The sequence below is a fragment of the Coturnix japonica genome, chromosome Z (genome assembly GCF_054131305.1).
Source record: "Coturnix japonica strain WE chromosome Z, WE-NBRP24, whole genome shotgun sequence".
NCBI lineage: Eukaryota > Metazoa > Chordata > Aves > Galliformes > Phasianidae > Coturnix > Coturnix japonica.
In genome coordinates, this window is record NC_140702.1 from 49,397,077 (window position 1) to 49,536,425 (window position 139,349).

Here is a 139,349-nt window from a genome sequence, read left to right on the forward strand (position 1 = left end):
CTGGGAAAGGGTGATGGAAGATAAAGAAGGCTGTGTCATAACATACCTTTGATGAAGAGAAAGCACTGGGAAAAACAGATGTGGCATCCCTGAAGTCATCACTCTTAAGCTTGTCTGAACCTTTTTTTCCTGCCCCTGCGTTGAGTACAGATACATGTTGGGCAGAGAAATGGCTTGAGAGCAGCCCTGAGGAGAGGGCTGTGGGGCTGTGGGTTGAGGTAAGATTCAATGTGAGCTGGCAATGCGTGCTTGCAGCCCAGAAGGCCAACAGTAGCCTAGACTGCATGAAAAGAAGCGTGAGCAGGCTTTGAGCAAGCTGGTCTAGAGGGAGGTGTCCCCTCCAGCAGGAGGGCTCCCTGGGATCAGCCTTGGGAGCAGTGGGCATCCTGCAGACGGCACGGCTCTGGGAAGTCCCGCGCGTCCCTGCGCGCAGCGCGGCGCCGGCGGGGCTCCGCCGAACGGGGAAGGGGCGGCGCGACCCCGCGCCCTCCCAGGCACCCCCGCTGCGCCGCTGTCCCACCGCCCCCCGGGCCTCCGAGGGGCGAGCCGACCCGCCTCCGTCCCGCGGGGGCCGGCCGTCAGGGAGCCCGAGCCCGCGCCGCTGAGGCGGACGGAACCGCCTCTCTTCGCCCCGCCGTTGGCTCCGACCGGGAGCCTGTGTGAGGCCGCCGCTCCGCAGTGGAGCCGCGGCCGGGCGGGCGGCACCGGGCATCGCTATGGAGAGGAACCCCATCCCGGTGCTGACGGTGCAGACGACGCCCTACGAGGACCAGCGGCCGACGGGCGGCGGGGGGCTGCGGCGCCCCACGGGGCTCTTGGAGAGCCAGCGCAACTACCTGCCCAGCTTCGTGCAGAGCCTGCTCTCCTCCGTCGATCTCCGCGACCGCCAGGGCTGCACCATGGTGGTGGGCAGCGACGGCCGCTACTTGAGCAAGACGGCCATCGAGATCGTCGTCCAGATGGCCGCGGCCAACGGGGTAAGCTCTCCATGCACATGGCCAGAAAATGCCTGGAGATAAAGCAGCTGAGCCCTGTTCATGGTTCACATATATCAGCACCAATGTTCCTTTTAAACTTTAATAGTTTTCTTTAGAAAGGATGTTCCTGGCTCAGAGTCGTATGTGACTTGATATTCTGAGATTCATGGAATCTCAGAACTGTGGGGGTTGGAATGGACAACTGGGGATCATCAAGTCCAATCCTGCTAAAGCAGGTTCACGACAATAGTTTTGTTCTAGGTTCTATCATTTCACTCAAGAATCTTGGTTGTATTTCAAATAAATTTTTGCATTGCTATGGAATTTGTGGGAGAACTTTGTCTTAGAGACTGTCATTGATCCGTATTACTAGCAGCAGGAGGAGTAAGAACATATCTCTGACACGAGTGTGGTAACAAGTGACTTAACGTTGTAAGTCAGGTAATTGAATGACTGTAATGGCAGCTACGGGGAGGAGAGGTTAGAGGGTTGGACTACTACATACTGGATCGGATTAACAGATGATTTAGTTGCCTGGAAGTAGAATAAAATGTCAGGTAACAGAGGCATCTAAGTAAAGTGTACTGAAAGAACAGACCTACAGAGCAGTGAGGATTGGTAAGTGCAGAAATAGTTTTTCATTTCTAGCTTTTTCATTTGTAGTTGGCCATAAAAACAGTTCCTTACAATGTAGTAACTTAAGCGGTATGAATGAAAATCATACATTGTGTAAAATGATTTTGGCATAGTTTAAATGCAAATTAATTTGAGCATTTTTTAAACATGCTTAATCCAGTTGTTTTAATTATTGTCTAGCACTTCAGAGAGGAGAAGCCAGAAGGCCTTGTCAACGAAGCGTCTCGGTATGGATATCAAAACCACTTTTTTAATCATAGTCAGTGACTGCACTGTGCGGAAGATCATTCAAAATTGATTCTTTTTCTTTTCTAAGGTTTTCCCCTCCCTTGCTTTTAAACAAAGGTAGAAAACAAAACTTACTCTGTACTTCATTTGATCATTCTGCTTAGATATGAATTTTCTAATAAGTAGGTTGATCTGAAAATAATGCCTCCTCTTTTTTTTCCATGGAAACTACAACAGATAGAGTACAAATAACAGGTTGAAAGAAGCTCAACTTTCAGCTACAAAAACAGTTTTCAGTATAGTCTCCTCACCATTAGCTATACATTTTTGCTAGCAGTGAAAAAGCCTCAGCATGCTGTGCTTGTAAACATTTCAGTGGCCATGGCTTGTCTTTCATGTCACTGGCTGCTGCTACTTTTGTCTACTGAAATGCACAAGCCACAAGTAACCTCAAGAAGCTAATACTGTAGTAATTCCACGATGTTTTAGTTGGCTGATGGTTTGGTTAATGTTTGCCTTCCTGTATTAACAATCTAGTAATTTTACAGTGCTATGAGAGACATACTGCTTCTGCCTTACAAAAAACTGCTTGTTCAAGGTGTTCTTTTTTCTTTTTCCAAATGCATACGCAGGTTGCATTAGCTGATCTTGTAATCGTCAATAAAACGGATTTGGTGTCAAGGGAAGAATTGAATAAAGTCAGAACAACTGTCAGGTATGAAATTTCTGGTATAACCGTGACATTGTACATGCTCAAATGGTATTAGAAATTAGATCTCATGATTGTTCCAACAGATCGTGTAGTGAAAAAGAGCAGTGAGAAAGCAGTGAAAAAGAGTCTGCCCCTTTCTGGAGATGTTTCCAGTGCATTTCTGTGCTTCCACAGTCTTACCAGCTTGCCTAAGTAAGATTTGATGTTACCTGCTCAGAAGTGTAGAATTATAGAATAGAATCAAAGGATGCTCTTAAGTTGGAAGGAACCTTCAAGGACCATTGACTCCAACCTCTGGCTCTACTCAAGACCACCCAAAATTCCAATTCTATGTCTGAGAGCTTTCTCCAAATGTTCCTTGAACTCTGGCTGCTTGGGGCTGTTCCATGTCTACCGCCCTCTGGTGAAGAACCTTTTCCTAATACCCAACCTGACCCTCTTCTGGTGCAACTCCACACTGTTTCCTTGGCTAAATTAGGCCTAAAAAATGCCTTATAATAGACCTTTGTCTTAAGTGCTCACATTCTTATAGTATTGGGCAGCTGTTGCCATTTGTCTGAGTTAACTACAGGGGGCAATGTCTGCTAGTACATACATGTTTATTAGCAAATATAAAGGGGTATGGAAGATATCTGAATAATTGTCATGGATGTAAAAGAACCAATGGGCTGAATTAAACCAGTGTTCAAAGGTGTGTTCCATCTTTCTCAGTACCCTGACAGACAAAATGGAATATTGAGAAATACTTTGCAACGTTATTTGTGGTTCAGACTCTTGAGAATTCTTAACCTTGCAGTTTGTACTGGGAGAAGAAAAATGCTATGTTCAGTAGTAATATTTTATTGTCAGAAGTTGTGAATTTTGACCTTGGTTCGGATATAAAATGTCACAAAAGCAAACTTTTTCTTGATGCCTCTTGGACTGTAAAACATTTAGTAACAGTGTGAGAGATGTCGTTATGTTTCTTGTATTGCTCTACATTGTTAAATTGTTCAATCGATATATTACAGTTGCGTTTGCACCTCATTTTGCTTTTTTCTATTTGTTTTAGGTCAATAAATGGACTTGTTGAAATTTTGGAGACACAAAGGTCGAGGTATTAGATTAACCTGTATTCCAACAAGTACCAAATCCTGTCCCACTGACATTATTTTTACCAAGCTTTCATTATGATCTGTTGGCTGTGCACATGCATACCTACCTGTACTGTGTTTTAATGTGTGCTTGTGTTCAAAGAGGTACAGAACGATTGTTCCCATCAGAGAATTAGATAACACTTAGGCATCCAATACAAATCACATCTTTCAGAAAACAGATTCTTGTGTGGTTTTTTTTGTTTGGTTGGTTGTTTGATTTTTTAGTATTAATTTATTTTTTAACTGTATTCACTAAAATTCTCTTTTTATGCTCCCATATTACTGTACAGCTGAAAGCTGCTTTACTCCATGGTAGGTAGCTCTGACTGCTGACATGTGAAAATAGGGCTAGCTTCTGGTGCTTTGCATTGGAATAAGAGATCAGGAAAAAAAAACAACAAACATGGACAATTATTTATATGTTTAAAAATGAGTAATCGAAGCTTCAGTACACATAATTCCTACATGCAGTGAAAATACAAACCTTTCTTTCTCTCCCTATCTGTGCAGAGTTGATCTTTCCAATGTGCTGGACCTGCATGCTTTTGACAGTCTATCTGGAATCAGGTATGACAGTAAGTTCACTTTTATTAAAAGTAATGCTCATTGCATAGATACACGCATGAAGTAGGTACATTTACATTTAGGCAGCGTCTGCATCTGAATTTCTGTTCCATGTTCTAGTTCAGACACTGGTTTACAATTCTCAGTAAGAGTAAGAAGTAATAGAAAGAGGATGTTTTTCCACTTGAGATACATGCAGCAAAAGATTGTAGGGTTTGTAAAATGAAATGAGAGCCAAAGCACCCATGATTGTTTGGCGTTTTCCCCCCGTTTCCCTTGTTGAGGCTTTAAGTTGTCCATTAGTACTACTACTAATCAATAAGATCTCAGTGCTTTTTTCTGGTTCTCTTAAAACTCAGAGGATTTAATTTTTTTCTTGCTTTACATTGTGATGAACTGGAGACCTTAGTTTTCACAGGAAACTCTGAGTTCCACAACAACCTAAGCCTTGGAAATGTTGTTCAGCGTGTTCCTGGATCCGTTATGTCCTCTGGTTCTTTTATGACTAAGAGGCTCAGCTTTAAATTAGCAAACACTGCACAGTGTGCAGTGGGAATTAGCTTTGGGAATGAGTTAAGTAGAAAGTGGTGTATAGTATTTCACTTCATTTTATACTGCACATTTTACTCTTAGAAGCAATGGCTTTGTTCATTTTTTACTTCCTAACATAGTTTCAAGAAGTGATGCCCAACAAATCATCCCACAGATGTCAGAAGTTACTTTTTTGTTTTATAAAGATGTAAGAGTGTAAAATGTATATAGAAGTCCATGGCGACTTACTCTATGATGGTTAAAAGTTAGTAGGTCGTACTCCTAGCCTTGTTGTGAAAATGGGTCTCCTAAGTCTTTCTTGTAAGACACTGACAGCTGAGTTAGAACAAAGCGTTTCTAACCAGAACAGACTCTCTTGGCCCAAGGACAGCTTGAATCCAACCAGAAATGACCATCCAATAGGTCACTCCTTGCTTTATCACTCATAGGTCAGAATTTTTTTCCTAATCTAGAAAGGAAATCCGTAATTGTTCTGTACATTACTATAGTCAAATTAGAGAATTGACAGTGGAATTCCAGCAGTTAAGCTATGGCAGACTTCCTATCACAGATCATTTGAAAGATCAAACAAACATAATTAAACATAACTATTCTGAGATTAAAGCTGAATTAACTGTTGAAAATTACTTTGATAACAGCACTTTAGTTTTGGTCTGCAGTACTGAAGAGTTTGTGTAGATCTTGTTTGAGATAATGACACTGCATCCATCCAGTGCAAATGCAACATCTGCTTGTTTACAGCTTGCAGAAAAAATTCGAGAGTATGAAGACAACAGATGCACATCTCGACAAGGTAATTACAGCAAGCACTGCTTCAGTCTCGCTGTTAGAAGATAGTTCAGGATAACTGCAACCATGGCATACTAATCATCTTATTTTTTCAGAAGGTTTCAGGTAGAGAATCGTATGTTTAAGATCTCTGGAATATTACACTGAATGCCATGTACTTTGATAGAGATAGATAGTAAATGTATATACTGAGTTCTGCTTTCAAATATGGTTTAAGAGTTCTGTTGTTGGAAACTGTGTTCTTGTACATGGAGAGCATTACTACAACAGACAAGTAATACTATTCTTTTCAATATTTGCCCTTCTTGAGCAATTGAGATTTGAGAATTGAGCCCTATACTTACACCTGATATTTATCCCGTAGGTCGAAATGATGTCAGTGTTTGTAGATACTGGGGAGTTTCTGTTCACAACTTTGTATGAATTAAGGTGTTAGAGAGACACATTCTGTGAGTGCTTCCCTTTGTTTTCACACAGAAGATCAACAGATCAACCTGTAACAGTGAATTAGGTTTTCCTATAAATTTGATATAAATCCTATAATCGCACGTGTGCTAGAAGGTTAGGAATGTGAAATGCTTTGTTTTTCCAGATATGTAACCCAGCTTTCATTTATGTCAGGGTAGAATCTTCTCTCTTGCTCTGTGCAATAAAACAATCCTTGCATATTACAGTTTAAATTGCATTTTTATCTTGGTGATTGTGTTTTATTTAGAGAGAAAATACAGTATTTTGTCTGTTTTGTGGTTTTGATTTTTAATAAATAATTGAAGGGGAAAGGGTCTGGCCTGTCACTTTTTTAAAGTATAAGCAGTTCTGTGCTAAATGCTGCTTTTAAGCGTCTATCTTGTCTGTCTTGTGTGTCTTTCCATTTACAGGACATAGTGACAGTAAAACTTGTAGTCCTAGGAAGTATTAAGGAAGAAAACCTTAATCTCTTTATACAGGTAAATATGAATACATCGCAGTCAAGTGCGAAATCACTGTGTCCTTTTGTAGAAAATCATCTTACGCTGTTCTGTTTGTGAAAACATTTTTCCTCTTTGTAGAATCTTCTGTGGGAAAAGAATGTGAAAGATAGGACTGGATGTACCATGGATGTCATAAGACTGAAGGTTTGCCTGAAACTTCCAACCTCTTTGTTTTGTGCTTTCCCTCTTTTTAAATGGAAAGAAACTGCAGTGTATTGTCAGCCACATACAGGTCAAAGAGCAGACAAAAGAGAGAACATCAGTTTGTCATTGATCCATGTAGAGACACTTAAATAGCTGCTGGCCAATGAGACCACTCAAGGTATCTGACAGAGAAGCAAACCACAGTACTACTTGCTGTGTAGTGAAAGGGGAGACTTGCAGTCCCAAACATGAGTGGGACAGGATGAATGATCAGGACATAAGTGAAAGGAGGTGATGTTGTTGTCCCCTCCTTTGCTCTGAAAGGTCTCATCCGGATATTTCACCTAGATGGCTCCTTATCTAGGGATGTAGTTACAGGTTTCTGTCCACGATTACAGTTATTGGCATAATAAACAGAAGTTTAATTGAGTGTAACAATGCAGCACAATGCTAGCTATGGTCCACCTAAAATTTTTTGATTATATCAGACTGCAGTTTTAAAGATGTGATTTACACATAAGTGTATTCATCCCCGTGTAATTATGTAAGCATACTGGGGATTATTTTAAAAACAAATAATTGCTAATACGTTCGTGGGAATGCTTTGAGTATTTGATCACATAATCAATAACTGTGAAGATGATGAAGTCATTAATGCGTACAAAGTCAGGTTCGTTTCGGAAAATCTTAAAATGCTGAGTTGCGTATTTCTTGAAAATAAAATTAATGTGGTTTCCTGCAGCTTAGTTTTGATAAAGTACTATTTTAACTCATTGGTAGAGTAAGTATCTTCTCTGGTGAGAAACCTTACAGGCTTCTGCTTGCAGGAATGGATTTTTGTAATATGCTCTACAATACAATTAGCTAATCTTTTTTCTCTTTGCAGGTAGGAACCTGAATAAAGAGATTATCAAAGAAGTATTCATAGGAACTGTGACAGACAAGCATGAGAACAGTTGACACTGGACTATAAACAGGATGAAGTCTTGTGCTTAAATCTGCAAGTTTTTGTGATAAGAAGGACTGAATGACACACCATGTTGTAGTAGTACCTTTTTCTGCTTCCAGTCTACTGCACAGTTAAACTCCTGAGCCCTGCTAAGAATCCCAGCTCACCTACTGTTGAAAGGTTGGCTCTTATGGTCTAGATTAAACACAAAAAAATTCTAGCATCTTGAATTAGGCTTAATTTATGCCGGTGAATTCATTTCGCTTTGCAGAAGTACCAGTAGGCAAAAAGACCTGTTACTTTTGTATGTGAAAAGAGGCCATAAATTACAGTATGTGTGGTAGTAAAGATGTGGTTCTGGTTCTGTCCCGTTCTAGCTCTTTGTGTCAGCAGCAGCCCCTTGCTGGCAGGACAGTCCGAGGTGCTGCTCAGCAACAGGTGACATACCGGTGTGCTACCAACATTGTTTTTCTCCTTAAGCCAAAACAGCATCGTACCAGACACTGGGAAGAAAATCAGCTCTGTCCAGCTGAAACCAGGACACCAGCAGACGTGAACTGATTCATAGTGTCATAAGTATTAGGTAGCTTGGAGAAGCTTCCACAAACCAGGAACTAATGCAAGGTGAAAAGAACGACTTCATGATAATGTTACTGTTAAGAATCAAAGAATCACAGAATATCCTGCACTGGAAGGGACTGACACCCTGCTCCACACAGGAGCACCCCAGAATTGAAATCCTGGGCTGAGAGCATGGTCCAGACCCCCTCCCCTCCCCTCTTTGCTTTTCTTTTCGGTGCCTTAAATGGGCATGGAGGGAGAGGACGGGGTTTCGCCCAATTCTCTGAGAGGAGGCGGCATGGTTGGAAGCTTCTCGCTTCCCACAGCTCGCGGTGAGATTGGGAATTTGTTTTTTTCTCTTTGTTGAAACTCTCTCGTCGTTGTTTAGTGTCATTGGGTTCATTAAACTGCCGCTCGTTCTCAGAACGTTCTTTTTTTTCATTTTTCCTTCCTAGATCCAATGGCAATCTCCCTTCCCTTCCCCTCCCTCCGAGCGCACGTAGCCGGGCCAGGCCTGGCCACCGCACCGTGCAGTTAGAGAGGGGAGGTACTTTTGTTCCTTCCCTGCCCGGGTTTGTTCCCGCTGTCACGGAGTGAGCTCTAGAGAGAACTCCGCGACATCTACGAAGAGCAGCCTCTGCAAAACCAAAGTGCTTGAGCAGCGCTGTGTGCTGGGTATGTGCTTGGCACCTGTCTCAGTGACAAATTTGCACGTTTTCCCCTGCAGGAAGCAGAGATGCTGTTCCGGAGGCAAATCACAGTGATCTGATGACCTCTGCACCCTCCCCAACATCTCCTACATGAAATCACCTTTCCAAAGCACCGTTTCCTCCACTGCTCTTTACTTACTGTTTTTTTACAGGTCTCCTTAAACCCCAGAATAAACACAGTACCTCTGGATCTTATCTCCTGTCATGCTGAGTTTTCAGGAATTAGACCTGGGAGAAGTTGTACTGAGGGACGTGGTTTAGTGAGAACTGTTGGTGATGGGTGGATGGTTGGACTGGGCGATCCCATGGGTCTTTTCCAGTCCTGGTGATTCTGTGATTCCGTGATTCTGTGCTGGGGCAACAGGAGAAGCCAATGGGGAAAATCAAGGGAAATACCTAAAAGGAATTAAGGAGTTATCCTTTAAGGAAGTGAGAAGACCAGCTACCCAGCTGAAGAGCTTCTACACCAGTGCACACAGCTTGGGAAACAAACTGGAGGAGCTGGAAGCTACTGTGCTCCTGTAAAACCACAATATAGTTGCTGTCACCAAAACCTGGTGGGATGATTATCTTGACTGGAGTGAACAGTGAAGCAGGAAACAGATGCTCTACTGGAATTCGGAAGAAAGGGGGGCTAGGAGGGGAATAGTTAAAGGTAGTTTACAGAAACAAGGAAGGGAAACTTAAAGGTAGATTATAGAAATAAGTAAAGGAAACTTAAAGGTAACAAGTAAAAGAAACGGGGGGCCTGGGAGAGCAGGGAGGATGCAGATAAGGAGTGAGACCTCACTGGACGACATCAGGCAAGGAGGAGAATAGATACTGTAAATACCAGAAGAGGAGTTGCATCCCCCAGATAAGAACAAGAGGGGGTCTGCATGCTAAAGAACTATTGAATATGTATCAGAATTCCAAGAACTATTGACTATGTATTAGAATTCCAAGAAATCATTGACTCTGTATTAGATGTACCTATATCTGTGTCACGATTTTACAGTTCGGGGTGCAAGTTTGGTGGAGCTATCCCCCTTGCACCCGGCGCTGGAATAAACATACCTGCTTTATAACCCATCTCTGGATTATAGAGTTTTATTCCGCAAGTTAGGAGTGTGCCTATTGGTGGCTACAAGCTGTTCAGAAGGCACAGGTGAGGAAGGAAGGAGTGGGCATTGCTACCTACACAGGAAAGAACAGAATGTGAAGAGCTGTCCCTAAAGAAGTCATATGGGTGACAGTTAAGAGACCAAGGCAGGAAAGGGAGCCTTGTGAGCGGTGTCTACTATAGGCCACCTGATCAGTCAGAGCCTGTTGACAGGCTCAGGAAAGCCAAAACCCTGCTTGAATTGAACTCCACAAGGGATGCCATAAAGAACACGTAACTCTTCTACATGTACCTCAACCAGAAAAAGAAAATCCAGGAGGGCGTAACCCCCTTGTCAGTGACACACGCAGGCCTGTACAACAGACGAGGAGAAGGATGAGGAACTCAGCAACTTTTTTTGCCTCGCTCTTCTCTGATAACTGCTCACCACACAGCCCTCAAACTTTGGGTTTGGTAGGAGGGGGTTTCGGAATCTACATCCTCACTGTAAGCAAAGATGAGGTTCATGAGCACCTGAGGAATCTGAACATCCACAAGTCTATGAGTCCCAAGGAGATGCATCCCAGCCTCCTTGTCCTATAGCTTTCCAAATTGCATCTGCAGCCCGTTGTTATATTGTTGTAGTATATTCTGGCTACAGTATTGCCAGCTGTAGCCAGAAATCCATTGGCTTTGAACGATGCCATCAGCCAGCAGACCCTTGCAGCACAATGCTTAACCTCTCTCTTAGTGAGGATATGCAGGAGGGGTCCGCTAATTGCCTGTTCTTCAGCAAATGTGCTCTACCCCATCCTGCCCTCGGTTGTGTTCACCACTCCAATGACCAGCGATTTCTTTATCCCAGGTCAGTCCAGCTGACCCGCTCCTGCTGAGGTCTCTCTCTGCGTCGCTGTGCTGGTCCCGATATCACATTGGGGTCACTGTTTACTGGGAGAAACGCACTCAGCCACTCCAGGATTGAATAGCAGAGACACTTTATTGGAAAAAGAGTAATTCTCATAACCATAATTCCTCTGATTGGTTGCAGCAATAAAGCTGTAAAGCCCTTCTACCACTGATTGCTTAGCATACAGTGAGCATGTGGTGTTCGAGCACACAAGCTTTCTCTCATTAACTGGCTACAGGCAGTTTCTTTTCTGGTCATGCTTCACAACTTCCGTGTGTTGTGCTTCCACAGCTGATACTTCCCCAAGCCGAGAGCAGTCCTGGTAACAGGATGGCAGCCAGCACGAGGTGAGTGCAGGCATGGGGTGGGCACGAGGAGGCAGAGAACCCATGCTCAGGCTCCGCCCCGCAGCGTGTCACGATTCCGAGGGCGGGTGGGCAGCATTGTGGTGTCAGCGTGCTCAAGCTGTGAGTTCAGAGAGGTGACCCGCCTCTGCCATTGCGGTCGTGACCAGCGTTTAGCGATGGTTGACAGCAGCTCTCTCGTTGTCCTTATAACCCTTGCCCTTCTCTACGGCCTCATGTTTCTTGTGGCCGGAGTTATCCTGCTCACTGTAGCCCGAAACCTGCAGGTAGGGGATATTTTGAGGGTGGGGATGACTTGCATCTGGGGGATTTGGGGCTGGGGGAGTCGGGAGCAGTTTTTCGAGACCACCCAGGAGCATGACTCAGGAGCCATGTCCGTGTGTCCGCAGGCCGGCAGACGACGCTTGCGGTTGAGGAAATGGTGGCAGCGAGCAGCAGCACTGAAGCCAGGTAGGTCCTGTGAGGGCCAGCCCATGCCCCAGGCCTGCCCAGGAGCATCCATCTCCAGGCTGGGCTGAGCCTCTGGGAGCAGCTAAGCCCTGTTCATCGTTCACATGTATCAGCACCAATGTTCCTTCTAAATTTTAAGAGTTTAATTTAAAAAGGATGTGCCTGGCTCAGAGCATCTCTGGAGCTCCTGTTGCCCTGTGGCTCAGTGACCTTCCCTGTTTTACAGGTGCCAAGAAACACTGCAAGCCATGGAGCCGCTGCAGTAAGGCTGACCAGGAGCTCCAGCAGCTGCTGCTGTCGGAGCTGCCTGAGCTCAGGCCCTGGGCCCTGCTGGGCCCTGACTTCCTGCAGGCAGCCTGGAAGGATCTGGAGGAGCTGGTGGAGCGGAACAGCCTGCCATGTCACTGCTGCACTTCAGCTGAGATCCAAAGCTGCACTGGAAAAGGCAACATCGACTCCTTGAAAGTAGCCAGCAGAGCACAGGCAAAGCTGTTGCCAGTCTGCCCCACTGGATGCCTGTGGTGCGCTGATACCTACAGAGCCCTCACGGTCCATATGGCCCGGAAAAGCCTGGAAGTGCGCATGGCCGCCCTGCCCAAATTGCTCTTGATCTCCCATCAGCTGGCACGGGAAAGACAATGCAGCCATGTCCTGCCCAAGCCCATCAAGCCAGGGCAGACCCAGGCCAAGGGCAAATGCACTGCAGGCAGCGTTCTCAAGAAGAAACAGAAGAGTGACCGTGGTGTACCCAGCCCTGGAGATTTCCCCATACTGATGCCATGCGCCCCCTATATTCTGTTGCCCTGGGACGTGGGTCAAGCCAGGAAGACCATCCAGCAGAAGGCTCAGACTCACAGCCAGGGCCAGGCTCAGGCACAGCAACATCCCCAGAAGCAGTGCTGCCCCCAGGAGTCGGCAGAGATTGCTTTGCCTCCGAGCCACGCAGCAGACAAGGAGCAAGAGCATCCCACAGCTACCGTAGCGCTTCCTGGCTCAGACAACACATCAAAGATAAAGGATGCCAGCTGTCAGACAGACTGTGCAGGCTTTTGCGTGACTGACATCAAATCCAGGAGCCAGTGCGTCAGCAAAGCGCATGCTGTCATCTCAAAGCTGCAGCTCGGTCCGAAGACCTTTGGGAAGCTCTCCATGCACGTGGCCAGAAAATGCCTGGAGATAAAGCTTCGCTGCTTACCTGAGTTAGTGCGGAAGTCCATGTGGCGGCAGCGTTGGATGTCCCGCACCCGCCCAGCTGGCACCATGGCATCAAAATCCCAGCTGGTTAACGGATACTTCCCCATCCGTCGGTCTCGATTCCTGAATGAGAAGCGCGAGACCCTGGAGCTGCACATCCGCTCCCTGAAGTTGAAGCGCTGTGAGAACCTCCTTATCTCAGCCAGTCCATCGAAGCCCGCAGTGTCCCAGGAGGAAGAATCTACCAGCTCGTATGTGTCTGCAACATCCGTGGCATCTTGGGCTGAGGTAGGCCCCAAAGGACAAAAGCAGCGGGCCCAGTCGAAGAAGTCCCCTAGCAGAGGCAAAAGCAAGCGGAACGCCGAAGTGAAAGGCCCTGGCTTTCCAACTGCCAGACTAGTGTTCCGATACTGCCCTGCACTGTGGCCCGAGCAAATAGTACCTTGGTTTTAGGGAAGGCGTGCGTGACGAATGAAAAGCCACAGGACATTGCTTCTAAGCTCATTCACCTTAGCGACAAGTCGAAGGAGGACAATGCACCTTCTGCAAAAAAGACGTTTTTTTTTCTTTTCTAGATAAATGTGTCTCTTTATCTATTTCTAAATATGTATTTTTTTATCTATAAATAAATTTTTCTATTTTTCTAAAGTAAGTGCCTAAGAGCTTTCTCTACGGGGGCCCTCCTGGGGATTGAGGGGGGAGATGGGCTCAGGATGGAAGCTGTGCTGTTGCACAGGAGGACGTGCAGATGAGGAGTGTAAAAAGTTTGTAAATGTTCGTTCGTTGTGTTGGTTGTAGAAAGTTTGTGAATGTTTGGGAAGGTGGATGTTGCTGAGGGGCGCTGTGCGGGAGCGGGGTCGAGCGGGCTGCCGGGTTTTGTAACCGCCCCTGCGGCTCCTGCTTGCGCCGCTCCTGTTGACGCCGCTTCCCCCCCTCCCCCCCGCCCCGGACTGGTCTAATTCATGACAAGGAGAAGCCCCGGCAAGTTGGCTGGAGCTTCTCCTCCCCTGTGGCCGTGCCCTGGGTGCAGCTTGGGGCTCTGTGACCCATCTGGAGGCACAGCACCAAGTCCTGACACTGCAAGGGGACTGCAGGCTCCCACAGCACCAGGAACAGGCCGTCAGCTGAAACCAGGACACCAGCAGAGGCGAACTGATTCACCGTGTCATAACTATTAGGTAGCTTGAAGAAACTTCCACAAACCAGGAACTAATGCAAGGTGAAAAGAACGACTTCATGATAATGTTACTGTTAAGAATTAAAGAATCACAGAATATCCTGCACTGGAAGGGACTGACACCCTGCTCCACACAGGAGCATCCCAGAATTGAAATCCTGGGCTGAGAGCATAGTCCAGACCCCCTTCCCTCCACTCTTTGCTTTTCTTTTCGGTGCCTTAAATGGGCATGGGGGGAGGGGACAGCACCGGATGGGAGGTACCTTTCAGCCTCCCACAGCCCGCCGGTGAGATTGGGACTTAGTTTTTTTCTCTTTGTTGAAACTCTCTCGCCGTTGTTTAGTGTCATTGGGTTCATTAAACTGCCGCTCGTTCTCAGAACGTTCTTTTTTTTTTTTTTCATTTTTCCTTCCTAGATCCAATGGCAATCTCCCTTCCCTTCCCCTCCCTCCGAGCGCACGTAGCCGGGCCAGGCCTGGCCACCGCACCGTGCAGTTAGAGAGGGGAGGTACTTTTGTTCCTTCCCTGCCCGGGTTTGTTCCCGCTGTCACGGAGTGAGCTCTAGAGAGAACTCCGCGACATCTACGAAGAGCAGCCTCTGCAAAACCAAAGTGCTTGAGCAGCGCTGTGTGCTGGGTATGTGCTTGGCACCTGTCTCAGTGACAAATTTGCACGTTTTCCCCTGCAGGAAGCAGAGATGCTGTTCCGGAGGCAAATCACAGTGATCTGATGACCTCTGCACCCTCCCCAACATCTCCTACATGAAATCACCTTTCCAAAGCACCGTTTCCTCCACTGCTCTTTACTTACTGTTTTTTTACAGGTCTCCTTAAACCCCAGAATAAACACAGTACCTCTGGATCTTATCTCCTGTCATGCTGAGTTTTCAGGAATTAGACCTGGGAGAAGTTGTACTGAGGGACGTGGTTTAGTGAGAACTGTTGGTGATGGGTGGATGGTTGGACTGGGCGATCCCATGGGTCTTTTCCAGTCCTGGTGATTCTGTGATTCCGTGATTCTGTGCTGGGGCAACAGGAGAAGCCAATGGGGAAAATCAAGGGAAATACCTAAAAGGAATTAAGGAGTTATCCTTTAAGGAAGTGAGAAGACCAGCTACCCAGCTGAAGAGCTTCTACACCAGTGCACACAGCTTGGGAAACAAACTGGAGGAGCTGGAAGCTACTGTGCTCCTGTAAAACCACAATATAGTTGCTGTCACCAAAACCTGGTGGGATGATTATCTTGACTGGAGTGAACAGTGAAGCAGGAAACAGATGCTCTACTGGAATTCGGAAGAAAGGGGGGCTAGGAGGGGGGTAGTTAAAGGTAGTTTACAGAAACAAGGAAGGGAAACTTAAAGGTAACAAGTAAAAGAAACGGGGGGCCTGGGAGAGCAGGGAGGTTGCAGATAAGGAGTGAGACCTCACTGGACGACATCAGGCAAGGAGGAGAATAGATACTGTAAATACCAGAAGAGGAGTTGCATCCCCCAGATAAGAACAAGAGGGGGTCTGCATGCTAAAGAACTATTGAATATGTATCAGAATTCCAAGAACTATTGACTATGTATTAGAATTCCAAGAAATCATTGACTCTGTATTAGATGTACCTATATCTGTGTCACGATTTTACAGTTCGGGGTGCAAGTTTGGTGGAGCTATCCCCCTTGCACCCGGCGCTGGAATAAACATACCTGCTTTATAACCCATCTCTGGATTATAGAGTTTTATTCCGCAAGTTAGGAGTGTGCCTATTGGTGGCTACAAGCTGTTCAGAAGGCACAGGTGAGGAAGGAAGGAGTGGGCATTGCTACCTACACAGGAAAGAACAGAATGTGAAGAGCTGTCCCTAAAGAAGTCATATGGGTGACAGTTAAGAGACCAAGGCAGGAAAGGGAGCCTTGTGAGCGGTGTCTACTATAGGCCACCTGATCAGTCAGAGCCTGTTGATAGGCTCAGGAAAGCCAAAACCCTGCTTGAATTGAACTCCACAAGGGATGCCATAAAGAACACGTAACTCTTCTACATGTACCTCAACCAGAAAAAGAAAATCCAGGAGGGCGTAACCCCCTTGTCAGTGACACACGCAGGCCTGTACAACAGACGAGGAGAAGGATGAGGAACTCAGCAACTTTTTTTGCCTCGCTCTTCTCTGATAACTGCTCACCACACAGCCCTCAAACTTTGGGTTTGGTAGGAGGGGGTTTCGGAATCTACATCCTCACTGTAAGCAAAGATCAGGTTCATGAGCACCTGAGGAATCTGAACATCCACAAGTCTATGAGTCCCAAGGAGATGCATCCCAGCCTCCTTGTCCTATAGCTTTCCAAATTGCATCTGCAGCCCGTTGTTATATTGTTGTAGTATATTCTGGCTACAGTATTGCCAGCTGTAGCAAACAATCCATTGGCTTTGAACGATGCCATCAGCCAGCAGACCCTTGCAGCACAATGCTTAACCTCTCTCTTAGTGAGGATATGCAGGAGGGGTCCGCTAATTGCCTGTTCTTCAGCAAATGTGCTCTACCCCATCCTGCCCTCGGTTGTGTTCACCACTCCAATGACCAGCGATTTCTTTATCCCAGGTCAGTCCAGCTGACCCGCTCCTGCTGAGGTCTCTCTCTGCGTCGCTGTGCTGGTCCCGATATCACATTGGGGTCACTGTTTACTGGGAGAAACGGACTCAGCCACTCCAGGATTGAATAGCAGAGACACTTTATTGGAAAAAGAGTAATTCTCATAACCATAATTCCTCTGATTGGTTGCAGCAATAAAGCTGTAAAGCCCTTCTACCACTGATTGCTTAGCATAAAGTGAGCATGTGGTGTTCGAGCACACAAGCTTTCTCTCATTAACTGGCTACAGGCAGTTTCTTTTCTGGTCATGCTTCACAACTTCCGTGTGTTGTGCTTCCACAGCTGATACTTCCCCAAGCCGAGAGCAGTCCTGGTAACAGGATGGCAGCCAGCACGAGGTGAGTGCAGGCATGGGGTGGGCACGAGGAGGCAGAGAACCCATGCTCAGGCTCCGCCCCGCAGCGTGTCACAATTCCGAGGGCGGGTGGGCAGCATTGTGGTGTCAGCGTGCTCAAGCTGTGAGTTCAGAGAGGTGACCCGCCTCTGCCATTGCGGTCGTGACCAGCGTTTAGCGATGGTTGACAGCAGCTCTCTCGTTGTCCTTATAACCCTTGCCCTTCTCTACGGCCTCATGTTTCTTGTGGCCGGAGTTATCCTGCTCACTGTAGCCCGAAACCTGCAGGTAGGGGATATTTTGAGGGTGGGGATGACTTGCATCTGGGGGATTTGGGGCTGGGGGAGTCGGGAGCAGTTTTTCGAGACCACCCAGGAGCATGACTCAGGAGCCATGTCCGTGTGTCCGCAGGCCGGCAGACGACGCTTGCGGTTGAGGAAATGGTGGCAGCGAGCAGCAGCACTGAAGCCAGGTAGGTCCTGTGAGGGCCAGCCCATGCCCCAGGCCTGCCCAGGAGCATCCATCTCCAGGCTGGGCTGAGCCTCTGGGAGCAGCTAAGCCCTGTTCATCGTTCACATGTATCAGCACCAATGTTCCTTCTAAATTTTAAGAGTTTAATTTAAAAAGGATGTGCCTGGCTCAGAGCATCTCTGGAGCTCCTGTTGCCCTGTGGCTCAGTGACCTTCCCTGTTTTACAGGTGCCAAGAAACACTGCAAGCCATGGAGCCGCTGCAGTAAGGCTGACCAGGAGCTCCAGCAGCTGCTGCTGTCGGAGCTGCCTGAGCTCAGGCCCTGGGCCCTGCTGGGCCCTGACTTCCTGCAGGCAGCCTGGAAGGATCTGGAGGAGCTGGTGGAGCGGAACAGCCTGCCATGTCACTGCTGCACTTCAGCTGAGATCCAAAGCTGCACTGGAAAAGGCAACATCGACTCCTTGAAAGTAGCCAGCAGAGCACAGGCAAAGCTGTTGCCAGTCTGCCCCACTGGATGCCTGTGGTGCGCTGATACCTACAGAGCCCTCACGGTCCATATGGCCCGGAAAAGCCTGGAAGTGCGCATGGCCGCCCTGCCCAAATTGCTCTTGATCTCCCATCAGCTGGCACGGGAAAGACAATGCAGCCATGTCCTGCCCAAGCCCATCAAGCCAGGGCAGACCCAGGCCAAGGGCAAATGCACTGCAGGCAGCGTTCTCAAGAAGAAACAGAAGAGTGACCGTGGTGTACCCAGCCCTGGAGATTTCCCCATACTGATGCCATGCGCCCCCTATATTCTGTTGCCCTGGGACGTGGGTCAAGCCAGGAAGACCATCCAGCAGAAGGCTCAGACTCACAGCCAGGGCCAGGCTCAGGCACAGCAGCATCCCCAGAAGCAGTGCTGCCCCCAGGAGTCGGCAGAGATTGCTTTGCCTCCGAGCCACGCAGCAGACAAGGAGCAAGAGCATCCCACAGCTACCGTAGCGCTTCCTGGCTCAGACAACACATCAAAGATAAAGGATGCCAGCTGTCAGACAGACTGTGCAGGCTTTTGCGTGACTGACATCAAATCCAGGAGCCAGTGCGTCAGCAAAGCGCATGCTGTCATCTCAAAGCTGCAGCTCGGTCCGAAGACCTTTGGGAAGCTCTCCATGCACGTGGCCAGAAAATGCCTGGAGATAAAGCTTCGCTGCTTACCTGAGTTAGTGCGGAAGTCCATGTGGCGGCAGCGTTGGATGTCCCGCACCCGCCCAGCTGGCACCATGGCATCAAAATCCCAGCTGGTTAACGGATACTTCCCCATCCGTCGGTCTCGATTCCTGAATGAGAAGCGCGAGACCCTGGAGCTGCACATCCGCTCCCTGAAGTTGAAGCGCTGTGAGAACCTCCTTATCTCAGCCAGTCCATCGAAGCCCGCAGTGTCCCAGGAGGAAGAATCTACCAGCTCGTATGTGTCTGCAACATCCGTGGCATCTTGGGCTGAGGTAGGCCCCAAAGGACAAAAGCAGCGGGCCCAGTCGAAGAAGTCCCCTAGCAGAGGCAAAAGCAAGCGGAACGCCGAAGTGAAAGGCCCTGGCTTTCCAACTGCCAGACTAGTGTTCCGATACTGCCCTGCACTGTGGCCCGAGCAAATAGTACCTTGGTTTTAGGGAAGGCGTGCGTGACGAATGAAAAGCCACAGGACATTGCTTCTAAGCTCATTCACCTTAGCGACAAGTCGAAGGAGGACAATGCACCTTCTGCAAAAAAGACGTTTTTTTTTCTTTTCTAGATAAATGTGTCTCTTTATCTATTTCTAAATATGTATTTTTTTATCTATAAATAAATTTTTCTATTTTTCTAAAGTAAGTGCCTAAGAGCTTTCTCTACGGGGGCCCTCCTGGGGATTGAGGGGGGAGATGGGCTCAGGATGGAAGCTGTGCTGTTGCACAGGAGGACGTGCAGATGAGGAGTGTAAAAAGTTTGTAAATGTTCGTTCGTTGTGTTGGTTGTAGAAAGTTTGTGAATGTTTGGGAAGGTGGATGTTGCTGAGGGGCGCTGTGCGGGAGCGGGGTCGAGCGGGCTGCCGGGTTTTGTAACCGCCCCTGCGGCTCCTGCTTGCGCCGCTCCTGTTGACGCCGCTTCCCCCCCTCCCCCCCGCCCCGGACTGGTCTAATTCATGACAAGGAGAAGCCCCGGCAAGTTGGCTGGAGCTTCTCCTCCCCTGTGGCCGTGCCCTGGGTGCAGCTTGGGGCTCTGTGACCCATCTGGAGGCACAGCACCAAGTCCTGACACTGCAAGGGGACTGCAGGCTCCCACAGCACCAGGAACAGGCCGTCAGCTGAAACCAGGACACCAGCAGAGGCGAACTGATTCACCGTGTCATAACTATTAGGTAGCTTGAAGAAACTTCCACAAACCAGGAACTAATGCAAGGTGAAAAGAACGACTTCATGATAATGTTACTGTTAAGAATTAAAGAATCACAGAATATCCTGCACTGGAAGGGACTGACACCCTGCTCCACACAGGAGCATCCCAGAATTGAAATCCTGGGCTGAGAGCATGGTCCAGACCCCCTCCCCTCCTCTCTTTGCTTTTCTTTTCGGTGCCTTAAATGGGCATGGGGGGAGGGGACAGCACCGGATGGGAGGTACCTTTCAGCCTCCCACAGCCCGCCGGTGAGATTGGGACTTAGTTACTTTTTTCTCTTTGTTGAAACTCTCTCGTCGTTGTTTAGTGTCATTGGGTTCATTAAACTGCCGCTCGTTCTCAGAACGTTCTTTTTTTTTTTTTTTCATTTTTCCTTCCTAGATCCAATGGCAATCTCCCTTCCCTTCCCCTCCCTCCGAGCGCACGTAGCCGGGCCAGGCCTGGCCACCGCACCGTGCAGTTAGAGAGGGGAGGTACTTTTGTTCCTTCCCTGCCCGGGTTTGTTCCCGCTGTCACGGAGTGAGCTCTAGAGAGAACTCCGCGACATCTACGAAGAGCAGCCTCTGCAAAACCAAAGTGCTTGAGCAGCGCTGTGTGCTGGGTATGTGCTTGGCACCTGTCTCAGTGACAAATTTGCACGTTTTCCCCTGCAGGAAGCAGAGATGCTGTTCCGGAGGCAAATCACAGTGATCTGATGACCTCTGCACCCTCCCCAACATCTCCTACATGAAATCACCTTTCCAAAGCACCGTTTCCTCCACTGCTCTTTACTTACTGCCGTTTTCCAGGTCTCCTTAAACCCCAGAATAAACACAGTACCTCTGGATCTTATCTCCTGTCATGCTGAGTTTTCAGGAATTAGACCTGGGAGAAGTTGTACTGAGGGACGTGGTTTAGTGAGAACTCTTGGTGATGGGTGGATGGTTGGACTGGGCGATCCCATGGGTCTTTTCCAGTCCTGGTGATTCTGTGATTCCGTGATTCTGTGCTGGGGCAACAGGAGAAGCCAATGGGGAAAATCAAGGGAAATACCTAAAAGGAATTAAGGAGTTATCCTTTAAGGAAGTGAGAAGACCAGCTACCCAGCTGAAGAGCTTCTACAGCAGTGCACACAGCTTGGGAAACAAACTGGAGGAGCTGGAAGCTACTGTGCTCCTGTAAAACCACAATATAGTTGCTGTCACCAAAACCTGGTGGGATGATTATCTTGACTGGAGTGAACAGTGAAGCAGGAAACAGATGCTCTACTGGAATTCGGAAGAAAGGGGGGCTAGGAGGGGGGTAGTTAAAGGTAGTTTACAGAAACAAGGAAGGGAAACTTAAAGGTAACAAGTAAAAGAAACGGGGGGGCCTGGGAGAGCAGGGAGGATGCAGATAAGGAGTGAGACCTCACTGGACGACATCAGGCAAGGAGGAGAATAGATACTGTAAATACCAGAAGAGGAGTTGCATCCCCCTGATAAGAACAAGAGGGGGTCTGCATGCTAAAGAACTATTGAATATGTATCAGAATTCCAAGAACTATTGACTATGTATTAGAATTCCAAGAAATCATTGACTCTGTATTAGATGTACCTATATCTGTGTCACGATTTTACAGTTCGGGGTGCAAGTTTGGTGGAGCTATCCCCCTTGCACCCGGCGCTGGAATAAACATACCTGCTTTATAACCCATCTCTGGATTATAGAGTTTTATTCCGCAAGTTAGGAGTGTGCCTATTGGTGGCTACAAGCTGTTCAGAAGGCACAGGTGAGGAAGGAAGGAGTGGGCATTGCTACCTACACAGGAAAGAACAGAATGTGAAGAGCTGTCCCTAAAGAAGTCATATGGGTGACAGTTAAGAGACCAAGGCAGGAAAGGGAGCCTTGTGAGCGGTGTCTACTATAGGCCACCTGATCAGTCAGAGCCTGTTGATAGGCTCAGGAAAGCCAAAACCCTGCTTGAATTGAACTCCACAAGGGATGCCATAAAGAACACGTAACTCTTCTACATGTACCTCAACCAGAAAAAGAAAATCCAGGAGGGCGTAACCCCCTTGTCAGTGACACACGCAGGCCTGTACAACAGACGAGGAGAAGGATGAGGAACTCAGCAACTTTTTTTGCCTCGCTCTTCTCTGATAACTGCTCACCACACAGCCCTCAAACTTTGGGTTTGGTAGGAGGGGGTTTCGGAATCTACATCCTCACTGTAAGCAAAGATGAGGTTCATGAGCACCTGAGGAATCTGAACATCCACAAGTCTATGAGTCCCAAGGAGATGCATCCCAGCCTCCTTGTCCTATAGCTTTCCAAATTGCATCTGCAGCCCGTTGTTATATTGTTGTAGTATATTCTGGCTACAGTATTGCCAGCTGTAGCAAACAATCCATTGGCTTTGAACGATGCCATCAGCCAGCAGACCCTTGCAGCACAATGCTTAACCTCTCTCTTAGTGAGGATATGCAGGAGGGGTCCGCTAATTGCCTGTTCTTCAGCAAATGTGCTCTACCCCATCCTGCCCTCGGTTGTGTTCACCACTCCAATGACCAGCGATTTCTTTATCCCAGGTCAGTCCAGCTGACCCGCTCCTGCTGAGGTCTCTCTCTGCGTCGCTGTGCTGGTCCCGATATCACATTGGTGTCACTGTTTACTGGGAGAAACGGACTCAGCCACTCCAGGATTGAATAGCAGAGACACTTTATTGGAAAAAGAGTAATTCTCATAACCATAATTCCTCTGATTGGTTGCAGCAATAAAGCTGTAAAGCCCTTCTACCACTGATTGCTTAGCATACAGTGAGCATGTGGTGTTCGAGCACACAAGCTTTCTCTCATTAACTGGCTACAGGCAGTTTCTTTTCTGGTCATGCTTCACAACTTCCGTGTGTTGTGCTTCCACAGCTGATACTTCCCCAAGCCGAGAGCAGTCCTGGTAACAGGATGGCAGCCAGCACGAGGTGAGTGCAGGCATGGGGTGGGCACGAGGAGGCAGAGAACCCATGCTCAGGCTCCGCCCCGCAGCGTGTCACAATTCCGAGGGCGGGTGGGCAGCATTGTGGTGTCAGCGTGCTCAAGCTGTGAGTTCAGAGAGGTGACCCGCCTCTGCCATTGCGGTCGTGACCAGCGTTTAGCGATGGTTGACAGCAGCTCTCTCGTTGTCCTTATAACCCTTGCCCTTCTCTACGGCCTCATGTTTCTTGTGGCCGGAGTTATCCTGCTCACTGTAGCCCGAAACCTGCAGGTAGGGGATATTTTGAGGGTGGGGATGACTTGCATCTGGGGGATTTGGGGCTGGGGGAGTCGGGAGCAGTTTTTCGAGACCACCCAGGAGCATGACTCAGGAGCCATGTCCGTGTGTCCGCAGGCCGGCAGACGACGCTTGCGGTTGAGGAAATGGTGGCAGCGAGCAGCAGCACTGAAGCCAGGTAGGTCCTGTGAGGGCCAGCCCATGCCCCAGGCCTGCCCAGGAGCATCCATCTCCAGGCTGGGCTGAGCCTCTGGGAGCAGCTAAGCCCTGTTCATCGTTCACATGTATCAGCACCAATGTTCCTTCTAAATTTTAAGAGTTTAATTTAAAAAGGATGTGCCTGGCTCAGAGCATCTCTGGAGCTCCTGTTGCCCTGTGGCTCAGTGACCTTCCCTGTTTTACAGGTGCCAAGAAACACTGCAAGCCATGGAGCCGCTGCAGTAAGGCTGACCAGGAGCTCCAGCAGCTGCTGCTGTCGGAGCTGCCTGAGCTCAGGCCCTGGGCCCTGCTGGGCCCTGACTTCCTGCAGGCAGCCTGGAAGGATCTGGAGGAGCTGGTGGAGCGGAACAGCCTGCCATGTCACTGCTGCACTTCAGCTGAGATCCAAAGCTGCACTGGAAAAGGCAACATCGACTCCTTGAAAGTAGCCAGCAGAGCACAGGCAAAGCTGTTGCCAGTCTGCCCCACTGGATGCCTGTGGTGCGCTGATACCTACAGAGCCCTCACGGTCCATATGGCCCGGAAAAGCCTGGAAGTGCGCATGGCCGCCCTGCCCAAATTGCTCTTGATCTCCCATCAGCTGGCACGGGAAAGACAATGCAGCCATGTCCTGCCCAAGCCCATCAAGCCAGGGCAGACCCAGGCCAAGGGCAAATGCACTGCAGGCAGCGTTCTCAAGAAGAAACAGAAGAGTGACCGTGGTGTACCCAGCCCTGGAGATTTCCCCATACTGATGCCATGCGCCCCCTATATTCTGTTGCCCTGGGACGTGGGTCAAGCCAGGAAGACCATCCAGCAGAAGGCTCAGACTCACAGCCAGGGCCAGGCTCAGGCACAGCAGCATCCCCAGAAGCAGTGCTGCCCCCAGGAGTCGGCAGAGATTGCTTTGCCTCCGAGCCACGCAGCAGACAAGGAGCAAGAGCATCCCACAGCTACCGTAGCGCTTCCTGGCTCAGACAACACATCAAAGATAAAGGATGCCAGCTGTCAGACAGACTGTGCAGGCTTTTGCGTGACTGACATCAAATCCAGGAGCCAGTGCGTCAGCAAAGCGCATGCTGTCATCTCAAAGCTGCAGCTCGGTCCGAAGACCTTTGGGAAGCTCTCCATGCACGTGGCCAGAAAATGCCTGGAGATAAAGCTTCGCTGCTTACCTGAGTTAGTGCGGAAGTCCATGTGGCGGCAGCGTTGGATGTCCCGCACCCGCCCAGCTGGCACCATGGCATCAAAATCCCAGCTGGTTAACGGATACTTCCCCATCCGTCGGTCTCGATTCCTGAATGAGAAGCGCGAGACCCTGGAGCTGCACATCCGCTCCCTGAAGTTGAAGCGCTGTGAGAACCTCCTTATCTCAGCCAGTCCATCGAAGCCCGCAGTGTCCCAGGAGGAAGAATCTACCAGCTCGTATGTGTCTGCAACATCCGTGGCATCTTGGGCTGAGGTAGGCCCCAAAGGACAAAAGCAGCGGGCCCAGTCGAAGAAGTCCCCTAGCAGAGGCAAAAGCAAGCGGAACGCCGAAGTGAAAGGCCCTGGCTTTCCAACTGCCAGACTAGTGTTCCGATACTGCCCTGCACTGTGGCCCGAGCAAATAGTACCTTGGTTTTAGGGAAGGCGTGCGTGACGAATGAAAAGCCACAGGACATTGCTTCTAAGCTCATTCACCTTAGCGACAAGTCGAAGGAGGACAATGCACCTTCTGCAAAAAAGACGTTTTTTTTTCTTTTCTAGATAAATGTGTCTCTTTATCTATTTCTAAATATGTATTTTTTTATCTATAAATAAATTTTTCTATTTTTCTAAAGTAAGTGCCTAAGAGCTTTCTCTACGGGGGCCCTCCTGGGGATTGAGGGGGGAGATGGGCTCAGGATGGAAGCTGTGCTGTTGCACAGGAGGACGTGCAGATGAGGAGTGTAAAAAGTTTGTAAATGTTCGTTCGTTGTGTTGGTTGTAGAAAGTTTGTGAATGTTTGGGAAGGTGGATGTTGCTGAGGGGCGCTGTGCGGGAGCGGGGTCGAGCGGGCTGCCGGGTTTTGTAACCGCCCCTGCGGCTCCTGCTTGCGCCGCTCCTGTTGACGCCGCTTCCCCCCCTCCCCCCCGCCCCGGACTGGTCTAATTCATGACAAGGAGAAGCCCCGGCAAGTTGGCTGGAGCTTCTCCTCCCCTGTGGCCGTGCCCTGGGTGCAGCTTGGGGCTCTGTGACCCATCTGGAGGCACAGCACCAAGTCCTGACACTGCAAGGGGACTGCAGGCTCCCACAGCACCAGGAACAGGCCGTCAGCTGAAACCAGGACACCAGCAGAGGCGAACTGATTCACCGTGTCATAACTATTAGGTAGCTTGAAGAAACTTCCACAAACCAGGAACTAATGCAAGGTGAAAAGAACGACTTCATGATAATGTTACTGTTAAGAATTAAAGAATCACAGAATATCCTGCACTGGAAGGGACTGACACCCTGCTCCACACAGGAGCATCCCAGAATTGAAATCCTGGGCTGAGAGCATGGTCCAGACCCCCTCCCCTCCTCTCTTTGCTTTTCTTTTCGGTGCCTTAAATGGGCATGGGGGGAGGGGACAGCACCGGATGGGAGGTACCTTTCAGCCTCCCACAGCCCGCCGGTGAGATTGGGACTTAGTTACTTTTTTCTCTTTGTTGAAACTCTCTCGTCGTTGTTTAGTGTCATTGGGTTCATTAAACTGCCGCTCGTTCTCAGAACGTTCTTTTTTTTTTTTTTTCATTTTTCCTTCCTAGATCCAATGGCAATCTCCCTTCCCTTCCCCTCCCTCCGAGCGCACGTAGCCGGGCCAGGCCTGGCCACCGCACCGTGCAGTTAGAGAGGGGAGGTACTTTTGTTCCTTCCCTGCCCGGGTTTGTTCCCGCTGTCACGGAGTGAGCTCTAGAGAGAACTCCGCGACATCTACGAAGAGCAGCCTCTGCAAAACCAAAGTGCTTGAGCAGCGCTGTGTGCTGGGTATGTGCTTGGCACCTGTCTCAGTGACAAATTTGCACGTTTTCCCCTGCAGGAAGCAGAGATGCTGTTCCGGAGGCAAATCACAGTGATCTGATGACCTCTGCACCCTCCCCAACATCTCCTACATGAAATCACCTTTCCAAAGCACCGTTTCCTCCACTGCTCTTTACTTACTGCCGTTTTCCAGGTCTCCTTAAACCCCAGAATAAACACAGTACCTCTGGATCTTATCTCCTGTCATGCTGAGTTTTCAGGAATTAGACCTGGGAGAAGTTGTACTGAGGGACGTGGTTTAGTGAGAACTCTTGGTGATGGGTGGATGGTTGGACTGGGCGATCCCATGGGTCTTTTCCAGTCCTGGTGATTCTGTGATTCCGTGATTCTGTGCTGGGGCAACAGGAGAAGCCAATGGGGAAAATCAAGGGAAATACCTAAAAGGAATTAAGGAGTTATCCTTTAAGGAAGTGAGAAGACCAGCTACCCAGCTGAAGAGCTTCTACAGCAGTGCACACAGCTTGGGAAACAAACTGGAGGAGCTGGAAGCTACTGTGCTCCTGTAAAACCACAATATAGTTGCTGTCACCAAAACCTGGTGGGATGATTATCTTGACTGGAGTGAACAGTGAAGCAGGAAACAGATGCTCTACTGGAATTCGGAAGAAAAGGGGGCTAGGAGGGGGGTAGTTAAAGGTAGTTTACAGAAACAAGGAAGGGAAACTTAAAGGTAACAAGTAAAAGAAACGGGGGGCCTGGGAGAGCAGGGAGGATGCAGATAAGGAGTGAGACCTCACTGGACGACATCAGGCAAGGAGGAGAATAGATACTGTAAATACCAGAAGAGGAGTTGCATCCCCCAGATAAGAACAAGAGGGGGTCTGCATGCTAAAGAACTATTGAATATGTATCAGAATTCCAAGAACTATTGACTATGTATTAGAATTCCAAGAAATCATTGACTCTGTATTAGATGTACCTATATCTGTGTCACGATTTTACAATTCGGGGTGCAAGTTTGGTGGAGCTATCCCCCTTACACCCGGCGCTGGAATAAACATACCTGCTTTATAACCCATCTCTGGATTATAGAGTTTTATTCCGCAAGTTAGGAGTGTGCCTATTGGTGGCTACAAGCTGTTCAGAAGGCACAGGTGAGGAAGGAAGGAGTGGGCATTGCTACCTACACAGGAAAGAACAGAATGTGAAGAGCTGTCCCTAAAGAAGTCATATGGGTGACAGTTAAGAGACCAAGGCAGGAAAGGGAGCCTTGTGAGCGGTGTCTACTATAGGCCACCTGATCAGTCAGAGCCTGTTGATAGGCTCAGGAAAGCCAAAACCCTGCTTGAATTGAACTCCACAAGGGATGCCATAAAGAACACGTAACTCTTCTACATGTACCTCAACCAGAAAAAGAAAATCCAGGAGGGCGTAACCCCCTTGTCAGTGACACACGCAGGCCTGTACAACAGACGAGGAGAAGGATGAGGAACTCAGCAACTTTTTTTGCCTCGCTCTTCTCTGATAACTGCTCACCACACAGCCCTCAAACTTTGGGTTTGGTAGGAGGGGGTTTCGGAATCTACATCCTCACTGTAAGCAAAGATCAGGTTCATGAGCACCTGAGGAATCTGAACATCCACAAGTCTATGAGTCCCAAGGAGATGCATCCCAGCCTCCTTGTCCTATAGCTTTCCAAATTGCATCTGCAGCCCGTTGTTATATTGTTGTAGTATATTCTGGCTACAGTATTGCCAGCTGTAGCAAACAATCCATTGGCTTTGAACGATGCCATCAGCCAGCAGACCCTTGCAGCACAATGCTTAACCTCTCTCTTAGTGAGGATATGCAGGAGGGGTCCGCTAATTGCCTGTTCTTCAGCAAATGTGCTCTACCCCATCCTGCCCTCGGTTGTGTTCACCACTCCAATGACCAGCGATTTCTTTATCCCAGGTCAGTCCAGCTGACCCGCTCCTGCTGAGGTCTCTCTCTGCGTCGCTGTGCTGGTCCCGATATCACATTGGTGTCACTGTTTACTGGGAGAAACGGACTCAGCCACTCCAGGATTGAATAGCAGAGACACTTTATTGGAAAAAGAGTAATTCTCATAACCATAATTCCTCTGATTGGTTGCAGCAATAAAGCTGTAAAGCCCTTCTACCACTGATTGCTTAGCATAAAGTGAGCATGTGGTGTTCGAGCACACAAGCTTTCTCTCATTAACTGGCTACAGGCAGTTTCTTTTCTGGTCATGCTTCACAACTTCCGTGTGTTGTGCTTCCACAGCTGATACTTCCCCAAGCCGAGAGCAGTCCTGGTAACAGGATGGCAGCCAGCACGAGGTGAGTGCAGGCATGGGGTGGGCACGAGGAGGCAGAGAACCCATGCTCAGGCTCCGCCCCGCAGCGTGTCACAATTCCGAGGGCGGGTGGGCAGCATTGTGGTGTCAGCGTGCTCAAGCTGTGAGTTCAGAGAGGTGACCCGCCTCTGCCATTGCGGTCGTGACCAGCGTTTAGCGATGGTTGACAGCAGCTCTCTCGTTGTCCTTATAACCCTTGCCCTTCTCTACGGCCTCATGTTTCTTGTGGCCGGAGTTATCCTGCTCACTGTAGCCCGAAACCTGCAGGTAGGGGATATTTTGAGGGTGGGGATGACTTGCATCTGGGGGATTTGGGGCTGGGGGAGTCGGGAGCAGTTTTTCGAGACCACCCAGGAGCATGACTCAGGAGCCATGTCCGTGTGTCCGCAGGCCGGCAGACGACGCTTGCGGTTGAGGAAATGGTGGCAGCGAGCAGCAGCACTGAAGCCAGGTAGGTCCTGTGAGGGCCAGCCCATGCCCCAGGCCTGCCCAGGAGCATCCATCTCCAGGCTGGGCTGAGCCTCTGGGAGCAGCTAAGCCCTGTTCATCGTTCACATGTATCAGCACCAATGTTCCTTCTAAATTTTAAGAGTTTAATTTAAAAAGGATGTGCCTGGCTCAGAGCATCTCTGGAGCTCCTGTTGCCCTGTGGCTCAGTGACCTTCCCTGTTTTACAGGTGCCAAGAAACACTGCAAGCCATGGAGCCGCTGCAGTAAGGCTGACCAGGAGCTCCAGCAGCTGCTGCTGTCGGAGCTGCCTGAGCTCAGGCCCTGGGCCCTGCTGGGCCCTGACTTCCTGCAGGCAGCCTGGAAGGATCTGGAGGAGCTGGTGGAGCGGAACAGCCTGCCATGTCACTGCTGCACTTCAGCTGAGATCCAAAGCTGCACTGGAAAAGGCAACATCGACTCCTTGAAAGTAGCCAGCAGAGCACAGGCAAAGCTGTTGCCAGTCTGCCCCACTGGATGCCTGTGGTGCGCTGATACCTACAGAGCCCTCACGGTCCATATGGCCCGGAAAAGCCTGGAAGTGCGCATGGCCGCCCTGCCCAAATTGCTCTTGATCTCCCATCAGCTGGCACGGGAAAGACAATGCAGCCATGTCCTGCCCAAGCCCATCAAGCCAGGGCAGACCCAGGCCAAGGGCAAATGCACTGCAGGCAGCGTTCTCAAGAAGAAACAGAAGAGTGACCGTGGTGTACCCAGCCCTGGAGATTTCCCCATACTGATGCCATGCGCCCCCTATATTCTGTTGCCCTGGGACGTGGGTCAAGCCAGGAAGACCATCCAGCAGAAGGCTCAGACTCACAGCCAGGGCCAGGCTCAGGCACAGCAGCATCCCCAGAAGCAGTGCTGCCCCCAGGAGTCGGCAGAGATTGCTTTGCCTCCGAGCCACGCAGCAGACAAGGAGCAAGAGCATCCCACAGCTACCGTAGCGCTTCCTGGCTCAGACAACACATCAAAGATAAAGGATGCCAGCTGTCAGACAGACTGTGCAGGCTTTTGCGTGACTGACATCAAATCCAGGAGCCAGTGCGTCAGCAAAGCGCATGCTGTCATCTCAAAGCTGCAGCTCGGTCCGAAGACCTTTGGGAAGCTCTCCATGCACGTGGCCAGAAAATGCCTGGAGATAAAGCTTCGCTGCTTACCTGAGTTAGTGCGGAAGTCCATGTGGCGGCAGCGTTGGATGTCCCGCACCCGCCCAGCTGGCACCATGGCATCAAAATCCCAGCTGGTTAACGGATACTTCCCCATCCGTCGGTCTCGATTCCTGAATGAGAAGCGCGAGACCCTGGAGCTGCACATCCGCTCCCTGAAGTTGAAGCGCTGTGAGAACCTCCTTATCTCAGCCAGTCCATCGAAGCCCGCAGTGTCCCAGGAGGAAGAATCTACCAGCTCGTATGTGTCTGCAACATCCGTGGCATCTTGGGCTGAGGTAGGCCCCAAAGGACAAAAGCAGCGGGCCCAGTCGAAGAAGTCCCCTAGCAGAGGCAAAAGCAAGCGGAACGCCGAAGTGAAAGGCCCTGGCTTTCCAACTGCCAGACTAGTGTTCCGATACTGCCCTGCACTGTGGCCCGAGCAAATAGTACCTTGGTTTTAGGGAAGGCGTGCGTGACGAATGAAAAGCCACAGGACATTGCTTCTAAGCTCATTCACCTTAGCGACAAGTCGAAGGAGGACAATGCACCTTCTGCAAAAAAGACGTTTTTTTTTCTTTTCTAGATAAATGTGTCTCTTTATCTATTTCTAAATATGTATTTTTTTATCTATAAATAAATTTTTCTATTTTTCTAAAGTAAGTGCCTAAGAGCTTTCTCTACGGGGGCCCTCCTGGGGATTGAGGGGGGAGATGGGCTCAGGATGGAAGCTGTGCTGTTGCACAGGAGGACGTGCAGATGAGGAGTGTAAAAAGTTTGTAAATGTTCGTTCGTTGTGTTGGTTGTAAAAAGTTTGTGAATGTTTGGGAAGGTGGATGTTGCTGAGGGGCGCTGTGCGGGAGCGGGGTCGAGCGGGCTGCCGGGTTTTGTAACCGCCCCTGCGGCTCCTGCTTGCGCCGCTCCTGTTGACGCCGCTTCCCCCCCTCCCCCCCGCCCCGGACTGGTCTAATTCATGACAAGGAGAAGCCCCGGCAAGTTGGCTGGAGCTTCTCCTCCCCTGTGGCCGTGCCCTGGGTGCAGCTTGGGGCTCTGTGACCCATCTGGAGGCACAGCACCAAGTCCTGACACTGCAAGGGGACTGCAGGCTCCCACAGCACCAGGAACAGGCCGTCAGCTGAAACCAGGACACCAGCAGAGGCGAACTGATTCACCGTGTCATAACTATTAGGTAGCTTGAAGAAACTTCCACAAACCAGGAACTAATGCAAGGTGAAAAGAACGACTTCATGATAATGTTACTGTTAAGAATTAAAGAATCACAGAATATCCTGCACTGGAAGGGACTGACACCCTGCTCCACACAGGAGCATCCCAGAATTGAAATCCTGGGCTGAGAGCATGGTCCAGACCCCCTCCCCTCCTCTCTTTGCTTTTCTTTTCGGTGCCTTAAATGGGCATGGGGGGAGGGGACAGCACCGGATGGGAGGTACCTTTCAGCCTCCCACAGCCCGCCGGTGAGATTGGGACTTAGTTACTTTTTTCTCTTTGTTGAAACTCTCTCGTCGTTGTTTAGTGTCATTGGGTTCATTAAACTGCCGCTCGTTCTCAGAACGTTCTTTTTTTTTTTTTTTCATTTTTCCTTCCTAGATCCAATGGCAATCTCCCTTCCCTTCCCCTCCCTCCGAGCGCACGTAGCCGGGCCAGGCCTGGCCACCGCACCGTGCAGTTAGAGAGGGGAGGTACTTTTGTTCCTTCCCTGCCCGGGTTTGTTCCCGCCGTCACGGAGTGAGCTCTAGAGAGAACTCCGCGACATCTACGAAGAGCAGCCTCTGCAAAACCAAAGTGCTTGAGCAGCGCTGTGTGCTGGGTATGTGCTTGGCACCTGTCTCAGTGACAAATTTGCACGTTTTCCCCTGCAGGAAGCAGAGATGCTGTTCCGGAGGCAAATCACAGTGATCTGATGACCTCTGCACCCTCCCCAACATCTCCTACATGAAATCACCTTTCCAAAGCACCGTTTCCTCCACTGCTCTTTACTTACTGCCGTTTTCCAGGTCTCCTTAAACCCCAGAATAAACACAGTACCTCTGGATCTTATCTCCTGTCATGCTGAGTTTTCAGGAATTAGACCTGGGAGAAGTTGTACTGAGGGACGTGGTTTAGTGAGAACTCTTGGTGATGGGTGGATGGTTGGACTGGGCGATCCCATGGGTCTTTTCCAGTCCTGGTGATTCTGTGATTCCGTGATTCTGTGCTGGGGCAACAGGAGAAGCCAATGGGGAAAATCAAGGGAAATACCTAAAAGGAATTAAGGAGTTATCCTTTAAGGAAGTGAGAAGACCAGCTACCCAGCTGAAGAGCTTCTACAGCAGTGCACACAGCTTGGGAAACAAACTGGAGGAGCTGGAAGCTACTGTGCTCCTGTAAAACCACAATATAGTTGCTGTCACCAAAACCTGGTGGGATGATTATCTTGACTGGAGTGAACAGTGAAGCAGGAAACAGATGCTCTACTGGAATTCGGAAGAAAGGGGGGCTAGGAGGGGGGTAGTTAAAGGTAGTTTACAGAAACAAGGAAGGGAAACTTAAAGGTAACAAGTAAAAGAAACGGGGGGCCTGGGAGAGCAGGGAGGATGCAGATAAGGAGTGAGACCTCACTGGACGACATCAGGCAAGGAGGAGAATAGATACTGTAAATACCAGAAGAGGAGTTGCATCCCCCAGATAAGAACAAGAGGGGGTCTGTGAAGGCTTTATGATCGTTAATGGCTTTACGATCTCTCGCCTCCAACTGAAGCAGTAGTTAGACCAATTACCAAGTGACACCAAGGTGGTAGCGTGGTAAAATGGCGATTTATTAAAGCACACACGACCTTATATAACCTACGTCCACTTCGTCTACGCCTACTGTATTACACGTAGCAAGATTCTTCCAGAATATGGGGAAGGGCCTGTCACGTCACAGCCCGATAACATCCCCGTATTTCGCCTAATACAACATTTCCCCCTCCCCATGCTTAAAAGGCTTAACCCGTTACAATACGCAACAATATCTCTCCATCTTCCTCTTCACCTTCTTTGCCTTCTTCTGATTCTTCCTTAGCACCTTCCTCCTCTTCTTCAGCCTCTTCACCTCCTGCTTCTCGTGCAACGACTTACTATGATCACTCAAGTTAAAACAACACATCCCATCAAAGTCTTTACAACCATGACCCTGTGCGAGAAGCAAGAAATCAATTGCTGCTCTGTTTTGAAGCATAGCATGTCTAATACTGTCAGTGTCTTCAAGTAGCTCACTCAGCAGTGTGGAAGTCATGTTAGCCTGTTTCACAGACCTTGTTTCACAAGGATTACAGTGTCATTCCCTAAATCTCTGCGTGTGATGTTAATAGCTGTTAGTGCACAGAATTCTCTGCATGGATCTTGTATGGGATTATATGATCTTACGTATCCCTGAAACTCAGAGGAGTTCCCCCATATAGGAATCCCAATTAAACATGTTTGAAATGGCGAGGTGGTTGATTGCAGGCTAAGACAGAAATCCGTTCTGCCTGTTTGTTTCGCCCAAGTAACCCACAGATTCCCAGGTTGTTGGATCAAGTGAACACCCCCCACCGGCGACCAACATAAAGACAAAAGACATAGCAGCATCAAAATGGTGTCTCTCGTTGGCAGCAGGGGTTGTTTCTCTGGGTCCTTTGGGTTCTTGAGTCTCAAGAATTTCTTCGGTATCCAGATGAAAGATCTTCTTCTGCGCTCCACCAGTTCAGGATTCCTTGGGCGGCCGATCAAGAGGTCCTGGAAGAGGATACTCAGCTCTTGTTATTTCCCTGACATTTTCTTTTTCACCACCAACCTCTGGCTTAATTTTTCTCGATGGCACCCAACGTATGTCTCCTGTGCCTTTGCATTTTACTGCTGCGTACCCCCTTCCCCAGACTAGTATGGACCATCCCGACTCCCAGGACCCATTATCCACCTTGATCTTTACTGGCGGGCCTTCTTCAATGATTCTTGGCCGCCAATGTTTCTGGGTGGGGGTCCTGGAATTTTCTCCTCGCTCAAAGTGATTTAGTGCATACAGTGCGCGGGCCAAGATTTCCCCTTGTTGTGATACTGGGATCTTTCCCGAATAGCCTTCCCCCTCCCCAAGGACACAAATCTTTTCTTTGAGGAGGCGGTTAGCCCTTTCGACGATAGCTTGGCCCTGCGAATTTCCCGGAATGCCTGTGGTGTGTGTGATATTCCAGCGAGCTAACCAATCTTTGGACGAACGCGAAATAAAGCAAGAACCATTGTCTGTTTTTATGTGGCGCGGCATTCCCAAAACTGCTATAGCCGTGGCCCAATGGTGTTGTGCTGCTGTAGAACTGACACGACCATGTTGTGTGGCTACAATGACGGTAGAGGACGTGTCAATAGTCACAGCCAGCCACTGTCGTGGGGCCATCCGTGGTTCCATTGTGAAGTCTGTTTGCCAGACGTCTAATGGAGCGAGACCACGAGGATTAACCCCCGCTCCTAAAGCTGGCGCAGAATTACAGTGAGGGCAGGTTTGCACTACCTCCCTAGCGACTGTAATCGGGATAGAACAGGCTCGAGCCAGTGCCTTGGCCCCTATGTGAAGTGCTGAATGAAGATCACGAGCTTCCTGCAAAGTGCACACCTGGTTCCCTGCTATCCGATCAGCCATGTCGTTTCCTGCTGTAAAGAAACCTGGCACCTCAGAGTGGCTACGAACATGAAGGATGGCAACGGGTGCAACCCTGATAGCTAAAGCATCCTCTAACAGGGCTGCAGCTGCTGTACTCGGTTGCCCTTCCTTTCCCATCCGTAGCAGCATTTTTGCCACGAACACAGAATCCGTGACAGCATTGCAAGGCTTCGTGGGCCAAAGATGTAGTGCCACTGCCATAGCCCTAGCCTCGAGCATCTGAACACTTGCTGTCTTGTCTGTTATCATCTTGTAACTCCAGCCACCCTCAACTGTTTGCCACACAGCCACCCCCTGGCCCGTTGATGACGAAGCATCAGTGAAGACTGTAGGACCGTTCACAGGGGTGTCCAGGACCCTGTGTCGCAATGATATCTGGAGGGGTTTTGCCAGTTCAAAAATTGGCAGTGAGTCTGAATAGCAAAACTTTCCGCTGAAGTCATAAACAGTCAATGACACCTCATCTGGCAGAGGTTGCACATTTCGAAAAGCTCCTGGTAAATAGATGACTTCCAAGTCCTTCCCGAAAGCTCTGATCGCAGTGAGGCGAGCCTTTCGCAGCAAATATGACAGCTGTTCTAGCCATGTGGTAAATGCTCTCACCGGCTGAGCAGAAAATAACCATGACAGTGGGCGTGGCCGAGAGTTCAAAGCATGCCCAATCACTGCAGCTGAACCATGCTGGCACCTAGTGACCGCAGCCTCCAACGGGCGATCAGGTTCCCACCTGGCAAGGGCATTGGTGGAGCAGGCTGACAGTATCTCCTGCCAGGCTGACTCCATCTCTGGATTCCAATGCCTCTCCTCTTGTGGGACTGATCCCTTCAGTTGATCATAGAAAGGTTTCATGAGGCGCGGAGGGATGCCAATGGCATTCCTCACCCATTGCAGTGCCCCCACCAACTTCTGCACATCCCATAAGTTTGTAATTTGAGGCTTAATCTCCAGCCCCTCCGGGATTACTGTGGAAGATCCAAATTTATAGCCCAGGAATTCAATCCCTGGTTCTCTCTGGATCTTTTCCTGAGAGATCACAAACCCTGCAGAGATGAGGGTGCGGACGATCTGCCCCTCCAACGTTTTCAACTGAGCATCATCAGGTGCAACAAGCAGCAAATCATCCATGTAATGGGCGATTTGGCATCCTGGCAGTGCCTTTCTCACTGGTTCTATGACTCTGCTCACCACAAGTTGACAGATCGTAGGTGAACAGACCATACCTTGCGGAAGAACCTTCCACTGGTACCTCTGAGCTGGCTCTCGATTATTTACAACCGGAACTGTGAATGCAAAGGCTTCCCTATCCTGTTTAGCCAATGGGATAGAGAAGAAACAATCCTTTAGATCAATGACCATCAGAGGCCATCCCTGTGGGACTGCTGACAACAAAGGTCCCCCTTGCTGGACAGGACCAAAGGGGATGATCTGTGAATTGACTGCTCGGAGATCGTGGAGCAGCCGAAACAATCCAGAGGCCTTCTGAATGACAAAGATGGGCGTGTTCCAATTGCTAAGCGATGACTCTATATGGCCTAGTGCAAGTTCTCTGGAAACAAGCTGTATGAGCGCTGCCAATTTTTTAGCAGGAATGGGCCACTGATCCACCCAAACAGGAGATGTATCCTGTTTCCAACGCAGCGGAATCGCATGCTGCAGCGCCAAGTGGTGGACAGTGGCCCTTAGGATAAATTTGTCAGCCGTAACCCAATGAGAAGAAGAAGATCTCTGCCTAGCAGAGATCCCCTGATCGGAGCTATATTGGGGGTGATGAAAACAGTTTTTTCTATTGAGCCATCTCGATTGATGATTGAAATTCCCACTTCCGCATCCGACACAGAGGTGGTCATTTCACCCCCCACCCCTATCAGGACCTTTGATGTTGCAACCTTTGGCCACTGGAATGGCCAATCGCGCTCTGCAATAACAGTAACATCTGCACCAGAGTCCAACAAAGCTGTAAGGTACACCGTCCTAGGACCTAGTGTAGGCACTCCAGGGTCCAACGTCATCATGACCCTCACCAATGGCCTATCACCTAGATCCATGGTCAGCGCCACCGTGTGGTCAACACGCTTGGCCCATTTTAATGAAGCGGGAAGGGGCCCTGGGCCGCTGGCACCCTCCCGTTCCAGTTTCCCTGCGGCAAAACCTCAAATTTTCGACAGTGACACGCAACATGTCCAACCCCATTGCACAACTGACAACGTTTTCCTTGCGGCTTGCTCTGCCCAGCTTTCTTGGGGCATTGTGCTTTAAAATGACCATGCTGCCCACACTTGAAACACGGACCTTTTCCCTTCTCATCCCCGGTGCGAGCTGCCATCATCACTGCAGATTTAATCGCAGAGCTGACTTCGGCAGCCATTCCCTGCACGGCAGTTGCCAAGCCATCATTATTGGAGGGAGTATTTTTCTGATGATCTAGCACATATTTGATAATCTCCCCTGGGGTGTTCAAAGTTCCAGGAGCTGCCCTAATTATCTGCTGAACGTCCGGGAGCGACTTTTGCTTGAGACAGTCTATCACAACCAAAGGCTGGACTCCCTTCGGGAGGTCAGACCCTTCAATGGCACGAATCAAGCGATTTGCAAAATCAGAAAATGACTCAGAAGGCTCCTGTTTGATGTCGGACCACGGGAGCACAGGCTCCGCAACTTTAGCCACTGTCAGCAGAGCCTGAAAGGCTGCCTTTGTAAGCGCAGCTAACTCCCCCTCTCTCAGCCCTCTTGCTTGATCCTCCGGGGACCCCACCATACCATCTGCTAGTCCCTGAAGGCGCAAGAGAGTAGTTCTTTCAACCCTAGCTCCACGGCCCTGACCTGTATGCGCATTAGCCGGATGATTGTTATTACGAGCTGCCTCAGCGACAACAGCCTGAAGCAATCTATTCCATTCATCATACCACAGCGTGTACTGCACGGGCTCAAGAATCACCCTCATGAGACTGACCACATCGTATGGCAGGAGACTCGAGGCCATGAGAGCCTCAATTGCTGACATAGTTACCGGAGAACGCAAGCCCTTGTTCTTAACTAACTCTGCAAGGCGAGTAATCGCCTTGGAATCCAGAGGGGTCCAAGCCGGACCATCCTGTTTCACTATTATCGGGAGGGCAAAAGCTGTTGTTTCCGGGTCGGCTGTCTGGAGGTCCTCCCTTGTCTGGGCCCAATCAGTGAAAGTGGGTGGGCTCCACGGTACGGGTGCCGTGGGGCCACATCCCCCTTGGGCGGCCCCCTGGGCGGCCCACGCAGGACCACATCCCCCTTGGGTGGCACCTTGGGCGGCTTGGCCAGCCCCTTGGGCGGGCCACATGAAATCATCACACCCACATTCACCTTCACTATCACATGGGTTGGCACAATCCCCCCCTTTCTGGGCATACGCACAGCAACAGGCGGGACCCGACAATGAAGAAGTACCACCCCTCCTTACACTTTTCCTTGGTGACACCACACCTCCCCCTTTCAGCTCTGGTGGGACCACACCTCCTCCTTTCAGCTCTGGTGGCACCACCATGCCTCCCCCCTTTCTCTCTCCCTTGTCCTTGTTCTTATCAGGTACAGTAGCAACATCGCATTCCTCGAGGGGCTTCCCTCCCCCTTCATCCCTGTAGGCGTCCAATGAAGGATACGAGGAGTCAGGATAGGGGGGCGGAGGCGGGGTGTCCTCCTGTTCAGGGCTGCCTTCTGGAATGTCTGTCTTAGGCGAAGGAACAGATGTGTTCGGGGGAGCCGGCGCCATCTTGCCTTGCACTGAATCTGTAAGAGAGTCAAGACTCCCCCCCCGGCCTCCCCCCGTCTCCAAACCCAGAATGTCTCTAGCACGTTGGTTTGCTAGCTTCTCCTCCCGTGCTGCTTTCAGCGCCTCCAAGATAAGTCCCCATACTTTGAATTCTGATACTTTTCGAGTGGCCAGCGACCTTTGAGATAGTGCGGCCGTAATTCCATCCCATCTGCCAGGATTGTATAAATCAGACGGGTTTGTTAAAAGCCCTTCCTTTTCCAGCAGCGAAAGAACTGCTGTTACCTCCTTTTTGGAAGGAGCCTGTTTCCCACAGTGAAGTTTGCAAGCGTGAAGAATTACCTTGATAACGGCTTCCATGTCGCCCCGGCCGAACGTATTTCTCCTGGCCGCTCCCTGGCGCTTCCCCGAAGGTTCCTGGGGGTCCCCGAGATTCCGAGATTCCGGGATTCCGAGCTCGCTCTCCCACTTGTCGAAGAGTGATGGCCACTCCTCTTCGACCCTGGGCTTCCACTACTCCGCGACGAGAGGATTCGCTACCGCAGTGGGATCCTGCTGCCGTTTAGCAGACAACTACCTTGCTCCAAAAGTCCCTAATCACGCCTAATCGTGACGAATCACGTCGGGGTCACCATTTGAAGGCTTTATGATCGTTAATGGCTTTACGATCTCTCGCCTCCAACTGAAGCAGTAGTTAGACCAATTACCAAGTGACACCAAGGTGGTAGCGTGGTAAAATGGCGATTTATTAAAGCACACACGACCTTATATAACCTACGTCCACTTCGTCTACGCCTACTGTATTACACGTAGCAAGATTCTTCCAGAATATGGGGAAGGGCCTGTCACGTCACAGCCCGATAACATCCCCGTATTTCGCCCAGATAAGTTGGAGTTGCATCCCCCAGATAAGAACAAGAGGGGGTCTGCATGCTAAAGAACTATTGAATATGTATCAGAATTCCAAGAACTATTGACTATGTATTAGAATTCCAAGAAATCATTGACTCTGTATTAGATGTACCTATATCTGTGTCACGATTTTACAATTCGGGGTGCAAGTTTGGTGGAGCTATCCCCCTTACACCCGGCGCTGGAATAAACATACCTGCTTTATAACCCATCTCTGGATTATAGAGTTTTATTCCGCAAGTTAGGAGTGTGCCTATTGGTGGCTACAAGCTGTTCAGAAGGCACAGGTGAGGAAGGAAGGAGTGGGCATTGCTACCTACACAGGAAAGAACAGAATGTGAAGAGCTGTCCCTAAAGAAGTCATATGGGTGACAGTTAAGAGACCAAGGCAGGAAAGGGAGCCTTGTGAGCGGTGTCTACTATAGGCCACCTGATCAGTCAGAGCCTGTTGATAGGCTCAGGAAAGCCAAAACCCTGCTTGAATTGAACTCCACAAGGGATGCCATAAAGAACACGTAACTCTTCTACATGTACCTCAACCAGAAAAAGAAAATCCAGGAGGGCGTAACCCCCTTGTCAGTGACACACGCAGGCCTGTACAACAGACGAGGAGAAGGATGAGGAACTCAGCAACTTTTTTTGCCTCGCTCTTCTCTGATAACTGCTCACCACACAGCCCTCAAACTTTGGGTTTGGTAGGAGGGGGTTTCGGAATCTACATCCTCACTGTAAGCAAAGATGAGGTTCATGAGCACCTGAGGAATCTGAACATCCACAAGTCTATGAGTCCCAAGGAGATGCATCCCAGCCTCCTTGTCCTATAGCTTTCCAAATTGCATCTGCAGCCCGTTGTTATATTGTTGTAGTATATTCTGGCTACAGTATTGCCAGCTGTAGCAAACAATCCATTGGCTTTGAACGATGCCATCAGCCAGCAGACCCTTGCAGCACAATGCTTAACCTCTCTCTTAGTGAGGATATGCAGGAGGGGTCCGCTAATTGCCTGTTCTTCAGCAAATGTGCTCTACCCCATCCTGCCCTCGGTTGTGTTCACCACTCCAATGACCAGCGATTTCTTTATCCCAGGTCAGTCCAGCTGACCCGCTCCTGCTGAGGTCTCTCTCTGCGTCGCTGTGCTGGTCCCGATATCACATTGGTGTCACTGTTTACTGGGAGAAACGGACTCAGCCACTCCAGGATTGAATAGCAGAGACACTTTATTGGAAAAAGAGTAATTCTCATAACCATAATTCCTCTGATTGGTTGCAGCAATAAAGCTGTAAAGCCCTTCTACCACTGATTGCTTAGCATAAAGTGAGCATGTGGTGTTCGAGCACACAAGCTTTCTCTCATTAACTGGCTACAGGCAGTTTCTTTTCTGGTCATGCTTCACAACTTCCGTGTGTTGTGCTTCCACAGCTGATACTTCCCCAAGCCGAGAGCAGTCCTGGTAACAGGATGGCAGCCAGCACGAGGTGAGTGCAGGCATGGGGTGGGCACGAGGAGGCAGAGAACCCATGCTCAGGCTCCGCCCCGCAGCGTGTCACAATTCCGAGGGCGGGTGGGCAGCATTGTGGTGTCAGCGTGCTCAAGCTGTGAGTTCAGAGAGGTGACCCGCCTCTGCCATTGCGGTCGTGACCAGCGTTTAGCGATGGTTGACAGCAGCTCTCTCGTTGTCCTTATAACCCTTGCCCTTCTCTACGGCCTCATGTTTCTTGTGGCCGGAGTTATCCTGCTCACTGTAGCCCGAAACCTGCAGGTAGGGGATATTTTGAGGGTGGGGATGACTTGCATCTGGGGGATTTGGGGCTGGGGGAGTCGGGAGCAGTTTTTCGAGACCACCCAGGAGCATGACTCAGGAGCCATGTCCGTGTGTCCGCAGGCCGGCAGACGACGCTTGCGGTTGAGGAAATGGTGGCAGCGAGCAGCAGCACTGAAGCCAGGTAGGTCCTGTGAGGGCCAGCCCATGCCCCAGGCCTGCCCAGGAGCATCCATCTCCAGGCTGGGCTGAGCCTCTGGGAGCAGCTAAGCCCTGTTCATCGTTCACATGTATCAGCACCAATGTTCCTTCTAAATTTTAAGAGTTTAATTTAAAAAGGATGTGCCTGGCTCAGAGCATCTCTGGAGCTCCTGTTGCCCTGTGGCTCAGTGACCTTCCCTGTTTTACAGGTGCCAAGAAACACTGCAAGCCATGGAGCCGCTGCAGTAAGGCTGACCAGGAGCTCCAGCAGCTGCTGCTGTCGGAGCTGCCTGAGCTCAGGCCCTGGGCCCTGCTGGGCCCTGACTTCCTGCAGGCAGCCTGGAAGGATCTGGAGGAGCTGGTGGAGCGGAACAGCCTGCCATGTCACTGCTGCACTTCAGCTGAGATCCAAAGCTGCACTGGAAAAGGCAACATCGACTCCTTGAAAGTAGCCAGCAGAGCACAGGCAAAGCTGTTGCCAGTCTGCCCCACTGGATGCCTGTGGTGCGCTGATACCTACAGAGCCCTCACGGTCCATATGGCCCGGAAAAGCCTGGAAGTGCGCATGGCCGCCCTGCCCAAATTGCTCTTGATCTCCCATCAGCTGGCACGGGAAAGACAATGCAGCCATGTCCTGCCCAAGCCCATCAAGCCAGGGCAGACCCAGGCCAAGGGCAAATGCACTGCAGGCAGCGTTCTCAAGAAGAAACAGAAGAGTGACCGTGGTGTACCCAGCCCTGGAGATTTCCCCATACTGATGCCATGCGCCCCCTATATTCTGTTGCCCTGGGACGTGGGTCAAGCCAGGAAGACCATCCAGCAGAAGGCTCAGACTCACAGCCAGGGCCAGGCTCAGGCACAGCAGCATCCCCAGAAGCAGTGCTGCCCCCAGGAGTCGGCAGAGATTGCTTTGCCTCCGAGCCACGCAGCAGACAAGGAGCAAGAGCATCCCACAGCTACCGTAGCGCTTCCTGGCTCAGACAACACATCAAAGATAAAGGATGCCAGCTGTCAGACAGACTGTGCAGGCTTTTGCGTGACTGACATCAAATCCAGGAGCCAGTGCGTCAGCAAAGCGCATGCTGTCATCTCAAAGCTGCAGCTCGGTCCGAAGACCTTTGGGAAGCTCTCCATGCACGTGGCCAGAAAATGCCTGGAGATAAAGCTTCGCTGCTTACCTGAGTTAGTGCGGAAGTCCATGTGGCGGCAGCGTTGGATGTCCCGCACCCGCCCAGCTGGCACCATGGCATCAAAATCCCAGCTGGTTAACGGATACTTCCCCATCCGTCGGTCTCGATTCCTGAATGAGAAGCGCGAGACCCTGGAGCTGCACATCCGCTCCCTGAAGTTGAAGCGCTGTGAGAACCTCCTTATCTCAGCCAGTCCATCGAAGCCTGCAGTGTCCCAGGAGGAAGAATCTACCAGCTCGTATGTGTCTGCAACATCCGTGGCATCTTGGGCTGAGGTAGGCCCCAAAGGACAAAAGCAGCGGGCCCAGTCGAAGAAGTCCCCTAGCAGAGGCAAAAGCAAGCGGAACGCCGAAGTGAAAGGCCCTGGCTTTCCAACTGCCAGACTAGTGTTCCGATACTGCCCTGCACTGTGGCCCGAGCAAATAGTACCTTGGTTTTAGGGAAGGCGTGCGTGACGAATGAAAAGCCACAGGACATTGCTTCTAAGCTCATTCACCTTAGCGACAAGTCGAAGGAGGACAATGCACCTTCTGCAAAAAAGACGTTTTTTTTTTCTTTTCTAGATAAATAAGTGTGTCTCTTTATCTATTTCTAAATATGTATTTTTTTATCTATAAATAAATTTTTCTATTTTTCTAAAGTAAGTGCCTAAGAGCTTTCTCTACGGGGGCCCTCCTGGGGATTGAGGGGGGAGATGGGCTCAGGATGGAAGCTGTGCTGTTGCACAGGAGGACGTGCAGATGAGGATTGTAAAAAGTTTGTAAATGTTCGTTCGTTGTGTTGGTTGTAGAAAGTTTGTGAATGTTTGGGAAGGTGGATGTTGCTGAGGGGCGCTGTGCGGGAGCGGGGTCGAGCGGGCTGCCGGGTTTTGTAAGCGCCCCTGCGGCTCCTGCTTGCGCCGCTCCTGTTGACGCCGCTTCCCCCCCTCCCCCCGCCCCGGACTGGTCTAATTCATGACAAGGAGAAGCCCCGGCAAGTTGGCTGGAGCTTCTCCTCCCCTGTGGCCGTGCCCTGGGTGCAGCTTGGGGCTTTGTTGACCCATCTGGAGGCACAGCACCAAGTCCTGACACCGCATGGGACTGCAGGCTCCCACAGCACCAGGAACAGGCCGTCTGCTCCTTCTGCAGGCTGGGACATTGACGTGCTGCATGGTAAGTCCTTTGGTCACCTTGGCCTGTGATCCAGGAGTCATCCCAGCCTAGTCTGTGGGGATGGGGATGGGGAAAGCAGCATGAAGCTGGTATAACAGAATCACAGAATCACAGAATGACCCGGGTTGGAAGGGACCTCTAGGATCATGTAGTTCCAGCCCCCCTGCCTAGCAGGGCCACCAAACATACACATTTACTAGATCAGGTTGCCCAGGGGCCCATCCAACCTGGTCTTGAACACCTCCAAGGACGGGGCATCCACAACCTCCCTGGGCAGCCTGTTCCAGGGCCTAACCACTCTCCTACTGAAGAACTTCCCCCTAACATCCAACCTAAATCTTCCCTCTTTTAACTTAAAACCATTTCCCCGTGTCCTGCTATTGTCAGCCCTTTAGAAGCGTTTACTCCCCTCCCGGGAGTAAGTTCTCTTCAGGTATTGAAAGGCTGCAATGAGGTCACCCCGCAACCTTCTCTTCTCCAGGCTGAACAAACCCAACTCCCTCAGCCTGTCCTCATAGGGGAGGTGCTCCATCCCCCTGATCATCTTCACGGCCCTCCTCTGGACCTTTTCCAAAATCTCCATGTCTTTTTTTGTACTGTGGGCTCCACACCTGGACACAGTACTCCGGATGGGGGCTCACAAGAGCCGAGTAGAGAGGGACAATCACCTCCCTATCCCTGCTGACCACCCCTCCCCTGATGGAGCCCAGGATTCCATTTTCTTTCCGGACTGCCAGAGTGCACTGCTGGCTCATATTGAGTCTTCCGTCCATCAGGACCCCCAGGTCCTTCTCTGCCTAGCTGCTTTCTGTGTCCACTCCTCCCAGCCTGTACAGGTGCCTGGGGTTCTTCCGGCCCAAGTGCAAAACCTTGCACTTTGCTGTGTTGAACCTCATTGGGTTCACCCGAGCCCAGCTTTCCAGCCTGTCGAGGTTCCTCTGGATGGCATCCCTTCCTTCTACCGTATCGACCGCACCACTCAGCTTGGTGTTGTTAGCAAACTTGCTGAGGGTGCACTCAATTCCCTCATCAATGTCATTAATAAAGACACCGGTCTTTAAGACAGGTTAAAGAGCACCGGTCCCAAGACAGACCCTTGAGGGACACCGCTCGTTACCGGCCTCCACCTAGACTTAGAGCCATTGACCACCAACCTCTGTCTGCGGTTTTTCAACCAATTGCTTATCCATTGAGTTGTCTACCCATCAAACCCACTTTCCTCCAATTTGGAGATAAGGATGTGGTGGGGGACCATGTCAAAGGCCTTGCTCAGGTCCAGGTAAATGACATCAGTCGCCTTCCCTTCGTCCACCAACGCTGTCACTCCATCATAGAAGGCCACAAGATTAGTTAAGCATGACCTTCCCCTGGTGAAGCCGTGCTGGCTGTCTCGGATCACATGCTCATTCTTTATGTGATCGAGCACGTTGTCCAGGAGGATCTGTTCCAAAATCTTCCCAGGCGCGGAGGTGAGACTCACCGGCCTGTAGTTTCCCGGGTCCTCCCTGCTCCCCTTCTTGTATATGGGAGTGACGTGACCCTTCCTCCAATTGTCCGGGACCTCACCTGACAGCCATGACTTCTCAAATATGATGGAGAGCAGCTCGGCAACCACCTCAGCCAGCTCCTTCAGGACCCTGGGATGCACGCCATCTGGCCCCATAGACTTGTACTCATTCAGTCTAAGGAGGCACTCTAGGAGTTGCTCCTCCCTTACAGTGGGGAGGGATTTACCTCCTTGGTCCTCACATAGAGGTTTGGGGATGCAGGGCTTAGGGACGTGAACAAGACTAGAATCCTGGCCACTAGTGAAGACCGAGGTGAAGAACTCATTCAGCACCTCAGCTTTCTCTTCATCTGTTGAAGCCAGTTCTCCTTTTAAATTTACCAAAGTAGGTACGCCCGTTTTGGCCTGTCTCTTCTGGCCAATGTACCTGTAGAAGGTTTTCTTATTGTTTTTCACGTCCCTTGCCAAGTTCAGATCTGCCTGCGCCTTGGCTTCCCTGGTCCCATGTCTGCAGGTCCGGACGGCATCCCTGTATTCTTCCCAGGTGACACAGCCTTTTTTCCAGAGCTTGTACAACCCGTTCTTCACCCTCAGTTCTCTCAGCAGGTCCTTGCTGAGCCATGCCGGTTTCCTACCTTGCCTGCCCACTTTCTTATTCAGGGGAATGGAGACCTCTTGTGCTTCCAGGAGGGCATCCTTGAAGAGCAGCCAGCTCTCCTCAACATCCTTGTCTTTGAGAGCAGCGCACCAGGGGATCTTGGCCAGCAATCCATTGAGTAGCTCAAAGTCTGCTCTTCTAAAGTTCAGCGTTCTGGTCCTGCTCTTTGCAAGGCCCACATTGCTTAAGATCACAAACTCAACCAGGGCATGGTCGCTGGAGCCCAGGCAGCCTCCAACCTTGACGCCTTTGATGATCTCCTCGGCGTTGGTGAGCAGCAGGTCCAGCAACGCTTCACCTCTGGTCGGTCTGTCCAATACCTGAACCAGAAAGCTATCATCAATGGATTCCAAGAGCCTTCTGGAGCTCTTGCAGCTCGCCATGTGGTTTTCCCAACAGATGTCCGGATGGTTGAAGTCCCCCACCAGGACAAGAGCCCGTGAGCCAGACGCCTCATGCATCTGGAGCAAGAAAGCCTCATCAACAGCCTCCCCTTGATCAGGCGGCCTGTAGTATACCCCTAATACCAGCTGACCTTTATTAGTCCCATCTCTAACCCTAACCCACAGGCTCTCAACCTGTTCTTGACTGCTTCTCATAGGGAGCTCCTCACAGTTTATCCAATCTCTGACATAGAGAGCAACTCCCCCACCCTTCCTATCTCTCCTAAAGAGTCTATAGCCCTCGATGGCAGTATCCCAGTTGTGGGAGTCATCCCACCATGTTTCTGTGATAGCAACAATGTCACAACTTTTCGAGTGCATCACAGTTTCCAGTTCCCCCTGCTTGTTACTCAGGCTGCGTGCATTAGTATAAAGGCACTTCAGCCGGCCTATCTGTCTCACCACCTTTATAAGGGATTCAGGATTCACTAGAGCAGCAGCATCCCCAGCATCCCCCTGCCCTACTCCCTCCCTTTGCACTCTGCCGTCATTGCCCACGGGGTTTGGTACAATCCCTCGAATGACCCGTTCAACCCCAGTAGCCCTTATTTTGCCCCCTACCCCCTTCGTTCCTAGTTTAAAGACCTGTCAATGAGTCCTGCTAATTCTTCAGCTAATATCCTCTTACCCCTCAGGGACAGGCTGCTTGCATCAGCAGCCATCATGCCAGGTGCAGTGTAGATTGCCCCGTGGTCAAAATAGCCAAAGTTCTTGCGTCTGCACCAGCTCTTAAGCCATCTATTTAAGAGTTGGGTTTTTTGGATCCTCCCTGTACCTTTCCCTGACACCACGGGCGTAGAAGAAAAGACCACCTGCACCCCAGCACCTTCAAGTATTCGCCCCATTCCCCTGAAGTCTTTCTTGATAGACCTCAGGCTTTCCTTGCCAACTTCCTCACCGCCAGCCTGAATTATTAAAAGTGGGTAGTAACCTGAAGGCCGAATCAACCCAGGAATTATCTTTGAAATGTCCCTGACCCGTGCCCCAGGAAGGCAGCACACCTCTCTGCACGTAGGGTCGGGCCGGCATATAGGGCCCTCTGTTCCATGTAGAAGGGAGTCCCCTATGACAATCACCCTTCTGTCCTTATGGGTAGAAGCAGTCTTGAGGCTTGGGGGCGACCACTTTGCCTGAGGCAACCTCATGGGTGCACCTGGCTCCACACTCTCACTAGTCCCCCCCTCAAATTCCAGGGCCTCAAACCTGTTTCACAGAGGCACCTGGGGAGCCGGGGATGGTCGGGGTGGGGATGCCCCCTCTGCCGAGCAAGCACCCGTTTCCACTCCTCCTCACTTCTCAAATTGCTGCTAGGGGGAAGAGAGGACAGGGGGCTCGCTGCAGTGCTGTCAGCTGGCTGGTTCCCATTTACCACCTGTTTGTGAGGAGGCAGGGGCTGACATGCTCCATTAGGAGCCTCGGCTGTATGCTGAGAACCTGAGGCTGAGAGGGACTGACACCACCAGTCAGTCTCCCTCTCACACTCTTTTATAGTCCTCAGCCTCTCCACTTCCTCCTTCAGGTCAACTAGGAGGCTGAGCAAGTAGTTAACCTGGTCGCAGCAAACACAGTCACTGCCTCCCTCACCCAGCACTGCAAGGGCCACGCTCTGGCACTCGGTACAGCCAGAGACCTGCACACCAGCATCTCGGGTTGGGGGCTCAGTCTGAGTCTCCTCAGACTTTTTGGCAGCAGCCTTCCTATCAGGCACGTGCAGGACCTCAGTCTGGGTCTCTGCAGTCTTCTTGGTTGCTGCCTCCCGCTTCTGGGAGCTTGGGACCCTTGTCTGGGCCTCCTCAGTATTTCTGGCAGCAGCCTTCCACCGGGGAGCAACCATGTCGAAGCAGAATAGTTACCAGAACTGACACAGGAAGTAACGAGATGCAAGAACCCTGACCCCTCCTGTCCGTCTCTGGTGGACAGCGACAAGTGCCCGTTTAAATCTCCCGCCGTTGCCAGGCAACGGCCACGCCACGTCAGTCCCGTCAGTCCGTCAGTCCTGTCAGTCCCGTCAGTCCTGTCAGACACGTAGCCGCTCCCGCGAGAGCTGCCGGGCTTCTCCTCAGGACGGGGGTTCCCTGCTTGAAGGAACCGCCCGAGATCCCCCTAGAACCACGCGGTCAGTGGCTGCTCATCGGTCCGGGACGGCTCCGAGTCAGGCGACTTCGGCGATCAAAAGATACACTAAAGATACAATTCCGAGAGCGGGTGGGCAGCATTGTGGTGTCTGCGTGCTCAAGCTGTGAGTTCAGAGAGGTGGCCCGCCTCTGCCATTGCGGTCGTGACCAGCGTTCAGCGACAGTTGACAGTTGACAGCAGCTCTCTCGTCCTTACGCCTGAGCTGCCTGAGCTCAGGCCTGTGCTGGGCCCTGACTTTTTGCAGGCAGCCTGGAAGGATCTGGAGGAGCTGGTGGAGCAGAACAGCCTGCCATGTCACTGCTGCACTTCAGCTGAGATCCAAAGCTGCACTGGAAAAGGCAACATCGACTCCTTGAAAGTAGCCAGCAGAGCACAGGCAAAGCTGTTGCCAGTCTGCCCCACTGGATGCCTGTGGTGCGCTGATACCTACAGAGCCCTCACGGTCCATATAGCCCGGAAAAGCCTGGAAGTGCGCATGGCCGCCCTGCCCAAATTGCTCTTGATCTCCCATCAGCTGGCACGGGAAAGACAATGCAGCCATGTCCTGCCCAAGCCCATCAAGCCAGGGCAGACCCAGGCCAAGGGCAAATGCACTGCAGGCAACGTTCTCAAGAAGAAATAGAAGAGTGACTGTGGTGTACCCAGCCCTGGAGCTTTCCCAATACTGGTGCCATGCCCCCCCTATATTCTGCTGCCCTGGAACGTGGGTCTAGCCAGGAAGACCATCCAGCATAAGGCTAGACTCACAGCCAGGGCCAGGCTCAGGCACAGGAGCATCCCCAGAAGCAGTGCTGCCCCCAGATTGCTTTGCCTGTGTGCAAACTTGTCTGCTGCGGAGATTGCTTTGCTCCTTGTCTGCTGCAGAGATTGCTTTGCCTCCGAGACACGCAGCAGACAAGGAGCAAGAACATTTGAGCAGCAGATACGTTGCAACGGGGAGCTGCGCTGGTCGAAGGTCAACCAGCTGAGGAGCGTGATCCTGGCGTTCCTGTGCCAGGTGGGGCCGGACAGGGACACCCAGATGCAGTGCATAGAGCACGCCCTGGTACCCATCACCAGCAGGTGCTGTCGGAGCTGCCGGGGCGCAGGCCTGTGATGGGCCCTGACTTCCTGCAGGCAGCCTCGAAGGATCTGGAGGAGCTGGTGGAGCGGGACAGCCTGTCATGTCACTGCTGCACTTCAGCTGAGGTCCAAAGCTGCACTGGACATCTGCAGTACCATAGCGCTTCCTGGCCCTGGCAACACCTGGAAGCTAAAGGATGCCAGCTGTCAGACAGACTGTGCAGGCTTTTGTGTGACTGACATCAAATCCAGGAGCCAGTGCGTCAGCAAAGCGCTTGCCGTCATCCCAAAGCTGCCGTTCGGTCTGAAGACTTTTGGGAAGCTCTCCATGCACATTGCCAGCTCGCCGCTCCTGTTTACGCCGCTTCGCCCCCCCCGCCCCGGATTGGACGGACTCCGGACTGGGAGCGGAGGCACCTGGCCGCGGGGAAAGGGGCGGCGGGAAACAACAGCCCCCAGCAACAAGAAAGAGTAAAGCCTGGTAACAGAGACGGCGCAGTCGCAGAAGCACGAGAGCCCGGCCACTCGGAAGAAATGACTATAAAAGCAAGTGGCCAGATGGTGGGGGGCTGTTGGCTCCCCGGGCCGGCCAGCGCTGTGGTGCTGCTTGATAGCTTACTCAAATTAAATAAATTATTTATGCTTTGGAAGCGGATTTGGTCTAATTCATGACAAGGATAAGCCCTGGCAAGTTGGCTGGAGCTTCTCCTCCCCTGTGGCCGTGCACCAGGAACAGGCCGTCAGCTCCTTCTGCAGGCTGGCACATTGAGGTGATGCAGGGCAAGTCCTTTGGTCACCTTGGCCTGTGATCCAGGAGTCATCCCAGCCTGATCTGTGTGGATGGGGATGGGGAAAGCAGCATGAAGCAGGGATAACCAAGGCTGCTGAATAGTGTCCGTTATCCTCCCAGCACAGGCAGCCACCAAAGAGCTCCCTTGCACTGGCCACACCGTGCATATGGAAAGAATAGGGTTCTTGCACTGCTGATGCAGCTTCTGGTCACTCCCACTTATCTCTTAGGCAGCCTGGAAGGCCAAGCATATCCTGGGCTGAATTAGAAAAGGGGTGGCCAGCAGGGGAAGGGAAGTGATTGTCTCCCTCCTGTGAGGCCCCATCTGCATCATTGCATCAATAGACAAGGGAAGAGTCACCCATGCCTATCTATCTTGACTTCTGTAAGGACATAGAGATTTTGGAAAGGGTCCAGAGGAGGGCCACAAAGATGATCAGGGGGATGGAGCACCTCCCCTATGAGGACAGGCTGAGGGAGTTGGGTTTGTTCAGCCTAGAGAAGAGAAGGTTGCGGGGTGACCTCATTGCAGCCTTTCAATACCTGAAGGGAACCTACACCCAGGAGGGGAGTAAACGCTTCTAAAGGGCTGACAATAGCAGGACATGGGGAAATGGTTTTAAGTTAAAAGAGGGAAGATTTAGGTTGGATGTTAGGGGGAAGTTCTTCAGTAGGAGAGTGGTTAGGCCCTGGAACAGGCTGCCCAGGGAGGTTGTGGATGCCCCGTCCTTGGAGGTGTTCAAGGCCAGGTTGGACGGGGACCTGGGCAACCTGATCTAGTAAATGTGTATGTTTGGTGGCCCTGCTAGGCAGGGGGGCTGGAACTACATGATCCTTGAGGTCTCTTCCAACCTGGGTTATTCTGTGATTCTGTGATTCTGTAAGGCCTTTGGCACAGTAATTCACAACATCCTTTTCTCCACATTGGGAAGATATAAATTTGATTGGTGAACTTTTCTACAAATGAAGAGTTGGATGTAGGATTGGGTCCAGAGAGAGCTGGTCAGTGGCTCAGTGTCTGGATGGAGTTTGGTGATGATTGGTGTCTGCCAGGGGTTGGTGCTGGGGCTGATTACCTTTAATATCTTCAGTAATGATACTGACAGTGGGGTTGAGTGCACCCTTAGCAAGCTTGTGGATGGCACCAAGCTGTGGGGTGCAGTTGACATTCCAGATGGACGGGATGCCATCTGGAGGGACCTAGACAGTGCTGAGCAATGGGCACAAGTAACTTTATGAGATTCTATAAATCCAAGTACAAGATGTTGCACCTGAGCAGAGGCAAACCCAATACCAATACCACCTGTGGGATGAAAGGATTCAGTGCAGCCCTGCCAAAAGACACCTGGCAATGTGCCCTTGTGTCATGGTTTTGTAATGTTGCTGTCAATATTCCACATCACAACATCATGTGCAGTATGGATCACTGAAAGGTTCATACTCCAGTTCCGTGGAATAAGCCCTGAAGTTTCCTGTTCATTGTGGGAGAGTCAGACCAGATGGCCATCAGAGGTCCCTTCCAACTCTGAGGTTTCTGTGATTCTATAATTCTGTGAAAGCTTAGCACCTTAGAAGACAAACATTAAAACTATTAGACAAGCCAGGTACTTGACCAGGAAATTAGAATTTGGAGCCTACTAAGTGAATTATCCTCAATGGGAAATTCTGCTATTGTCTCCAGAGAGAACAGACTTTTATTCCAGTCAGGCAGTTATCCCATCTGTTCCCTTCTCACAGGATTTCACTGTTTGTTTTTGTTAGTTTGTTTGTTTTAATGGTCAAATATTCTGTTATCAGAATACAGTAAATTAGTATTTGCTACCGTCTAGTGGTAGCATTTATTTTATTGCCTCTACATGCTTTGTTCTGCAATAACGTTCTTTTCTCCTCGGAAATTCCTAAGCTGATCTTGACTTCATGCTTCTTTGCAGTAGTAAAGGCAAGGAAGGAGAAGCCTGCGTACTTTTAGTGATGGATCTTTTTACATTCATGGTGATATTTTTCTCTTCCTTTCCGAATGTTTTCTTCTTTAAAATGAAGAGAATTTTGTCTTCAGCTTTTTGTTGAAGGATTTTACTGACACCACTGCGACATGGGATGACAACATCCAAGGTACGTTAGGAGCTAAACTTGTGCTTTCTGCCACCACCATCAGTGAAGGAAGGGTGAATTTAATGAGCTAAGTGAAAAGAACACTTCAGTATTTGAAGAACGTGAAAGCAGCATTTTCTCATTACAGCTGGACACATTTCCAAGACAAGAAAAATAAATAAATAAAGAGCTTCAACAAAAATAAAGAGCTTCAACAAACGAATAAATAAACAATCCCATTTAAATCCATGCAAGAAATTGCATGGATTTTATGTTGGGGTACTAAGTTGTTGTTGTAAGGATTTATGAGTGCATACAATTGTTCTGAGTAGATGGACTGTTCTAGAATAGCTGAGTTGGGCCTGTAGGTTAAGAGTTAGTGGGCGGGGGGTTTAGGTAGGTGTGTGTATAGGTTCTTTTGCGTGCATCGGGTTTTGCCTAGTGGGTGTACACGTCTGTGTGGGATTTAGGATGTTATATAAGGAGTGTGACGCAACAATAAATTGAGAGAAGACATCATGGCGTCCATGTTTGTATCTCTCCCCCAGACAGTTGAGGTCCTGGGATAAGTCAGGTTAGTTGGCGGATACGTCAATTTTACTTATACAACAAAAATGAAACTATTCAAAAATATGATTCCCAGGGATGCTGCAGATGGATGCTGGTGTATGAAATCCTCACTTCTGTTATAGACCACGCGTGCTGTGTTGCTCCTCTGTTTAGCTCTGTAGGTACCGGGAGCAATTTATGTGTTTTGAAGAACTGTCCAACCTGATAACTCATCTTTGCCACATTAAAAGATAGTTTTGTTGATGGCTGTTGAGTACACAAGCTCTGATAAGACAGTGCAATAAGGCAGCAGGAAAGAAAAAAAAAAAAGCTATGAATGTTAAACGTGGAAGGCTGCATTGTGCCCAAGTACCAGTGTGCAGGAAACATGGCCTGCAGCACTCCTGGGAAAGGGTGATGGAAGATAAAGAAGGCTGTGTCATAACATACCTTTGATGAAGAGAAAGCACTGGGAAAAACAGATGTGGCATCCCTGAAGTCATCACTCTTAAGCTTGTCTGAACCTTTTTTTCCTGCCCCTGCGTTGAGTACAGATACATGTTGGGCAGAGAAATGGCTTGAGAGCAGCCCTGAGGAGAGGGCTGTGGGGCTGTGGGTTGAGGTAAGATTCAATATGAGCTGGCAATGCGTGCTTGCAGCCCAGAAGGCCAACAGTAGCCTAGACTGCATGAAAAGAAGCGTGAGCAGGCTTTGAGCAAGCTGGTCTAGAGGGAGGTGTCCCCTCCAGCAGGAGGGCTCAGCAGGAGGATCAGCCTTGGGAGCAGTGGGCATCCTGCAGACGGCGCGGCTCTGGGAAGTCCCGCGCGTCCCTGCGCGCAGCGCGGCGCCGGCGGGGCTCCGCCGAACGGGGAAGGGGCGGCGCGACCCCGCGCCCTCCCAGGCACCCCCGCTGCGCCGCTGTCCCACCGCCCCCCGGGCCTCCGAGGGGCGAGCCGACCCGCCTCCGTCCCGCGGGGGCCGGCCGTCAGGGAGCCCGAGCCCGCGCCGCTGAGGCGGACGGAACCGCCTCTCTTCGCCCCGCCGTTGGCTCCGACCGGGAGCCTGTGTGAGGCCGCCGCTCCGCAGTGGAGCCGCGGCCGGGCGGGCGGCACCGGGCATCGCTATGGAGAGGAACCCCATCCCGGTGCTGACGGTGCAGACGACGCCCTACGAGGACCAGCGGCCGACGGGCGGCGGGGGGCTGCGGCGCCCCACGGGGCTCTTGGAGAGCCAGCGCAACTACCTGCCCAGCTTCGTGCAGAGCCTGCTCTCCTCCGTCGATCTCCGCGACCGCCAGGGCTGCACCATGGTGGTGGGCAGCGACGGCCGCTACTTGAGCAAGACGGCCATCGAGATCGTCGTCCAGATGGCCGCGGCCAACGGGGTAAGCTCTCCATGCACATGGCCAGAAAATGCCTGGAGATAAAGCAGCTGAGCCCTGTTCATGGTTCACATATATCAGCACCAATGTTCCTTTTAACCTTTAAGCGTTTTATTTAGAAAGGATGTTCCTGGCTCAGAGTCGTATGTGACTTGATATTCTGAGATTCATGGAATCTCAGAACTGTGGGGGTTGGAATGGACAACTGGGGATCATCAAGTCCAATCCTGCTAAAGCAGGTTCACGACAATAGTTTTGTTCTAGGTTCTATCATTTCACTCAAGAATCTTGGTTGTATTTCAAATAAATTTTTGCATTGCTATGGAATTTGTGGGAGAACTTTGTCTTAGAGACTGTCATTGAACCGTATTACTAGCAGCAGGAGGAGTAAGAACATATCTCTGACACGAGTAACAAGTGACTTAAGGTTGCAAGTCAGGTAATTTAATGACTGTTATTTAGAGACATAATCTTAGTTTTCATATCCTCAGATTTCTTGTCAGAGGTCCAGTTACTTGTTTTGTTGCTTCTGTACTGGAAGAGCTTTTTCAATTCACCAAAACAAGCAAAAAATAAGAATTTCTCTAGTCTAGTTTGGTGGACTTTTTTTAGCTACAGGTATGAGTTAATAAGGCAAACTAATCAGGTGACAAGTGCTGTGTTGCGATATGCTGAAAGTTCTGAAAATACTATAAACGATTTCAAATGTGATGATAGTTGTGTGGAAAGGAGTGCTTAAAGCAGCTAATGGTTTTACTCCATTTTAATGTTCTCCCTTTAGGTATTGTATCTGTTGTTTATGCAAAGCATGGATTGCAGGTAAGATACTGGATTTCCCACATGTTTTAGATAAACTGCTACCCAGAACAGCTGTTGCAATGATGTTCATTTTGGTTAATTTTTTTACAATTGCTTTAATTCTTACAACAAATAAGGATATATTTTGTTTACTGTGGCTCACTAGTATTGTGTTTTGAACAGGAACAAAGAACTGATAACCATGCAATTTTCAGCTTCTGACCAATGCAGCAGCATCTCTGCAAAGAGTTGTCAGGTTACTTGACATGTGATTCATGGAATCTCAGAACTGTGGGGGTTGGAATGGACAACTGGGGATCATCAAGTCCAATCCTGCTAAAGCAGGTTCACGACAATAGTTTTGTTCTAGGTTCTATCATTTCACTCAAGAATCTTGGTTGTATTTCAAATAAATTTTTGCATTGCTATGGAATTTGTGGGAGAATTTTGTCTTAGAGACTGTAATTGATCCGTATTACTAGCAGCAGGAGGAGTAAGAACATATCTCTGACACGAGTGTGGTAACAAGTGACTTAAGGTTGTAAGTCAGGTAATTGAATGACTGTAATGGCAGCTACGGGGAGGAGAGGTTAGAGGGTTGGACTACTACATACTGGATCGGATTAACAGATGATTTAGTTGCCTGGAAGTAGAATAAAATGTCAGGTAACAGAAGCATCTAAGTAAAGTGTACTGAAAGAACAGACCTACAGAACAGTGAGGATTGGTAAGTGCAGAAATAGTTTTTCATTTCTAGCTTTTTCATTTATAGTTGGCCATAAAAACAGTTCCTTACAATGTAGTAACTTAAGCGGTATGAATGAAAATCATACATTGTGTAAAATGATTTTGGCGTAGTTTAAATGCAAATTAATTTGAGCATTTTTTAAACATGCTTAATCCAATTGTTTTAATTATTGTCTAGCACGTGAGAGAGGAGAAGCCAGAAGGCCTTGTCAACGAAGCATCTCGGTATGGATATCAAAACCACTTTTTTAATCATAGTCAGTGACTGCACTGTGCGGAAGATCATTCAAAATTGATTCTTTTTCTTTTCTAAGGTTTTCCCCTCCCTTGCTTTTAAACAAAGGTAGAAAACAAAAATTACTCTGTACTTCATTTGATCATTCTGCTTAGATATGAATTTTCTAATAAGTAGGTTGATCTGAAAATAATGCCTCCTCTTTATTTCCATGGAAACTACAACAGATAGAGTACAAATAACAGGTTGAAAGAAGCTCAACTTTCAGCTACAAAAACAGTTTTCAGTATAGTCTCCTCACCATTAGCTATACATTTTTGCTAGCAGTGAAAAAGCCTCAGGATGCTGTGCTTGTAAACATTTCAGTGGCCATGGCTTGTCTTTCATGTCACTGGCTGCTGCTACTTTTGTCTCCTGAAATGCACAAGCCACAAGTAACCTCAAGAAGCTAATACTGTAGTCATTCCATGATGTTTTAGTTGGCTGATGGTTTGGTTAATGTTTGCCTTCCTGTACTAACAATCTAGTAATTTTACAGTGCTATGAGAGACATACTGCTTCTGCCTTACAAAAAACTGCTTGTTCAAGGTGTTCCTTTTTTCTTTTTCCAAATGCATAGGCAGGTTGCATTAGCTGATCTTGTAATCGTCAATAAAACGGATTTGGTGTCAAGGGAAGAATTGAATAAAGTCAGAACAACTGTCAGGTATGAAATTTCTGGTATAACCGTGACATTGTACATGCTCAAATGTTATTAGAAATTAGATCTCATGATTGTTCCAACAGATCGTGTAGTGAAAAAGAGCAGTGAGAAAGCAGTGAAAAAGAGTCTGCCCCTTTCTGGAGATGTTTCCAGTGCATTTATGTGCTTCCACAGTCTTATCAGCTTGCCTAAGTAAGATTTGATGTTACCTGCTCAGAAGTGTAGAATTATAGAATAGAATCAAAGAATGCTCTTAAGTTGGAAGGAACCTTCAAGGACCATTGACTCCAACCTCTGGCTCTACTCAGGACCACCCAAAATTCCAATTCTATGTCTGAGAGCTTTCTCCAAATGTTCCTTGAACTCTGGCTGCTTGGGGCTGTTCCATGGCTACCGCCCTCTGGTGAAGAACCTTTTCCTAATACCCAACCTGACCCTCTTCTGGTGCAACTCCACACTGTTTCCTTGGCTAAATTAGGCCTAAAAAATGCTTTATAATAGACCTTTGTCTTAAGTGCTCACATTCTTATACTATTGGGCAGCTGTTGCCATTTGTCTGAGTTAACTACGGGGGGCAATGTCTGCTAGTACATACATGTTTATTAGCAAATAGAAAGGGGTATGGAAGATATCTGAATAATTGTCATGGATGTAAAAGAACCAATGGGCTGAATTAAACCAGTGTTCAAAGGTGTGTTCCATCTTTCTCAGTACCCTGACAGACAAAATGGAATATTGAGAAATACTTTGCAACGTTATTTGTGGTTCAGACTCTTGAGAATTCTTAACCTTGCAGTTTGTACTGGGAGAAGAAAAATGCTATGTTCAGTAGTAATATTTTATTGTCAGAAGTTGTGAATTTTGACCTTGGTTCGGATATAAAATGTCACAAAAGCAAACTTTTTCTTGATGCCTCTTGGACTGTAAAACATTTAGTAACAGTGTGAGAGATGTCGTTATGTTTCTTGTATTGCTCTACATTGTTAAATTGTTCAATCGATATATTACAGTTGCGTTTGCACCTCATTTTGCTTTTTTCTATTTGTTTTAGGTCAATAAATGGACTTGTCGAAATTTTGGAGACACAAAGGTCGAGGTATTAGATTAACCTGTATTCCAACAAGTACCAAATCCTGTCCCCCTGACATTATTTTTACCAAGCTTTCATTATGATCTGTTGGCTGTGCGCATGCATACCTACCTGTACTGTGTTTTAATGTGTGCTTGTGTTCAAAGAGGTACAGAACGATTGTTCCCATCAGAGAATTAGATAACACTTAGGCATCCAATACAAATCACATCTTTCAGAAAACAGATTCTTGTGGGTTTTTTTTTTGTTTGTTTGGTTGTTTTTTATTTTTAGTATTAATTTATTTTTTAAGTGTATTCACTAAAATTCTCTTTTTATGCTCCCATATCACTGTACAGCTGAAAGCTGCTTTACTCCATGGTAGATAGCACTGACTGCTGACATCTGAAAATAGGGCTAGCTTCTGGTGCTTTGAATTGGAATAAGAGATCAGGAAAAAAAAACAACAAACATGAACAATTATTTATATGTTTAAAAATGAGTAATCGAAGCTTCAGTACACATAATTCTTACATGCAGTGAAAATACAAACCTTTCTTTCTCTCCCTATCTGTGCAGAGTTGATCTTTCCAATGTGCTGGACCTGCATGCTTTTGACAGTCTATCTGGAATCAGGTATGGCAATAAGTTCACTTTTATTAAAAGTAATGCTCATTGCATAGATACACGCATGAAGTAGGTACATTTACATTTAGGCAGAGTCTGCATCTGAATTTCTGTTCCATGTTCTAGTTCAGACACTTGATTACAATTCTCAGTAAGAGTAAGAAGTAATAGAAAGAGGATGTTTTTCCACTTGAGATACATGCAGCAAAAGATTGTAGGGTTTGTAAAATGAAATGAGATCCAAAGCACAAATGATTGTTTGGCGTTTTCCCCCCGTTTCCCTTGTTGAGGCTTTAAGTTGTCCATTAGTACTACTACTAATCAATAAGATCTCAGTGTTTTTTTCTGGTTCTCTTAAAACTCAGAGGATTTAATTTTTTTCTTGCTTTACATTGTGATGACCTGGAGACCTTAGTTTTCACAGGAAACTCTGAGTTCCACAACAACCTAAGCCTTGGAAATGTTGTTCAGCGTGTTCCTGGATCTGTTATGTCCTCTGGTTCTTTTATGACTAAGAGGCTCAGCTTTAAATTAGGAAGCACTGCACAGTGTGCAGTGGGAATTAGCTTTGGGAATGAGTTAAGTAGAAAGTGGTGTATAGTATTTCACTTCATTTTATACTGCACATTTTACTCTTAGAAGCAATGGCTTTGTTCATTTTTTACTTCCTAACATAGTTTCAAAAAGTGATGCCCAACAAATCATCCCACAGATGTCAGAAGTTACTTTTTTGTTTTATAAAGATGTAAGAGTGTAAAATGTATATAGAAGTCCATGGCAACTTACTCTATGATGGTTAAAAGTTAGTAGGTCGTACTCCTAGCCTTGTTGTGAAAATGGGTCTCCTAAGTCTTTCTTGTAAGACACTGACAGCTGAGTTAGAACAAAGCGTTTCTAACCATAACAGACTCTCTTGGCCCAAGGACAGCTTTAATCCAACCAGAAATGACCATCCAATAGGTCACTCCTTGCTTTATCACTCATAGGTCAGAATTTTTTTCCTAATCTAGAAAGGAAATCCGTAATTGTTCTGTACATTACTATAGTCAAATTAGAGAATTGACAGTGGAATTCCAGCAGTTAAGCTATGGCAGACTTCCTATCACAGATCATTTGAAAGATCAAACAAACATAATTAAACATAACTATTCTGAGATTAAAGCTGAATTAACAGTTGAAAATTACTTTGATAACAGCACTTTAGTTTTGGTCTGCAGTACTGAAGAGTTTGTGTAGGTCTTGTTTGAGATAATGACACTGCATCCATCCAGTGCAAATGCAACATCTGCTTGTTTACAGCTTGCAGAAAAAATTCGAGAGTATGAAGACAACAGATGCACATCTCGACAAGGTAATTACAGCAAGCACTGCTTCAGTCTCGCTGTTAGAAGATAGTTCAGGATAACTGCAACCATGGCATACTAATCATCTTATTTTTTCAGAAGGTTTCAGGTAGAGAATCGTATGTTTAAGATCTCTGGAATATTACACTGAATGCCATGTACTTTGATAGAGATAGATAGTAAATGTATATACTGAGTTCTGCTTTCAAATATGGCTTAAGAGTTCTCTTGTTGGAAACTGTGTTCTTGTACATGGAGAGCATTACTACAACAGACAAGTAATACTATTCTTTTCAATATTTGCCTTTATTGAGCAATTGAGATTTGAGAATTGAGCCCTATACTTACAACTGGTATTTATCCCGTAGGTCGAAATGATGTCAGTGTTTGTAGATACTGGGGAGTTGCTGTTCACAACTTTGCATTAATTAAGGTGTTAGAGAGACACATTCTGTGAGTGCTTCCCTTTGTTTTTACACAGAAAATCAACAGATCAACCTGTAACAGTGAATTAGGTTTTCCTATAAATTTGATTTAAATCCTATAACCGGACGTGTGCTAGAAGGTTAGGAATGTGAAATGCTTTGTTTTTCCAGATATGTAACCCAGCTTTCATTTATGTCAGGGTAGAATCTTCTCTCTTGCTCTGTGCAATAAAACAATCCTTGCATATTACAGTTTAAATTGCATTTTTATCTTGGTGATTGTGTTTTATTTAGAGAGAAAATACAGTATTTTGTCTGTTTTGTGGTTTTGATTTTTAATAAATAATTGAAGGGGAAAGGGTCTGGTCTGTCACTCCTTTAAAGTATAAGCAGTTCTGTGCTAAATGCTGCTTTTAAGCGTCTATCTTGTCTGTCTTGTGTGTCTTTCCATTTACAGGACATAGTGACAGTAACACTTGAAGTCCTAGGAAGTATTAAGGAAGAAAACCTTAATCTCTTTATACAGGTAAATATGAATACATCGCAGTCAAGTGCGAAATCACTGTGTCCTTTTGTAGAAAATCATCTTACGCTGTTCTGTTTGTGAAAACATTTTTCCTCTTTGTAGAATCTTCTGTGGGAAAAGAATGTGAAAGATAGGACTGGATGTACCATGGATGTCATAAGACTGAAGGTTTGCCTGAAACTTCCAACCTCTTTGTTTTGTGCTTTCCCTCTTTTTAAATGGAAAGAAACTGCAGTGTATTGTCAGCCACATACAGGTCAAAGAGCAGACAAAAGAGAGAACATCAGTTTGTCATTGATCCATGTAGAGACACTTAAATAGCTGCTGGCCAATGAGACCACTCAAGGTATCTGACAGAGAAGCAAACCACAGTACTACTTGCTGTGTAGTGAAAGGGGAGACTTGCAGTCCCAAACATGAGTGGGACAGGATTAATGATCAGGACATAAGTGAAAGGAGGTGATGTTGTTTTCCCCTCCTTTGCTCTGAAAGGTCTCATCCATTTCACCTAGATGGCTCCTTAGTTAGGGATGTAGTTACAGGTTTCTGTCCATGATTACAGTTATTGGCATAATAAACAGAAGTTTAATTGAGTGTAACAATGCAGCACAATGCTAGTTATGGTCCACCTAAAATTTTTTGATTACATCAGACTGCAGTTTTAAAGATGTGATTTACACATAAGTGTATTCATCCCCGTGTACGATTCATTGCATAGTTCTGAGGTGAACGTTGGTGATGCTTGAGGATATACTTTCGTTTTCCTTAAACCACAAAGCTAAGTAAATGATAAAAAAGTCGATTGTATGATTAGACAAGGTCTAAGGAAAACAATCAAATGTGCTGTGATTTGTTTCCTGAGAACATATGTGTGTCACAGGCAGCAACGTAATTATTTCTACTTCACTGGAAGAAAGGTTTATTTCTTGACAAGTAGAACAACAGCAGCATAAAGCCAGCAGTGCTGATGCACTTCAAGCTGTCTGTTGTACTCATTAGCTGTACTGCTGATTAGAAGAATGCTTCTGTTGTACTGAGCTTTGGGATCAAGGTAATATTTACATGATATTTTAGACAGTTTTCAAGTGATGAAAACTCTTTTAGTGCAACGTTTGGCATGTGAGTTAATGGACTTAGTTTTGAAAGTATTCCATTGTTAATTCCATTGCTAGTCATTTCATCACACAGATATTTGTTCTTTCTCTGCTATTCAGAGATTCTGTTTCAAGACAGTGTAAGTGTTAAGCATGAGAACTCAGTGGGAACAGACTCAGCATTTTTGCCTATTTTACATCATCTTGGACAGGTGATGAGACTTTCATAGAGACATATATCATACATACAATCAAAGTGGCATGGTAGGAGATGACATTTAAATTTGCACAGATATTCCAGGTAACCGTCCAAATGAGAAGCTGAAGGCAGAGTATAGCAAAGTATAATTGAGAAGCTGAAGGCAGAGTATAGCAAAGTATAATTATTAATTGTAAGAATGGTTGTTACAAGAGATGACTCTGTTGCATTGTTATTTTGATCAACCTCTGCATAGTTGTCCGAGGTTTTTCCTTGCTTTGTAATATTGTCTTCTTTTTTTTTTTTTTCTCCATAAGTATTTTGTTTTTAAAGGTTTGTTTATATACTCTAACAGTTATTTTTCTGGTAAGGGACTCGTATCTATTCAAGGCAAATCTCATCAAGTGATAGTCCAAGGTGTCCATCAGCTGTATGATCTGGAAGAGACTGCAATAGAATGGAAAGAAGATGAAAAAAGAACCAATAGACTCGTTTTAATTGGTATGAGTAACTTTGTGCCTTTTTCTGTAACTTTAAGGAGCTTTTTCTTTCAGCAGCAGTCAAGTTAACCTGTCCAGTGAGAAGCAGCCACCCCGTACTAGTCAGAGTAACTGCAGTTATGATGTTCTGAGTAACCTCCAGTCCATGCTCTGTCCATGAAAACCCCCTGCACTTTCTTTAAGCAGCTGAGAGCAGCTGTGCTGTCCTTTGTAGTTGAATAAAATAAAATACCAGGTATTCAGTAATTATGTAAGCATACTGGGGATTATTTTAAAAACAAATAATTGCTAATACGTTCGTGGGAATGCTTTGAGTATTTGATCACATAATCAATAACTGTGAAGATGATGAAGTCATTAAAGCATACACAGTCAGGTTCGTTTCTGAAAATCTTATAATGCTGAGTTGCGTATTTCTTGAAATCTGTTTTTGTAAATAAAATTAGTGTGGTTTCCTGCAGCTTAGTTTTGATAAAGTACTATTTTAACTCATTGGTAGAGTAAGTATCTTCTCTGGTGAGAAACCTTACAGGCTTCTGCTTGCAGGAATGGATTTTTGTAATACGCTCTACAATACAGTTAGCTAATCTTTTTTCTCTTTGCAGGTAGGAACCTGAATAAAGAGATCATCAAAGAAGTATTCATAGGAACTGTGACAGAGAAGCATGAAAACAGTTGACACTGGACTATAAACAGGATGAAGTCTTGTGCTTAAATCTGCAAGTTTTTATGATAAGAAGGACTGAATGACACACCATGTTGTAGTAGTTCCTTTTTCTGCTTCCAGTCTACTGGACAGTTAAACTCCTGAGCCCTGCTAAGAATCCCAGCTCACCTACTGTTGAAAGGTTGGCTCTTATGGTCTAGATTAAACACAAAAAGATTCTAGCATCTTGAATTAGGCTTAATTTATGCCAGTGAATTCATTTGGCTTTGCAGAAGTACCAATAGGCAGAAACTTGTTTCTTTTGTATGGGAAAAGAGGCCATAAATTACAGTATGTGAGTGTCATGGCTTAATAATTTTGTAATTTTGCTATCGGTATTCCACATCATAACATCTTATAAAGCACAAATAATTTTACTGAATATACAACTTACAGAAGAAGACTACATCTCCCAGAGAACATCACGGTCAGAGATAAGTCACGGGACCTGGACACTGTATTATCTGACTCCCAGGCTGGACTGACGTTTTTTGAGTTCTGTCGTTCAGGGGAGTGTGTGGGAGCCTTCAGCCGTTTTGCCTAGAGTTTTACAGTAGGCCTCTCGGTTTTGGGACTCATTCTCTCTCCTATTTTGCTTGATTCGTTAGCTTAATTTCAATTATATTATATTGTGCCTCTTGAACACTGCCAGAGGTTGGTTTATGCCAGTAATGTAATCACAATAAAAAGTATTTAGTATTGGCTATTAAACTTCCTTGCATAGCTTTCCGCTTGTTCTTTGATTTTTAAATGCATGCAACCATCCCCGGTAACAAATCTGTTGTATAAATGAAAGCAAGATGTGTAGCCAGTCCCCACACAGCAGCTGTCCAGCCCGGCCTCTCTTCTCAGTTCTGCTGTTTGTTTTTTTTCCACATGATTTCATACGTTATGGAATGTCGCTCTGGCCATTTTAGGTCAGTGGTTCTGGATCTGTCCCGTTCTAGCTCTTTGTGTCAGCAGCAGCCCCTTGCTGGCAGGACAGTCCGAGGTGCTGCTCAGCAACAGGTGACATACTGCTGTGCTACAACATTGTTTTTCTCCTTAAGCCAAAACAGCATCGTACCAGACACTGGAAAGAAAATCAGCTCTGTCCAGCTGAAACCAGGACACCAGCAGAGACGAACTGATTCATCGTGTCATAAGTATTAGGTAGCTTGAAGAAGCTTCCACAAACCAGGAACTAATGCAAGGTGAAAAGAACGACTTCATGATAGTGTTACTGTTAAGAATCAAAGAATCACAGAATATCCTGCACAGGAAGGGACTGACACCCTGCTTTACACACGAGCACCCCAGAATGGAAACCCTGGGGCTGAGAGCATAGTCCAGATCCCCTACCCTCCCCTCTTTGCTTTTTTTTTCGGTACATTAAATGGGCATGGGGGGAGGGGACAGCACCGGAGGGGAGGTACCTTCCACCCTACCACAGCCCACCGATGAGATTGGGACTTAATTTTTTTCTCCTTGTTGAAACTCTCTCGTTGTTGTTTAGTGTCACTGGGTTCATTAAACTGCCGTTCGGTCTCAGATCGTTCTTTTTTTTATATTTTTCCTTCCTAGATCCAATCGCAATCTCCCTTCCTTTCCCCTCTCTCCGAGCACACGTAGCCGGGCCAGGCCTGGCCGCCGCACCGTGCAGTTAGAGAGGGGAGGTACTTTTGTTACTTCTCTGCCCGGGTTTGTTCCCGCTGTCACGGAGTGAGCTCTAAAGAGAACTCTGTGACATCTACAAAGAGCAGCCTCTGCAAAACCAAAGTGCTTGAGCAGCGCTGTGTGCTGGGTATGTGCTTGGCATCTGTCGACGTGACAAATTTGCATGTTTTCCCCGGCAGGAAGCAGAGATGCTGTTCCAGAGGCAAATCACAGTGATCTGATGACCTCTGCACCCTCCCCAACATCTCCTACATGAAATCACCTTTCCAAAGCACCGTTTCCTCCACTGCTCTTTACTTACTGTTTTTTTACAGGTCTCCTTAAACCCCAGAATAAACACAGTACCTCTGGATCTTATCTCCTGTCATGCTGAGTTTTCAGGAATTAGACCTGGGAGAAGTTGTACTGAGGGACGTGGTTTAGTGAGAACTGTTGGTGATGGGTGGATGGTTGGACTGGGCGATCCCATGGGTCTTTTCCAGTCCTGGTGATTCTGTGATTCCGTGATTCTGTGCTGGAGCAACAGGAGAAGCCAACGGGGAAAATCAAGGGAAATACCTAAAAGGAATTAAGGAGTTATCCTTTAATAAAGTGAGAAGACCAGCTACCCAGCTGAAGTGCTTCTACAGCAGTGCACACAGCTTGGGAAACAAACTGGAGGAGCTGGAAGCTACTGTGCTCCTGTAAAACCACAATATAGTTGCTGTCACCAAAACCTGGTGGGATGATTATCTTGACTGGAGTGAACAGTGAAGCAGGAAACAGATGCTCTGCTGGAATTCGGAATAAAGGGGGGGTAAATGGGGGATAGTTAAAGGTAGTTTACAGAAACAAGGAAGGGAAACTTAAAGGTAGTTTATAGAAATAAGGAAACTTAAAGGTAACAAGTAAAAGAAACAAGGGGCCTGGGAGAGCAGGGAGGATGCAGATAAGGAGTGAGACCTCACTGGACGACATCAGGCAAGGAGGAGAATAGATATTGTAAATACCAGAAGAGGAGTTGCATCCCCCTGATAAGAACAAGAGGGGGTCTGCATGCTAAAGAACTATTGAATATGTATCAGAATTCCAAGAACTATTGACTATGTATTAGAATTCCAAGAAATCATTGACTCTGTATTAGATGTACCTATATCTGTGTCACGATTTTACAATTCGGGGTGCAAGTTTGGTGGAGCTATCCCCCTTGCACCCGGCGCTGGAATAAACATACCTGCTTTATAACCCATCTCTGGATTATAGAGTTTTATTCTGCAAGTTAGGAGTGTGCCTATTGGTGGCTACAAGCTGTTCAGAAGGCACAGGTGAGGAAGGAAGGAGTGGGCATTGCTACCTACACAGGAAAGAACAGAATGTGAAGAGCTGTCCCTAAAGAAGTCATATGGGTGACAGTTAAGAGACCAAGGCAGGAAAGGGAGCCTTGTGAGCGGTGTCTACTATAGGCCACCTGATCAGTCAGAGCCTGTTGACAGGCTCAGGAAAGCCAAAACCCTGCTTGAATTGAACTTCACAAGGGATGCCACAAAGAACACGTAACTCTTCTACATGTACCTCAACCAGAAAAAGAAAATCCAGGAGGGCGTATCCCCCTTGTCAGTGACACACGCAGGCCTGTACAACAGACGAGGAGAAGGATGAGGAACTCAGCAACTTTTTTTGCCTTGGTCTTCTCTGATAACTGCTCACCACACAGCCCTCAAACTTTGGATTTGGTAGGAGGGGGTTTCGGAATCTACATCCTCACTGTAAGCAAAGATCAGGTTCATGAGCACCTGAGGAATCTGAACATCCACAAGTCTATGGGTCCCAAGGAGAAGCATCCCAGCCTCCTTGTCCTATAGCTTTCCAAATTGCATCTGCAGCCCGTTGTTATATTGTTGTTATATTCTGGCTACAGCAGTGCCAGCTGTAGCCAGAAATCCATTGGCTTTGAACGATGCCATCAGCCAGCAGACCCTTGCAGCATAATGCTTAACCTCTCTCTTAGTGAGGATATGCAGGAGGGGTCCGCTAATTGCCTGTTCTTCAGCAAATGTGCTCTACCCCATCCTGCCCTCGGCTGTGTTCACCACTCCAATGACCAGCGATTTCTTTATCCCAGGTCAGTCCAGCTGACCCGCTCCTGCTGAGGTCTCTCTCTGCGTCGCTGTGCTGGTCCTGATATCACATCGGAGTCACTGTTTACTGGGAAACCTGCAGGTAGGGGATATTTTGAGGGTGGGGATGACTTGCATCTGGGGGATTTGGGGCTGGGGGAGTCAGGAGCAGTTTTTCGAGACCACCCAAGAGCATGACTGAGCCATGTCCGTGTGTCCGCAGGCTGGCAGACAGTGCTTGCGGTGGAGGAAATGGTGGCAGCGAGCAGCAGCACTGAAGCCAGGTAGGTCCTGTGAGGGCCAGCCCATGCCCCAGACCTGTCCAGGAGCATCCATCTCCAGGCTGGGCTGAGCCTCTGTGAGCAGCTGAGCCCTGTTCATGGTTCACATATATCACCACCAATGTTCCTTTTAAACTTTAATAGTTTTATTTAGAAAGGATGTGCCTGGCTCAGAGCATCTCTGGAGCTCCTGTTGCCCTGTGGCTCAGTGACCTTCCCTGTTTTACAGGTGCCAAGAAACACTGCAAGCCATGGAGGCGCTGCAGTAAGGCTGACCAGGAGCTCCAGCAGCTGCTGCTGTCGGAGCTACCTGAGCTCAGGCCTGTGCTGGGCCCTGACTTCCTGCAGGCAGCCTGGAAGGATCTGGAGGAGCTGGTGGAGCGGAACAGCCTGTCATGTCATTGCTGCAGTGTTGGAAGTAACCGCGGGAGACGAGTCTCATACTATCATGGTCAACAGGTCTCGTTTATTACGTGTAACAGCATCTTATTTATACAGTCAGTAATAAGCTCTTGCATATTGCAAAAGTAAAGCTCAGGATTGGTGGGTTACATATTACTTCATCTGACCTTTGTGGTTAGCTTTATAGTTACTTTTTCTTCACAGCTATGTCTATACATTGCTACATATCTTGTTTTTCCCTTAGGCCGTAGTTGCCTCTAGATACATATTCTGTCTTTAGCTACATATCCTGTCTTTCACATCCTGATTTCCCCTCAGCTGCTGCCTCCAGTCACATACTTTCTCTTACAATTTAACTAATGGAATTTCATCATGTCCTTTCTCACGAAGCCATTCTGCATAAACACTCTCCACACTGCAGTTCAGCTGAGATCCAAAGCTGCACTGGAAAAGGCAACATGGATTCCTTGAAAGCAGCCAGCAGAGCACAGGCAAAGCTGATGCCAGTCTACCCCACTGGATGCCTGTGGTGCGCTGATACCTACAGAGCCCTCACGGTCCATATGGCCTGGAAAAGCCTGGAAGTGCGCATGGCCGCCCTGCCCAAATTGCTCTTGATCTCCCATCAGCTGGCACGGGAAAGACAATGCAGCCATGTCCTGCCCAAGCCCATCAAGCCAGGGCAGACCCAGGCCAAGGGCAAATGCACTGCAGGCAATGTTCTCAAGAAGAAACAGAAGAGTGACCGTGGTGTACCCAGCCCTGGAGATTTCCCCATACTGGTGCCATGCGCCCCCTATATTCTGCTGCCCTGGAATGTGGGTCAAGCCAGGAAGACCATCCAGCAGAAGGCTCAGATTCACAGCCAGGGCCAGGCTGAGGCACAGGAGCATCCCCAGAAGCAGTGCTGCCCCCAGGAGTTGGCAGAGATTGCTTTGCCTCCGAGCCACGCAGCAGACAAGGAGCAAGAGCATCCCACAGCTACCGTAGCGCTTCCTGGCTCAGACAACACATCAAAGATAAAGGATGCCAGCTGTCAGACAGACTGTGCAAGCTTTTGCATGACTGACATCAAATCCAGGAGCCAGTGCGTCAGCAAAGCGCATGCTGTCATCTCAAAGCTGCAGCTCGGTCATAAAACCTTTGGGAAGCTCTCCATGCACATGGCCAGAAAATGCCTGGAGATAAAGCTTCACTACTTACCTGAGTTAGTGCGGAAGTCCATGTGGCGGCAGCGTTGGATGTCCCTCACCCGCCCAGCTGGCACCATGGCATCAAAATCCCAGCTGGTTCACAGATACTTCCCCAGCCATCTGGCTCGGTTCCTGAATAAGACACGCGAGAACCTGGAGCTGCACATCCGCTCCCTGAAGTTGAAGCGCTGTGAGAACCTCCTTATCTCAGGCAGTCCATCGAAGCCTGCAGTGTCCCAGGAGGAAGAATCTACCAGCTCGTATGTGACTGCAACATCCATGGCATCTTGGGCTGAGGTAGGCCTCAAAAAACAAAAGCAGCGGACCCTGTCGAAGAAGTCCCTGAGCAGAGGCAAAAGCAACTGGAACGCCGAAGTGAAGGGCACTGGCTTTCCAACTACCAGAGTAACGTTCTGGGGAGTGGAAGAGAAAACCACCACCTACCCCAATAAGCCTACCTAAATAAATATTTCTTTATCTATAAATAAATTTTTCTATATACCTAAATAAGTAAGTGCCTAAGAGCTTTCTCTATGAGGGCCTTCCTGGGGACTGAATGGAGAGATGGGCTCAGGAGGGAAGCTGTGTGTTCCACAGGAGGACATGCAGATGAGGACAAGCCCCGGCAAGGTGGCTGGAGCTTCTCCTCCCCTGTGGCCGTGCCCTGGGTGCAGCTTGGGGCTCTGTGACCCATCTGGAGGCACAGCACCAAGTCCTGACACTGCAAGGGGACTGCAGGCTCCCACAGCACCAGGAACAGCCTGTCAGCTCCTTCTGCAGGCTGGCACATTGAGGTGCTGCAAGGCAAGTCCTTTGGTCACCTTGGCCTGTGATCCAGGAGTCATCCCAGCCTGGTCTGTGGGGATAGGGATGGGGAAAGCAGCATGAAGCAGGGATGACCAAGGCTGCAGAATAGCGTCCGTTGCCCTCCCAGCACAGGCAGCCACCAAAGAGCTCCCTTGCACTGGCCACACCGTGCATATGGAAAGAATAGGGTTCTTGCACTGCTGATGCAGCTTCTGGTCAATCCAACTTATCTGACCGTAGCTTCTGTTCTCTTAGGCAGCCTGGAAGGCCAAGCATATCCTGGGCTGAATTAGAAAAGGGGTGGCCAGCAGGGGAAGGGAAGTGATTGTCTCCCTCCTGTGAGGCCCCATCTGCATCATTGCATCAATAGACAAGGGAAGAGTCACCAATGCCTATCTGTCTTGACTTCTGTAAGGACATGGAGCTTTTGGAAAGGGTCCAGAGGAGGGCCACGAAGATGATCAGGGGGCTGGAGCACCTCCCCTATGAGGACAGGCTGAGGGAGTTGGGTTTGTTCAGCCTGGAGAAGAGAAGGCTGTGGGGTGACCTCATTGCAGCCTTTCAATACCTGAAGGGAACTTTCTCCCAGGAGGGGAGTAAACTCTTCGAAAGGGCTGACAATAGCAGTACATGGGGAAATGGTTTTAAGTTAAATGAGGGAAGATTTAGGTTGGATGTTAGGGGGAAGTTCTTCACTAGGAGAGTGGTTAGGCCCTGGAACAGGCTGCCCAGGGAAGTTGTGGATGCCCCGTCCTTGGAGGTGTTCAAGACCAGGTTGAATGGGGCCCTGGGCAACCTGATCTAGTAAATGTGTATGTTTGGTGGCCCTGCTAGGCAGCGGTGTTGGAACTACATGATCCTTGAGGTTCCTTCCAACCCAGGTCATTCTGTGATTCTGTGATTCTGTAAGGCATTTGGCACAGTAATTCACAACATCCTTCTCTCCACATTGGGAAGATATAAATTTGATTGGTGAACTTTTCTATGAATGAAGAATTGGATGTAGGATTGGGTCCAGAGAGAGCTGGTCAGTGTCTCAATGTCTGGATGGAGTTTGGTGATGATTGGTGTCCGCTCTACAAAACTGACAGAACAACACCGTTTTTATCAGGACACACTGTGTAAGATTTACTTTTTCTTTTATTATTTATTTTTTAATTTTTTTCCTTTGCCAAAGAAAAGTGGGAGTGTCATCAGCTTTTCCATAGCACAGGATCAGCTTAAGTCAAGGTAATCCTGATACGCTTCAGAGTCAGACACTGTCACAGCAGCTAAAGTCATCATGAGTCCCAAAGTGAGATACACCAAAATAAAGAGAAACCTGGACACCTGAGAAATCCAAAAGATGGCTGATCCTTTTATTTGACTTTTTCCTTTTTTCCCCTCTCTTCATTTACTATTCCTCTGCCTTTTTCTATTTCTTTTTTTTTTCTATTTCTTCTCTTTCTCTTCTCTACTTCTTTTCCTCTTTTCTCTTCTTTTCTCTTCTTTTCTTTTCTCTTTTCTTTTCTCTTTTCTTTTCTTTTCTTTTCTTTTCTTTTCTTTTCTTTTCTTTTCTTTTCTTTCTTTTCTTTTCTTTTCTTTTCTTTTCTTTTCTTTTCTTTTCTTTTCTTTTCTTTTCTTTTCTTTTCTTTTCTTTTCTTTTCTTTTCTTTTCTTTTCTCTTTCCTTTCCTTTTCTTTATTTTCCTTTTCTTTTCTTTTCTTTTCTTTTCTTTTCTTTTCTTTTCTTTTCTTTTCTTTTCTTTTCTTTTCTTTTCTTTTCTTTTCTTTTCTTTTCTTTTCTTTTCTTTCCTTTCCTCTTTCCTTTCCTTTTCTTTATTTTCCTTTTCTTTTCTTTATTTTCCTTTTCCCTTCTCTTCTCTTCTCTTCTCTTCTCTTCTCTTCTCTTCTCTTCTCTTCTCTTCTCTTCTCTTCTCTTCTCTTCTCTTCTCTTCTCTTCTTTCTAATTTTCTCTACTTTTCTTCTCTTTTCCTCTTTTCTTTTCTTTTCTTTTCTCTTTTCTTTTCTTTTCTTTTCTTTTCTTTTCTTTTCTTTTCTTTTCTTTTCTTTTCTTTTCTTTTCTTTTCTTTTCTTTTCTTTTCTTTTCTTTTCTTTTCTTTCCTTTATCCTCTATATCCTCCCCTCCTTTCCCCTCCTTTCCCCTCCTTTCCCCTCCTTTCCCCTCCTTTCCCCTCCTTTCCCCTCCCCTCCCATCCCCTGCCCTCCTCACCCCTCCCTTTTTTTCCTTCTTTTTCTTTTTCTTCCCCCTTTTCATCTTTTTCTAATTCTTCTCCAATTCTTCTTCCCTATCTTCATTTTTTTTCTTGTCCTGCTTTTCTATTTATTTTCATTTTCGTTCCATCTTTCTTAAAACTTTTCACATTCTTTATTATTTCTTGCTTTTCATCTTTCTTTTCTTTTTTTTTTCTTTTCCTCTTTTTTTTCCTCTCCCATTTCCCCCCTATTTTCTTTTGCTTTTGGTTCTTCTTACCCTATTTGTTTTTCTTTTCCTTCCCCGTTCTCTGTTCTGCTTTCTCTTTTTCTTCCCTATTTAATTTTCATTTTCTCTTTCCTTCCCTCTTTTTTCTTGCTTTTCTTTTTTTCTTCCCCTTTATATTTCCCTTTCCCTTTCTTTCCCTTTCTCTTTTTCTTTTTTTTCGTTTCTTTTTTCTTCTTTTCTCTTTTTTCTCTTTTCTCTTTAATCTTCTTCTCTCTTCTTCTCTCTTCTTCTCTCTTCTTCTCTCTTCTTCTCCTTTCCTTTCCTTTCCTTTCCTTTCCTTTCCTTTCCTTCCTTTCCTTTCCTTTCCCTTTCCTTTCCTTTCCTTTCCTTTCCTTTCCTTTCCTTTCCTTTCCTTTCCTTCCCCTTCCCCTTCCCCTTCCCCTTCCCCTTCCCCTTCCCCTTCCCCTTCCCCTTCCCCTTCCCTTCCCTTTCCCTTTCCCTTTCCCTTTCCCTTTCCCTTTCCCTTTCCCTTTCCCTTTCCTTTCCTTTCCTTTCCTTTCCTTTCCTTTCCTTTCCTTTCCTTTCCTTTCCTTTTTTTTTTTAATCCTCTATCCCCTCTCCTCCTCTCCCACCCCCTCCCCTCCCCTTCCCTCACCTCCTGTCCTCTCCCTTCCCATCCTTACTCCTCCCCTCCCCTCTTTTTCTTTTTCTTCCCCCTTTTCATATTTTTCTAATTCTTCTCCAATTCTTCTTCTCTATCTTCATTTTTTCTTCTTCTGTCTTGCTTTTTTCTCTATTTTCATTTTCGTTGCAACTTTCTTAAAACTTTTCACATTCTTCATTATTTCTTGCTTTTCATCTTTTTTTTCTTTTTTTTCTATTCCTCTTCCTTTTCCTCTCCCATTTCCCCCCCTATTTTCTTTTGCTTTTGGTTCTTCTTACCCTATTTGTTTTTCTTTTCCTTCCCCAGTTTCTGTTCTCCTTTCTCATTTTCTTCCCTATTTAATTTTCATTTTCTCTTCCTTCCCTCTTTATACTTTTTTTTTTTTTAATTTCCTATTTATGTTTTTCTTTATATTTTTCCTTTTTTTAAATTTTTCTTTCTTTTCTTCTTCTTCTTCTCCCCTTCTTTCCTTTTGGCTTTTTTTTTTTTTTTTCCTTTTTCCCCTCTCTGTTTCTTTTTTCTCCCCCATTTTCTTTCTCTTCTCCTTTTTCTATTCTTTTTCTTCCCTATTATCATTCTTCTTCTATTTTCTTCCCTGTTTTCTTCCCTCTTTTTTCTCCCTTTATCTTTACTTTCCCCTTTTGTTTTTTGGTTTTTTGCCCTATTTCTTTTTCTTTACCCTTTTCTTCCCTTTCTTCATTTAATTTTTCTTCTTTCTTGCTTTCTTTTTAATTTTCATTTTCTTTCCATTTTTCCTCCCCTTATTCTTTTTTATTTCTTGCTTTTCTTCTCTCTTTTCTTTTTTCCTCCTTTTTTTTGTTCTTTTTCTTCCTACTTTTAAAAGCTTCATATCTTTTTTCTTATTTTCTTCCCCCCCTTTTTTTGTTCCCATATATTCTTTACTTCTTTTCCTCTTCCTTTTCCATTTCCCCCCCTATTTTCTATTGCTATTGGTTCTTCTTACCCTGTTTTTCTTTTGCTTCTCTCACTTCTGTTCTCTTTTTCGTTTTTCTTCCCTATTTCATTTTCATTTTCTCTTCCCCCTTTGCTTCCCTCCTTTTTCTCGCCCTTCTTTTTTTCTTCCCCTTTATGTTTCCCTTCTTCTTTTCTATTTCCTTTTCTTTTTCTTTCTTTTCTTTTCTTTTTCTTTTCTTTTCTTTTCTTTCTTTTCTTTTCTTTTCTTTTCTTTTCTTTTCTTTTCTTTTCTTTTCTTTCTTTCTTTTCTTTTCTTTTCTTTTCTTTTCTTTTCTTTTCTTTATACCTTCTTTTCTATTTCCTTTTTCTTTTCTTTTCATCTTTTTTATTCTTTTTCTTCCCTATTATCATTCTTGTCTATTTTCTTCCCTGTTTTCTTCCCTCTTTTTCTTCCACTTTTATCTTTACTCTCCACTTTCTGTTTCCGTTTTTTTTTCCTATTTATTTTTTTTAACTTTTTGTTCCCTATCTTCCTTTTTTTAATTTTAATTTTCTTTCCATTTTTCCTCCCCATTTCTCCTTCTTTTTTATTTCTTCCTTTTCTTCTCTATTTTCTTCCCCCCCCCCCTTTTAAACTTTTTTTCCTAGTCTTAAAAACTTGATAATTTATTTCATAGTTTCTTCCCTTCCCCCCCCCCCCCCTTTTTTTTTGTTCCCATTTATTTTACTTCTTTTCCTCTTCATTTTACATTCCCCCCCCCCCCCCCCTTCCATTTTTTTTTTTTGGCTTTTGGTTCTTTTACACTATTTGCTTTTCTTTTGCTTCTCCCATTACTGTTCTTTTTACCTTTTCTACAATATTTAATGTTCTTATTCCATTTTCTTCCCCCTTTCCTTCCCACTATTTATTGCTCTCATTTTTTTCTATCCCTTTATGTTTCCCTTTTTCCCTATTTATTTACTTTACCCCTTTATTCCCTATCTTAATTTTTTCTTCTCTCTTGCTTTCTTTTTAATTTTCATTTTCTTACCATTTTTCTTCCCCTTATCTCATTCTTTTTTATTGATTTCCTTTCCTTTCCTTTCCTTTCCTTTCCTTTCCTTTCCTTTCCTTTCCTTTCCTTTCCTTTCCTTTCCTTTCCTTTCCTTTCCTTTCCTTTCCTTTCCTTTCCTTTCCTTTCCTTTCCTTTCCTTTCCTTTCCTTTCCTTTCCTTTCCTTTCCTTTCCTTTCCTTTCCTTTCCTTTCCTTTCTTTTCCTACTTTCCTTTGCTTTCCTTTCTTTTATAAATTCCCTTCTTATATAATTCCCTTCCTTTGCATTATACCTACATTCCCTTTATGTTCCTTAGCAGTTTCCTTTAGACCTTCCTTTCCATTCCTTTTTTTAAAAATTATCCTCCCCTTTCCTTTTTTATATACTTTCCTATCCTTACAATTCTACATACATTGACTTTCCTTTATACATTGCTTTCCTCTCCATTATATCTACCTTTCCTTTCTTTTCTATTCCCTTCCTTTCCCTTCCTTTATACATACCTTTGCTTCCTTTCTTTTATACTTTCCCTTCCTTTGTACTTTCCATTCCTTTATACTTCCATTTCCATTCCTATTTTTAAACTTACCCATTCCTTTCATTTATACTTTCTTATCCTTTCCAATATATTTACCTTCGCTTTCCTTTCTTTTATACTTTCCCTTCCTTCATACTTTCCTTTTCTTTATACTTTCCTTTTCCTTTATACTTTCCTTTTCTGTATACTTTCCTTTCCCTTATACTTTAATTTCAATTCCTATTTTTAAAATTACCCATTCCTTTCATTTATACTTTCTTATCCTTTCCAATATACTTACCTTCGCTTTCCTTTCTTTTATACTTTCCCTTGCTTTATACTTTCCTTTTCTTTATACTTTCCTTTATACTTTCTTTTCTGTATACTTTCCTTTCCTTTACACTTTCATTTCAATTCCTATTTTTAAACTTAGCCTTTCCTTTCATTTATACTTTCCTTTCCTTTCATACTTACCTTTGCTTTCCTTTCTTTTATAAATTCCCTTCTTTTATAATTCCCTTCCCTTTGCATTATACCTACCTTCCCTTTCTGTTCTGTAACATTTTCCTTTAGACCTACCTTTCCATTCCGTTTTTTTTTTTTAAATTAACCTTTCCTTTACTATTTTATATACTTCCCTATCCTTACAATTCTACATACATTGACTTTCCTTTATACATTGCTTTCCTTTCCATTATATCTACCTTTCCTTTCTTTTCTATTTTCTTCCTTTCTCTTCCTTTATACTTACCTTTGCTTCTTTTCTTTTATACTTTCCCTTCCTTTATACTTTCCATTCCCTTATACTTTCCTTTCCATTCCTATTTTTAAACTTACCCATTCCTTTCATTTATACTTTCTTATCCTTTCCAATATACTTACCTTTGCTTTCCTTTCTTTTATACTTTCCCTTGCTTTATACTTTCCTTTTCTTTATACTTTCCTTTCCTTTATACTTTCCTTTTCTGTATACTTTCCTTTCCTTTACACTTTCATTTCAATTCCTATTTTTAAGCTTACACTTTTATTTATACTTTCCTTTCCTTTAATACTTACCTTTGCTTTCCTTTCATTTATAAATTCCCTTCTTTTATAATTCTCTTCCCTTTGCATTATACCTACCTTCCCTTTCTGTTCTGTAACATTTTCCTTTAGACCTACATTTCCATTCCTTTTTATTTTAAATTAACCTTTCCTTTCCTTTTTTATATACTTCCCTATCCTTACAATTCTACATACATTGACTTTCCTTTATACATTGCTTTCCTTTCCATTATATCTACCTTTCCTTTCTTTTCTATTCCCTTCCTTTCTCTTCCTTTATACTTAACTTTGCTTCCTTTCTTTTATACTTTCCCTTCCTTTATACTTTCCATTCCTTTACACTTTCCTTTCCATTCCTATTGTTAAACTTACGCATTCCTTTCATTTATACATTCTTATCCTTTCCAATATACTTACCTTTGCTTTCCTTTCTTTTATACTTTCCCTTCCTATATACTTTACTTTTCTTTATAATTTCCTTTCATTTATACTTTCCTTTTCTGTATACTTTCCTTTCCTTTACAATTTCATTTCAATTCCTATTTTTAAACTTAGCCTTTCCTTTCATTTATACTTTCCCTTTCATACTTACCTTTGCTTTCCTTTCTTGTATAAATTCCATTCTTTTATTATTCTCTTCCCTTTGCATTATACATACATTCCCTTTCGGTTCTGTAACATTTTCCTTTAGACCTCCCTTTCCATTCCTTTTTTTTTTTTTTTTAAATTAACCTTTCCTTTCCTTTCTTATATACTTCCCTATCCTTACAATTCTACATACATTGACTTTCCTTTATACATTGCTTTCCTTTCCATTATATCTACCTTTCCTTTATTTCTATTCCCTTCCTTTCCCTTCCTTTATACTTACCTTTGCTTCCTTTCTTTTATACTTTCCCTTCCTTTATACTTTCCATTACTTTATACTTTCCTTTCCATTCCTATTTTTAAACTTACCCATTCCTTTCATTTATACTTTCTTATCCTTTCCAATATACTTACCTCTGCTTTCCTTTCTTTTATACTTTCCCTTCCTATATACTTTCCTTTTCTTTATACTTTCCTTTCCTTTATACTTTCCTTTTCTATATACTTTCCTTTCCTTTACACTTTCATTTCAATTCCTATTTTTAAACTTAGCCTTTCCTTTAATTTATCCTTTCCTTTCCTTTCATACTTACATTTGCTTTCCTTTCTTTTATAAATTCCCTTCTTTTATAATTCCCTTCCCTTTGCATTATACCTACATTCCCTTTCTGTTCTGTAACATTTTCTATTAGACCTTCCTTTCCATTCCTTTTTTTTTTTTAAATTATCCTTTCCTTTCCTTTTTTATATACTTCCCTATCCTTACAATTCTACCTACATTGACTTTCCTTTATACATTGCTTTCCTTTCCATTTTATCTACCTTTCATTTCTTTTCTATTCCCCTCCTTTCCCTTCCTTTATACTTACCTTTGCTTCCTTTATTTTATACTTTCCCTTCCTTTATACTTTCAATTCCATTATACTTTCCATTCATATTTTTAAACTAACACATTCCTTTCATTTATACTTTCTTATCTTTTCCAATATATTTACCTTTGCTTTCCTTTCTTTTGTACTTTCCCTTCCTAAGTACTTTCCTTTTCTGTATACTTTCCTTTCCTTTACACTTTCATTTCAATTCCTATTTTTGAAATTAACCTTTCCTTTCATTTATACTTTCCTTTTCTTTCATTTCATACTAAATTTTCTTTCCTTTCTTTTATAAGTTCCCTTCTTTTATAATTCCCTTCCCTTTGCATTATACCTACATTCCCTTTCTGTTCTGTAACATTTTCCTTTAAACCTTCCTTTCCATTCCTTTTTTTTTTTTTTTAAATTATCCTTTCCTTTCCTTTCTTTTATACTTCCGTATGCTTACAATTCTACATACATTGACTTTCCTTTATACATTGCTTTCCTTTCCATTGTATCTACTTTTCCTTTCTTTTCTATTCCCTTCCTTTCCCTTCCTTTATACTTACCTTTGCTTCCTTTCTTTCGTACTTTCCCTTCCTTTATACTTTTCATTCCTTTATACTTTCCTTTCCATTCCTATTTTTAAACTTACCCATTCCTTTCATTTATACTTTCTTATCCTTTCCAATATACTTACATTTGCTTTCCTTTCTTTTATACTTTCCCTTCCTATATAATTTCTTTTTCTGTATATTTTCCTTTCCTTTACAATTTCATTTCAATTCCTATTTTTAATCTTAGCCTTTCCTTTCATTTATAATTTCCTTTCCTTTCCTTTCCTGTCATACTTACATTTGCTTTACTTTCTTTTATAAATTCCCTTCTTTTATAATTCCCTTCCCTTTGCACTATACCTACATTCCCTTTCTGTTCTGTAACATTTTCCTTTAGACCTTCCTTTCCATTCCTTTTTTTTTTTTTAAATTAACCTTGCCTTTCCTTTTTTATATACTTCCCTATCCTTACAATTCTACATACATTGACTTTCCCTTATACATTGCTTTCCTTTCCATTATATCTACCTTTCCTTTCTTTTCTATTCCCTTCCTTTCCCTTCCTTTATACTTACCTTTGCTTCCTTTCTTTTATACTTTCCCTTCCTTTATACTTTCCATTCCTTTATACTTTCCTTTCCATTCCTATTTTTAAACTTACCCATTCCTTTCAGTTATACTTTCTTATCCTTTCCAATATACTTACCTTTGCTTTCCTTTCTTTTATACTTTCCCTTCCTTTATACTTTCCTTTTCTGTCTTTTCCTTTTCTTTACACTTTCATTTCAATTCCTGTTTTAAACTTAGCCTTTCCTTTCATTTATACTTTCCTTTCATATTTACCTTTGCTTTCCTTTCTTTTATAAATTCCCTTCTTTTATAATTCCCTTCCCTTTGCATTATACCTACATTCCCTTTCTGTTCTGTAGCATTTTCCTTTAGACCTTCCTTTCCATTTTTTTTTTTTTTTTAAATTAACCTTTCCTTTCCTTTTTTATATACTTCCCTATCCTTACAATTCTACATACATTGACTTTCCTTTATACATTGCTTTCCTTTCCATTATATCTACCTTTCCTTTCTTTTCTATTCCCTTCCTTTCCCTTCCTTTATACTTACCTTTCCTTCCTTTCTTTTATACTTTCCATTCATTTATACTTTCCATTCCCTTATACTTTCCTTTACATTCCTATTTTTAGACTTACCCATTCCTTTCATTTATACTTTCTTCTCCTTTTCAATATACTTAACCTTTGCTTTCCTTTCTTTTATACTTTCCCTTCCTATATACTTTCCTTTTCTTTATACTTTCCTTTCCTTTATACTTTCCTTTTCTGTATACTTTCCTTTCCTTTACACTTTCATTTCAATTCCTATTTTTAAACTTACCCTTTTCTTTCATTTATACATTCCTTTCCTTTCCTTTCATACTTACCTCTGCTTTCCTTTTTTTTATAAATTCCCTTCTTTTATAATTCCCTTCCCTTTGCATTATACCTACATTCCCTTTCTGTTCTGTAGCATTTTCCTTTAGACCTTCCTTTCCATTCCTTTTTTTTTTTTAAAATTAACCTTTTCTTTCCTTTTTTATATACTTCCCTATCCTTACAATTCTACATACACTGACTTTCCATTATACATTGCTTTCCTTTCCATTATATCTACCTTTCCTTTCTTTTCTATTCCCTTCCTTTCCCTTCCTTTATACTTAACTTTGCTTCCTTTCTTTTATACTTTCCCTTCCTTTATACTTTCATTCCCTTATACTTTCCTTTCCATTCCTATTTTTAAACTTACCCATTCCTTTCATTTATACTTTCTTATCCTTTCCAATATACTTACCTTTGCTTTCTTTTATATTTTCCCTTCCTATATACTTGTCTTTTCTTTATAATTTTCTTTCCTTTATACTTTCCTTTTCTGCATACTTTCCTTTCCTTTACACTTTCATTTCAATTCCTATTTTGAAACTTAGCCTCTCCTTTCATTTATACATTCCTTTCCTTTCATACTTACCTTTGCTTTCCTTTCTTTTATAAATTCCCTTCTTTTATAATTCCCTTCCCTTTGCATTATACCTACATTCCCTTTCTGTTCTGTAGCATTTTCCTTTAAACCTTCCTTTCCATTCCTTTTTTTTTTTTTTTAAATTAACCTTTCCTTTCCTGTTTTATATACTTCCCTATCCTTACAATTCTACATACATTGACTTTCCTTTATAAATTGCTTTCCTTTCCATTATATCTACCTTTCCTTTCTTCTCTATTCCCTTCCTTTCCCTTCCTTTATACTTACCTTTGCTTCCTTTCTTTTATACTTTCCCTTTTTTATACTTTCCATTCCCTTATACTTTCCTTTACATTCCTATTTTTAGACTTACCCATTCCTTTCATTTATACTTTCTTCTACTTTTCAATATACTTAACCTTTGCTTTCCTTTCTTTTATACTTTCCCTTCCTATATACTTTCCTTTTCTTTATACTTTCCTTTCCATTATAATTTCCTTTTCTGTATACTTTCCTTTCCTTTACACTTTCATTTCCATTCCTAATTTTAAACTTACCCTTTCCTTTCATTTATACTTTCCTTTACTTTCATACTAAACTTTGCTTTCCTTTCTTTTATAAATTCCCTTCTTTTATAATTTCCTTCCCTTTGCATGATACCTACATTCCCTTTCTGATCAGTAACATTTTCCTTTAGACCTTCCTTTCCATTCCTTTTTTTTTTTTAAATTAACCTTTCCTTTCCGTTTTTATATACTTCCCTATCCTTACAATTCTACATACATTGACTTTACCTTATACATTGCTTTCCTTTCCATTATATCTACCTTTCCTTTCTTTTCTATTCCCTTCCTTTCCCTTCCTTTCTACTTACCTTTGCTTCCTTTCTTTTATACTTTCCCTTCCTTTATACTTTCCATTCCCTTATACTTTCCTTTCCATTCCTATTTTTAAAATTACCCATTCCTTTCATTTATACTTTCTTATCCTTTCCAATATACTTACCTTTGCTTTCCTTTCTTTTATACTTTCCCTTCCTTTATACTTTCCTTTTCATTATACTTTCCTTTATACTTTCCTTTTCTGTATACTTTCCTTTCCTTTACACTTTCATCTCAATTCCTATTTTTAAACTTACCCATTCCTTTCATTTATACTTTCATTTCCTTTTCTTTCATACTTACATTTGCTTTCCTTTCTTTTATAAATTCCCTTCTTTTATAATTCCCTTCCCTTTGCATTATACCTACATTCCCTTTCTGTTCTGTAACATTTTCCTTTAGACCTTCCTTTCCCTTCCTTTTTTTTTTTTTTTTAAATTAACCTTTCCTTTCCATTTATATACTTCCCTATCCTTACAATTCTACATACATTGACTTTCCCTTATACATTGCTTTCCTTTCCATTATATCTACCTTTCCTTTCTTTTCTATTCCCTTCCTTTCCCTTCCTTTATACTTACCTTTGCTTCCTTTCTTTTATACTTTCCCTTCCTTTATACTTTCCATTCCCTTATACTTTCCTTTCCATTCTTATTTTTAAAATTACCCATTCCTTTCATTTATACTTTCTTATCCTTTCCAATATCCTTACCTTCGCTTTCCTTTCTTTTATACTTTCCCTTCCTTTATACTTTCCTTTTCTTTATACTTTCCTTTTCTCTATACTTTCCTTTTCTGTATACTTTCCTTTCCCTTATACTTTCATTTCAATTCCTATTTTTAACCTTACCCATTCCTTTCATTTATACTTTCTTATCCTTACCAATATACTTACTTTGCTTTCCTTTCTTTTATACTTTCCCTTTCATTTTCTGTATACTTTCCTTTACTTTACACTTTCATTTCAATTCCTATTTTTAAACGTAGCCTTTCCTTTCATTTATACTTTCCTTTCCTTTCCTTTCATACTTACCTTTGCTTTATTTTCTTTTATAAATTCCCTTCTTTTTAATTCCCTTCCCTTTGCATTATACCTACATTCCCTTTCGGTTCTGTAACATTTACCTTTAGACCTTCCTTTCCATTCCTTTTTTTTTTTATTTAAATTAACCTTTCCTTTCCTTTTTATATACTTCCCTATCCGTACAATTCTACATACATTGGCTTTCCCTTATACATTGCTTTCCTTTCCATTATATCTACCTTTCCTTTCTTTTCTATTCCCTTCCTTTCCCTTCCTTTATACTTACCTTTGCTTCCTTTCTTTTATACTTTCCCTTTCCTTTTCTGTATACTTTCCTTTCCTTTACACTTTCATTTCAATTCCTATTTTTAAACTTAGCCTTTCCTTTCATTTATACTTTCCTTTCATTTCCTTTTATACTTACCTTTGCTTTCTTTTCTTTTATAAATTCCCTTCTTTTATAATTCCCTTCCCTTTGCATTATACCTACATTCCCTTTCGGTTCTGTAACATTTACCTTTAGACCTTCCTTTCCATTCTTTTTTTTTTTTTTAAATTAACCTTGCCTTTCCTTTTTTATATACTTCCCGATCCTTACAATTCTACATACGTTGACTTTCCTTTATACATTGCTTTCCTTTCCATTATATCTACCTTTCCTTTCTTTTCTATTCCCTTCCTTTCCCTTCCTTTATACTTACCTTTGCTTCCTTTCTTTAATACTTTCCCTTCCTTTGTACTTTCCATTCCCTTATACTTTCCTTTCGATTCCTATTTTTAAACTTACCCATTCCTTTCATTTATACTTTCTTATCCTTTCCAATATACTTACCTCTGCTTTCCTTTCTTTTATACTTTCCCTTCCTATATACTTTCCTTTTCTTTATACTTTCCTTTCCTTTATACTTTCCTTTTCTATATACTTTCCTTTCCTTTACACTTTCATTTCAATTCCTATTTTTAAACTTAGCCTTTCCTTTCATTTGTACTTTCCTTTCCTTTCCTTTCATACTTACATTTGCTTTCCTTTCTTTTATAAATTCCCTTCTTTTATAATTCCCTTCCCTTTGCATTATACCTACATTCCCTTTCTGTTCTGTAACATTTTCCTTTAGACCTTCCATTCCATTCCTTTTTTTTTTTATTTAAATAAACCTTGCCTTTCCTTTTTATATACTTCCCTATCCGTACAATTCTACATACATTGGCTTTCCCTTATACATTGCTTTCCTTTCCATTATATCTACCTTTCCTTTCTTTTCTATTTTCTTCCTTTCCCTTCCTTTATACATATCTTTGCTTCCTTTCTTTTATACTTTCGCTTCCTTTATACTTTCCATTCCCTTATACTTTCCTTTCCATTCCTATTTTTAAAATTACCCATTCCTTTCATTTATACTTTCTTATCCTTTCCAATATACTTACCTTTGCTTTCCTTTCTTTTATACTTTCCCTTCCTTTATACTTTCTTTTTCTTTACACTTTCCTTTCCTTTATACTTTCCTTTTCTGTATACTTTCCTTTCCTTTACACTTTCATTTCAATTCCTATTTTTAAACTTAGCCTCTCCTTTCATTTATACTTTCCTTTCATACTTTCCTTTGCTTTCCTTTCTTTTATAAATTCCCTTCTTTAATAATTCCTTTCCCTTTGCATTATACCTACCTTCCCTTTTTGTTCTGTAACATTTTCTGTTAGACCTTCCTTTCCATTCCTTTTTTCTTTTTTAATTAACCTTTCCTTTTCTTTTTTGTATACTTCCCTATCCTTACAATTCTACATACAGTGACTTTCCTTTGTACTTTGCTTTCCTTTCCATTTTTTCTACATTTCCTTTCTTTTCTATTCCCCTCCTTTCCCTTCCTTTATACTTACCTCTGCTTCCTTTCTTTTATACTTTCCCTTCCTTTATACTTTCCATTCCCTTATACTTTCCTTTACATTCCTATTTTTAAACTTACCTGTGGAGAGTGTTTATGCAGAATGGCTTCATGAGAAAGGACATGAAGAGATTCCTCTAGTTAAATTGTAAAAGAATGAATGTGATTAAAGACAAAGACGGTTTATCCTAGGGACGGTCTCGGGCTAAGCAGCTGTGGAGAAATCAGTATGTGAAAAGACAGGGTATGTAGCTAAAGATGAAATATGTATCTAGAAGCAAGGACGGCCTAAGGGAAAAGCAAGTTGTGTAGCAAGGTGTAGACAGAGCTGCAAAGAAAAAGTATCCATAAGACTAACCACAAAGGTCAGATGAAGTAATGTCTAATTCACCAATCCTGAGCTTAACTTTTGCAATATGCATGAACTTATTACTGATTGTATAAATGAGATGCTGTAACACCTAATAAACGAGGCTTGTTGACCATGATAGCATGAGACTTGTCTCCCGCGGTTACTTCCAACAAATGGTGACCCCGACGTGATAAGGAAAAAAAGGGTGCCACGGGTGAAGAACTGCGTTGGGTTCGGGTCCGGATTTCGCAGCTCGACGGACGACGAAAGAGCTAAAATTGGAGCTCCGCGTCTCGAGTGACCACACAGGTGGGCTCGACCGATACGTGCTGCCGAAGCCTGGAGGGCTGCAACGGTACCGACGTGAGTAAATATGGACAGGCAAGCAGCATATGATTTATTTTCCGCTTTTCTTAGGCGGAGACAGTTTAAGGGGATAGACTTGGAAAAGGAACTCCCTAAGTTATTAGTGTATGGGTATGCTAAAGGGTTATTTCAGAATCCGCATTTAGTGCATGATCTTGCTGAGTGGCGTAAATTTGGAGATGCAATTTTTCAGGGAATGATAGATGGGGAGAAAATGGCTAAAAAATGCGGGAAGTGGTGGCGTGTTGTTTATAATGATTTGTTGCAATATCAGGCAGAAAAGGAAGCGGTAGAGAAAGCTAGTGCTGTGCAGGGGAGGAATAAGAGTTATAATGAATGGTCAGATTGCCCGGGGCCCCCTGCAGTGTCCACCGTAAAGTTGCCGCCGGCCGCCGAGCCTGCGTTGCCGGTGGCTGCGGAGCCGAGTGCCCCGTCTCCGTCTCCCTGCACGTCTGTATCAGACGAGCCGCCTGCATCGACCATGGCGCTACAGCCGGCCCCCTCGACCCCCCTTTGCAATGAGCCGCTCCCTGGGGCACAGAGTGACCTGGCGGAGGCCGTCGCGCGGGAGCGGGGGGGGGCTTGGGCTGCGCTGGCGCGGGCTTGTTTAGAGGCAGGAGACGGTGAGGCGTTGGAAGCGGTGCCACAGATGATGCTGTCGGTGGGGTATTCGCCTAATGCTGCAGGCGGGACACAGGCTGCTATCAGTGCTTTAGATTGGAAGTTGTTGTTACAATTGCGGTCTACGGTCAGTCAGTTTGGAGTAAAAAGTGAGCCAGCGATACAGATACTGGATTATATCTGGAGTACTCAGGTTTTGTTGCCATCTGATTGTCGGGCTATAGCTAGGTTGATTTTTTCGCAGCACGAACAACTGCTATTTAATGCTTATTGGGAAGAGATGTGCCAACAGAGAGTTGCGATAGTTAGGCAGCCTGGAGATCCGTTGTATAATGTCACCGTTGAAGAACTTTTAGGGGTGGGTCCTTTCATCCGGACGGAGGCCCAGGCTTTATTAGGACCAGTTAAATGTAGGGAGTCAATGTATCTGGCCAGGCAGGCTGTGGATAAGATCAAGGCACCAGGTGGGTTGTCGTCTTATATGGGAATCCGGCAGGGAAGAAATGAGGATTTTGGAGTGTTTCTAGATAAGGTAGCTGGAGCCATAGAGAAGGCTGGAGTACCAGAGTACATGAGGGAAATAATGCTAAAACATTGTGCACTTCAGAATTGTAATGCTACAGCTCATAGCATTCTAAGTACTTTGAGGAGTAACTGGACAATAGAGGAGGCGTTAGACAGACTATCGAGCGTGCCCACGGGGGCTCAGGCTTTCATAGTTGAGGCTATTAAAGAGCTAGGGGCAGGATTAAAGGCACAGGCTGAGGCTTCTCAGAATCAAGTGTTAGCAGCCCTTGCACCCCTCCAAGCTGCAGTCGCTACAAGCCCACGCTCGCAGAACAGCTCCCTCATGAAATGTTTCCGTTGTGAAAAAACTGGCCACATCCGTCACGAGTGCCAAGCCGCTGGGATTTGGTGCAGCAAGTGTCAATCCAACACCCACAACGCTGCTGTATGCTATAGGAAGTCGGGAAACGTGAGAAGCAGCGCACGAAAGAACAGCGGCCGCGCTCTGATACAACCAGCCGTTCCCAGCCAGCGGCCGCCTGCCCCCCCGCACACGTCGCTCGTCGCGTTGTCGGTCTCTACAGCCCCCCCGCCCTCTGCTTCGCCCACGTCGTTCTTTGCACCTCGCCATGCCGCCCCTCCCTCGTCGTGCGCGGCTGTGTCTCTGCAGCCCGTGTGTAACGTGGTTAAAGACACGGATGGACTGAAACCAGGGGATTGTTGTGACCCAGGTCCTGTAGATCCAGAAAGAGAATCGGACGCATTTCCTCCTGATGATACTTTGAAGGAAGCAGGAATGACAAATTTCCCTACAGCGTACTGTGATGTCTTAGAGCAATGCAGAGAAGAAACAATATTAAGGGGTGATGCTGACACGTTGCAAACCTTTCCTAATCAGGTCCCCTGTTGGGAATCCCTGCCTTATGAGGCAGTGAAGGAGCTAAGGGAGTCAGTGAGAACATACAGAGTTCAGTCAGCCTTTACATACAATCTTTTGGTTACAAACAGTGACACTTACGCTATGACCCCTCACGATTGGAAAACTGTGTTAAGAATGATCCTCTCTCCTATGCAATACACCGTGTTTGTGACTGAATATCAGCTACATAATTTGACTGATACCTCTTTGCCTCAGACTCGGACAAATCCATGTGGCACAGCACCTCTTCAACTGTGTCAGACAAATGTCACTCACATTCCTGAATTTGGCCGTCTAAAATATGCACATGTAACAATAGATACTCATTCTTCCTACATATTTGCCACAGCACATACAGGTGAACACAGTCATGACACCCGTAAATACTGGTTATCTACTTATGCTGCTATGGGAATCCCACATACTACAAAAACAGATAATGGGCCTGCGTATACCTCTAAGGCCACTCAAACTTTCCTCCAAGAAGGGTGTGTTAAACATACTACAGCCATTGCTCATTCTCCCACTGGACAAGCTATCACTGATCACATTTATCAAACATTGAAATCCATTCTTATTAATAAACAAAAAAGGGGGAATATGGGAGACACACTACAAGAAATATTATGTAAGGTTTTGCTTGTTTTGTTTGTGCTGAATTTTTTGAATCGTGTTCATAGAGATACAGCTTATGTGGATCGTCATTTTGAGGCTTCCCCAGTGCTAAAGGAACAGCCTATGGTTAATGTTTGGAATATGGCCACAGGACTTTGGGACTGTCCTCTACCACTGACAACTTGGGGTCGTGAATATGCTCATATTTCCACAGGGACTGGCCCTATGTGGGTTCCAGCATGATATCTTCGGTCTCATCTGAAGGCAGAAAATAGCATCCAGCCTTTATAGTAATTGTAATTGTGTGTTTCTTACTTAGTGGTATTGCTTTGTAACTTGCTGTGTTATAGATAATATTAGTAATAGTTTGACATAGTGTGTGATTTTCTGTTTTACCAATGCAGTCTCAAGATTTGGAGTTTAAGGCATTAGCTAGGATGTTGTGTGCTTCTTCTATTTTAGTAATAGATCAGATGTGTATTAAACAGGATTTGATGTAATCAATGCTAGAATCTACAGGAATAGATCTTTTAATGTTTTAGTACTGTTTGGTTATGATATTATTAGCCTATTAATTAGCTTTTCTTAATTTGCAAAGACAAAACCTGGAAAGGAATTCTAGACAAAGAGATGACCCTGTATCATATAACGGATACCTATTTTACATCCAATTAATTGGGATCTGAAAATATAACCATGCATCATTTTAGACAAAAGTGCACGCTAATAGAACTAAATTTGATAGTTTGTTTTCCAAGCAGGTGTTCCACTTGAGCTCTATATCACGCACTGGCCATGCGGATATGGTGTACAACTGGAAGAAATCCTTCAGACCCTGAATGCAGGAGAGAATCTGTGATGGGTGAGAGAGGAAATGTGCACCTTGAAGCAGGGGACGCCCTGCTGGCACTACCTGTCACATCCACCACCAACATGGTTTGCTGTTTCTCAAGGATCAATAAGTATTAATGCCCCTAGTGATACTCTAGTACATTTGTCCTCTAAAATTGGTTCTATTTGACATGCTACTTCATAAAATTGCACAATCATTAATCAATTATTAGCCCGGATAACTCAGTTGGTAGAGCATGGTTATGAGCATCTTAAAAGCATTTATTGCACAAATTTTAGTGGTCATTAAAATCAATATATCAGAGTATATGAAAATTGAAGACTTTTCCTGATCAGTTACAGATTAACACAATGGAACCCTCACGGATTTATTTTCAGGTTGCAGAAACTTAGGTTGCAGTACAAACATGTTTGTTCTTTTTAGTAGGTTTAACAGTAATGTTGTTGTGTTGTATTTGACTTGTCTCTTTTTTCACTTTTAGAGTATTGTCAATCGAGGTCTTGATTGAGTTATAATAGTTATGTCAATATAAGTAGTGTTGTTACTCTATAGGCAGAATCTTGGAATTGTTGTAATACAAGAAGAATTTTATGGAGCAGCAGCCATGGATCGAGATGAGGAGTTCACAGAGCAGCAGCTATGGAGCAGGATAAAACTACATGAGAACTGATTGAACAAACGAACTGAACTGCTTGTTAAATATGATTAATCGGTCGTTAAACTGAGCCTTTTCATTTTTAAAAGAAAACGGGGGAAATGTGGAGAGTGTTTATGCAGAATGGCTTCATGAGAAAGGACATGAAGAGATTCCTCTAGTTAAATTGTAAAAGAATGAATGTGATTAAAGACAAAGACGGTTTATCCTAGGGACGGTCTCGGGCTAAGCAGCTGTGGAGAAATCAGTATGTGAAAAGACAGGGTATGTAGCTAAAGATGAAATATGTATCTAGAAGCAAGGACGGCCTAAGGGAAAAGCAAGTTGTGTAGCAAGGTGTAGACAGAGCTGCAAAGAAAAAGTATCCATAAGACTAACCACAAAGGTCAGATGAAGTAATGTCTAATTCACCAATCCTGAGCTTAACTTTTGCAATATGCATGAACTTATTACTGATTGTATAAATGAGATGCTGTAACACCTAATAAACGAGGCTTGTTGACCATGATAGCATGAGACTTGTCTCCCGCGGTTACTTCCAACACTTACCCATTCCTTTCATTTATACTTTCTTATCCTTTCCAATATACTTACCTTTGCTTTCCTTTCTTTTATACTTTCCCTTTCCTTTTCTGTATACTTTCTTTTCCTTTACAATTTCATCTCAATTCCTATTTTTAAACTTAGCCTTTCCTTTCATTTATACTTTCCTTTCCTTTCATACTTACCTTTGCTTTCCTTTCTTTTATAAATTCCCTTCTTTTATAATTCCCTTCCCTTTGCATTATACCTACCTTCACTTTTTGTTCTGTAACATTTTCCTTTAGACCTTCCTTTCCATTCCTTTTTTTTTTTTAATTAACCTTTCCTTTCCTTTTTTATATAATTCCCTATCCTTACAATTCTACATACACTGACTTTCCTTTATACATTGCTTTCCTTTCCATTATATCTACATTTCCTTTCTTTTCTATTCCCCTCCTTTCCCTTCCTTTATACTTACCTCTGCTTCCTTTCTTTTATACTTTCCCTTCCTTTATACTTTCCATTCCCTTATACTTTCCTTTCCATTCCTATTTTAAACTTACCCATTCCTTTCATTTATACTTTCTTATCCTTTCCAATATACTTACCTTTGCTTTCCTTTCTTTTATACTTTCCCTTTCCTTTTCTGTATACTTTCTTTTCCTTTACACTTTCATCTCAATTCCTATTTTTAAACTTAGCCTTTCCTTTCATTTATACTTTCCTTTCCTTTCATACTTTCCTTTGCTTTCCTTTCTTTTATAAATTCCCTTCTTTAATAATTCCTTTCCCTTTGCATTACACCTACCTTCACTTTTTGTTCTGTAACATTTTCCTTTAGACCTTCCTTTCCATTCCTTTTTTTTTTTTAATTAACCTTTCCTTTCCTTTTTTATATAATTCCCTATCCTTACAATTCTACATACACTGACTTTCCTTTATACATTGCTTTCCTTTCCATTATATCTACATTTCCTTTCTTTTCTATTCCCCTCCTTTCCCTTCCTTTATACTTACCTCTGCTTCCTTTCTTTTATACTTTCCCTTCCTTTATACTTTCCATTCCCTTATACTTTCCTTTACATTCCTATTTTTAAACTTACCCATTCCTTTCATTTATACTTTCTTATCCTTTCCAATATACTTACCTTTGCTTTCCTTTCTTTCATACTTTCCCTTTCCTTTTCTGTATACTTTCTTTTCCTTTACAATTTCATCTCAATTCCTATTTTTAAACTTAGCCTTTCCTTTCATTTATACTTTCCTTTCCTTTCATACTTTCCTTTGCTTTCCTTTCTTTTATAAATTCCCTTCTTTAATAATTCCTTTCCCTTTGCATTATACCTACCTTCACTTTTTGTTCTGTAACATTTTCCTTTAGACCTTCCTTTCCATTCCTTTTTTTTTTTAATTAACCTTTCCTTTCCTTTTTTATATAATTCCCTATCCTTACAATTCTACATACACTGACTTTCCTTTATACATTGCTTTCCTTTCCATTATATCTACATTTCCTTTCTTTTCTATTCCCCTCCTTTCCCTTCCTTTATACTTACCTCTGCTTCCTTTCTTTTATACTTTCCCTTCCTTTATACTTTCCATTCCCTTATACTTTCCTTTCCATTCCTATTTTAAACTTACCCATTCCTTTCATTTATACTTTCTTATCCTTTCCAATATACTTACCTTTGCTTTCCTTTCTTTTATACTTTCCCTTTCCTTTTCTGTATACTTTCTTTTCCTTTACACTTTCATCTCAATTCCTATTTTTAAACTTAGCCTTTCCTTTCATTTATACTTTCCTTTCCTTTCATACTTTCCTTTGCTTTCCTTTCTTTTATAAATTCCCTTCTTTAATAATTCCTTTCCCTTTGCATTATACCTACCTTCACTTTTTGTTCTGTAACATTTTCCTTTAGACCTTCCTTTCCATTCCTTTTTTTTTTTTAATTAACCTTTCCTTTCCTTTTTTATATAATTCCCTATCCTTACAATTCTACATACACTGACTTTCCTTTATACATTGCTTTCCTTTCCATTATATCTACATTTCCTTTCTTTTCTATTCCCCTCCTTTCCCTTCCTTTATACTTACCTCTGCTTCCTTTCTTTTATACTTTCCCTTCCTTTATACTTTCCATTCCCTTATACTTTCCTTTCCATTCCTATTTTAAACTTACCCATTCCTTTCATTTATACTTTCTTATCCTTTCCAATATACTTACCTTTGCTTTCCTTTCTTTTATACTTTCCCTTTCCTTTTCTGTATACTTTCTTTTCCTTTACACTTTCATCTCAATTCCTATTTTTAAACTTAGCCTTTCCTTTCATTTATACTTTCCTTTCCTTTCATACTTTCCTTTGCTTTCCTTTCTTTTATAAATTCCCTTCTTTAATAATTCCTTTCCCTTTGCATTATACCTACCTTCCCTTCTTGTTCTGTAACATTTTCCTTTAGACCTTCCTTTCCATTCCTTTTTTTTTTTTTAATTAACCTTTCCTTTCCTTTTTTATATACTTCCCTATCCTTACAATTCTACATACAGTGACTCTCCTTTGTACTTTGCTTTCCTTTACATTATATCTACCTTTCCTTTCTTTTCTGTTCCCTTCCTTTCCCTTCCTTTATACTTACCTTTGCTTCCTTTCTTTTATACTTTCCCTATCCTTTTCTGTATACTTTCTTTTCCTTTACACTTTCATTTCAATTCCTATTTTTAAACTTAGCCTTTCGTTTCATACTTTCCTTTGCTTTTTTTTCTTTTATAAATTCCCTTCTTTAATAATTCCCTTCCCTTTGCAATATACCTACCTTCACTTTTTGTTCTGTAACATTTTCCTTTAGACCTTCCATTCCATTCCTTTTTTTTTTTTTAATTAACCTTTCCTTTCCTTTTTTATATACTTCCCTATCCTTACAATTCTACATACAGTGACTTTCCTTGGTACTTTGCTTTCCTTTCCATTATATCTACCTTTCCTTTCTTTTCTATTCCCTTCCTTTCCCTTCCTTTATACTTACCTTTGCTTCCTTTCTTTTATACTTTCCCTTCCTTTATACTTTCCTTTTCTTTATACTTTCCTTTATAATTTCCTTTTCTGTATACTTTCCTTTCCTTTACACTTTCATCTCAATTCCTATTTTTAAACTTAGCCTCTCCTTTCATTTATACTTTCCTTTCCTTTCCTTTCCTTTCATACTTACCTTTGCTTTCCTTTCTTTTATAAATTCCCTTCTTTTATAATTCCCTTCCCTTTGCATTATACCTACATTCCCTTTCTGTTCTGTAACATTTTCCTTTAGACCTTCCTTTCCATTCCTTTTTTTTTTTTTAAATTAACCTTTCCTTTCCTTTTTTATATACTTCCCTATCCTTACAATTCTACATAAATTGACTTTCCTTTATACATTGCTTTCCTTTCCATTTTTTCTACCTTTCCTTTCTTTTCTATTCCCTTCCTTTCCCTTCCTTTATACTTACCTTTGCTTCCTTTCTGTTATACCTTCCCATCCTTTATACTTTCCATTCCCTTATACTTTCCTTTCCATTCCTATTTTTAAACTTACCTATTCCTTTCATTTATACTTTCTTATCCTTTCCAATATACTTACCTTTGCTTTCCTTTCTTTTATACTTTCCCTTTCCTTTTCTGTATACTTTCTTTTCCTTTACACTGTCATTTCAATTCCTATTTTTAAACTTAGCCTTTCCTTTCATTTATACTTTCCTTTCATACTTTCCTTTCCTTTCCTTTATAAATTCCCTTCTTTAATAATTCTCTTCCCTTTGCATTATACCTACCTTCACTTTTTGTTCTGTAACATTTTCCTTTAGACCTTCCTTTCCATTCCATTTTTTTTTAAATTAACCTTTCCTTTCCTTTTTTATATATACTTCCCTATCCTTACAATTCTACATACATTGACTTTCCTTTATACATTGCTTTCCTTTCCATTATATCTACCTTTCCTTTCTTTACTATTCCCTTCCTTTCCCTGCCTTTATACTCGCCTTTGCTTCCTTTCTTTTATACTTTCCCTTCCTTTATACTTTCCATTCCTTTATACTTTCCTTTCCATTCCTATTTTTAAACTTACCCATTCCTTTCATTTATACTTTTCTAACCTTTCCAATATACTTACATTTGCTTTCCTTTCTTTTATACTTTCCCTTCCTTTATACTTTCCTTTTCTTTATACTTTCCTTTCCTTTATACTTTCCTTTTCTGTATACTTTCCTTTCACTTATACTTTCATTTCAATTCCTATTTTTAAACTTAGCCTTTTCTTTTCATTTATACTTTCCTTTCCTTTCCTTTCCTTTCCTTTCCTTTCCTTTCCTTTCCTTTCCTTTCCTTTCCTTTCCTTTCCTTTCCTTTCCTTTCCTTTCCTTTCCTTTCCTTTCCTTTCCTTTCCTTTCCTTTCCTTTCCTTTCCTTTCCTTTCCTTTCCTTTCCTTTCCTTTCCTTTCCTTTCCTTTCCTTTCCTTTCCTTTCCTTTCCTTTCATACTTACCTTTGCTGTCCTTTTTTTTATAAATTCCATTCTTTTATAATTCACTTCCCTTTGCATTATACCTACATTCCCTTTCTGTTCTGTAACATTTTACTTTAGACCTTCCTTTCTATTACTTTTTTTTTTTTAAATTAACCTTTCCTTTCCTTTTTTATATACTTCCCTATCCTTACAATTCTACATACATTGACTTTCCTTTATACATTGCTTTCCTTTCCATTTTATCTACCTTTTCTTTCTTTTCTATTCCCTTCCTTTCCCTTCCTTTATACTTAACTTTGCTTCCTTTCTTTTATACTTTCCCTTCCTTTATACTTTCCATTCCTTTACACTTTCCTTTCCATTCCTATTTTTAAACTTACCCATTCCTTTCATTTATACTTTCTTATCCTTTCCAATATACTTACCTTTGCTTTCCTTTCTTTTATACTTTCCCTTCCTTTATACTTTCTTTTTCTTTATACTTTCCTTTCCTTTATACTTTCCTTTTCTGTATACTTTCCTTTCCTTTACACTTTCATTTCAATTCCTATTTTTAAACTTAGCCTCTCCTTTCATTTATTCTTTCCTTTCCTTTCATACTTACATTTGCTTTCCTTTCTTTTATAAATTCCCTTCTTTTATAATTCCCTTCCCTTTGCATTATACCTACATTCCTTTTCTGTTCTGTAGCATTTTCCTTTAGACCTTCCTTTCCATTCCTTTTTTTTTTTTTAAATTAACCTTGCCTTTCCTTTTTTATATACTTCCCTATCCTTACAATTCTACATACATTGACTTTCCCTTATACATTGCTTTCCTTTCCATAACTACCTTTCCTTTCTTTTCTATTCCTTTCCTTTCCCTTCCATTATACTTACCTTTGCTTCCTTTCTTTTATACTTTCCCTTCCTTTATACTTTCCATTCCCTTACACTTTCCTTTCCATTCCTATTTTTAAAATTACCCATTCCTTTCATTTATACTTTCTTATCCTTTCCAATATACTTACCTTTGCTATCCTTTCTTTTATACTTTCCCTTCCTTTATACTTTCCTTTTCTTTATACTTTCCTTTCCTTTATACTTTCCTTTTCTGTATACTTTCCTTTCCTTTACACTTTCATCTCAATTCCTATTTTTAAACTTACCCTCTCCTTTCATTTATACTTTCCTTTCCTTTCCTTTCATACTTACCTTTGCTTTCCTTTCTTTTATAAATTCCCTTCTTTTATAATTCCCTTCCCTTTGCATTATACCTACAATCCCTTTCTGTTTTGTAACATTTTCCTTTAGACCTTCCTTTCTATTACTTTTTCTTTTTTAAATTTTTTTAAAATTTAAAAAAATTTTTATTTATTTTTTAAATATACTTCCCTATCCTTACAATTCTACATACATTGACTTTCCTTTATACTTTGCTTTCCTTTCCATTATATCTTCCTTTCCCTTCTTTTCTATTCCCTTCCTTTCCCTTCCTTTATACTTACCTTTGCTTCCTTTCTTTTATACTTTCCCTTCCTTTATACTTTCCATTCCCTTATACTTTCCTTTCCATTCCTATTTTAAACTTACCCATTCCTTTCATTTATACTTTCTTATCCTTTCCAATATACTTACCATTGCTTTCCTTTCTTTTATACTTTCCCTTTCCTTTTCTGTATACTTTCTTTTCCTTTACACTTTCATCTCAATTCCTACTTTTAAACTTAGCCTTTCCTTTCATTTATACTTTCCTTTCCTTTCATACTTTCCTTTGCTTTCCTTTCTTTTATAAATTCCCTTCTTTTATAATTCCTTTCCCTTTGCATTATACCTACATTCCCTTTTTGTTCTGTAACATTTTCCTTTAGACCTTCCTTTCCATTCCTTTTTTTTTTTTTAATTAACCTTTCCTTTCCTTTTTTATATTCTTCCCTATCCTTACAATTCTACATACACTGACTTTCCTTTATACATTGCTTTCCTTTCCATTATATCTACATTTCCTTTCTTTTCTATTCCCCTCCTTTCCCTTCCTTTATACTTACCTCTGCTTCCTTTCTTTTATACTTTCCCTTCCTTTATACTTTCCATTCCCTTATACTTTCCTTTCCATTCCTATTTTAAACTTACCCATTCCTTTCATTTATACTTTCTTATCCTTTCCAATATACTTACCTTTGCTTTCCTTTCTTTTATATTTTCCCTTTCCTTTTCTGTATACTTTCTTTTCCTTTACACTTTACTCTCAATTCCTATTTTTAAACTTAGCCTTTCCTTTCATTTATACTTTCCTTTCCTTTCATACTTTCCTTCGCTTTCCTTTCTTTTATAAATTCCCTTCTTTAATAATTCCTTTCCCTTTGCATTATACCTACCTTCCCTTTTTGTTCTGTAACATTTTCTGTTAGACCTTCCTTTCCATTCCTTTTTTCTTTTTTAATTAACCTTTCCTTTTCTTTTTTGTATACTTCCCTATCCTTACAATTCTACATACAGTGACTTTCCTTTGTACTTTGCTTTCCTTTCCATTATATCTACCTTTCCTTTCTTTTCTGTTCCCTTCCTTTCCCTTCCTTTATACTTACCTTTGATTCCTTTCTTTTATACTTTCCCTATCCTTTTCTGTATACTTTCTTTTCCTTTACACTTTCATTTCAATTCCTATTTTTAAACTTAGCATTTCCTTTCATACTTTCCTTTGCTTTTTTTTCTTTTATAAATTCCCTTCTTTAATAATTCCCTTCCCTTTGCATTATACCTACCTTCACTTTTTGTTCTGTAACATTTTCCTTTAGACTTTCCTTTCCATTCCTTTTTTTTTTTAATTAACCTTTCCTTTCCTTTTTTATATACTTCCCTATCCTTACAATTCTACATACATTGACTTTCCTTTATACATTGCTTTCCTTTCCATTATATCTACCTTTCCTTTCTTTTCTATTCCCCTTCTTTCCCTTCCTTTATACTTACCTCTGCTTCCTTTCTTTTATACTTTCCCTTCCTTTATATTTTCCATTCCTTTATACTTTCCTTTCCATTCCTATTTTTAAACTTACCCATTCCTTTCATTTATACTTTCTTATCCTTTCCAATATACTTAACATTGCTTTCCTTTCTTGTATAATTTCCCTTCTTGTATTCTTTCATTATCTTTAGACTTTCCTTTCCTTTATACTTTCCTTTTCTGTTTACTTTCCTTTCCTTTACACTTTCAATTCCTATTTTTAAACTTAGCCTCTCCTTTCATTTATACTTTCCTTTCCTTTCCTTTCATACTTACTTTTGCTTTCCTTTCTTTTACAAATTCCCTTCTTTTATAATTCCCTTCCCTTTGCATTATACCTACCTTCACTTTTTGTTCTGTAACATTTTCCCTTAGACCTTCCTTTCCATTCCTTTTTTTTTTTTTAAATTAACCTTTCCTTTCCTTTTTCATATACTTCCCTATACTTACAATTCTACATACATTGACTTTCATTTATACATTGCTTTCCTTTCCATTATATCTACCTTTCCTTTCTTTTCTATTCCCTTCCTTTCCCTTCCTTTATACTTACCTTTGCTTCCTTTCTTTTATACTTTCCCTTCCTTTATACTTTCCATTCCCTTATACTTTCCTTTCCATTCCTATTTTAAACTTACCCATTCCTTTCATTTATACTTTCTTATCCTTTCCAATATACTTACCTTTGCTTTCCTTTCTTTTATACTTTCCCTTCCTTTATACTTTCCTTTTCTGTATACTTTCCTTTCCTTTACACTTTCATTTCAATTCCTATTTTTAAACTTAGCCTCTCCTTTCATTTATACTTTCCTTTTTTTTTCATACTTACCTTTGCTTTCCTTTCTTTTATAAATTCCCTTCTTTTATAATTCCCTTCCTTTTGCATTATACCTACATTCCCTTTCTGTTCTGTAACATTTTCCTTTAGACCTTCCTTTCCATTCCTTTTTTTTTTTTTAAATTAACCTTGCCTTTCCTTTTTTATACACTTTCCTATCCTTACAATTCAACATACATTGACTTTCCCTTATACATTGCTTTCCTTACCATTATATCTATCTTTCCTTTCTTTTCTATTCCCTTCCTTTCCCTTCCTTTATACCTATCTTTGCTTCCTTTCTTTTATACTTTCCCTTCCTTTATACTTTCCATTCCCTTATACTTTCCTTTCCATTCCTATTTTTAAACTTACCCATTCCTTTCATTTATACTTTCTTATCCTTTCCAATATACTTACCTTTGCTTTCCTTTCTTTTATACTTTCCCTTCCTTTATGATTTCCTTTTCTTTATACTTTCCTTTCCTTTATACTTCCCTTTTCTGTATACTTTCCTTTCCTTTACACTTTCATTTCAATTCCTATTTTTAAATTTAGACTTTCCTTTCATTTATACTTTCCTTTCATATTTACCTTTGCTTTCCTTTCTTTTATAAATTCTCTTCTTTTATAATTCCCTTCCCTTTGCATTATACCTACATTCCCTTTCTGTTCTGTAACATTTTCCTTTAGACCTACCTTTCCATTCCTTTTTTTTTTTTTTAAATTAACCTTTCCTTTCCTTTTTTATATACTTCCCTATCCTTACAATTCTACATACATTGACTTTCCTTTATATCTACCTTTCCATTATATCTCCCTTTCCTTTCTTTTCTATTCCCTTCCTTTCCCTTCCTTTATACTTACCTTTGCTTCCTTTCTTTTATACTTTCCCTTCCTTTATACTTTCCTTTTCTTTATACTTTCCTTTCCTTTATAATTTCCTTTTCTGTATACTTTCCTTTCCTTTACACTTTCATCTCAATTCCTATTTTTAAACTTAGCCTCTCCTTTCATTTATACTTTCCTTTCCTTTCCTTTCATACTTACCTTTGCTTTCCTTTCTTTTATAAATTCTCTTCTTTTATAATTCTCTTCCCTTTGCATTATACCTACATTCCCTTTCTGTTCTGTAACATTTTCATTTAGACCTTCCTTTCCATTCCTTTTTTTTTTCTTAAATTAACCTTTCCTTTCCTTTTTTATATACTTCCCTATCCTTACAATTCTACATACATTGACTTTCCTTTATACATTGCTTTCCTTTCCATTTTATCTACCTTTCCTTTCTTTTCTATTCCCTTACTTTCCCTTCCTTTATACTTACCTTTGCTTCCTTTCTTTTATACCTTCCCATCCTTTATACTTTCCATTCCCTTATACTTTCCTTTCCATTCCTATTTTTAAACTTACCCATTCCTTTCATTTATACTTTCTTATCCTTTCCAATATACTTACCTTTGCTTTCCTTTATTTTATACTTTCCCTTTCTATTTCTGTATACTTTCTTTTCCTTTACACTTTCATTTCAATTCCTATTTTTAAACTTAGCCTTTCCTTTCATTTATACTTTCCTTTCATACTTTCCTTTGCTTTCCTTTCCTTTATAAATTCCCTTCTTTAATAATTCCCTTCCCTTTGCATTATACCTACCTTTACTTTTTGTTCTGTAACATTTTCCTTTAGACCTTCCTTTCCATTCCATTTTTTTAAAAATTAACCTTTCCTTTCCTTTTTTATATATACTTCCCTATCCTTACAATTCTACATACATTGACTTTCCTTTATACATTGCTTTCCTTTCCATTATATCTACCTTTCCTTTCTTTACTATTCCCTTCCTTTCCCTGCCTTTATACTCGCCTTTGCTTCCTTTCTTTTTTACTTTCCCTTCCTTTATACTTTCCATTCCTTTATACTTTCCTTTCCATTCCTATTTTTAAACTTACCCATTCCTTTCATTTATACTTTTCTAACCTTTCCAATATACTTACATTTGCTTTCCTTTCTTTTATACTTTCCCTTCCTTTATACTTTCCTTTTCTTTATACTTTCCTTTCTTTTATACTTTCCTTTTCTGTATACTTTCCTTTCCTTTACACTTTCATTTCAATTCCTATTTTTAAACTTAGCCTTTCCTTTCACTTATACTTTCCATTCATACTTACCTTTGCTTTTCTTTCTTTTAGAAATTCCCTTCTTTTATAATTCCCTTCCCTTTACATTATACCTACCTTCCCTTTCTGTTCTGTAACATTTTCCTTTAGACCTTCCTTTCCATTCCTTTTTTTTTTTTTAAATTAACCTTTCCTTTCCTTTTTTATATACTTCCCTATACTTACAATTCTACATACATTGACTTTCATTTATACATTGCTTTCCTTTCCATTATATCTACCTTTCCTTTCTTTTCTATTCCCTTCCTTTCCCTTCCTTTATACTTACCTTTGCTTCCTTTCTTTTATACTTTCCCTTCCTTTATACTTTCCATTCCCTTATACTTTCCTTTCCATTCCTATTTTAAACTTACCCATTCCTTTCATTTATACTTTCTTATCCTTTCCAATATACTTACCTTTGCTTTCCTTTCTTTTATACTTTCCCTTCCTTTATACTTTCCTTTTCTGTATACTTTCCTTTCCTTTACACTTTCATTTCAATTCCTATTTTTAAACTTAGCCTCTCCTTTCATTTATACTTTCCTTTCCTTTCATACTTACCTTTGCTTTCCTTTCTTTTATAAATTCCCTTCTTTTATAATTCCCTTCCCTTTGTAATATACCTACATTCCATTTCTGTTCTGTAACATTTTGCTTTAGACCTTCCTTTCCATTCCTTTTTTTTTTTTTTAAATTAACCTTTCCTTTCCTTTTTTATATTCTTCCCTATCCTTACAATTCTACATACATTGACTTTCCTTTCTACATTGTTTTCCTTTCCATTATATCTACCTTTCCTTTCTTTTCTATTCCCTTCCTTTCCCTTCCTTTATACTTACCTTTGCTTCCTTTCTTTTATACTTTCCCTTCCTTTATACTTTCCATTCCCTTATACTTTCCTTTCCATTCCTATTTTTAAACTTACCCATTCCTTTCATTTATACTTTTCTAACCTTTCCAATATACTTACATTTGCTTTCCTTTCTTTTATACTTTCCCTTCCTTTATACTTTCCTTTTCTTTTTACTTTCCTTTCTTTTATACTTTCCTTTTCTGTATACTTTCCTTTCCTTTACACTTTCATTTCAATTCCTATTTTTAAACTTAGCCTTTCCTGTCACTTATACTTTCCATTCATACTTACCTTTGCTTTCCTTTCTTTTATAAATTCCCTTCTTTTATAATTCCCTTCCCTTTGCATTATACCTACCTTCCCTTTCTGTTCTGTAACATTTTCCTTTAGACCTTCCTTTCCATTCCTTTTTTTTTTTTTAAATTAACCTTTCCTTTCCTTTTTCATATACTTCCCTATCCTTACAATTCTACATACATTGACTTTCATTTATACATTGCTTTCCTTTCCATTATATCTCCCTTTCCTTTCTTTTCTATTCCCTTCCTTTCCCTTCCTTTATACTTACCTTTGCTTCCTTTCTTTTATACTTTCCCTTCCTTTATACTTTCCATTCCCTTATACTTTCCTTTCCATTCCTATTTTAAACTTACCCATTCCTTTCATTTATACTTTCTTATCCTTTCCAATATACTTACCTTTGCTTTCCTTTCTTTTATACTTTCCCTTCCTTTATACTTTCCTTTTCTGTATACTTTCCTTTCCTTTACACTTTCATTTCAATTCCTATTTTTAAACTTAGCTTTTCCTTTCATTTATACTTTCCTTTCCTTTCATACTTACCTTTGCTTTCCTCTCTTTTATATATTCCCTTCTTTTATAATTCCCTTCCCTTTGTAATATACCTACATTCCATTTCTGTTCTGTAACATTTTGCTTTAGACCTTCCTTTCCATTCCTTTTTTTTTTTTTAAATTAACCTTTTCTTTCCTTTTTTATATTCTTCTCTATCCTTACAATTCTACATACATTGACTTTCCTTTATACATTGCTTTCCTTTCCATTATATCTACCTTTCCTTTCTTTTCTATTCCCTTCCTTTCCCTTCCTTTATACTTACCTTTGCTTCCTTTCTTTTATACTTTCCCTTCCTTTATACTTTCCATTCCTTTATACTTTCCTTTCCATTCCTATTTTTAAACTTACCCATTCCTTTCATTTATACTTTCTTATCCTTTCCAATATACTTACCTTTGCTTTCCTTTCTTTTATACTTTCCCTTCCTTTATACTTTCCTTTTCTTTATACTTTCCTTTCCTTTATACTTTCCTTTTCTGTATACTTTCCTTTCCTTTACACTTTCATTTCAATTCCTATTTTTAAACTTAGACTTTCCTTTCATTTATACTTTCCTTTCATACTAAACTTTGCTTTCCTTTCTTTTATAAATTCCCTTCTTTTATAATTTCCTTCCCTTTGCACTATACCTACATTCCCTTTCTGTTCTGTAACATTTTCCTTTAGACCTTCCTTTCCATTCCTTTTTTTTTTTTAAATTAACCTTTCCTTTCCTTTTTTATATACTTCCCTATCCTTGCAATTCTACATACATTGACTTTCCTGTATACATTGCTTTCCATTCCATTATATCTACCTTTCCTTTCTTTTCTATTCCCCTCCTTTCCCTTCCTTTATACTTACCTTTGCTTCCTTTCTTTTATACTTTCCCTTCCTTTATACTTTCCATTCCTTTATACTTTCCTTTCCATTCCTATTTTTAAACTTACCCATTCCTTTCATTTATACTTTCTTATCCTTTCCAATATACTTACCTTTGCTTTCCTTTCTTTTATACTTTCCCTTCCTTTATACTTTCCTTTTCTTTATACTTTCCTTTCCATTATACTTTCCTTTCTTTTGTACCTTACTTTCCTTTATACTTTTCTTTCCTTAGCATACCTTTATACTTTCCTTTCGTTTATACTTTTCTTTCCTTTCATTTATTTTTTTCTTGCCTATATATTTGATATTTTTTTTCTTATTTTCTTCCTTCCCCCCCCCTCACCCTCCTTTTTTCTGTTCTTATATATTTTTTATTTCCTTTTCTTTTCCTTTTTCTTTTCCTTCCCCCCCCCCCTTTTTTCTTCTTTTCTCTTTACTTTTTCTTTTTTTTCTACTTATTTTTCTTGCCTTCTTTCCTTATCCTTTGGCTTTTTCTTCCCCTTTTTGTTTTATTTTTCTTCCCCATTTTCTTTTTCTTCTCCTTTTTCGATTCTTTTTCTTTCCAAATCTTCTTCTATTTTCTTCCCTGTTTTCTTCCCTCGTCTTTCTTCCCCTTTTATCTTTTACTTTCTCCTCTTTTACGTTTTTTTTCCCTGTGTCTTTTTCTTTACCTTTTTCTTCCCTACCTCCATTTTATTTTTCTTCTTTCTTGCTTTCTTTTTAATTTTCATTTTCTTTACATTTTTCTTCCGCTTTTCTCATTATTTTTTATTTCTTGCTTTTCTTCCCTCTTTCCCCTCCCCCCCCCCTCCACATTTTGTCTTTTGCTTCCTCCTTTTAAAATCTTGATTGTTTTTTTCTTATTTTCTTCTCTTCCCCCCCCTTTTTTTGTTCCCATATATTTTTTACTTGTTTATGTTTTCCTCTTCCTTTTCCATCCCCCTTTTCTTTTGCTTTTGGTTCTTCTTAACCTGTTTTTCTTTTGCTTCCCTCTTTTTGTTCTCCTTTCTCTATTTAATTTTCATTTTCTCTTCCCCCTTTCCTTTCCTCTTTTTTCTTGCTCCTTTTTTTCTTCCCCTTTATGTTTCCCTTTCCCTTTCTTTCCCTTTATCTTTTTTTCTCTTTTTTCTTTTATTTTCCTGTCTTTTCTTTCTTTACTTTTTCTTTTTTTCTTCTTCTTGTTCTTCCCTTCTTTCCTTTTGCTTTTGCTTCTTCTTTCCCTTTTTATTTTATTTTTCTTCCCCATTTTATTTCCTTTCTCCTTTTTCTATTCTTTTTCTTCCCTATTATCATTCCTCTATTTTCTTCCGTTTTCTCCCCTCTTTTTTCTTCCCCTTTTATCTTGACTTTCTCCTGTTTCATGTTTTTTTCCCTATTTCTTTTAACTTTTTCTTCCCTATCTTTATTTTATTTTTCTTCTTTCTTGCTTTTATCTCTTTTTAATATTCGTTTTCTTTCCATTTTTCTTCCCCTTTTCTCATTCTTTTTTATTTCTTGATTTTTTTCCCCTTTTTTCTTTTTACCCCGACCCATTCTTTGTCTTTTTTTTTCTTTTTTAACTTTGATAATTATTTTTTTTTCTTCTTCTCTTCCCTTCCCCCTTTTTTTTATAGCCCATATATTCTTTACTTCTTTTCCTTTTCCAATCATTCCCCCACCCCCCAACCCTTATTTTCTTTAGCTTTTGTTTCTTTTTACCCTATCTGTTTTACTTTCGCTTCCTCCTTTTCTGTTCTCTTTTCTCTTTTTCTTCCCTATTTAATTTTCTTTTTTGCTTCCCCATTTCCTTCCCTCTGTTTTCTTGCTTTTTTTTCTTTCCCTTTATGTTTTTTTCTTTCTTCTTTTCTTCTCTATTCTTTACCTTTTTCTTTTTCTTTTTTTTCTTTTCTTTTCTTTTTCCTTTTTTTCTTTTTTCTTTTTTCCTTTGTTTTCCTTTTTTTTCTTTTCCTTTCTTTTTTTATTCTTTTCTTCTTCTTTTCTTTTTCTTCCCTTCTTTCCTTTCGCTTTTACTTTCTCTTCCCCTTTTTGTTTTTTCTTCCCCATTTTTTCCTTTCTCCTTTTCCTATTCTTTTTCTTCCTTATTATCATTCTTCTTCTATTTCCTTCCCTGTATTCTTCCCTCTTTTTTCTTCCCTCTTTTTTTCTTCCTTTTATCTTTACTTTCCCCCTTCTGTTTCCTGTTTTTTATTTCTCCTATTTCTTTTCCATTACCTTTTTTCCCTATCTTCCCCCTTTTCTATTCCCTTTTCTCTTTTTCTTCACTGTTTAATTTTCATTTCCTCTTTCTTCCCCCTTTCCTTCCCTGTTTTTTCTTGCTCTTTTTTTTTTCCTTCCCCTTTATCTTTCCTTATCGCTCTCTTTCCCTTTCCCTCTCTCTTTCGTATTCCCTTTCTTCTTCACTTCCCTCTTTTCTTTACTCTTCATTCCTTTCTTTTTCTTCTTCTTCTTTTTCTTCCTTTTCTTTGCTTCTTTTTCTTTTTCTTCACTTCTTTCATTTTCCTTTTGTTCATTTCTCCTGTTTTTGTTTTTCTTTTCTTCCCCATTTTCTTTTCCTTCTATTTTTTATATTCTTTTTCTTCCCTATTATCATTTTTCTTCTTTTTTCCCCATTTTCTTACCTTTACCCCCCCAATTTTATTTTTGTCTTCCCTCTTCTATTTCCTTTTATCTTTCTCCTATTACTTTTTTTTCTCTTCTTCTTTCCTTTCCTTATATTCTCTCCTTTTCTTCTTTTCTTTTTTCCTTTCTTTTTTCTATCCTCTTTCCATTTTCTCCCCTCCCCTCTCCTCATTTTTTTTTCCCTCTCTTTCCCTTTCTTTCCCTTTTCCTTTCTCTTTCCCTTTCCCTTTATTTCCCTTTCCCTTCCCTTTCTCTTTTCTTCTTTTCATTTCTTCTTTTAATTTTTTTTCTTCTTTGACTTCCCTTCTTTCCTTTTGCTTTTGTTTTTTCTTCCCCTATTTTTTTCTTCCTCATTTTCTTTCCCTTCTCCTCTCACTATTCTTTTTCTTCCCAACTATCATTCTTCTTCTGTTTTCCTCCCTCTTTTCTTCCCCCTTTATTCTTCCCCTTTTATCTTTGCTTTCCCACTTCTCTTTCCCTTCTCTCCCCTTTCTTTCCCTTTACCCCCCTCTATCCCTTTCCCTTTCTTTTTTCTTATTTTCTTTTCTTTTTTTTATTCTTTTCTTTTGCTACCCTATTTTTCTTCTCTATTTTTTCCTCTTTTTTCTTTTTCTTTTTCTCTTCTTTTTTCTTTTTCTATTTTCTTTTGGCTTTGCTATTATTTTATCCTTTTTGTTTTTCTATATCTTCCTTTTTTCCCCTTTATTCTATTCTTCTTTCTCTTTTCTATCCCTATTATTTTTTTCCCTTTTCATTAACTTTTTTCTTTATCTTTTTTCTTTTTTTTTCTTTCTTTTCTGTTGCTCTATCTTCTTGTTTCTTTTTCTTTTATTTTTTTCTGCTGCTTTTTCTTCTTGTTTCATTGATTTTCCTTTTTTTTTGCTTTTTAAATCTCTCTGTTTTTCCTCTCCTTTTTTTTCTTTCTTTTTCTTCCCTTGTTTCTTTTTTATCCCAATTTTCTTCACCTTTTTCTTTCATCTTCTTCCCCTTCTTCATTTCCTTTACTTTCCTTTTTTTTTTACTTTTAAAGCACAATTACTTCATGAAATGATACTTCTCGATGTACAAACAGATATAAAAATATCATCTGATACCTCTTTGCGCTGTTCTCACAATCATAGAGTAGCCATCAGTAGCTTTGGTTTTGGTAAAAAAAAAAAAAAAGAAAAAAAAATCTGCAGGACTGTCGTACAAATACTGGTGATGGGGGATGGAGGGGAGATATTCTGGCCATCAGTGACCTTTCCCTTCCATTTCCCCCCCTTATTTTCTTTTGCTTTTGGTTCTTCTTACCCTATTTGTTTTTCTCTTCCTTCCCCCTTTTCTGTTCTCCTTTCTCTTTTTCTTCCCTATTTTCTCTTCCCCCTTTCCTTCCCCCTTTTTTCTTGCTCTTTTTTTTTACTTCCCCTTTATGTTTCCCTTTCCCTTTCCTTTTATTTCCCTTTCCCTTTATTTCCCTTCCCTTTTTCTTTTCTCTTTTCAATTCTTTTCTTTGGGGAAGCTGTATTTATGTTGTATTTACTTTGGTATTTATCTTACCTTTTTAGAGGAGTTGTGCCTGCTTCTGCTTCTTCAAAAAGGAACAGGGAGCTCTACAGTAGAAGCCTGAAGGTGAGGTGGGCTGGCCTCTCTGTCTGCCTGTGCTCCTTCCTTCCCCCTGGAAAGTTCACCACATGAGACTTTGATAGGCTTCTTCTTACCCTATTTGTTTTACTTTTCCTCCCCCCTTTCGTGTTCTCCTTTCTCTTTTTCTTCCCTATTTAATTTTCATTTTCTATTTACTTCCCCCTTTCCTTCCCTCTTTTTTCTTGCTCTTTCTTTTTCATCCCCTTTATGTTTCCGTTTCCCTTCCTCTTTCCCTTTCCCTTCCACTTCCCCTTTCTCTTTCCCTTTCCCTTCCCCTTTCCCTTTTCCTTCCCTTTTCTCTTTCCTTTCCCTTTTTGTTTCCCCTTCCCTTCCCTTCTTTTCCTTCCAAGAAGCTGTATTTATCTTGTATTTACTTATGTATTTATCTTACCTTTTTAGAGGTGTTGTGCCTGCTTCTGCTGGCTTCAAAAAGGAACAGGGAGCTCTACAGTAGAAGCCTGAAGTTGAGGTGGGGTGGGCTGTCTGCCTGTACTCCTTCCTTCCTCCTGGAAAGTTCACCACATGAGGTTTTGATAGGCTTCCATAATGTATGGGTATGGAAAGCTGCAACTAACTCTGCAGATGACTGGTATATACTTAACATCTGAAATCTCAATCAAATTTTCTGCTTGTTGAGTTATTGTCTGGCATTCACTTATTTCCTGATTTGGCCATCACTTCTGGCTGCTCTTTTGACAGATTTTCACTATTTCTGCAGTCACATTGGTCTGGCAACAGGGGAATCAGCTGTGGCTGTGGGTGTGGTGAGAGCAGCACAACCACCCCATCCTTCTCTGAGTCCTCACTTCCTCTGCAGCATTGCTTCACAGACCCTTGCACACCCTAAAAGCAGCGGCCAGCAACCAGCCATAGTGACCTGGGTTTAATTTGTCTGCAGTTGAATACAATTAGTCCCCAGACAAACTTGGGTCGCCTTTTTGTTTCACCAAAAAAATCACTGATGCTGAAGATCTGGCATATGCTCCAGCCTTACAGCTCAAGTCCTGTCACCTACCCCCGCCCCCCCCCCACCACCCCCCCCCACCCCCCGCCGGCAATGTGTGAGTTCAGCTGAAAGTGAACTGTATATACAAGACATTTGAGAGCTCCTTGTGAAATGGGCTTGTATTTTAAACTTCCAAGCGTCTGGAACCTCAACTGGCTTTGAATGCATCCCTGAGCCGAGCCCAATCTGGACACATACCTGAGGGTGGAGAGCAGAGACGATCCGCTTTTGGGAGCCGGGCTGAAAACGGCTGCGCCATAACCCGCATAGTACATCAGGATCACTCCGTCGGGCAAGCGGCTCCATCTAGCGGCCGTGGCCCGTTTCATGCCGGACGCTCAGTGATGTCACCAACGAATGAGCTGACGTTACAGCACGGGGCGACCCTTCCCCGATCCCGGGCAGCCCCAGGATCTTCCTGGGAGCGATATGAGCAGAGCAGGGGTGGGGTGCATTGTAACTCCTCAGCGTCACCCGCAGGTTCACCAGCAACTCACTGCAGCGCTCCCTGAGAACCACGGAAAGGGCTTGGTGCTGTGAGCACCTGGAGGAGCTCTTTGGGATAGGGAGTGGCCGAATGTTGCTTCCGGCTTTGCTGCTGGCTAGATTTGCTGTGTGGACTGATATCAAATGCATTACAGTAGTTTGAGGCACCGGGAGATGACTGCCAGGCCCTCTGTCAAAGGAAAAACAAGTCTTTTGGCAGTGTGAAAAATAAACTGGGCTGTTCTCCAGTAGCAACCCAGAAAGATTATTGGATTTTGCACTTTGTTAGTAATTTGTAAGCAAATACTCAAACTATCAAAGTAGAAAATAATATTTCCTTATTTTATTTTATTTTATCTTATTTTATTTTATTTTAGAATGTGAGCTGAATAACATCTTCATCCTCACCTCCAGATTGCAGTATGGGAGCCAGTTGAGATGTCTCCTTCATGCTTTTGGTCTGGCAATCAGCTACTTTGCTGGATCAAACAGCCTGGAGACCCAATAGTGGCTGTCAAAGCTGAGGAGATCTTATCTTTCACTGTTAAGTGCTGGCTCATGAGCAAGGGCTGCTCTGATGTCTCCTCATGCTTAACAACATAATGGTATATTTGAATGAACACATCTTCACTAGCAGACAAGGGTGTGGGTCTAGAGCATAAGCAGAGGATAAATTTTCCCCACCATTTGTGCTGGGAGTGAATTATCCTGTAACATTCTCAGGGAACAGGAAGAAGGAGGAAACTGTAACGAGGCAGTGCCACTTCCATGCTCAGAAGAGGATATGTGAGCATCTTCCTGCACTCAGCTTGAAGTTCCCACACACAAAAGGACCTAGACCCTTGTTTTTCAGTCTTCTGCTGACATATATCATGTAGCACTTCATATGCCTTTATTTTTACTTAGCCTTACTGACATGCCTATATAAACCAGTGTAACCTGTAAGACTGGCATTGTCAAAGTGATTGTTCAGGAAGCTATTTTCACAGTTGAAGGCCAAGAAGATGCTACCACTTTTCAAGTGCTACATGGAATTTGTTGCTTGTAAAGGTCAGCTTTCATGGTTCATGCTGTAACACTACCCTAATCCTCATCAGGATCAACAACATGGATGATGACAATGATCCTTTTTCTCCACCAGAGTCCTCTGTTTCACTGGCAAAAATACTGGAGGCAGGAATAAGGCTGTGGGTTGGATCCTTGGGTACTTTTTCCACTGATGAAATGAAGGCAAGCAAATGACAGATCCAACTGTGCAGCCTTGGGTGTATGAATCAGTATTATCTGCTGGCTGGAGCTCCTGGTAGGTTTTGCACTAAGAAATGGTTTTGGTGTCACATTTGACATGAGACTCAGACTATCATGGGGTGTTTTGGGCTCATCTTATACACTATCTCAAGCTCTTTGGGAACAAGCAGCCTATTTTTCATTATGCAATATCGTCTTTATTCATCTACATGTTAATTGCTGGTTTCTAGCCTTTCTAGATCTGTGACCTAAGAATCACAAATCACGACAGGGGCAGAGGCAATTAGTTGTCCTCGGGCTGCTCTCTAAGACTCAAGTGTGTAAATTGCTCTTTCATTCGCACGTGAATTATTCTTAATATCCCTTCTCTGGTAATAAATACGTGGCTGTGAAGGCATGAAGATGTGTGTGTGTTTGTGTGTGTGTGTGTGAGGGGGGGGGTGGGGGTGGTGGGGGATTAAGAGGGAAAGGTAGCATGACCCTCCCGTTCTCTTTTCTTTTTCAAGTAAAAGCTACCCCTAGGTCTTAACATTCTCTCAAAAAGATAATGCTACGGGTTTGTTTGCTTTCTGCATTCCCCTTGGATGCTAAGGCAAGACTAACGCAGAGAGCATAAAGAAGTTCATATGCACATTGCCTCATATTGTATACGTGCTTCTCTATTAGCTCTGGACAGAGAGCATAACCAGATGAAAAACGGGTAACCAGCACAGGTCAGGCAATTCAAAGAGAAAGATGGGGTCTTCAGAAGGGCACCTCAGCTTTATTCCCACTCTCATCTTCTGCAACCCGAGCCAGCAACACCCGCGGCTCCACAGGACGGCCATCACTCCTGCCTCAGGCAGAGAACAGCCCTTTGCCATGCTGACTGTCATCTCTGCTCTGCCAGGAGCTGATGGTTTACTTACAGCAGAGGAATGTATCTCCCGTTCTGGACAGCATGGTGACCTCCTGCTCAGCTTACTCAGACTCCTTTCTCAGAGTGACAAAGTGGGTAAATTGCACCAGAAATGCCCTGTCCATTCCCAGGGTGAGAGAGTGAGGCAGACCTGTAGGAGGCCAGTGGCCAGGATTTTCCATTTACATGCCCTTAGTTCCCTCTCAGTCTGGTAGGGGTGACTGTGAGCACAATTTGGAAGCCTTTGCTTGCTTCATGCCATATCTACTTGGGCTCATCACTGTGGGCTTGGGAAACCAGACAAGTACTTGCATTGGTTTCTGCAGACCATCTTTCACATTTGTGCATTCAGAAGCTCTGCTGTGTGAACACAGCCTCTGTCTGCATCAGCTTGCAGTGTCCCCTTCCCCAGCTGCTGATGTTTGTCAGGTCAGCACTGCACTTGCATGAGGGAGGTCAGCAGAACAACATCCTTAGATAAATGACTGCAAAGGATTTCAAGCCTTCAACATTGCCCCCTTTTGTGATTGGAGCCCTGGGGTATCTCCCTTTTTGTGTGTACCTCTGGTAGAAACGTGGTCCGTGGGCTTTTGCTCTGCCCTTCTTAGCTTCACACACGACAGGCAAGGTACCTGAAACAAGTGCTGAGGGAGGTTGCTAAGCATCCAGCCTTAGAAATATTTAAAGCTCAGCTGAGCAGGGACTAAAACAAATTGCTCTAGATTTTAGGCTAGTTCTGCTTTGAGCAGGAGGTTGAACCAGATGCCTTCAAGGGGTCCTTTCCAAAAAAAGATTATTTTTTTTCTAAATGTTGTGTTCTAATCAATGAAGGCATCAGGTTTGATCAGGTTTGGAAGAGAAACCTGTTTTTCTTGCTGGGGAATGAACTGGTTTCTGCAGAACAAGAACTAGGATATATTGATTTATATGAACAGCTCTGAGCCAGCAGATGTGGTGCAGTGGTTCTACCAGTGCTGCTGCACTTACAGAGGAAATGTTGGTCTTCCAGGGTATTCTCTCTGAATATTTACATCTTACAACCAGTGCAATAGGAATCCCAGAGTGAAAATGCTCAAGTTCCTCTGAGAGAACTTGCACACTGGGTTGGCTCATTGCTGTCTTGTAACTAGTGAAGAAGGATGGAAGGATTAATATAGCACATCTGATGCAGGAGAAAAAAAGATGCATTTCTTATACGTGGAAGAATGAGACAGATGACTGAAAAGAAGCACAAAATGCCTAGGTCATGTCTCATGACTCTTGCAGTTTTGTTCTCACGTGACATTGTAAAGAGAATTTAATTTTATCAGAAAAATGCTTTTTTTTTCTTTATTCTTTCTTTCCTTCCCTAGGAGCCTGCTCTGTTCCCTATAGGGAGAGTCTGTCCTCTGGTGTCCATAGAGGCATTTGGACTCAGCATTTGTTGACTTCTCTGCCTTCCTTTGCAGACATCAGTGAGGAGAGGCTGGGTGATGCCAGCGGAACAGACAATGCTGAGACCTACAGTGACGAAGACACAGACCAAAGGAATTCCCCAGACATGGCTAAAGCCAGAACCTGCTTCACCCCTGAAAGCCCAGAAATTGTATAAGTGGATGAGGTATGTTACGCAGTTCAGAAAACTGGTGGGAGCACAGAGAGCCGTCCAGAGAGCCCCAAGTACCATGCAGAGCAGAATCACCTACTGATAGAAGGTCCTTCTGGGACAGTTTCTTTACCTTTCAGCTTGAAAGCCAACAGACCTCCACTGGAAGTGCTGAAAAAGATTTTCCCTAACCAGAAGCCGACGGTGCTGGAGTTGATCCTGAAAGGATGTGGTGGTGACCTGGTGAGCGCTGTTGAGGTTCTCTTGTCCAGCCGGTCTTCAGTGGCCAGTGGTGAGAGAACTTCTGCAGAGTCAGATGGTCTAGTTCTACCTTCCAATGGGCATATTTTTGAATACACGCTGAGTTCCTATCCTATTTCCTCTTCCAAGTGGTCAGTGGGCTCAGCCTTCAGGGTCCCTGACACACTGAGGTTCTCTGCTGACTCCAGCAATGTTGTGCCCAATCCTCTGACTGTACCTTTGTAGCACCCATTTCCTCAGCCACCTCGCTACCCACTGATGCTGAGGAACACTTTGGCAAGAAACCAGTCCAGTCCTTTCCTGCCTAATGATGTCACCCTTTGGAACACCATGATGCTGCAGCAGCAGTACCAGCTGCGGTCCCATTATGTCAGTCCTTTCTCTAGCAACTCGGCCAGCATCTTCCAAAGCTCTTCTGTCCTTCCTTCTCGCTCATCAGAAGATCCTAGGATCTCAATCCCTGATGACGGATGTCCTATTGTGTCTAAGCAACCTCTTTACACAGAAGATGAGTATGATGAAAGGTCTGATTCTTCAGACTCAAGAATACTCAACACATCTTCTTAGGATGACATTTGGCATACGATAAGTAAGTAAGTGATATTTTCAGTGCAGCTGAACTACTGGGCCTGAAGAGGAGAGACGTATACTCCATGAAACACTTGCAATTGTATTAAAACTTGACTTTGCTTGGTATTGTACTATAGCAATAAAGACATAACGTATTTAATTTCTTGCACTTCATTGGATAATGCCAAATAGCAATACTCTGGCTTTAGCTCTGAGTGCGTACAACAAGGAAAGACTTTATGGCCATCGGTTACGGGACTCTGGAAGATTCATAGCGGAAACAGAAGCTCAAGGTCTACTTTGTTCCTTAACTCAGACAACTGGGGATATTAAACTAGAATACTTGAATGCTGTTTTATAAGAGAGAACTCCTCAGGACATAAGAAATCAAACAAAAGTAGTTCAATTGCAAATGGACTAAAACAAGGACCAGTCATCATCTTTGCATTGAAAGGAAAGGCAGAAGAACTATGCACATGGAACTAGCATGAACTGCTTCTGTACTGTTTGAGCTTGGACATTTTTTAGAAAAATAATCTTATGAGTTATTCTTTTCCCATGGCTAGGTCAAAATGTGTAATGTCAGTGTAAAACCAATTACGGCTGTGAAGTGCATGAAGTGTATTGTGAAATGAACACAAGATTAAACATTGTCAGGTTAATGTAGCATGCTAAGGACTCCAGAAAAATAAACTAAGATGATCATCTTGGTTTATGTCATTTATATTGGGCAAATAGCATTTCTGAGGATAGAGAGCTGATTAACTGCCAGCTGGGGTAACAATGTCTAGTTCCAGCAACAGCAGACAAGGGAAGTCTATTTTTCCCAGTCCAGGTTCTGCCCCCCTGCCTCGTAGCCTGAAACTGAGTCTCAGCAAATGCTATCATGAGGGAAGCTTAGGTCCTTGGCTGTGTGCTACAGACACTTCCAAGTTCAGGAGAGTGAAGCAGAACTTGTAACAGTCACAGTAAGCGGGAAAATATATATATATAAGTAAATAAGAGGCTCTTTTTTTTCTTTTTTTTTTTTTTTCCCTATGCTATAGAAATAGAAATAGGAGATAGGTTGTAATAGCAGATCTTTCTTTAAAACAGTGTGGAGTTAAATGGCAGCTTTCCTGAATCTGGAAAAGTAATTATTTGAACAATTTATTGCATGTTTGCATGCATGAACTCCCCTTTTATCCTACTTTCATTACAGTGTCAGAATAACACTACAAATTGCTTCTGGTGAAGAATGCCACTACATTCACTCTCCACCTAGATATTTGTCTGTTAAGGTTTTTGTGCCATTTTTTGAACCATTTGCCACTGACCACATCTGCTTGGCAGTTGGATTTTCCAAAACACTTCTTTCTGTGTGGATGCAATGGCTGGCAGGCCTGCCATGTGTACAGATCAGCCCTACCCCTCAAACCCAATGAGGGTTCCCCTAGAGGGGGGAAGCCTAAAGCAGGTGGGCTGTAGGACCTTAGAATTTGTCAGGCATGTTGCCTAGTATCACTGCTAATGTGAATGCCTGTGTTCTCATTTGGCATTTCATACTTCATAATGTTTGTGTACTCAATGGATCCCACAGTTTATACTGATATTGAACAGGCACAAGCAGAAGGAGAATAAAATAAATAATGTTTTTATTTTCTCTGGGGGATAAATGATCAGAAATACACTTTTTATTGTGTATTTTTGCAATCTGTTCAGTAAAGCAATTTGTAGTTGTATGCTAGAGAGCAAAGAGGGAAAGGTGGAGAGTGGGAGAAAAGAAAATAAGTAGCATTCCTTATGCAAATGTAAGAACATCTGGAATTTTCATAATGCAGAATTACAGTTTTGACTGACACATTTTCCTGTGCCCACATGGAATTTGTAAACAAATTCATCTTCAAGACACTCCAAGCATAAAAGTAATAGACACTCATAAATAAGCTTGGTCTTGCAAACAGAAAGAGATGAGGTAGTGAAATGCTGTGCTCCGACATCGTAGAGGAGTTAGGTGTGAAAGGCTCGATGCGAACAAACAGGTCCGTGAGCTCAGGTTTTGAGCTCATGCACCAAGCAGATTTCCCTCCAGCAGAGGCTTTTGTATAGGCACCCTCATAGGTTGAATGAATTCTGTTTCTTTTTCTTTCTTTTGTTTCCCAGCAGAGGGTGAATAACCTCCAGCAGGAAGACCAAACAGTGGCAACCGACAGCTCATAGTGATCTTATGCACTGTGGTCTGTGGGTTTTCAGTGAGCAGAACCTTGACATCTTGGAAGTGGAACATATCTTTCAGAGAAAGATGACCTTTGGCCAAGCTGGGGCAAACTGTTCATACTACAAACATGATGGGTGAAAAAATGCAGGGTCAGCAATGCAGTTATCAGCAATTATTAAATCCTATCTCTTTTGATAAACTGTTGTGGGTTTTTTTGTTTGTTTGTTTGTTTGTTTGTTTTTCCTTTGTGAAAGCGCTGAAATTAAAATAGTCATTCTTTCAGGAATCATAGAATATCTTTTGACTAAATTCACAATTATTATTATTTTTAAATAAAGTAAACATAAGCATGTTAAAAACAAAAACCAAACACATTTTGTTTATCTGCAGACAACTTCTGCAGTATTTTGGCTATTTACAAGTTCCATTAAAGCAAACAAACCAACAGGAAAAGAAACTAACCAACCAACCAAACTGACCAATTGGACTGACCAGCAGTTATATGTCTAGGAAAGGATACTGTTCATACAGCTGTGTTTCCAGGCTGCCACTAAATGTGGATGTCATTTCTAGACTTCACTCAACATGCAGCAAGGATCTGGGGCCCTTGGCATATTGGCAGGGCCCCATGGTGCTGGAGTCTGCTCCTTATGTCTTTACCTGTGGGGAATCCTAACTCCCTCCTGCCTTTACAGTGTGGGCAAATAGGAGATGAGAGAACCTCTGCTTCCCTATGCACCATAATGTACTATTGCATCCCATCCCATTCCATCTCATCCCACTCCTGGCACCTGGCCCACATGCACTACCCAATTGCACCTTTTCCTTTGCATCAGCAGACGTTCTTGAGAACACCTGTTTTGTCTCAGGCCATGCACTTCCCAGCCCTGGTTCCTGCAGGTACCAGGTCCCAGCCCTCTGTTTTCTGGCTCCGTCTCGTGGTAAAATAAGGGAGAAGACGCGTGGGTGAAGAGGAAGGAGTGAAACTGGCTGCGTGTCTGGAAACCATAAAGAACGAGCTTAAGCATCAAGAAGATCAGCGAAGCCTTTGTTGTAGTCCTGCAATTAAGTGGTCCTATTTCATTTTTATTTGTTATTTTTTTAGGGGGCGATACCGCAGCCACGAGTCACTTGGAGCAAGAGGACTTCCCCTCATTTCACGGCGCAGTTCTCGCTCTGGGTGCGCGGAGCCGCTGAGCCCAGGTGCATTTTCTGTGGTGCTCCTCCTGTCAGGACGGTGATTTCACGGCTCACCACCCGCCTGTGCGCACAACACAGACGGTAACTCCGCAGGAAGCCCTTCTTCCGGCTGCTCCGCACTCAGCCGCTCCGCGGGGCGGCTGCGATCAGAACACAGCGCTGTGCTGCGCTGCCCCACGTCCCTCCCCGCGGCTCCGCAGTTGGCTGCGTGCTCCCCGCGGCCCCGACGTGCCCTCCTTGCGGCCCCAGGGCCACTCTGCGAACGCTGGCTGAACAGGCTGGCCTCGCGTTCGTGCTGACACGTTTGAAGAACGATTTGGATTCTCCCAGTATACTGTTTCAGTGATTCATTCCTTATGTGGACGTGAGTGGGGGAGTAGGATTGAGGCTAATTTATATGTTAATTTTAATACTGAAGCCATCCTGTATTTGAAGAAGAAGATTAATTCTTCAATTTCATTTCTTACTTGATACTGCGTATTGCCATCACTGGGAAATAAAATTATTTCTGAATGCGCACTTTCCAAACTTCAATTCTAGTGGGCATATAACCCTCAAGCATCATTCTTCTCCCTTCCCTATAACCAACTAACTTAATGCAGAATCTTAATGTTCCTGCACTCGTCTGCCACTGGCAGATAACAAGCCTTCTTCCCCAAGCACATTTTGATAATGCAGTGTCTCAGCAGCTTTCTGCATGACTCAGCAGCTCCTGGTAGTGTGCTGTGTGTACACTGGAAATCTCAGCTGAGATTTCCCTTAGAGAAACTAATTACATTGATCTCCACAGTAACACAGTACCAGAGGGCCGTAACCACAGCTGTGTGACGAACACGTGGACACACAGTGTGAGTCCTGACATCACATGGAAGGTCAAACTTTTGTGCAGGTACTGGGCAGTAGACCTTGTAGATGGTAAGTTTAGAGCATCGTATGTGTTGAAAGATTGGGAATGCAGAGGGAGACATACTTCTAGGAGAACTGCCGTTGGAGACCAGGCTTCGTTAGAGTCTCAGCAGAACAGAAACATGTACAGAACCTTTGGGAATGCGGCTTGTTATTTCTGTATTCACTCTATGGAAAATGAAGATGAGACACGGGCAACTCTCACAAGGGTAGATCCCTGCTCTGCCCATTGATCTGAGGGAGATCTTGTAGCTCAGTTTGAGCGTCAGTTGTCTCTTTCTCCATCTCCATGAGGTAGAAAAAGCTGCTACAAGGAGTACATGGCTATTACCTGTAAATTCTCCAGTGCTCTGTAAGAACTGGACACCAATGCTGGGGCTGATTACCTTTAATATGTTCATTAATGATACTGACAGTGGGGTTGAGTGCACCCTTAGCAAACTTGTGGATGGCACCAAGCTGTGGGGTGCAGTTGACACTCCAGAGGGACAGGATGCCATCCTGAGGGACCTAGACAGTGCTGAGCAATGGGCACAAGTAACTGTATGAGATTCTATAAATCCAAGTACAAGATGTTGCACCTGAGCAGAGGAAACCCAATACCAATACCACCTGTGGGATGAAAGGATTCAGTGCAGCCCTGTTGGAAGTAACCGCGGGAGACAAGTCTCATGCTATCATGGTCAACAAGCCTCGTTTATTAGGTGTTACAGCATCTCATTTATACAATCAGTAATAAGTTCATGCATATTGCAAAAGTAAAGCTCAGGATTGGTGGGTTACACATTACTTCCTCTGACCTTTGTGGTTAGTCTCGTGGATACTTTTTCTTTACAGCTATGTCTTCACCTTGCTACACATCTTGTTTTTCACTCAGGCCGTCCTTGCCTCTAGCTACATATCCTGTCTTTAGCTACATACCCTGTCTTTTCACATCCTGATTTCTTCTCAGCTTCCTAGCCCGTGATCGGCCCTAGGATAGACCATCCTTGTCTTCAGTCACGTTCATTCTTTTACAATTTCACTAATGGAATCTCTTCATGTCCTTTCTCACAAAGCCATTCTGCATAAACACTCTCCACACTTCCCCCGTTTTCTTTTAAACTGAAAAGGGGTTTGATTTACTGACCGATTAATCATATTTAACAATCAGTTCAGTTCATTTGTTCAATCAGTTCTCATGTAGTTTTATCCTGCTCCATAGCTGCTGCTCTGTGAACTTCTCATCTCGATCCATGGCTGCTGCTCCGTAGAATTCTTCTTGTATTACAACAATTTCAAGATTCTGCCTATAGAGTAACAACACTACTTAAATTAATAACATAACTATTATAACTCAATCAAGACCTTTGATTAACAATACTCTAAAAGTGAAAAAAGAGACAAGTCAAATACAACTTAACAACATTACTGTTAAACCTGCTGTAAAGGACAAATGTGTTTGCTCTGCAACCTAAGTTTCTGCAACCTGAAAATACATCTGTGAGGGTCCCATTGTGTTAATCTGCAACTGATCAGGAAAAGTCTTCAATTTTCATATACTCTGATATATTGATTTTAATGACCACTAAAATTTGTGCAATAAATGCTTTTAAGATGCTCATAACCATCCTCTACCGACTGAGTTATCCGGGCTAATAATTGATTAATGATCGTGCAATTTTATGAAGTAGCATGTCAAATAGAACCAATTTTAGAGGACAAATGGACTAGAGTATCACTAGGGGCATTAATACTTATTGACCCTTGAGAAACAGCAAGCTGTGTTGGTGGTGGATGCGACAGATAGTGCCAGCAGGGCGTCCCCTGCTTCAAGGTGCACCTTTCCTCTCTCACCCATCACAGATTCTCTCCTGCATTCAGGGTCTGAAGGATTTCTTCCAGTTGTACACCACATCCGCATGGCCAGTGCGTGATATAGAGCCCAAGTGGAACACCTGCTTGGAAAACAAAATAAACTATCCAATTTAGTTCTATTAGCGTGCACTTTTGTCAAATGATGCATGGTTATATTTTCAGATCCCAATTAATTGGATGTAAAAGAGGTATCTGTTCTATGATACAGGGTCATCTCTTTGTCTGGGATTCCTTTCCAGGTTTTGTCTTTGCAAATTAAGAAAAGCTAATTAATAGGCTAATAATATCATAACCAAACAGTACTAAAACATTAAAAGAGCTATTCCTGTAGATTCTAGCATTGATTAGATCAAATCCTGTTTAATACACATCTGATCTATTACTAAAATAGAAGAAGCACACAACATCCTAGCTAATGCCTTAAACTCTAAATCTTGAGACTGCATTGATAAAACAGAAAATCACACACTATGTCAAACTATTAGTAATATTATCTATAACACAGCAAGTTACAAAGCAATACCACTAAGTAAGAAACACACAATTACAATTACTATAAAGGCTGGATGCTATTTTCTGCCTTCAGATGAGACCAAACATATCATGCTGGAACCCACGTAGGGCCAGTCCCTGTGGAAATAAGAGCATATTCACGACCCCAAGTTGTCAATGGTAGGGGACAGTCCCAAAGTCCTGTGGCCATATTCCAAACATTAACCATAGGCTGTTCCTTTAGCACTGGGGAAGCCTCAAAATGACGATCCACATAAGCTGTATCTCTATGAACACGATTCAAAAAATTCAGCACAAACAAAACAAGCAAAACCTTGCATAATATTTCTTGTAGTGTGTCTCCCATATTCCCCCTTTTTTGTTTAATAATAAGAATGGATTTCAGTGTTTGATAAATGTGATCAGTGATAGCTTGTTCAGTGGGAGAATGAGCAATGGCTGTAGTATGTCTAGCACACCCTTCTTGGAGGAAAGTTTGAGTGGCCTTAGAGGTATACGCAGGCCTATTATCTGTTTTTGTAGTATGTGGGATTCCCATAGCAGCATAAGCAGATAACCAGTGTTTACGGGTGTCATGACTGTGTTCACCTGTATGTGCTGTGGCAAATACGTAAGAAGAATGAATATCTATTGTTACATGTGCATATTTTAGACGGCCAAATTCAGGAATGTGAGTGACATTTGTCTGACACAGTTGAAGAGGTGCTGTGTCACAGGGATTTGTCCGAGTCTGAGGCAAAGAGCTATCAGTCAAATTATGTAGCTGATATTCAGTCAGAAACACGGTGTATTGCATAGGAGAGAGGATCATTCTTAACACAGTTTTCCAGTCGTGAGGGGTCATAGCGTAACTGTCACTGTTTGTAACCAAAAGATTGTATGGAAAGGCTGACTGAACTCCGAATGTTCTCACTGACTCCCTTAGCTCCTTCACTGCCTCGTAAGGCAGGGATTCCCAACGGGGGACCTGATTAGGAAAGGTTTGCAACGTGTCAGCATCACCCCTTAATATTGTTTCTTTTCTGCACGGCTCTAAGACATCACAGGATGCTGTAGGGAAATTTGTCATTCCTGCTTCCTTCAAAGTATCATCAGGAGGAAATGCGTCCGATTCGCTTTCTGGATCTTCTGGACCTGGGTCACAACGATCCCCTGGTTTCAGTCCATCCGTGTCTTTAACCACGTTACACGCGGGCTGCACAGACGCAGCCGCGCACGACGAGGGGGGGGGGGGCGGCAGGCGGCCGCTGGCTGGGAACGGCTGCTTGTGTCGGAGCGCGGCCGCTGTTCTTTCTCGCGCTGCTTCTCACGTTTCCCGACTCCCTCTAGCATACAGCAGCGTTGTGGGTGTTGGATTGACACTTGCTGCACCAAATCCCAGTGGCTTGGCACTCGTGACGGATGTGGCCAGTTTTTTCACAACGGAAACATTTCATGCGGGAGCTGTTCTGCGAGCGTGGGCTTGTAGCGACTGCAGCTTGGAGGGGTGCAAGGGCTGCTAAAACCTGAGTATGCGAGGATCTAGATTGCTCCTGAAATGCCTTTGCCTGCTCTTGCAACCCGTCACTAATTTTCGTAAAGCACTCCTAAGAATGCCTGGGTTCCAGTTGGAACCGAAGCAGCCTTTTCTAGCAACTCGGGGATTGACCAATCTCCGGGCAATGTATTAACCAGAGATCGGGTTGAGGAATTGCCATTTTGGAGCACACGTTGTTTAATCAATGCCCCTTGCATATATTCTGGAACACTAGCCTTCTTGATGGCATCCACAACCTTATCTATGAAATTACCTAGCGGCTCCTCACGCCCCTGTCTTATTCCCATGTAAATGGGCGTTCCCCCCGCAGCTTTTCTACTATCCATAGCTTTCCTGGTTATATTCATAGTTTCTCGCAAAACTTCAGGATCAGAAATCGCCTGAGCCTCTATTCGAGTCCATGCCCCAAGACCCAACAATTGTTCCATTGTTACACCTGCTAAGGGGTCTCCTGGTCCTCTCTGTACTGCTGCGGACGCCACAGCCTGCTGATGCCAATGAGCATTAAACAATATTAACTGATGAGGGGTAGAGATCAATTTCGTTATGCTTCTAATATCTGCTGGGAGAAGGATATGCGCACTAAAAAGATCATCTATCATTTGCCTGGCCGGTTCACTAGTCACCCCATATGTCCCTACTGTAGCCCGCAACTGTGAGAACATCTTCCAGTCCAGAGATTGAATCTCAGCCTGGACTCCTCCCTGCGGCAAGGGAGTGTAAACAACAGGGAATGCAAGATTCTCAGTTGCTGTCTGTACTAACTCATTATCGCCATCCTCCATCCCGTGCCTTGCCAGCATAGACCACAACTCGCGTCTTTCCCTTGCGACAGTCCCCGCAAGATCAGACCCAGCCCCAGAGATCGGACCCGACCCGCGCAGAATTGACGGCTCCGGAGCCACCGGGAGCTCAGAGCAGCCGGACGGCTGCGGCTGCGGCACAGGCGGTGCCGAGACATGGAGCGGCGCCGAGGCAGCTCCGGACGGCGGAGGGGGAGGGCTAGAGGAGACCTCCGTGGGCTCCGTTCCTAGGTCAGCCTGCATTTCGCGAGGGGGTGCAGAGGGCGCTGAGGCTGCAGCCGGCAAGGTAACGGAGGAAAAAACAGGGGGGTTCGGGACACTAGTGCCCCATGGCAGCCCATCATCTTGATTCTGTTTTTGCGCAGCTTGAGCTTCCTGAGCTGCCCTTTTTTCCGCCTGACTCATCAACAACTCGTTATGCACTGCTTTCCACAACTTACTTCTCTTTTTTGCTGGCTTATCATCGTCTAAAACTAACTGCCACAGTTTTATCCCCATACCGCCGCCACTCCTCTAAGGTGTGCACTGAGTGGGGATTTGCAAAAAAGCCATATGGCTCAATAAAGCAGGGAGATCCTTTACTAAGTCTATACCTTTAAACTGTCTCCGCCTAAGAAAAGCGGAAAATAAATCGTATGCTGCTTGCCTGTCCATATTTACTCACGTCGGTTCCGTTGCAGCCCTCCAGGCTTCGGCAGCACGTATCTGCATAAACACTCTCCACACAGCCCTGCCAAAAAACACCTGGCAATGCGCCCCTTGTGTCATGGTTTTGTAATGCCGCTATCAATATTCCACATCATAACATCATGTGCAGTACGGATCATTGAAAGGTTCATACTCCAGTTCCGTGGAATAAGCCCTGAATTTTCCTGTTCGTTGTGGGAGAGTCAGACCAGATGGCCATCAGAGGTCCCTTCCAACTCTGAGGTTTCTGTGATTCTATAATTCTGTGAAAGCTTAGCACCTTAGAAGACAAACATTCAAACTATTAGACAAGCCAAGTACTTGACCAGGAAATTAGAATTTGGAGCCTACTAAGTGAATTATCCTCAATGAGAAATTCTGTTATTGTCTCCAGAGAGAACAGAGTTTTATTCCAGTCAGGCAGGCAGTTATCCCACTTGTTCCCTTCTCACAGGATTTCACTGTTTGGTTTTGTTAGTTAGTTTGTTTGTTTTTTAATGGTCAAATATTCTGTTATCAGAATACAATAAATTAGTATTTGCTACCGTCTAGTGGTAGCATTTATTTTATTGCCTCTACATGCTTTGTTCTGCAATAACGTTCTTTTCTCCTCGGAAATTCCTAAGCTGATCTTGACTTTATGCTTCTTCGCAGTAGTAAAGGCAAGGAAGGAGAAGCCTGCGTACTTTTAGTGATGGAACTTTTTACATTCATGGTGATATTTTTCTCTTCCTTTCCAAATGTTTTTTTCTTTAAAACTAAGAGAATTTTGTCTTCAGCTTTTTGTTGAAGGATTTTACTGACACCACTGCGACATGGGATGACGACATCCAAGGTACGTTAGGAGCTAAACTTGTGCTTTCTGCCACCACCATCAGTGAAGGAGGGTGAATTTAATTAGCTAAGTGAAAAGAACACTTCAGTATTTGAAGAACGTGAAAGCAGCATTTTCTCAGTACAGCTGGACACATTTCCAAGACAAGAAAAATAAATAAATAAAGAGCTTCAACAAAAATAAAGAGCTTCAACAAACGAATAAATAAACAATCCCATTTAAATCCAAGAAATTGCATGGATTTTATGTTGGGGTACTAAGTTGTTGTTGTAAGGATTTATGAGTGCATACAATTGTTCTGAGTAGATGGACTGTTCTAGAATAGCTGAGTTGGGCCTGTAGGTTAAGAGTTAGTGGGCGGGGGGTTTAGGTAGGTGTGTGTATAGGTTCTTTTGCGTGCATCGGGTTTTGCCTAGTGGGTGTACACGTCTGTGTGGGATTTAGGATGGTATATAAGGAGTGTGACGCAACAATAAATTGAGAGAAGACATCATGGCGTCCATGTTTGTGTCTCTCCCCCAGACAGTTGAGGTCCTGGGATAAGTCAGGTTAGTTGGCGGATCCGTCAATTTTACTTATACAACAAAAATGAAACTATTCAAAAATATGATTCCCAGGGATGCTGCAGATGGATGCTGGTGTATGAAATCCTCACTTCTGTTATAGACCACGCGTGCTGTGCTGCTCCTCTGTTTAGCTCTGTAGGTACCGGGAGCAATTTATGTGTTTTGAAGAACTGTCCAGCCTGATACCTCATCTTTGCCACATTAAAAGATAGTTTTGTTGATGGCTGTTGAGTACACAAGCTCTGATAAACAGTGCAAAAAGGCAGCAGAAAAAAAAAAAAGAAAAAAAAAAAAAGAAAAAAGAAAAAAGAAAAAGGAAAGCTATGAATGTTAAACGTGGAAGGCTGCATTGTGCCCAAGTACCAGTGTGCAGGAAACATGGCCTGCAGCACTCCTGGGAAAGGGTGATGGAAGATAAAGAAGGCTGTGTCATAACATACCTTTGATGAAGAGAAAGCACTGGGAAAAACAGATGCGGCATCCCTGAAGTCATCACTCTTAAGCTTGTCTGAACCTTTTTTTCCTGCCCCTGCGTTGAGTACAGATACATGTTGGGCAGAGAAATGGCTTGAGAGCAGCCCTGAGGAGAGGGCTGTGGGGCTGTGGGTTGAGGTAAGATTCAATATGAGCTGGCAATGCGTGCTTGCAGCCCAGAAGGCCAACAGTAGCCTAGACTGCATGAAAAGAAGCGTGAGCAGGCTTTGAGCAAGCTGGTCTAGAGGGAGGTGTCCCCTCCAGCAGGAGGGCTCCCTGGGATCAGCCTTGGGAGCAGTGGGCATCCTGCAGACGGCACGGCTCTGGGAAGTCCCGCGCGTCCCTGCGCGCAGCGCGGCGCCGGCGGGGCTCCGCCGAACGGGGAAGGGGCGGCGCGACCCCGCGCCCTCCCAGGCACCCCCGCTGCGCCGCTGTCCCACCGCCCCCCGGGCCTCCGAGGGGCGAGCCGACCCGCCTCCGTCCCGCGGGGGCCGGCCGTCAGGGAGCCCGAGCCCGCGCCGCTGAGGCGGACGGAACCGCCTCTCTTCGCCCCGCCGTTGGCTCCGACCGGGAGCCTGTGTGAGGCCGCCGCTCCGCAGTGGAGCCGCGGCCGGGCGGGCGGCACCGGGCATCGCTATGGAGAGGAACCCCATCCCGGTGCTGACGGTGCAGACGACGCCCTACGAGGACCAGCGGCCGACGGGCGGCGGGGGGCTGCGGCGCCCCACGGGGCTCTTGGAGAGCCAGCGCAACTACCTGCCCAGCTTCGTGCAGAGCCTGCTCTCCTCCGTCGATCTCCGCGACCGCCAGGGCTGCACCATGGTGGTGGGCAGCGACGGCCGCTACTTGAGCAAGACGGCCATCGAGATCGTCGTCCAGATGGCCGCGGCCAACGGGGTAAGCTCTCCATGCACATGGCCAGAAAATGCCTGGAGATAAAGCAGCTGAGCCCTGTTCATGGTTCACATATATCAGCACCAATGTTCCTTTTAACCTTTAAGAGTTTTATTTAGAAAGGAGGTGCCTGTCTCAGAGTCGTATGTGACTTGATATTCTGAGATTCATGGAATCTCAGAACTGTGGGGGTTGGAATGGACAACTGGGGATCATCAAGTCCAATCCTGCTAAAGCAGGTTCACGACAATAGTTTTGTTCTAGGTTCTATCATTTCACTCAAGAATCTTGGTTGTATTTCAAATAAATTTTTGCATTGCTATGGAATTTGTGGGAGAACTTTGTCTTAGAGACTGTAATTGATCCGTATTACTAGCAGCAGGAGGAGTAAGAACACACTCTGACACGAGTGTGGTAACAAGTGACTTAAGGTTGTAAGTCAGGTAATTTAATGACTGTAATGGCAGCTACGGGGAGGAGAGGTTAGAGGGTTGGACTACTACATACTGGATCGGATTAACAGATGATTTAGTTGCCTGGAAGTAGAATAAAATGTCAGGTAACAGAGGCATCTAAGTAAAGTGTACTGAAAGAACAGACCTACAGAGCAGTGAGGATTGGTAAGTGCAGAAATAGTTTTTCATTTCTAGCTTTTTCATTGATAGTTGGCCATAAAAACAGTTCCTTACAATGTAGTAACTTAAGCGGTATGAATGAAAATCATACATTGTGTAAAATGATTTTGGCATAGTTTAAATGCAAATTAATTTGAGCATTTTTTAAACATGCTTAATCCAGTTGTTTTAATTATTGTCTAGCACTTCAGAGAGGAGAAGCCAGAAGGCCTTGTCAACGAAGCATCTCGGTATGGATATCAAAACCACTTTTTTAATCATAGTCAGTGACTGCACTGTGCGGAAGATCATTCAAAATTGATTCTTTTTCTTTTCTAAGGTTTTCCCCTCCCTTGCTTTTAAACAAAGGTGGAAAACAAAACTTACTCTGTACTTCATTTGATCATTCTGCTTAGATATGAATTTTCTAATAAGTAGGTTGATCTGAAAATAATGCCTCCTCTTTTTTTTCCATGGAAACTACAACAGATAGAGTACAAATAACAGGTTGAAAGAAGCTCAACTTTCAGCTACAAAAACAGTTTTCAGTACAGTCTCCTCACCATTAGCTATACATTTTTGCTAGCAGTGAAAAAGCCTCAGCATGCTGTGCTTGTAAACATTTCAGTGGCCATGGCTTGTCTTTCATGTCACTGGCTGCTGCTACTTTTGTCTACTGAAATGCACAAGCCACAAGTAACCTCAAGAAGCTAATACTGTAGTCATTCCATGATGTTTTAGTTGGCTGATGGTTTGGTTAATGTTTGCCTTCCTGTACTAACAATCTAGTAATTTTACAGTGCTATGAGAGACATACTGCTTCTGCCTTACAAAAAACTGCTTGTTCAAGGTGTTCCTTTTTTCTTTTTCCAAATGCATACGCAGGTTGCATTAGCTGATCTTGTAATCGTCAATAAAACGGATTTGGTGTCAAGGGAAGAATTGAATAAAGTCAGAACAACTGTCAGGTATGAAATTTCTGGTATAACCGTGACATTGTACATGCTCAAATGTTATTAGAAATTAGATCTCATGATTGTTCCAACAGATCGTGTAGTGAAAAAGAGCAGTGAGAAAGCAGTGAAAAAGAGTCTGCCCCTTTCTGGAGATGTTTCCAGTGCATTTCTGTGCTTCCACAGTCTTATCAGCTTGCCTAAGTAAGATTTGATGTTACCTGCTCAGAAGTGTAGAATTATAGAATAGAATTAAAGAATGCTCTTAAGTTGGAAGGAACCTTCAAGGACCATTGACTCCAACCTCTGGCTCTACTCAGGACCACCCAAAATTCCAATTCTATGTCTGAGAGCTTTATCCAAATGTTCCTTGAACTCTGGCTGCTTGGGGCTGTTCCATGTCTACCGCCCTCTGGTGAAGAACCTTTTCCTAATACCCAACCTGACCCTCTTCTGGTGCAACTCCACACCGTTTCCTTGGCTAAATTAGGCCTAAAAAATGCCTTATAATAGACCTTTGTCTTAAGTGCTCACATTCTTATACTATTGGGCAGCTGTTGCCATTTGTCTGAGTTAACTACGGGGGGCAATGTCTGCTAGTCCATACATGTTTATTAGCAAATATAAAGGGGTATGGAAGATATCTGAATAATTGTCATGGATGTAAAAGAACCAATGGGCTGAATTAAACCAGTGTTCAAAGGTGTGTTCCATCTTTCTCAGTACCCTGACAGACAAAATGGAATATTGAGAAATACTTTGCAACGTTATTTGTGGTTCAGACTCTTGAGAATTCTTAACCTTGCAGTTTGTACTGGGAGAAGACAAATGCTATGTTCAGTAGTAGTATTTTATTGTCAGAAGTTGTGAATTTTGACCTTGGTTCGGATATAAAATGTCACAAAAGCAAACTTTTTCTTGATGCCTCTTGGACTGTAAAACATTGAGTAACAGTGTGAGAGATGTCGTTATGTTTCTTGTATTGCTCTACATTGTTAAATTGTTCAATCGATATATTAGAGTTGCGTTTGCACCTCATTTTGCTTTTTTCTATTTGTTTTAGGTCAATAAATGGACTTGTCGAAATTTTGGAGACACAAAGGTCGAGGTATTAGATTAACCTGTATTACCACAAGTACCAAATCCTGTCCCACTGACATTATTTTTACAAAGCTTTCATTATGATCTGTTGGCTGTGCACATGCATACCTACCTGTACTGTGTTTTAATGTGTGCTTGTGTTCAAAGAGGTACAGAACGATTGTTCCCATCAGAGAATTAGATAACACTTAGGCATCCAATACAAATCACATCTTTCAGAAAACAGATTCTTGTGTGGTTTTTTTTGTTTGGTTGGTTGTTTGTTTAGTATTAATTTATTTTTTAACTGTATTCACTAAAATTCTCTTTTTATGCTCCCATATTACTGTACAGCTGAAAGCTGCTTTACTCCATGGTAGGTAGCACTGACTGCTGACATCTGAAAATAGGGCTAGCTTCTGGTGCTTTGCATTGGAATAAGAGATCAGGAAAAAAAAACAACAAACATGGACAATTATTTATATGTTTAAAAATGAGTAATCGAAGCTTCAGTACACATAATTCTTACATGCAGTGAAAATACAAACCTTTCTTTCTCTCCCTATCTGTGCAGAGTTGATCTTTCCAATGTGCTGGACCTGCATGCTTTTGACAGTCTATCTGGAATCAGGTATGACAGTAAGTTCACTTTTATTAAAAGTAATGCTCATTGCATAGATACACGCATGAAGTAGGTACATTTACATTTAGGCAGCGTCTGCATCTGAATTTCTGTTCCATGTTCTAGTTCAGACACTGGTTTACAATTCTCAGTAAGAGTAAGAAGAAATAGAAAGAGGATGTTTTTCCACTTGAGATACATGCAGCAAGGGTTTGTATTGTAGGGTTTGTAAAATGAAATGAGAGCCAAAGCACCCATGATTGTTTGGCGTTTTCCCCCCGTTTCCCTTGTTGAGGCTTTAAGTTGTCCATTAGTACTACTACTAATCAATAAGATCTCAGTGCTTTTTTCTGGTTCTCTTAAAACTCAGAGGATTTAATTTTTTTCTTGCTTTACATTGTGATGAACTGGAGACCTTAGTTTTCACAGGAAACTCTGAGTTCCACAACAACCTAAGCCTTGGAAATGTTGTTCAGCGTGTTCCCGGATCCGTTATGTCCTCTGGTTCTTTTATGACTAAGAGGCTCAGCTTTAAATTAGCAAACACTGCACAGTGTGCAGTGGGAATTAGCTTTGGGAATGAGTTAAGTAGAAAGTGGTGTATAGTATTTCACTTCATTTTATACTGCACATTTTACTCTTAGAAGCAATGGCTTTGTTCCTTTTTTACTTCCTAACATAGTTTCAAAAAGTGATGCCCAACAAATCATCCCACAGATGTCAGAAGTTACTTTTTTGTTTTATAAAGATGTAAGAGTGTAAAATGTAGATAGAAGTCCATGGCGACTTACTCTATGATGGTTAAAAGTTAGTAGGTCGTACTCCTAGCCTTGTTGTGAAAATGGGTCTCCTAAGTCTTTCTTGTAAGACACTGACAGCTGAGTTAGAACAAAGCGTTTCTAACCATAACAGACTCTCTTGGCCCAAGGACAGCTTTAATCCAACCAGAAATGACCATCCAATAGGTCACTCCTTGCTTTATCACTCATAGGTCAGAATTTTTTTCCTAATCTAGAAAGGAAATCCGTAATTGTTCTGTACATTACTATAGTCAAATTAGAGAATTGACAGTGGAATTCCAGCAGTTAAGCTATGGCAGACTTCCTATCACAGATCATTTGAAAGATCAAACAAACATAATTAAACATAACTATTCTGAGATTAAAGCTGAATTAACAGTTGAAAATTACTTTGATAACAGCACTTTAGTTTTGGTCTGCAGTACTGAAGAGTTTGTGTAGATCTTGTTTGAGATAATGACACTGCATCCATCCAGTGCAAATGCAACATCTGCTTGTTTACAGCTTGCAGAAAAAATTCGAGAGTATGAAGACAACAGATGCACATCTCGACAAGGTAATTACAGCAAGCACTGCTTCAGTCTCGCTGTTAGAAGATAGTTCAGGATAACTGCAACCATGGCATACTAATCATCTTATTTTTTCAGAAGGTTTCAGGTAGAGAATCGTATGTTTAAGATCTCTGGAATATTACACTGAATGCCATGTACTTTGATAGAGATAGATAGTAAATGTATATACTGAGTTCTGCTTTCAAATATGGCTTAAGAGTTCTCTTGTTGGAAACTGTGTTCTTGTACATGGAGAGCATTACTACAACAGACAAGTAATACTATTCTTTTCAATATTTGCCCTTATTGAGCAATTGAGATTTGAGAATTGAGCCCTATACTTACACCTGATATTTATCCCGTAGGTCGAAATGATGTCAGTGTTTGTAGATACTGGGGAGTTTCTGTTCACAACTTTGTATGAATTAAGGTGTTAGAGAGACACATTCTGTGAGTGCTTCCCTTTGTTTTCACACAGAAAATCAACAGATCAACCTGTAACAGTGAATTAGGTTTTCCTATAAATTTGATATAAATCCTATAATCGCACGTGTGCTAGAAGGTTAGGAATGTGAAATGCTTTGTTTTTCCAGATATGTAAGCTAGCTTTTATTTATGTCAGGGTAGAATCTTCTCTCTTGCTCTGTGCAATAAAACAATCCTTGCATATTACAGTTTAAATTGCATTTTTATCTTGGTGATTGTGTTTTATTTAGAGAGAAAATACAGTATTTTGTCTGTTTTGTGGTTTTGATTTTTAATAAATAATTGAAGGGGAAAGGGTCTGGCCTGTCACTCCTTTAAAGTATAAGCAGTTCTGTGCTAAATGCTGCTTTTAAGCGTCTATCTTGTCTGTCTTGTGTGTCTTTCCTTTTACAGGACATAGTGACAGTAAAACTTGAAGTCCTAGGAAGTATTAAGGAAGAAAACCTTAATCTCTTTATACAGGTAAATATGAATACATCGCAGTCAAGTGCGAAATCACTGTGTCCTTTTGTAGAAAATCATCTTACGCTGTTCTGTTTGTGAAAACATTTTTCCTCTTTGTAGAATCTTCTGTGGGAAAAGAATGTGAAAGATAGGACTGGATGTACCATGGATGTCATAAGACTGAAGGTTTGCCTGAAACTTCCAACCTCTTTGTTTTGTGCTTTCCCTCTTTTTAAATGGAAAGAAAATGCAGTGTATTGTCAGCCACATACAGGTCAAAGAGCAGACAAAAGAGAGAACATCAGTTTGTCATTGATCCATGTAGAGACACTTAAATAGCTGCTGGCCAATGAGACCACTCAAGGTATCTGACAGAGAAGCAAACCACAGTACTACTTGCTGTGTAGTGAAAGGGGAGACTTGCAGTCCCAAACATGAGTGGGACAGGATGAATGATCAGGACATAAGTGAAAGGAGGTGATGTTGTTTTCCCCTCCTTTGCTCTGAAAGGTCTCATCCATTTCACCTAGATGGCTCCTTAGTTAGGGATGTAGTTACAGGTTTCTGTCCATGATTACAGTTATTGGCATAATAAACAGAAGTTTAATTGAGTGTAACAATGCAGCACAATGCTAGTGATGGTCCACCTAAAATTTTTTGATTACATCAGACTGCAGTTTTAAAGATGTGATTTACACATAAGTGTATTCATCCCCGTGTACGATTCATTGCATAGTTCTGAGGTGAACGTTGGTGATGCTTGAGGATGTACTTTCATTTTCCTTAAACCACAAAGCTAAGTAAATGATAAAAAAGTCGACTGTATGATTAGACAAGGTCTAAGGAAAACAATCAAATGTGCTGTGATTTGTTTCCTGAGAACATATGTGTGTCACAGGCAGCAACGTAATTATTTCTACTTCACTGGAAGAAAGGTTTATTTCTTGACAAGTAGAACAACAGCAGCATAAAGCCAGCAGTGCTGATGCACTTCAAGCTGTCTGTTGTACTCATTAGCTGTACTGCTGATTAGAAGAATGCTTCTGTTGTACTGAGCTTTGGGATCAAGGTAATATTTACATGATATTTTAGACAGTTTTCAAGTGATGAAAACTCTTTTAGTGCAACGTTTGGCATGTGAGTTAATGGACTTAGTTTTGAAAGTATTCCATTGTTAATTCCATTGCTAGTCATTTCACCACACAGATATTTGTTCTTTCTTTGCTATTCAGAGATTCTGTTTCAAGACAGTGTAAGTGTTAAGCTTGAGAACTCAGTGGGAACAGACTCAACATTTTTGCCTATTTTACGTCTTCTTGGACAGGTGATGAGGCTTTCATAGAGACATATATCATACATACAATCAAAGTGGCATGGTAGGAGATGACATTTAAATTTGCACAAATATTCCAGGTAACCGTCCAAATGAGAAGCTGAAGGCAGAGTATAGCAAAGTATAATTATTAATTGTAAGAATGGTTGTTACAAGAGATGACTCTGTTGCATTGTTATTTTGATCAACCTCTGCATATTTGTCAGAGGCTTTTCCCTGCTTTGTGTACTTGTGAAGTTTTTGTTGTTTTTTATTTATTTATTTATTTATTTCCCCTATACGTATTTTGTTTTTAAAGGTTTGTTTATATACTCTAACAGTTATTTTTCTGGTAAGGGACTCGTATCTATTCAAGGCAAATCTCATCAAGAGATAGTCCAAGGTGTCCATGAGCTGTATGATCTGGAAGAGACTGCAACAGAATGGAATGAAGATGAAAAAAGAACCAATAGACTCGTTTTAATTGGTATGAGTAACTTTGTGCCTTTTTCTGTAACTTTAAGGAGCTTTTTCTTTCAGCAGCAGTCCAGTTAACCTGTTCAGTGAGAAGCAGCCACCCCGTACTAGTCAGAGTAACTGCAGTTATGATGTTCTGTGTAACCTTCAGTGCATGCTCTGTCCATGAAACCCCCCTGCACTTTCTTAAAGCAGCTGAGAGCAGCTGTGCTGTCCTTTGTAGTTGAATAAAATAAAATACCAGGTACTCAGAAATTATGTAAGCATACTGGGGATTATTTTAAAAACAAATAATTGCTAATACGTTCGTGGGAATGCTTTGAGTATTTGATCACATAATCAATAACTGTGAAGATGATGAAGTCATTAATGCGTACAAAGTCAGGTTAGTTTCGGAAAATCTTAAAATGCTGAGTTGCGTATTTCTTGAAATCTGTTTTTGTAAATAAAATTAATGTGGTTTCCTGCAGCTTAGTTTTGATAAAGTACTATTTTAACTCATTGGTAGAGTAAGTATCTTCTCTGGTGAGAAACCTTACAGGCTTCTGCTTGCAGGAACGGATTTTTGTAATATGCTCTACAATACAATTAGCTAAACTTTTTTCTCTTTGCAGGTAGGAACCTGAATAAAGAGATTATCAAAGAAGTGTTCATAGGAACTGTGACAGAGAAGCATGAGAACAGTTGACACTGGACTATAAACAGGATGAAGTCTTGTGCTTAAATCTGCAAGTTTTTGTGATAAGAAGGACTGAATGACACACCATGTTGTAGTAGTACCTTTTTCTGCTTCCAGTCTACTGCACAGTTAAACTCCTGAGCCCTGCTAAGAATCCCAGCTCACCTACTGTTGAAAGGTTGGCTCTTATGGTCTAGATTAAACACAAAAAAATTCTAGCATCTTGAATTAGGCTTAATTTATGCCGGTGAATTCATTTCGCTTTGCAGAAGTACCAGTAGGCAAAAAGACCTGTTACTTTTGTATGTGAAAAGAGGCCATGAATTACAGTATGTGTGGTAGTAAAGATGTGGTTCTGGTTCTGTCCCGTTCTAGCTCTTTGTGTCAGCAGCAGCCCCTTGCTGGCAGGACAGTCCGAGGTGCTGCTCAGCAACAGGTGACATACCGGTGTGCTACCAACATTGTTTTTCTCCTTAAGCCAAAACAGCATCGTACCAGACACTGGGAAGAAAATCAGCTCTGTCCAGCTGAAACCAGGACACCAGCAGAGGTGAACTGATTCATCGTGTCATAAGTATTAGGTAGCTTGGAGAAGCTTCCACAAACCAGGAACTAATGCAAGGTGAAAAGAACGACTTCATGATAATGTTACTGTTAAGAATCAAAGAATCACAGAATATCCTGCACTGGAAGGGACTGACACCCTGCTCCACACAGGAGCACCCCAGAATTGAAATCCTGGGCTGAGAGCATGGTCCAGACCCCCTTCCCTCCACTCTTTGCTTTTCTTTTCGGTGCCTTAAATGGGGATGGAGGGAGAGGACGGGGTTTCGCCCAATTCTCTGAGAGGAGGCGGCATGGTTGGAAGCTTCTCGCTTCCCACAGCTCGCGGTGAGATTGGGAATTTGTTTTTTTCTCCTTGTTGAAACTCTCTCGTCGTTGTTTAGTGTCATTGGGTTCATTAAACTGCCGTTCATTCTCACATCGTTCTTTTTTTTCATTTTTCCTTCCTAGATCCAATGGCAATCTCCCTTCCCTTCCCCTCCCTCCGAGCGCACGTAGCCGGGCCAGGCCTGGCCACCGCACCGTGCAGTTAGAGAGGGGAGGTACTTTTGTTCCTTCCCTGCCCGGGTTTGTTCCCGCTGTCACGGAGTGAGCTCTAGAGAGAACTCCGCGACATCTACGAAGAGCAGCCTCTGCAAAACCAAAGTGCTTGAGCAGCGCTGTGTGCTGGGTATGTGCTTGGCACCTGTCTCAGTGACAAATTTGCACGTTTTCCCCTGCAGGAAGCAGAGATGCTGTTCCGGAGGCAAATCACAGTGATCTGATGACCTCTGCACCCTCCCCAACATCTCCTACATGAAATCACCTTTCCAAAGCACCGTTTCCTCCACTGCTCTTTACTTACTGTTTTTTTTACAGGTCTCCTTAAACCCCAGAATAAACACAGTACCTCTGGATCTTATCTCCTGTCATGCTGAGTTTTCAGGAATTAGACCTGGGAGAAGTTGTACTGAGGGACGTGGTTTAGTGAGAACTGTTGGTGATGGGTGGATGGTTGGACTGGGCGATCCCATGGGTCTTTTCCAGTCCTGGTGATTCTGTGATTCCGTGATTCTGTGCTGGGGCAACAGGAGAAGCCAATGGGGAAAATCACGGGAAATACCTAAAAGGAATTAAGGAGTTATCCTTTAAGGAAGTGAGAAGACCAGCTACCCAGCTGAAGAGCTTCTACACCAGTGCACACAGCTTGGGAAACAAACTGGAGGAGCTGGAAGCTACTGTGCTCCTGTAAAACCACAATATAGTTGCTGTCACCAAAACCTGGTGGGATGATTATCTTGACTGGAGTGAACAGTGAAGCAGGAAACAGATGCTCTACTGGAATTCGGAAGAAAGGGGGGCTAGGAGGGGGATAGTTAAAGGTAGTTTACAGAAACAAGGAAGGGAAACTTAAAGGTAGATTATAGAAATAAGTAAAGGAAACTTAAAGGTAACAAGTAAAAGAAACGGGGGGCCTGGGAGAGCAGGGAGGATGCAGATAAGGAGTGAGACCTCACTGGACGACATCAGGCAAGGAGGAGAATAGATACTGTAAATACCAGAAGAGGAGTTGCATCCCCCAGATAAGAACAAGAGGGGGTCTGCATGCTAAAGAACTATTGAATATGTATCAGAATTCCAAGAACTATTGACTATGTATTAGAATTCCAAGAAATCATTGACTCTGTATTAGATGTACCTATATCTGTGTCACGATTTTACAGTTCGGGGTGCAAGTTTGGTGGAGCTATCCCCCTTGCACCCGGCGCTGGAATAAACATACCTGCTTTATAACCCATCTCTGGATTATAGAGTTTTATTCCGCAAGTTAGGAGTGTGCCTATTGGTGGCTACAAGCTGTTCAGAAGGCACAGGTGAGGAAGGAAGGAGTGGGCATTGCTACCTACACAGGAAAGAACAGAATGTGAAGAGCTGTCCCTAAAGAAGTCATATGGGTGACAGTTAAGAGACCAAGGCAGGAAAGGGAGCCTTGTGAGCGGTGTCTACTATAGGCCACCTGATCAGTCAGAGCCTGTTGATAGGCTCAGGAAAGCCAAAACCCTGCTTGAATTGAACTTCACAAGGGATGCCATAAAGAACACGTAACTCTTCTACATGTACCTCAACCAGAAAAAGAAAATCCAGGAGGGCGTAACCCCCTTGTCAGTGACACACGCAGGCCTGTACAACAGACGAGGAGAAGGATGAGGAACTCAGCAACTTTTTTTGCCTCGCTCTTCTCTGATAACTGCTCACCACACAGCCCTCAAACTTTGGGTTTGGTAGGAGGGGGTTTCGGAATCTACATCCTCACTGTAAGCAAAGATGAGGTTCATGAGCACCTGAGGAATCTGAACATCCACAAGTCTATGAGTCCCAAGGAGATGCATCCCAGCCTCCTTGTCCTATAGCTTTCCAAATTGCATCTGCAGCCCGTTGTTATATTGTGGTAGTATATTCTGGCTACAGTATTGCCAGCTGTAGCAAACAATCCATTGGCTTTGAACGATGCCATCAGCCAGCAGACCCTTGCAGCACAATGCTTAACCTCTCTCTTAGTGAGGATATGCAGGAGGGGTCCGCTAATTGCCTGTTCTTCAGCAAATGTGCTCTACCCCATCCTGCCCTCGGTTGTGTTCACCACTCCAATGACCAGCGATTTCTTTATCCCAGGTCAGTCCAGCTGACCCGCTCCTGCTGAGGTCTCTCTCTGCGTCGCTGTGCTGGTCCCGATATCACATTGGTGTCACTGTTTACTGGGAGAAACGGACTCAGCCACTCCAGGATTGAATAGCAGAGACACTTTATTGGAAAAAGAGTAATTCTCATAACCATAATTCCTCTGATTGGTTGCAGCAATAAAGCTGTAAAGCCCTTCTACCACTGATTGCTTAGCATACAGTGAGCATGTGGTGTTCGAGCACACAAGCTTTCTCTCATTAACTGGCTACAGGCAGTTTCTTTTCTGGTCATGCTTCACAACTTCTGTGTGTTGTGCTTCCACAGCTGATACTTCCCCAAGCCGAGAGCAGTCCTGGTAACAGGATGGCAGCCAGCACGAGGTGAGTGCAGGCATGGGGTGGGCACGAGGAGGCAGAGAACCCATGCTCAGGCTCCGCCCCGCAGCGTGTCACAATTCCGAGGGCGGGTGGGCAGCATTGTGGTGTCAGCGTGCTCAAGCTGTGAGTTCAGAGAGGTGACCCGCCTCTGCCATTGCGGTCGTGACCAGCGTTTAGCGATGGTTGACAGCAGCTCTCTCGTTGTCCTTATAACCCTTGCCCTTCTCTACGGCCTCATGTTTCTTGTGGCCGGAGTTATCCTGCTCACTGTAGCCCGAAACCTGCAGGTAGGGGATATTTTGAGGGTGGGGATGACTTGCATCTGGGGGATTTGGGGCTGGGGGAGTCGGGAGCAGTTTTTCGAGACCACCCAGGAGCATGACTCAGGAGCCATGTCCGTGTGTCCGCAGGCCGGCAGACGACGCTTGCGGTTGAGGAAATGGTGGCAGCGAGCAGCAGCACTGAAGCCAGGTAGGTCCTGTGAGGGCCAGCCCATGCCCCAGGCCTGCCCAGGAGCATCCATCTCCAGGCTGGGCTGAGCCTCTGGGAGCAGCTAAGCCCTGTTCATCGTTCACATGTATCAGCACCAATGTTCCTTCTAAATTTTAATAGTTTAATTTAAAAAGGATGTGCCTGGCTCAGAGCATCTCTGGAGCTCCTGTTGCCCTGTGGCTCAGTGACCTTCCCTGTTTTACAGGTGCCAAGAAACACTGCAAGCCATGGAGCCGCTGCAGTAAGGCTGACCAGGAGCTCCAGCAGCTGCTGCTGTCGGAGCTGCCTGAGCTCAGGCCTGTGCTGGGCCCTGACTTCCTGCAGGCAGCCTGGAAGGATCTGGAGGAGCTGGTGGAGCGGAACAGCCTGCCATGTCACTGCTGCACTTCAGCTGAGATCCAAAGCTGCACTGGAAAAGGCAACATCGACTCCTTGAAAGTAGCCAGCAGAGCACAGGCAAAGCTGTTGCCAGTCTGCCCCACTGGATGCCTGTGGTGCGCTGATACCTACAGAGCCCTCACGGTCCATATGGCCCGGAAAAGCCTGGAAGTGCGCATGGCCGCCCTGCCCAAATTGCTCTTGATCTCCCATCAGCTGGCACGGGAAAGACAATGCAGCCATGTCCTGCCCAAGCCCATCAAGCCAGGGCAGACCCAGGCCAAGGGCAAATGCACTGCAGGCAGCGTTCTCAAGAAGAAACAGAAGAGTGACCGTGGTGTACCCAGCCCAGGAGATTTCCCCATACTGATGCCATGCGCCCCCTATATTCTGTTGCCCTGGGACGTGGGTCAAGCCAGGAAGACCATCCAGCAGAAGGCTCAGACTCACAGCCAGGGCCAGGCTCAGGCACAGCAGCATCCCCAGAAGCAGTGCTGCCCCCAGGAGTCGGCAGAGATTGCTTTGCCTCCGAGCCACGCAGCAGACAAGGAGCAAGAGCATCCCACAGCTACCGTAGCGCTTCCTGGCTCAGACAACACATCAAAGATAAAGGATGCCAGCTGTCAGACAGACTGTGCAGGCTTTTGCGTGACTGACATCAAATCCAGGAGCCAGTGCGTCAGCAAAGCGCATGCTGTCATCTCAAAGCTGCAGCTCGGTCCGAAGACCTTTGGGAAGCTCTCCATGCACGTGGCCAGAAAATGCCTGGAGATAAAGCTTCGCTGCTTACCTGAGTTAGTGCGGAAGTCCATGTGGCGGCAGCGTTGGATGTCCCGCACCCGCCCAGCTGGCACCATGGCATCAAAATCCCAGCTGGTTAACGGATACTTCCCCATCTGTCGGTCTCGATTCCTGAATGAGAAGCGCGAGACCCTGGAGCTGCACATCCGCTCCCTGAAGTTGAAGCGCTGTGAGAACCTCCTTATCTCAGGCAGTCCATCGAAGCCTGCAGTGTCCCAGGAGGAAGAATCTACCAGCTCGTATGTGTCTGCAACATCCGTGGCATCTTGGGCTGAGGTAGGCCCCAAAGGACAAAAGCAGCGGGCCCAGTCGAAGAAGTCCCCTAGCAGAGGCAAAAGCAAGCGGAACGCCAAAGTGAAAGGCCCTGGCTTTCCAACTGCCAGACTAGTGTTCCGATACTGCCCTGCACTGTGGCCCGAGCAAATAGTACCTTGGTTTTAGGGAAGGCGT

At 43.6% G+C, this 139,349-nt stretch overlaps 6 protein-coding genes, 8 long non-coding RNA genes and 1 pseudogene across 22 annotated transcripts in view; 9 read left to right on the top strand and 6 right to left on the bottom strand.

Annotated features, from left to right (window-relative positions):
- The first annotated feature begins 716 nt into the window (after positions 1-716).
- On the top strand, positions 717-7,207 carry LOC146753998 (zinc-regulated GTPase metalloprotein activator 1-like). Its single transcript, XM_085530076.1, has 7 exons — positions 717-977; positions 2,474-2,556; positions 3,605-3,649; positions 4,200-4,256; positions 5,547-5,598; positions 6,473-6,541; positions 6,644-7,207. Exons 1-7 carry the CDS (start codon positions 717-719, stop codon positions 6,860-6,862), a joined length of 786 nt encoding a protein of 261 aa, XP_085386202.1. The 3' UTR covers positions 6,863-7,207.
- A 46-nt stretch (positions 7,208-7,253) lies between these two features.
- LOC146753999 (uncharacterized) lies at positions 7,254-11,946 on the top strand. Its single transcript, XR_014940118.1, has 3 exons — positions 7,254-7,838; positions 11,209-11,264; positions 11,672-11,946. It is a non-coding gene; the product is annotated as an uncharacterized LOC146753999 (long non-coding RNA).
- Positions 11,947-51,618: 39,672 nt separating this feature from the next.
- Positions 51,619-55,546, top strand: LOC146754000 (uncharacterized). Its single transcript, XM_085530077.1, has 4 exons — positions 51,619-51,810; positions 52,653-52,695; positions 53,972-54,607; positions 55,386-55,546. The coding sequence occupies exons 1-4, from the start codon at positions 51,619-51,621 to the stop codon at positions 55,451-55,453; spliced, it is 939 nt and encodes a 312-aa protein (XP_085386203.1). The 3' UTR covers positions 55,454-55,546.
- A 58-nt stretch (positions 55,547-55,604) lies between these two features.
- LOC146754001 (putative COBW domain-containing protein 7) lies at positions 55,605-64,282 on the top strand. Its single transcript, XM_085530078.1, has 10 exons — positions 55,605-55,658; positions 56,328-56,374; positions 57,004-57,090; positions 58,139-58,183; positions 58,736-58,792; positions 60,083-60,134; positions 61,009-61,077; positions 61,180-61,245; positions 62,742-62,871; positions 63,476-64,282. The coding sequence occupies exons 1-10, from the start codon at positions 55,605-55,607 to the stop codon at positions 63,547-63,549; spliced, it is 681 nt and encodes a 226-aa protein (XP_085386204.1). The 3' UTR covers positions 63,550-64,282.
- A 423-nt stretch (positions 64,283-64,705) lies between these two features.
- Positions 64,706-69,714, top strand: LOC146754002 (uncharacterized). The gene has a single exon (XM_085530761.1). It carries the CDS (start codon positions 68,371-68,373, stop codon positions 69,664-69,666), a length of 1,296 nt encoding a protein of 431 aa, XP_085386887.1. The 5' UTR covers positions 64,706-68,370; the 3' UTR covers positions 69,667-69,714.
- A 1,332-nt stretch (positions 69,715-71,046) lies between these two features.
- Positions 71,047-107,721, top strand: LOC146754003 (uncharacterized). Of its 2 annotated transcripts, XR_014940132.1 has the most exons (3): positions 71,047-71,132; positions 107,007-107,070; positions 107,485-107,721. It is a non-coding gene; the product is annotated as an uncharacterized LOC146754003 (long non-coding RNA). The 2 variants fall into 2 exon arrangements; XR_014940131.1 differs by having other exon boundaries at positions 107,007-107,721.
- Positions 76,036-78,885, bottom strand: LOC146754004 (uncharacterized). Of its 3 annotated transcripts, none has more exons than XR_014940130.1 (2): positions 76,751-78,885; positions 76,036-76,225 (listed from the first exon to the last, which is right to left on the bottom strand). It is a non-coding gene; the product is annotated as an uncharacterized LOC146754004 (long non-coding RNA). The 3 variants fall into 3 exon arrangements; XR_014940129.1 differs by having other exon boundaries at positions 76,036-76,242; XR_014940128.1 differs by having other exon boundaries at positions 76,036-76,264.
- Positions 78,974-79,848, bottom strand: LOC146754005 (uncharacterized). Its single transcript, XR_014940133.1, has 2 exons — positions 79,447-79,848; positions 78,974-79,309 (listed from the first exon to the last, which is right to left on the bottom strand). It is a non-coding gene; the product is annotated as an uncharacterized LOC146754005 (long non-coding RNA).
- On the bottom strand, positions 80,096-84,266 carry LOC146754006 (uncharacterized). Of its 3 annotated transcripts, none has more exons than XR_014940125.1 (3): positions 83,170-84,198; positions 81,030-82,822; positions 80,096-80,445 (listed from the first exon to the last, which is right to left on the bottom strand). It is a non-coding gene; the product is annotated as an uncharacterized LOC146754006 (long non-coding RNA). The 3 variants fall into 3 exon arrangements; XR_014940124.1 differs by having other exon boundaries at positions 81,030-82,828; XR_014940123.1 differs by adding an exon at positions 84,251-84,266 and having other exon boundaries at positions 80,097-80,445; positions 81,030-83,979.
- LOC146754007 (uncharacterized) lies at positions 93,064-96,610 on the bottom strand. Its single transcript, XR_014940126.1, has 2 exons — positions 95,498-96,610; positions 93,064-93,550 (listed from the first exon to the last, which is right to left on the bottom strand). It is a non-coding gene; the product is annotated as an uncharacterized LOC146754007 (long non-coding RNA).
- On the bottom strand, positions 98,300-102,003 carry LOC146754008 (uncharacterized). Of its 4 annotated transcripts, none has more exons than XR_014940120.1 (4): positions 101,393-102,003; positions 99,434-100,870; positions 98,910-99,016; positions 98,300-98,331 (listed from the first exon to the last, which is right to left on the bottom strand). It is a non-coding gene; the product is annotated as an uncharacterized LOC146754008 (long non-coding RNA). The 4 variants fall into 4 exon arrangements; XR_014940121.1 differs by lacking the exon at positions 98,300-98,331 and having other exon boundaries at positions 98,418-99,016; positions 99,434-99,455; positions 99,853-100,870; positions 101,393-102,000; XR_014940122.1 differs by lacking the exons at positions 98,300-98,331; positions 98,910-99,016 and adding an exon at positions 98,348-98,391 and having other exon boundaries at positions 100,479-100,870; positions 101,393-101,988.
- On the bottom strand, positions 106,602-108,542 carry LOC146754009 (uncharacterized). The gene is made up of 3 exons (XR_014940127.1): positions 108,290-108,542; positions 107,477-107,591; positions 106,602-107,116 (listed from the first exon to the last, which is right to left on the bottom strand). It is a non-coding gene; the product is annotated as an uncharacterized LOC146754009 (long non-coding RNA).
- Positions 108,543-109,768: 1,226 nt separating this feature from the next.
- On the top strand, positions 109,769-113,165 carry LOC146754010 (doublesex and mab-3 related transcription factor 3-like; annotated as a pseudogene).
- A 12,185-nt stretch (positions 113,166-125,350) lies between these two features.
- Positions 125,351-134,608, top strand: LOC146754011 (zinc-regulated GTPase metalloprotein activator 1-like). Its single transcript, XM_085530079.1, has 8 exons — positions 125,351-125,611; positions 127,108-127,190; positions 128,239-128,283; positions 128,830-128,886; positions 130,182-130,233; positions 131,108-131,176; positions 131,279-132,957; positions 133,562-134,608. The coding sequence occupies exons 1-7, from the start codon at positions 125,351-125,353 to the stop codon at positions 131,495-131,497; spliced, it is 786 nt and encodes a 261-aa protein (XP_085386205.1). The 3' UTR covers positions 131,498-132,957; positions 133,562-134,608.
- The window catches only part of LOC146754012 (uncharacterized), a 5,049-nt gene continuing 183 nt past the window's right edge, over positions 134,484-139,349 (top strand). Inside the window, exons 1-7 of the mRNA XM_085530081.1 lie at positions 134,484-134,517; positions 135,261-135,417; positions 137,026-137,035; positions 137,176-137,231; positions 137,362-137,515; positions 137,639-137,699; positions 137,926-139,349. The exon at positions 137,926-139,349 is cut by the window's right edge and continues 183 nt beyond it. Coding sequence (XP_085386207.1) covers positions 134,484-134,517; positions 135,261-135,417; positions 137,026-137,035; positions 137,176-137,231; positions 137,362-137,515; positions 137,639-137,699; positions 137,926-139,340 — 1,887 coding nt within the window. The 3' untranslated portion in view covers positions 139,341-139,349. The remainder of the gene's footprint in view (positions 134,518-135,260; positions 135,418-137,025; positions 137,036-137,175; positions 137,232-137,361; positions 137,516-137,638; positions 137,700-137,925) is intronic.

Bases quoted from the DNA above. Each gene is read 5' to 3' on its own strand.
- LOC146753998 (XM_085530076.1), top strand. From the start codon at position 717: ATGGAGAGGAACCCCATCCCGGTGCTGACGGTGCAGACGACGCCCTAC. The intron at 978-2,473 runs GTAAGCTCTCCA...ATGCATACGCAG, and splicing joins AGATGGCCGCGGCCAACGGG to GTTGCATTAGCTGATCTTGT. The intron at 2,557-3,604 runs GTATGAAATTTC...TATTTGTTTTAG, and splicing joins AAAGTCAGAACAACTGTCAG to GTCAATAAATGGACTTGTTG.
- LOC146754000 (XM_085530077.1), top strand. From the start codon at position 51,619: ATGATTGGTGTCTGCCAGGGGTTGGTGCTGGGGCTGATTACCTTTAAT. The intron at 51,811-52,652 runs GTAACTTTATGA...TTTTTGTTGAAG, and splicing joins GTGCTGAGCAATGGGCACAA to GATTTTACTGACACCACTGC. The intron at 52,696-53,971 runs GTACGTTAGGAG...TGTCCCCTCCAG, and splicing joins ATGGGATGACAACATCCAAG to CAGGAGGGCTCAGCAGGAGG.
- LOC146754001 (XM_085530078.1), top strand. From the start codon at position 55,605: ATGCAATTTTCAGCTTCTGACCAATGCAGCAGCATCTCTGCAAAGAGT. The intron at 57,091-58,138 runs GTATGAAATTTC...TATTTGTTTTAG, and splicing joins AAAGTCAGAACAACTGTCAG to GTCAATAAATGGACTTGTCG. The intron at 60,135-61,008 runs GTAATTACAGCA...TTCCATTTACAG, and splicing joins CAGATGCACATCTCGACAAG to GACATAGTGACAGTAACACT.
- LOC146754002 (XM_085530761.1), top strand. From the start codon at position 68,371: ATGGAATTTCATCATGTCCTTTCTCACGAAGCCATTCTGCATAAACAC.
- LOC146754011 (XM_085530079.1), top strand. From the start codon at position 125,351: ATGGAGAGGAACCCCATCCCGGTGCTGACGGTGCAGACGACGCCCTAC. The intron at 125,612-127,107 runs GTAAGCTCTCCA...ATGCATACGCAG, and splicing joins AGATGGCCGCGGCCAACGGG to GTTGCATTAGCTGATCTTGT. The intron at 127,191-128,238 runs GTATGAAATTTC...TATTTGTTTTAG, and splicing joins AAAGTCAGAACAACTGTCAG to GTCAATAAATGGACTTGTCG.